This window comes from Alosa alosa, chromosome 4 (assembly GCF_017589495.1).
Source record: "Alosa alosa isolate M-15738 ecotype Scorff River chromosome 4, AALO_Geno_1.1, whole genome shotgun sequence".
Taxonomy (NCBI): Eukaryota; Metazoa; Chordata; class Actinopteri; order Clupeiformes; family Clupeidae; genus Alosa; species Alosa alosa.
In genome coordinates, this window is record NC_063192.1 from 21,127,239 (window position 1) to 21,267,238 (window position 140,000).

The window sequence follows — 140,000 nt, forward strand, 5'->3', positions numbered from 1 at the left end:
ACTCTTGGCTGCTGCGGCACTGGAGCTGTGCAATCCTATATGCCACGGAGCTTAGTGTTTACAAAGGAGAGGCAGAGGCGCAGGTATGGGGTGGGAGAGGTCGCTGCTGCAGGCTGATAGAACAGGAGGAGTGTGGAGAGGTCGCCAGGAAAAACAAGCAGATGTGATGACGAAAATGTCCTCTTTCACCTTAGTCAAGTCATATTTATTTATATAGCACACTTAAACGCAATGTTATTGGCCCAAGGTGCTCAGAAATAAAATAAACAGTAATAAAAACAAAAAATAAAGACATAAATGACAAAAAATAAAAATAAATAAATGAAAATACAAAATAATAATAATAATAATAATAATAATAATAATAATAATAAACAGATTATGATTGTAGATAAAAATAAACATATGGTTACTGAAACTACTACTACTATAGGCCTAGAGAAAGATGTACAGTAAAGTTAGATGCCAGTTAATATAATGCAGAAAAAAAATAGAAATAAGATTAAATAAATAAAAAATAAAATAAAAACAAACAACCAAACAAGGGGAGAAATGAATGGACATTATAGGCCAAAGAAAATAGATGGGTCTTTAAATTTGATTTAAAACTACTGATGGTGGGAGAGGACTTAATTTCTATAGGGAGATTGTTCCAGAGTCTAGGGGCAGCAACAGAAAAAGCTCTATCACCTTTAGTTTTAAGGGTTGCCTTTGGGACTGATAGGAGAAGTTGTGAGGAAGACCTCAGTGGCCTAGAAGGACAGTAGGGACTTAAAAGGTCACAGATATACTGTGGTGCCATTCCATTTAGGGCTTTGAAAACAAAAAGTAAAACTTTAAAATGAATTCTGTAATTGACAGGTAACCAATGGAGTTGGGCCAGCACAGGACTTATGTGCATATGTTTCTTTGTTCCAGTAAGAAGCCTAGCTGCTGAATTTTGGACTAATTGAAGTCTAGCAAGGGTAGATTGGTTCAGACCTAAATACAGAGAGTTACAATAGTCCAGCCTAGATGCAACAAAAGCATGGATTACCTTAGGCCATGGCTCATTCATTAATGGTCACAATGTGAGACATGCTTGAAGCTTGTCAATATACAGAGTGACTGGCTACCATTCAAGGATTTAAGGATCTTTTTTGTCATTCCAACATTTACACATAGAAGCAAAATGTAGTACTCAGTATTCAAAACCTATATGTAGAAGTTAGGAATCTATGTAGAAGTGTGCACAAGAAATTAATAAATGGCAAACCAGCCGTGTGTAACTGTTTAGTTACCTGAAACAAATCTGCCAAAGAAAAGGAACATTGTCTCAGGCATCAGATAAGAGAGTCTGCTGCATTATTGCATGTTTGCATGATGACAAAAAGGCATGTGAATGTGTGTAGGATGGGGGAGCACATGAACGGAAAGATTATAAGGAGGGCATAAAACTAAAAGAATGAAAGAGACCCACCTGTTTAAAAAAGAGAGAGAAACTATACATGAAAGGATATGGTAAGGGAAAATGAGAAGAGGGAGTGGAACACAAGCATACCTGTCCCAGGTCCAGGGTGACATTGACCTCGTTGTACTCCACACTGCGGGATAGTGGGGGGCTCTGCCACCAGCGCTCGGTGCCATCGATGGCGTTGGTGATGGGGTGAGCTTGGTTACTGTCATCCACGGTGCAGATGTCACAATACTGGCCCTGGGACACACACAGCATATGGTTGACAAAATGTATAAAGAATCTTTCTGCATGCTGGGTATACTTGCATATATGTACACCCAAACCTGCTATCCATGTTGAGTCAAAGTGGTACACTGTGCACTATAATTCTCATAAAAAAGGTTAAGTAAAAAGTGTGTTGTTGACACTGGGTGTTCTCATCTTTATTCTTAGTTAACAGCTCCAATTCATCAAAGCGCAGTGTTACCACTCTGAAAGAGCTGAATGAGAAACCTAATCCCTTCTCATGTCATAGAGTTCAAGGGTGACTGACTGTCTCTCTCTCTCTCTCTCTCTCTCTCTCTCTCTTTCAATCTGTGACTGGTTCAGTGTTAGTACTGCTGGCTTCAAATAGACAGCAAAACTCCTTCTAAAGACTGTGTTGGCGCAGTCAAGTTTTTTTTTATTATTATTATTTATTTAAAAAACACTTTAAAACACTAAAAAACACATTTTACTGCATGTCTGTGATAAATTGATTAAAAATATGAGTGTCATGAGTGCTGTAATTCAGAGTCTTATGTAAGTTTTTCATGGATTTGACTGTGGTTCAGTTAATTCGAAGTGAAGATAGATTAGGTCATACTTGTAACTATCTGCTGCCTATTAACTCTATATTTCAAAGTAATTTAAAATCACTTGTCAAAACTACTTTGGGTGACATTTGATTCCTTAATTGATGCATAATTCTCCTCTATTCAGTGATGAAGTTGAAGGATTGTAGTCTATGCTCACAATTTATTTGTTTTGAAAACCAAGGCACACTGAAATGAGCGGGTTAGTGAGGTATCGTGAGAACACAGCCGCAGGGGTGCATTGTAGAAGAGAGCAGGTCGCTACTTATTAGCATAATCTTTTGATGTTTCGGCCCATGACTCCAGCAGATGACCGCGGTCTCGGACACTCCCTCCACGCTCACTCAAGGCCCTACTTACTTAAACGAATACCAGGAATTCCACCGGGAAAATCCTTGCAGAAATTCTGCAGGGGGTTGCATTTTACAGTTTACAATGTTTGCACATTTCACCAACTTGCCAACATGCACTGACGGTGCCCCGTGGGAAACATCTGAACGGGTTTTCATCATGCGCCTTAGTAAAAACCCGTTGCCAGGGTAGTCTACACTTGCGCGGATTCGAGACGGAACAGGTGACCCGAATGTGCCCAATAACAATTATGCTGCGCACTGGGCTGCGGACATTGTATGCTATCACAAGAAATTTTCAAACGTTGAACAAACATAATATAGTACCTCAAAAAAGGTTATTTTGGGCCCACGACTGACACGTTCATAGAGTGAATATTCCGCTTGTCCCTTGTCCATTTTTAAAAGCTACACGTTCCTTCTTGTGTTTCCCAGATTTCCATAACTAGACATTGTAAAGCGACAAGGGTGCTTAGGCTAAAGCTAAACAGTTCAAAATGAACATAATCATAATCAGAAGTCCTAATAAGTTTGTCTTGCCATAATTTGCCTGTTCACTTATTACGAACCTAGCCTATAACAGTGGTATGACATGAAAGAGTGTGTCTTTACCTGTATAGTTTGACTAGGGTCGCCAGAAACTGGTCCACCGACTAGTTTGCAGTATAGGTCCTGAATCGGTCTTCCATTCTCGTCCACGCCGCAGGTCGCCGTAGCCGTGATTTTTGTCCCCTCTGCTAAATTAAAGTAAGGTGGATGTAAACTAAATCCATTTGCTCCGTTGATAGGAAAGTCTTGAGCCGACGAACCACATATATATGATACTATTAGCGTTAATACTACTACTGAATGTCCAGTTTTTCTAAAAGTCGGGAGTGCGGTCACCCCTGACAGTGTCCTCGCCATCTTCACCTGCGCGTTGGGTCTATTTTCTTATGTTAACTATTCACACCGAATAAGAATGTGCCGATTTGAAGCATCCGTGAGATACGCACTCCTGCTGTTACTAAGTGCCATGCGAAATAATCCCTACAGTAGAGCCAAAAGAGACCCGTTTGGTCTGAGTTTTTGTAATGTTTTCCCTGAATTTCTCCACCCTGTGCACACAGGAGTGGGCAGCGATGCAGGCAGCGCTGTAGGCACTTCGCGCTTCAGTGAGCAACTAATCTGCGCTCGAGCTCCCTCTCGCACTGTGCTGTGTAGTTCAGCACAAACGCGGCACAGCCTGTTGCGCGGAGAGGCCTACGTTACTGAGAGATATGGAGTTCCAAACCCTCCCCTTTCCTCACCTATCCTATTTTGCTGAAAGCCCAGAGGCAAAGCATAGCAAGCAATCAGACTCTCTTTGGATGTAATATCAAGATATTATTATGTGATACATGTGCCAAGATAATTAAATATATATATATATAACCTGAAATGACATTTTGTATTGAGAAAATTGCTTAAATTTACATTTTCACAATGTGTTTACTTGAGATACTGCCAACAAGTTCAGGCATTGCCTAAGCTTCACAAGCCAAAGCAATTGTCAATCATTGCAGGAAAATCTTGGTGGGTGTTAGAAACCAAGAAAAACTTGGTCGCCGCACACTCTCTCTTAATTATTTTATTTAATTCCAACGTTTCGGCCTGTCAGCCTTTGTCAAGTTGTCAAGGGTGTTAGAAACCACCTTCCTTCCCTTTTGTCCTAAAAATACTGGGGCAGAGTCTGTATCACTGTCTGAGGAAAAGGAATTGATATTACATTTGGTGAATATCCAAAAACAACCCAAAACTGTCCCTACACTGAGAGTCTTTTGTACTGCCTATATCTCTATCAGCTTGCGTCTGGTCTGGAAGACTGGGAATCTTTTAATGTGCCTACCCTGTCTAACATAAGTGGAGAGATCACATATTTTTGCTCCTGCCAGACACAACCTCACAATTACAATAATAGAGACTCTAATGTGGTTTCTTCAAACTGAAAAATGTAACTAATTAATTATGACCACAAGACAGGCAGAGAGTAGACAACAAATGCACAATAGTTACTGTGTGTGTGTGTGAGTGTTTTACTCACAGGAAAAGCACACAAGCTGGCGTTTAACCTGATCAAAACACCACCGCCTTGTCCCAAGGGACCCTCCCCTCCCATTTCCCATGGGCTGCAGATGAACCTATTTGAAACCTGAACTATGGGGCAGCCGTGGCCTACTGGTTAGCACTTCGGACTTGTAACTGGAGGGTTGCTGGTTCAAAGTGCTTCGAAGTGCCCTTGAGCAAGGCACCTAACCCCTCACTGCTCTCCGGTGTTGTTGCAGGCAGCTCACTGCGCCGGGATTAGTGTGTGCTTCACCTCACTGTGTGTTTCACTAATTCACGGATTGGGATAAATGCAGAGACCAAATTTCCCTCACGGGATCAAGAGTATATATACTTATACTTATCTAGAAGGACCGATCTAGTCCTGGTACTGAATTGTTCTGCCATCATATTTGTTGTTGTTATTTGTTACTGTCCATTATGACCATCACTACCAGTGATTTTAATAGTTTATTACAATGACTTAGTAAGGTTTGGTCGGGGCAAAGAAGGAAATACATGTCTATCAGCAGAAACATACAAGAGTGGAGAAACTGGAGTACAAATCTATAAAATATGGGCTGCTATTCCACCAAAGCAAAACCAAGAACAACTAACAAAACAAAAAAGTCCAATAGAGCACTGTATGTTGATGGCTCTGACCATGCAATTACTGTAACAGCTTTTGTAGTTTGGTAAAGGACCATAATCCCATGCTGGTCTCTATCCTGTTGGCAGGGGGACAGTCTTGTGTAGCGCGCCTCTCTGTGTAGACACAAGCTTTCATTTTCCAGTCTGCAGCACCTGAGGCTTAATTACATGGCACTGCTCCAGAGCACAAAGTGAGTGTGTGTGAGTGTGAGTAAGAAAGAGAACTGGAGAGAAAGAGAGGGAGGGAGGGAAGGAGAGAGAGAGAAAGAGCAAGGGAGGGTAAAATCGTACAGGTGTATTCTCGTCATTGCCACTGCACACCTGGGCAACTATACTGGTGTCCAGTATACTCAATTGCTTACTTGGTCATGTTCTTTCAAAAAATCACAAATCAATAGACCAACATAGTTTAGGAGCAATGAAATAACCTGAGAAATAAGATTCATTAAATGACTAATTTATAAACTAACACACATAATATATTACAAATCGATTTAATATGTCATAAGTTGATGTATGATTGACGGGTCTATTACTTCTTTACCACTCACTGGTAAAGTGGCATAGAATCACGAACCCCATTCAGAGAAAAGGAAACATCTGTCATGTTCCCCGCTGATGTTGTGTGATGTGAAACTTGTTCTACAGCCAAGGTGGTGCTACATGCAGAGGCACCACTAGGCACTTACCGTGGGTCTGACAACAGAACAACACTACAGACACACAAACACAACATGGAGACAACCATCTGTATGAGACCACTAAATACACACCTGCGCCCGCACATACACACTGAGACAACCATCTGCATGAGACCACTAAATACACACTTGCGCCCGTCCGCGCGCATGCACACACACACACACCACACACACACACAGAGGGTGAGCGTTTACTCTTCTGCCGTCTGCCATACATGTGTCAACCTCTGACCTTTGCTCTCAGCGGAGTATCACAGCAAACCGACATGGGGTGAGCGAGCTGTGTGATTTAGGAAGTCTTGAAGCCGCTAACGCAACAAAGGTCTCATTTACTGATAAACAAGAAAAAATTCCTCCACGGGCAACCCTTGGAGGAGAGGAGACGACCTTTTTAAAAAGAGGTGCCGTGGTAGGTCTCGCTCCAAGGAAGACGAGGGCGGTGCAGTGTGCGCCCGGCCTGCCACAATCTACTTCAAAGGTCAAAGGAGTAAACTCTGAGAAGGGCCATGTGAATGAGGGAGAGCTTCTTAATACTGCCATGTCACTCAATTAATCTACTTCACTGAGTTTCAGGCCAAAGTCACTTCCTGGTCGCTGAGGAGCTCCTTTGGAAATCAAGAATGAACCACCAGTTGTCGTGGTAACACCCCATCAATTGCTCTCTGCTCCAGTCTTTTGGTAGATGTATGACTAAACCCTATTGTTCAGTGCTATGTATGGGTGTAACACACACACACACACAACACTCTGGTTCACAGTCATTGCTGTGTATAAGGTGGAAATATTTCAGACACCAATAAAACTCCAGTCTACAACTGGCATATAAATGTACTGAATATAAATATAGTTGCCATGAGTGCTATGCAATACACACAGCCACACAGAGACAACTGGATTTTGTCATAAACACATTGCATGCCTAAAGGAAGCTCCGATGAAGGACAGCGCATTATGAAACCAGAAGATAAAACACAATCCAGTCCTGTTTTTACATATACAAACCAGCCTTTGTAGACAAACCAGGACTTGAGAGAGATGACTCGATAACAAACACTCTAAAGACGTCCCTGTTATGTCTCAGTCACATATTTCAGCACGTGACCTCACACACACACACACACATACCTTAGAGCATGAGCAGACAGGCAGCGTGTATTGTCATACGGACCCCAGAGTGGCAATTGAGACAGGAGGTTAAATTACCCATGCAGCTAGGTGTTCATATCCTACCAGAGTGAGAGAGAGAGAGAGCTCATTTATTTAATGAAAAACGTGTATATTTCTCTGTGTAACAGTCAAACCAGGTTAAAGCTAAAAAACAAGGTCGTCAAACAGCCACAGAGTGACAGGAGAAGAGAGATAAGCAGCTGAGTATTAAAGGGTGAAAATATGAAGCGTCTGGCAGAGGCTCTCTGTCTCACTGCAGGCAGGTAGGGATGACCCTCACCGCACAGCAACATCTGCTGCATCTGTCACTCAGCTGATTGTACTCACATTAGGAAGGTGATGTCACCTCCACGTGTACATCAACACTTCTCACTTAGGGAACATGCACAAGGCTGCCAGGATTAGATGGAAACTGGAAACTGAAGTACAGGAGATGTCACAAACAAAATGGCAGTACTCAGTTCAATTTAATGCCAGTAGGATGAGGGCCTAACTTGTGGATGACAACCAAAGATTTTACACAAAAGGTACACAAATATGTCTGTCTTTCCAGACTGCCAATGGAACCTCATAACCCACATTTATCTTAACAGATTACAATCACACACAAAAAGTTCACACAGAATGCACAACTAAGACAGACTGGCCTCAATCCCCTGAAATACGATCTCTGTTTGGTGCAGTTCTCTCACATGCTCCAAATCAGATACAACCTACATAATTCCCCTGCATTGTGGGACCTCTCCTTGAAGTGGCATTGTATGTGTGTCTGTGTGAGAGAGAGAATGGAGGAGGGCAGACTGTGCGGAGAGGAAACCACTTCACACCCTTTGATGTCTGTCTGACGAGGGCGGCAGGTACCTACACGCTGTGCGGTTCCGCCACCCATCACCTTACTCTACCTCTATTGCCCCCCCCCCCCACTACTCTTTGTTGGCGGCGACTCTCTCCTTTGTGGCGCTCACCTGCTTTGAAGCCCTGTGCTCCTGAAAGAGCTCAAAAGGCACAGGGGCTGATAGGAGGGGATGTCCGCAACCGCAACATGGCTCACAAAAGAGGGGAGGACACACTGAGTGAGCGTATGCGGTGGAGCAGCAAGCCAAAGATACTGAGGGAGGAAAACTACTTTTTGGGGGCTTACGAACAGAGCAGATATCTAACAAAGAGCATGTCACACTCACTGATCACTCTGAAAACGAAACTATGCTAAACAACAGATTATTTTAGTCACTTATTCCATGTAAGAGATGAAGGTAACTAACCCGCTGGGCTTGCAGTTGAATCAACAGTTATAAAAATCGCATTAAAAAACTGCTCTCCTATTTTCTCCATCTCCATTCCACCTTAAGCTGAAAAAATACCAAAAAGAGGTGGAAAAAAAGTTTGCTTTTGAATGAGTAGGACTTCTCCTGGTGGTGACCCTCTCGAGTCTGTGAGAGAGGGCGAAGAGGCTCTTTTGTTGGGGGCACAAAGTGTTCCACTGTGCACAAAAAAACACCCCTCTGGCTTCTTTCTGCTCGAGTTCAAGCACTAGTCTCCCCGTGGTGAATGAAAGTACTCTGGCGGGGGCCAGAGGCTGGGGATGGGGGCACGTTTCCCCTCTAGTCACCTCCATCACTGCTGGGCGTCTCTCTCTCTTACTGTGGTCAGCAGGTACCATGGAATGTGTGCGTAATACTAAAAGTATTTGTGATATGAGGTTTGTTGCGTGTTGTATGAGGCTTTGATAAATTAAACTTGCATGAATGGGAGATGATTCTGTGTTCAGGAAATCTAAAAGCCACAATGAAATAAATAGCATGATAAATTAAATTGCATGATTAAATAAACAACATGTTAAAAATAAATGACACAATCAAATGAGCCAAGCATGGTGTCTGCTGAATGAATAAAAAAATTAAATGGATCAGTAATTCACTTTGCTATTCACTTAGTAATTCACAACTCTATGGACAAAGCTCAAAAAGTTTAAATTGACCAGTGGCTCAGAATTTTCTTCTCGCTCAGTGAGCATCACCTGGGCCTGGCGCCTGTGAGGTCCGGCAGTCTAGCAGGGCAGCACAGCACAGCACACATGCACAGGCAGAGAGGGTTGTAAAGCAACCGGTGCTTGAGAGGCCGGGTGGGATCCCGGAGTCATTCCCAATGTCAACACAGGATTAGCAGCTGTCAAAAGGAGGGCAGGGAAGACCGAGGGGGCACAGCAGGGGGTCAAATCACATCTGATAGGACAGGGTGATCATCCACAGAACAGGCCGCCAGTACCACTGGTGTCAAGACAAGTGAGAGGAAACTTAGGAAACTCGGGCAGGGTTTTTATATATTACTACACACGGACATGAACACACCATGAGAGTGTCTGTGATGTCCTCGAGTTCACAGCCAGTTATCTGGGGGTAGTCGGGATATGGCCAAAAGACATGTCACGAGCATTCTATCTATCTAGGTTCCCACGTTTATAACAGGCTCAACGTGGTAGTTGGAGGAAAGAGTCCCTTACGATACAAGGTGGAGGGACACAATTTTTCAACCAAACCTGAAATAAGGCCTTGCTGAACTCCAGGAAGCCCTGGTGGTCACATCTGTTTGTGTGGCCTGTGAACCTGTTAAGAGAGCTCGCAGGAGGTTGTTTGGACAGGGCTCAGGGGGTGACACCAGAGCTCTAATCTTAGCCTCCGAAGGACTGCTTGCCTTTAATGAGAGAGTAGCCCACATGCTATTTATCCTTATAAGGAGAGAAGGGGAGAGAAATGCTCAAGACAATTGAGACTAACCATAATTACCGGTAAGAGGCAAGAGCCTTTAAAGGCAATTAGGCAATTTTCACATGCAACCCAGCAGTATCTTTCTTGCCAGATAGAGTGGGAGAGGCAAATTCTTCATGGTTACACACTGCAGACCCCACCAATTAACAGCAAGTTCCTTTCCAAAGTTAATCTCTTTGTGGTAATACACCACAAAATCTGCTTGGTTAGGCACTTTTCATTCACCCCATCATCAAATTAATGATTAACTAGTCTAGCCCATTCATTACATGGGAAACAGTGGAAGAACAGGGAGTCATAATACAAGTCTTTCATATTACTTTTTTTAAACTTCATCTTCATTGTGCTGACACTAGAAATAATGTTATTTAGGCTTGATTAAGCATGGTGAATTTTGGATCACTACTGACACTTGCTGGTTAAGGGAATGAAGACATCAAAACTGATGCAAATTTCCCAAAAGATTGATGGACACTCAAAACTGACAGGACTCTTGCCGGTTTCTCCAATAAAAATTCCATCCCTTTTCCAAATCTATTTCTTTAAGACCTTTGCACTTTTGTAAGACTAGGGAGTGTTTATGTTGAATTTCAACCTTTGATTATTTTATGTATTAGGCTACTACAACCCTACGACCAAAACCTGACTGAAAATTGCTCCCAAAATGTTCTAAGTGTGAAAAACAAAATAAAGTCTCTCCCCACGTAGGCCTACGGGTAAACAATGACATTATATGCATGGCCGATGAGTTCTCTTCTCTTTCATTCATTTTTTATCATGCCGGTTTGAAGATAGTTAGAAAACAGAGGAGGATCCTTAATCATCCTAGCCGTGGACAAAGGGAGGTTTATTAGTGTGGATACAATGTGTTGTTAATACTGTCACTTTTCCAGTTGAACTGTGCCGTCATCATTGCCACTAGGTTAACCTGGGACCCAGTAAGTGTACTTATCCCACTTTGACCCATTGGTCTATATAAAGCCACCCTTCTGGACATCGACAGTGAGCGACTAAATTTGTAGACTGAACTTAACCAGGGGTACCAATAAATGTAGAGGGCACTGTACTGAGCAAGTTATGCATATTTGCAAAATGCCCTGTATTGTTGTGGATATGACTTGATTAATGGACAAATATGCAAAATAAATAAAAGGCAAATCACAAATGACACAAACCACAAATGGACAGGATCAACAAATGTGCAAAACCTGTTTCACAAGTACAATTCGCTTTGTATTTTTGTGGATATGAATTTACACAGCACAGATAAATAAATACAGGCATGTGGATAGTGAACTATTTGTGGATCACCGAAAATATTTGTGAATTGTCCTCTGTGTATTGTTAAATAATAAATCCCCATAAAAATGTCCATAAATGAGTTGATATGCTGAGAGGGAGGACTATGAGGGTGGGAGGGAGTTAAGATGGCAATGAGAGAAAACAGAGTTGTGCACAGAGATCGAGACAGTGTAAAAGTTATACACTGCAGGCATTTGTGTAGGCCTGCAGCAGATAACGTAATAAAAACCCATTTAAACACAATCATTTTACTATAAACACATTATATTTCTCCTTAGTGTTCATTTCAAGAAACAACTACAGTGTCCATCAGTTGTTGATGCTGTGGAGTTTCTACTTGAGATCCCTCATTAGTGGGAAATCCGTTTGAGTGCTGCCTGAAGGGATTTCTTCAGAAATGTTCCATTAGCATCTAGGCAGCAGGATAGAGTGTGTCTGCAGCCACCTTTAACCTGATACGACAGAAGAAACACATAGCAGGGAGTTACTTGTACAGCCTGATTTGAGGTCACTGTCATTTTCCTGCTATGATGTGTGAAGAGCACCATCTTGTGGAGAAGTTGTGTAGTGCTGTAGTAGCTTACATGGCTCTGGTATTTGGTCAGCACTGTGAGCAGCATCTTGGCAAACTTCATGGACTTGACAAAACTTGGCGACTGACTGCTGAGCTGGTTCGTGAACCGTGTGAAACATTCCTCTGTCAATTCCAACTGTGGAGAATATGGAAAATTACAGCTTACACCTACAGTACACCACACATTTGATGACAATCTATTATGGTTACAGCAAATCAATTTAAATGGGCTCTAATTTAAATGGTAGGCAAAGTGCAAAGTCTGTCAATAAGGAAAGTTCTTGCACATGAACTATAGCAAACATGTGGTATTGTGCAGCTGTTAGACCTTGCACTTTGTCCATGCTTTAAATTAGGGCCCAAAAACGCCTTACACATAGGCCACGCACTCACACACACTTTGATGCGGGTTTACGCTAACTTCGTGAGGGCTTAGGGCTGTCCCACTGCAAAATTGTGAAGTGCTTGAGGGCTCGCTCACACCCTTTCTGTTGTGTCTCCGCCATTCGGCATCTATGAACGAATTACCAACAATTCATAGCGTTGTGACGTGAAACACAGGGTTATCCAAAGGGAGTAAACAACTGGCATAAATAAAACGGAAACGTTTTTGTGTTGTCAATTTAATGACAGGTCACAGGTGCTGCCCCATTCCTGTTATTAGCGTTCTGAACCCTTACACCCTCGCAAACCTGATCACTTACGATGGATGTCAGTTAAGTGTGTGAGGGTTCTGGGCTTAAAGGAGAATTCCGGTGTGATATTGACCTAAAGTGTATTGAAACATGATACCGAGTGTGAACGTATGTCTCATAGCCCATCTCAGCTTGTCCCCTGCACTCCAAAATCTGGCGCTAGTTAGCCGATGCTACCAACAGCTTTTTCAATAGTGGTGCTTCGGCATCGGGCTAGCCATGCAAATAAATCACTGTTTTACACCCATTTACGAGGCTCAATGTATCTCCACACTTCATTGGTAGACTTCCGAGGGCCCTGACATTTAAAACGAGACATTGAAAACTTTGAAAAAGCACTGGTAGTTTACTTACAAGACGATTTATACAGACAGTATCTTCATGAAGTTTAGCGTTTGCAGCCATTTTGAATTTAGTCCGCGATAAGTCGAAAGCAAACGGTAAGAATTAACAGGTATGATAAGGGATCAGATTCCAAAAATAATTCAGTGGAAATGTATGGATTCCAGTTTCTTCCAGTAGCAGCAACTGGAATCCATGCATTTTTCAAAGTTCTCAATGTCTCGTTTTAAATGTCAGGGCCCTCGGAAGTCTACCAATGAAGTGTGGAGATACATTGAGCCTCGTAAATGGGTGTAAAACAGTGATTTATTTGCATGGCTAGCCCGATGCGAAGCACCACTATTGAAAAAAAGCTGTTGGTAGCATCGGCTAACTAGCGCCAGATTTTGGAGTGCAGGGGACAAGCCGAGATGGGCTATGAGACATACGTTCACACTCGGTATCATGTTTCAATACACTTTAGGTCAATATCACACCGGAATTCTCCTTTAAAGCTTAGGGATGACATTTAGGATTCAGCCATAGGATATGACAACGGCACCGCTGCACTCTGAAATCCATTATTTTCAATGGGCAGCTTGACGCTCAGCTAGCCCTTGCACACACATTATTGAACTATAACAATGTGTACTTGTGGTGGCAACCTTTTGCTGAACCCAGCACATACCGCTTATTTGAATGAGTTTCATATGATCTGAGCAGGCTCCTTAAAAAAATCAATCATTCTGTATCATTTCACATGTCTTACCCTTGTCTCCAGAAGACAGTGGATGACAGAGAGTATACTCTCATTCCAGGATCCAGAGAGAGTCATTCTGCAAAGATTAGAAAATGACAATTTACAGGAAATAAAAAAAAAAAGTGTACTACTAAAACTGGATGACAAAACTTCAGTTGAGTCAAAAATATGTGAGCTTTTGTGTGTAGGGATGCATCGATTGTGAAATTCTGTTCAACATACTTTTTAAATAATCATTTTAATTTTTAATGAGGGTCAGCAACAAACTACAAGTCTATAGAGAATTCATAAGCACAGCAATTCCCAAAATGTACAAGTGGGGCAGAATAAAATATGAAATAACATTTACGGATGAATACCAAAATAAGACTTCTGAATAAATTGTTGTTGACGGTTCCCCCACATATCTCATACAGTTCACATTTCTGTCATTACACTAGTTACCACCTAACAGAGGCCAAAAAGCATCATGTTTCTTACGTGTTTGTACAGAAATGATACCGATGTTAGGCCGATATAACTGCATCCCTAATTGTGATAAATTGATCTTTTTCTCCAGGAGTAACACTTCCTTCTACAATAAATGTAGACTTTTTAGAGACAAATGATCTTACCCAAAGACCAGCAGTCTATACTGGGGCTCCAGGGAATCCTCTATAAGTCTGCAGATTAGTTCAACTTGAACAGTTCCTGAAAGCATACACAACCACCAAATAAACTCTAATCAAGTTAGCTAACATGCAGGCCATATGAAGAAAATAAGTATGGTAAATGACATAGTTCTACAAATGCAGTCTGCAGAGATTAAGCTAAGGAGTATTAAGAAATGTATAGATATTCATTTAACACAAACAGTGTTTTGTTAGTTGGTTTCCTCAAGGGAAATTCAGTTCCACAACACTGTACGGTATATTCATTCACAGATGAACATCCCATGGCAAAAATAACACTTAGCAAACAGTGCACACCAGCAAACAGAGACAACAGAAATGCCTAACAGACAAGGACATCACACAAACACAGATCGACAGCAACTAAGCACCAGAGCCAACTGCACCCTGGCCAACTGACCTGTCTGGTCTCCCTCCAGAACAGGTTTGATGACCTCCTGGCACATGGGCCTGGGGTAGCGGGTGCACACTGATGACACGGCCGACGACAACAACCGGGAGGCTGGCTCTGACAGACAGACAATCTGTGGGAAGGAGCACATACTTATGATTGAATATTGTAGTTTTTTTTATAGTCATTGATTACAGAGGAACGAATAGCTATGTCACAAAGTTCCTAATATTCATTGATATTATTTGATATTTATTGTGAGATAAGTTTAAGTGTTGTAAGAAGTTTAAGTTGTATGGATGCTATCTATTTAACTATGGATGATTCACTGTAGATGTTTCTGACGATTCTCTAAGAACAGATGATTCTCAGAAATAGCTCCCAACCATACATACATCCTACTATCATATAAGTCTCTCTCTCTCTCTCTCTCTCTCACTCTCACTCTCACTCTCACCCAACTCTCGCTCACTCTCGCTCTCTCTCTCTCTCTAGGGACCTTGTTGAGCAGCAGGTTCCTGATGAGGGCGGCGGCCACGCTGTGGCTGAGGTCTGGAGACAGGGCCAGCAGGCAGGAGCAGAACTGGGCTAAGGGCTGCTCTGGCACCTCGGCCAGCTGCAGCAGCCCCCATAGCATGTCCACCTGCACATAGAGGAGATGGAGTAGGATGCAGAGGTGCAGGGCTTAAAGTAAGAGACATTACCATGCCTGATTCAGAACTTCAGAAGTTACCAGACATTTTGAAACCTGTATATGCATTATTAATTTTCAAATCTTAAACAGCCTGGCCCTTGCCTGAAATCAGGCACAGTGCCAGAGAACTTTAAGGCCTGGAGGCTTTAACTTTAAGCCCTGGAAGCCATAACCTGCGTTGCTCGACAGCAGCACAGTCCTGCACCCAACTAAAAAACTTGGACATGGGAGGCTAGCAAAGAAAATCAATCAAAGACTGCTAACACACAAACACAACATAAGCATACTGACTTGACCAGGGTCACATTCATTCAGCACTCCAAGGGTGGCCACAGTGCTTTGATCCCACTAAACAGGACAACCAAAAAGAAAAGGTTTTGTTATCAGTATGAGGAATCAGTGAGATGACGAACTTTTGTGGTTCCAGGTGAAAGTATCTCACCTCCATTTCAGTCTCTAGAAGTTCCTTAATTACTGAAACTGCAGCCTGTAAAGCAAGATGTTGAGCATCAACAAGTCAATCAAAGTCAAAAACAAGTCACTGCTCAACATTATTTAAAGCAAAATGCTGTATTGTTGTGAGTTCTTATGACCACAATTACTCTTCTATCTTTAACTTGTTCTATGTGCCAATGGTCCTGTTTCACTTTAGCATTCACTGTTACTATAAGAAATCAACATGTTAGCTGAATGATGCCATGTTTTAACCCTTAAAGGAGTACGAATGTTGAGAAATGAACGTTCTAAAGAATATCTGGGTTCATTGAATTCAACATAGAATTTTAGAACCTTCAATTGTTGCGGAACTTCAAAAACCTACACCTTTAAGGGTTAAGCATACTTCTCCAAAAGCTTTCACCTTTATGTGTTCTGGTAAAATAACAGAGCTGGAGTCATGTGGAGGCAACAGCGATGCTACTGCATCATCAGCAGGAGTTTGGTCCTGAGGAGACTCATCTGCTGGTGACACCTCCGTCTCTCCAGCAGCCTCCTCCAGTAGGCCTACACCACCACCACCAGAGTTGGGCAGTTCCATCTTCATCCTCTTCCTCTGTTGTCCCTCGTGGCTAGAGTCCACATCCAATTCCCCACTTTTCCTTTTCTGTAGCTGACTTGGGGGGACCGTGTCCGTTTGGCAAATCTCCGTTTTGGCGAAGTAAGAGGACCATCCGCCACTTCGACCAGTGCCCTTGAATTGGTCACAAAGTTCTCTCACACTCTTTTTGCACTGTGGAGTCAGAATCTCCCTGCTACCTCCCTCTAGTATGTCTCGGTGCAGCTGGCCAACCAGGGCAGCAGTCCATGGATCTGCATTTCCCTCTTGGCTCAAACAGTCTATCAAACTTAGGATGCAGTGTTTTGGTAGGATGGTATGTACGAGGTGTAGAAAGCACAAGAGGCTCCATTTGAATGACACAGGAAACAAGCACACCAAAGGTTTTCTTGAAGAAGAAAAATAAAACGTGTTAGCTAAACTGACACCAGAAGGAACGTTAAAGTTAAAGAGAGGTGAAATTAAGTGAGTGATAAAATGTTGTCGTGTCTAGTGGTACAACTTAAACAATGTTGTACTTACGATGTCAGTGCTTGGCTCTCCCTATCTAAACAGGGTTCTCCTTGGCACAGCCTTTCCAGTAGATTACGCAGCGGAAAATCAGTATCCGAAATGCGTTGACGATTGAACACTTTCAACGCTTTAGAAACTCCAGCTGAACCCAAGAGGAGAGCTCCCAGCAACAAGCGCGAGCGAGTATCGAAACGTTGCAATAACTCTTTTGCTTCCATTAGCCTATCTTTGTTTTAACTTAGCCATTTCGAGTGAGAGTTGACACCCTTTCCATGCAGCTAAAGGAACAGTTGTCTGTTACAGCTCTTGACAGACTAATTTTTCCCGTAAACGAAAACGGTACACAGTAAGAAAGGAAGTAACGTTATCTAGTACAAAAAGTGACTTAATTTTTTTTGCCGCCACCCCTGACAAGAAAAAGAAACGCATCAACATCGCCATCTATCGTCATGGAGAGTATTTTCAGGTGCAAATCTCAAAAAATGAAAGCATCTTTACTCCAAGACATTTCACACCAACACAGTTGTTTTTATTTGCAACGAGATAACCGACCATACTGCACTTGGCTTCGAACTGTTAATGACATTGCTTACTGAATGAATACTAACAATTCCTAGTTAAACAAAGAAAGAAAGAAATAATAATTTTAGTTTCCCTTTGCACACCTGACAAGTGGGGGAGTCCCTCCCAACCACGCAAGGGTGTCCCTTTTTGGCAGTGTCTAACATGATCTGGCAGGAGTCCTTTTTGAAAGGTGAAAGACAATGTCTGAACATGCGCAATTTAACCAATACAAAAACAAGGCGGGTGCGCGTCGCGTCGCGAGCTCCGACCTGTCACTTGGTTTGCAGGTAAGCATAAACCTTAACTGGAAGTGTATGAAAAGATATTCATGGACATATCTTTTATTTTAGCCGTTTATCTTAATTCCTTCATTGTTTGGGGGTTTGTGGTCGTACACAACCTGTTAAGCTAATTGTAACTTAAACATTATTTTCGTTTTAGTTTGTTTGCTTAATTTTGTAGCTTGAGCTAACTTTAGCCTGCTAGCTAGCTGGCTAATGTTAGCTAGAACAAATTCCCGCTATATGTGTTGCGTTTAAAATCTCTGGTTGTAGGCTAACATGTTGTATGATTGGCCATTATATTATATCGAGCTGTACCAACCAACAGTTTCTGTAATGTCAGTGTATTGGATAAAAACAAAAGCAAATACAGTAGTATGTAGAATTTATGTAGAAACCACGACCATATAGAATAGCAACTTCTATACTGTATTAATTATCCCGAAGTTAACTCAGTCAACATTTGCTGACCAGCCAACTTCTTTCATGTGTTAGACAAGATGAAGTCACCACTCACTCACCCAAGGTTAGGAGAAGTTAAATTTAGCTGGCTGTCATCATAACTTATTACATTATATTAGAATGACATTATGGCTTTGCACAGGTAGGCTATTACTAACTAGTGGGGAATAGAGACATGACAGGTGGGGCACGATGAACAGTCATAAACAGACCGGCATATGGATTAAAATAACATCTGATCCAGCGGACTGAGACGGGAAATATAACATGGGAAAAAAAAACATGGGGGGGAATCACATTACCATTTTGCCAGGTTGATGGGGTTAGGTGGGGCTTTCTCCATCTCCAAAGTGGGGAATGACAGAAAATGTTTGAGAACCACTGTACTAACATGAGTAGTATTTCTCTTTGACAGGACAGTTAAGAGAAATTGAAACATGCAGTTCTACACACAACTGTTTACCTCCAACCGTGGGACTCTGGCCAGGATCTGGCTAGCTTGTCACTGGGAGAAGAAAATTACCAAAGCTCATGTGTTTGAATGTAACTTAGAGACGACCATCCAAGATATAATTTGCCCTCAGGTAAGGTATTTGGCTAAGAACTGCAGTGGCCATTGTTTACTTAACTAAATTGTTGTTTACATAGGTGATTGTTGACAGTGACAGGAGTCAGGACTCATTGTTGTGTAGTAGCAACATTATTTGTAGTTATATCAACAAAGAAATATTTTTGGGGGTGTGATGTTCCTACTGTAGATAAAGATTGGCTTGAGAACATCAGGACATCTGCTTCTTGGAGTGGTGCGAATTTATTCACGGAAAGCCAAGTATCTTCTAGCAGACTGCAGTGAAGCTGTGGTCAACATCAAAGTTGCCTTTCGGCCAGGTAATATCTAAAGCCTGTGTCATCCAATTCTTCTTATGCTCAGTTTGACATAAGATGTGTTGATGACTTATTTGCTCCATATTGGAGAAACTGAAATAAACCACCAGTATATTGTGCTATAGACTCTATTTTGACATTCTTTTGAAATGGACACCAGAAAATAAATGTGTAGGGAAGGTTAGTAGTTGTTTGCTATCTTCTTGTGCCTTCAGGTCAACTTGACTTGCCTGAAGATGGGAGGGAAGCCCGGTTAAGATCCATTACACTCCCAGAAGACTTCACTGACTTTGATTCTGAACTGCCTGACCCAAAGTATGTTTTTTTTTTTTTTTTGTTTGTTTTTTTTGCTAATGGATCACTGTGAAAGAATCATATGCCTTGTATTATGTTATGGATATAGACAGTGTATCTGTTATGTAATGACTACCATACAAGTTTTTGTTAAAAAATAATGTTTTATGTTACTTAATGAAAGTTTGATCATTAGGCCTGAGGTTTAGTTTTGAAATGTGGGAATGTGTCTATTTTCAGGATGTTTGAGGACATAGTTGATATCTCCTTGAACCAGAGTCGCATAGAGGAGATAACACTCAGGGAAGATTTCGGGGGATTCCCTCTCATGATGGACAACTTCAGCAGCAGATCTTTAGGTGAACAACACCTAAACAATAAACAATAAATAAACAATCGGTTCTACCTAGTTCAAGTTGTTGCAGCCAACAGCTAGAGCTGCCAGGCAGCTACAATGTTCATGAGCCCCTATGTTAGCACTATTGGCTGCAACACCTCGAAACTAGGTAGAAGCGATTGTTTTCAGGGTTTTTTGTACCGACAATACTCGAGAAACAGAGATTTATGTGAAAAATCGCTGTAATTCTCCATTAAGATACTTTCACTGTTCAACTGTTCCTCTATGTTGAAGATATCAAACCGTAATTTGCGCTACGAGTTGTCTTTTCATGATTCAAATGATAATAATTTAATAATAATTCTTAATAACAAATAATAATAATTCTTTTTATTACTTGTGTATCTTTTTTTTTCGTTAAACATTTATCCCCTGGTTCATTTTTCTTGTTAAAATGTAACATAAGGCAGGGATTGTTTTTTCTTCTTCTTCTTCTTCTGGCTATAATGAATTGTGACTGTTGATCTTAAAACCAGCCCGTCTTGTGTGCAGACTCACACAATCAGTGATCCATCTTAACACAATAAGTGTGGGTATTTTCTGTGAACAATGATGGAACTGTCCTCTCCCTGTCTCTTGTAGGGGAGAGGGAGTCAGAGTTTGAGGGGTTTGGTGACGAAGGGATGGAGAACACCTTGCTTGGTAGGTACTTATTACAGATGTGCATCGACTTTGGGCCGAATGGGGCCTGAAGAGCAGGCTTGTTTATCAGTTGAAAATATTTATTCTCTGACGTGTGTTGTGGTGTTTTTCACTATTATGTTTTTTGTCCAGATTTTATGATAGAGGCCAGTAAGGATGGATTCACAGATATTTTTGACTCATATCATGAGGTCCCAATGACTCCACCTCCAACGGCCATCGGTATGCATGAATTACAATTATACGTAAATCCCTCAACCAAGTACTGCATTAGCTGTGTGTGTTATGTCCTTGCTCCTAACATTGTTGCTCTTAACATTATGCCTTTTTGTATGAGAAGTTAAGAAGTTTATTGTTTATTAAGGGAAATTCAGTTTCACAGACATTTCACTTGCAACTTCACAGATTAGTTCACAGATTTAAATGTTCATCCTCTGTGTTCTAAAGAGGCCTAGTATCCCAAGGAATCATGTGCAATGTTGTAACATAACTTTGGGCAATATCCAAATGTTCTGACAGATGCGGGTTCAAATGATTTGGAGGTGCAAGTTGAACCCTGTAGTCCCCATGCACCCACTGTTGTATCTGTCGGTACAATGAACGAGACGGTTCTGGTGGAGAATGAGGCAGAGTTCTTCGCTCTTGAGCCAGTTCCAATGACACGTAAGCCACTTTACATTGTGTTTGTGTAGTAGCCAGACTGTGTGTGGGTAGTGGATGGGTAATTTCAGTTGTAAACATTCACACACAATTAGAGATGTAACGGTATGAAAATTTAACATGACAATAATAGTGACCAAAATTATCACGGTTGTCGATATTATCGCGGTATTTTTTAAATGTGCTGAAAATGTTTCTGATTGCGGTTTATTTCCGGTGGAGCGTTAACTCTGTTGTAAGGGCAACTTCTGTTATAATCTGCTCCTAACACTCCAACACTGAATATCTTGTTTGTCCAATAATAACAATTTTAACTTCCATAAATCCTTCTTTATCACAACGTGCTGATTTACTAGGTGCAACACCCAACCGGGTCCGTGTAGACACTAATTACATAAGGGCAGGTTCAAACACACCTGGCACCACCGGAACCAAACTAGACGTACGTGCAAAGAGCCCATAGCATAGTGTCATAAAAGTAGTGTGGCTCCTTTAAGAGCAAAAGGCTCCCTTTTTGTTACTAGGTAGCCTACGTGTTGAGAGAAAATGCATACGCAAAACCAATAGAAGTTAGATGGGCTGGCGACTGAGTTAAAGTTGTTGCCCACTAAATAAAGCTGTAACTCTTTGATCTATCAACTTTGATTGAAGCTGTATCTTGGCGTGCTTGTTGCTCACAACTAGCCTACCATAAAGGAAAGCCAGGATGATTTAAACACTTTTCAATTAAACCTAATTCAGCTGTGCTATATAAGACGAGTGGTAAAAAAGTTAAAACGCTCAAAAGTGTTATGTCACTTATCCTACCCCATACAATTGGTAGATTCAACGGAGAACCATTCCTGTGAGAGTAGGCCTGCGAAAATGCACCACAGATCCACAAATCTAGTCTATCTGTGTTTGCAGTCATCCTGAAATATGCGTAGTAGTGGCAAGCACATAACAAGCCCTAGTTGCATGCTACGCCTGTGGGTCTACTTTGGGGGACTCAGATGATGCTGGAAAGAATTCAAAAGACGTTTTTCGCGCCACGGTAATTAAGATAATTAAAATCAAAACGGTAATTGTTATCGTCAAGAATTTTGTTGTGGTTTACCGTTACACCAGTAACCGTGACATCCCTACAACACAATGTTAAATTCCAGAGGTGTAAAAGTCCAGCTTCAGAAAGTAAAAGTCCTGCCACATTTTTTTCCCAACCATTCACTTAATCAGCTGATTCTAATTAGCACAGCTCTTAAGCCAGGTAGATCAGGGGCCTATTGCACAAAACTGGGATAAGGGATTAAGCCGGGATATCTTGGTTATCCTGGCTAAATTTATCCGTGATCCAGTTGCACAAAAGTGGGATAGGGGGCAGCAGGATATGTTATGGTATAAGTCACCATGGCGATTTATTCTATGGAGCTAGCCTGCTCCAGACCAGGCTAAGTTCCAGGATCTATTTAATCTCATCCCTTATCTCAGTCAGCAGTCACCACAAACGGAAACCAATAGTTATTCCACTGCCCACTACACATTGTTATCACATATAACTAGATCCACTGTCATTATTTAAACATTTGTGATCATTAATTAACTTTACCTGTCATGCGACAATGTGACGTCACAGGAGCATCATTTTAACCATTTTGCGCGTGGTGGTCGGGTGGTCGCGACACTAGTTGCAATAGTCTCCTAAACAGAGGTGTTGCTGTTGTGAAAATGCTATCGCTACCTACTTTACACCGTAGAAGGAGCAATGAAGCCACTCTAGTCATAGACATAATCAGAGCCCGTCTTATTAGACATTCTCTGACATAATATTCACCTTATTCCGCACGCAAACATGGGGGCGCTAGCTTTGCCCACATTGTCTCCGAACTTCCGATTGAGCAGTACATCCATTGCGATACATTGAGATAGCAGAGCTCTATCGAGATGACTGGCATCATATATTATGGGTCATCCTAAAGTTAGGGAGCGTTTATTTAGGATTTTGGTGACTTAAGACATTTCTGTTATACAGCTTTCCTATCTGAAGTTAGGAAAAACTGACTTTGGAGCCGCTGTTCTGTAAGTTAGCCTCTCTATCCTCTTCTGCCGTGTTATCCCAATGAAGCTAACTAGACGTAGCTAGCCGACCGGAAGTTTAAAGACAACGTGGAATTTAAAAAAATGGGCGGGCTGAATAAGGTGAATACATAGACGCTGCATCGACCGCTACTCCCTACTAGTGCTGACGAAACGTGGAGCCGCCATCTTGGACCGGTCATCCACTCCACTCAGTGTAATCTGTTTGGCCGGTGCGATGAGCTGTCAGCGCACTTAATTAATCATATCTCACTGAATACTGAACAGATTCTCACACAGTTTTTTTTTTTTTGCTGCAAAGGTCATATATGTAGCTATGATACAGGACACATGATTTAGCGTATTTTAATATTCATAGTGGGTTTAACAGTAATAGAATATTCTGATATATGATATAAAGTGACCTGACGTCCGATATCAAAACTGGGAACATAATCCATGTTTGACAGCATAGACAAAACTAGTTTGATACAAGTTTAATGAGTTAAATATAGTTCACAGTTGACAGAAAAGTTCCATCAACAGCATTATTCACAGAAAGGTTCCATAAACATTTAAGTGAGATCAGTGCCATTCAGACATCTGAGGGGTATTCCAAGTAGGCCTATGTGGTTTAGTGACAAACTTGGGTAAATTGACAGAATAAGTTGTAAACCTCCCAGTAGAAAAGCTGTATGATGCAGGAAACATGGTTGTGTGGGCTTAATAGTAATAGAATATTCTGATAAATGATATATTATAAAGTGATGACATCCAATATAACACTGGGAACATAACTAATCCATGTTTGACAGCATAGACAGACACTAGTTTGATACAAGTTTTAATGAGTTAAATTGACAGAAAAAATCCATTAACATTTTCAGTTCACATCTTTTACATCTCTGGTCTCATGCAAGAATTCATACTGAAGCAACATAAACTACTGTATATGTTTGTCTTTTACACCACATATTCTTAAATTAAAGGTACACTATGCAAGATTTACACCTTTATGAAGTCAATTCAGTTGGTAAACGAACTTGTAATAGGCGAATCGTTCACCTAGCATAGCTATACAGCATAGACGTAGCGAGTCCCTACCGAGAAAACCAGCCATGCAATAGGGGTGGGCGATATGGACAAAAAATATCTCGATATTTTTTGTGATTTTGACGATAACGATAATTAGTCGATATCCTTTAAAACATTGTTTTTGTTAAAGTCTGAGTTACTTTACAGCTCATTAATTATGAATAGCATCATTACAATAATAACCAATAACCTAACCTGTGACTTTTTAACCAAATCAACCAATGCATTGTCACTCTATGACACATTTCCAATTCTGTGTGTGACAATGACATGGTCTAGCCAGCTACATTAGAGAAGATGAATAGGCCGTTTCCCAAGAGAAAGTCTGAAGCTGAAGTTCAAGAGCAGTTTAAGAGCAATCATGTAGGCTAGCATTCCAAGTTACAGAATAGAAACTAATGTGTTAGCTTATGGCTAATGTATATGAGAAATCCCATAGAGATGCTAACAGTTAGCATAATCGGTAAACGTAGATACTTACAGCGAACTTCAGTCCATTTACAAGAGTTACATGAGAATAGTTCTTTGTTTACAACTGACTATTAAAATACTCAAAGGCTAATGTTTTCTCTCCATATAATACCAAGTGGGAAAAAACGTGACTTGTCCCATCAATGCTACTTGAACAGAAGTAGCAGCATAAAATCCCAAGTAGGCTACTCTTGCTGCACAAAATAAACATTTGGCATGAGTGTGACAACGTTGTGACCCACTAGTGATCACGTGACACTTGCTCTGCTGCAGCCAGGGGCTTCTCCAGCATACACCTCCTGGGAATGTATGAGTCTTCAATGCATAATTTTGAGTGGTTTTTCCCCATAAGTAATTTAAATACTCGATAATGTCAATTTGCACATCGTTAAAACAACAATCACGATATTATCGCAGACGATATATATCGCCCACCCCTACCATGCAACTTCCAAGAGTGGCGCCCGCCAAAACTCGCGAGAATCGTGAAACATTACCTTGTCAGTAGATATAGCACTTAGTTTGGAGATAGTTTTTGCCTGTTGTTAGTCCTTCACCTCCACAACAAAAGCATTTGCATTGTGTACAGGGGGGATAAGTCGCGAGAAGTTTGCTGTTTACTATAGCAGAGTAACATATAAATACATCGCGACTCTAGAGGGAGCTCTAAACTCGCCAAAAATACCTAAACCTGCAAAATATACCTTTAACAAAATTATTTTTACTAAGAAAGTACCGGTAAACAATCTCTTATTTAATTTACAATAATAAGACACAATAGTTTTAAATTTGATTGAATTTAATTTCATTGTGCTTATTACTTCATTTTTGTCATTTTTACTGTTTTTTAAGCAAATGGTTTGTAAGTCACATAAAACAAAGGACCTGATAAATACATTAATAACTTCAGCTAGAGTCAAATCTGCAGTGAATCCCAGTAATCTGTTTGTGGGTTGGGCAGCGACTCTGGAGAAGAAGAAAGGGAAGAAGAAGAGGAGGCTGATGGTGGACGCGAGGAAGGAACTGACCAATGAAGAAATGAGGCACATGCTGCAGGAATCCGATGATCTCACAGCAGCCCTGGACCTGGCCCCGCCTACCCGACAGCTGATGGAATGGAAGAGCAGCGGAGCGGTAGAATGGCTTTTCAGACATTACTGCCTCCCGGCTGTGTACCATCCAGACCTGCTGCAGGTGAATGGGGAGTGTCCTATACACACACACACACACACACACACCTACTCATACACATACATACACACACACACACACACACACACACACACACACCTACTCATACACATACATACACACACACACACACACACACACACACACACACACACACACACACACACACACTAGTCAACTGATGGAGTGGAAGAACAGTGTGTGTTAGTGTGCTTGTGTGTGTGGGGGTGGGAGATGGCTGGTACTCACACATGCATAACATAATCAGGTCTTCTGTCAAATATGTGCTACTTGTTAACATTTTGTTCTCATTTGTAGTAAGTTTATCCAATGCCTCCACTGCTAATGTTAAATTAAACATTGTAGAGAAATCCTGTCCATGTTGTGAGAATATATAACTCTAGGCCTGCAATTGCCACCTGTAATTATGATGTCACACATGCCGTCGCCAATGACGCTAAATGCTTCCATTCTTACCCATGCAGATATTCCCTAGAGACGTGTTTCCCCGGAAACCACCGTCAGAGGAGGTGGGTGAGGAGAGTGACCCAGAGAGGATGAGGAACCAGCATCAAGAGGGTAGGAGCAATTGGGAGGAGTGTAATTGTGTGTGAGGACTCGATTGCACTCTTTCTGTGCCCTTCAGTCTGCATTTATGCAGACTTTACTCAAAGGAATGATCAACAATTCATAGCATTGTGATGTGAAACACAGAGGGAGGCTGGAATCTTGAAAAAAATATCAGTAAACGACTGCCATAAAAAAGGAAATGGAAACATGTTTACCACACGTTTTTGTTGTTTGTTTGTTGTTTTGTTGTTGTTGTTGATTTAAGGATAGGCAACAGGTACCATTCTTGTTTTTAGCATTTTGAACCCTTACAGCCTTTCAAACTCTATTTTTTTCGAACGTACGCGCCGCTGTCACGTCTGGTGTAGCGACTTCCATTGATTATAGTGGCAGCTAATTGATGCAGCAGACGCTACGCGAACGGAACGCTTCAGTAACGCGCCTGGTGTAGCTTAGACCTTAGGGGAGCCTTCGAGATTTAGCCCATGACTCTCTCTGCAGAAGTGAGTGAGGCGTCCATCTTCCCCACGGAGGAGCCCAGTCTGCTGCAGGAGTCTGCGGACCAGAGCAAAGTGTCGCCGCCACCAATTGAAGAGGAGCTGGAGGAACCCAGCATCGTCCACCTGCCCTCCAGTGAACATAGAGACAACGTAAGCCCACTGACTATGTCTATATGCACAGCAATAATGTGACTATGACCTTATTCGGGTTAAGGGATCGGGAATCAGAAAATACTGTTTACATGGCAGCGTCTTATTCAAAATATTGTCTTAATATCGGAATATTTATGTCCATGTAAACATACTCACTGTCACATCAGCCACCTCAGGCAAAGCAGCTGAAATGAAGAACGCTATCTCACTGGATAGCTCACTATTGAGTGTTCTCTGTCCAGGCTTTCTAAAGTAATTTTAGTCATTCAATCATGCTCTACTGTCTGCTGAGAGAATCAGATAGAGTGTTTGGGTAGTGAGGAGGCACACCAGGGCTTATGGGCTTATTATCCTGTGTGTCCAGTACAGGGGTTGTGCAAGAGGAAGAGCAGCATCGTTAAAAAAAAAAACACGATTAGAGGAGTCCTAGAACTACAGTAGGACTATGTGGCTCTCTCTCTCTCTCTCTTTCACTTTCCCCATCCCCAGTATTCTTCAGGGAGTTTTTTTTTTTTTGTCAGACCCCAGGCTCATGGAGGAGCTGGTGAAAAAGTTGATTTTCATGTTCTCCCCAGTACCTCTCTCTCTCTCTCCCTCATCTCTCTCTCTCTCTGTCTCGGTCTCTCTCTCTCCCTCATCTCTCTCTCTCTCTCTCTCTCTCTTTTCTCTCTCTCTCTCTGTCTGTCTCTCTCCCCCAGGTGTTCTCCCCACCTGATCCTGTGTCGGAGGACTCTTTGCTGGTCCATGCGTCTGGTGTGGACGGAGAAATGCCATCCTCAGTGACACCAACACCCAAAAGTCAGGTAACTTTGCTGCACATTCACACACATTATTACAGTGAGGTAAAAATAACAGTCTGATGCCTGCGTAATCAGAACAGCCAAGAATAACCATTTTATTTCTCACTGACTCTCAGTCTTTTTAGTTCTCTCTTAGAGGGCAGACACATTAGGGATTCTACTCCATTCTAACAGCCTGTCAGGACACACACACAGAGACACACACTCTCTCACTGACACACACTTAAGCTGATGCACATACACTCTGTCTGAGACACACACACAACACACAAATAAACACCTATTCTTATCTTGAACAATACATACAAGTGGTCATTGACCACACTCACAGTCTGTCAATAGACTCACTGACTTTCTGACACACGCACACAGACACACACACAGACACACATACTCACACTCATACACATATACACACACACATACTCACACTCACACACACACACACACACACACACACACAGCTTTTTCTCAGCTTTTAAACGATGTTAGCCGATAATTGCTGTGTTGAACGGTTCGCGAGAAAAAGTAAATAATATAATTCAATTTAATCATACATTCTACTGAAGGTGTTGCGTCCCATGATCATCCATACCCATTCATCTCGGTGTAATGCTTTACGAACCCTTCTTTTAACACATGACAACCCATATATCAGAATAAACAGGAGACCTTACCGAACACAAAGGTGTAAAGCAGTCCCCTGTACAGTTAGCCGTTCCAGAGTAATCCAGTTTTGAATTTGCAGTAAAGTTCGACATACATGGATGTCTCCAAATTTGGGCTTTAAGTTTTACAATGTGTTTAAATTGTTCCACATAATTTCATAACGGGCCAAATACAAAATAAATGTTACAAATATCGCCTATATATTGGTAAATCAGAGGACAGCTGACTAAGAGTTTGTGAAAGTAGCCTTAATGATCACAAAATGCTAAGCATGCATCTAGGCTATTTGAGTTTCTTAAAGCTGAGCTGTGCTTAAATTGTTCAATACATGATTTCATAACAGGCCAAATATAAAATAAATGTTATATATAGCCTAGATATCTGTAAATATTAGATAGTCAGATGATTTACAGTTCTATGTAATATGTCATGTTTTCATTTCATGTTTTTGTAATGTTTCATACAGTGATGCAGGTCTACTGCAGTGAATAGGCTAAATACAACTTTGATAATTTTTATAGCCTACTACTAATAGTTAACTTTGGCCTTGGTGCCCTGACATGTGGCCTTTGTGCCCCCCACCAAATATGCCCAACTGAAGGCCAAGTGGCCTTGCCCCCAGAATGGTGAAATTCCAAGCCTGATGAGGCACATAGAAAGGAAAAAATGTACAGGATACATACAAGGGGAAAAATACAATATGAAATAGTTTAGTGGATTCCTGCACAGCCCTTGGCTCCGTCTGAGAAAAGATAATGACCTAAGCTATAAATGGATAACATTTCTAACAGCCTTTTCCCTAAAGGAACAAAATGCGTGGGGCCGTTATTGTGCTGCATGTGTGATTCTTCAGCTGACTCAGAGTATTTATGCGGTGGTAGTGTAGTGGTTAAGGAGCTGGGCTAGCGTGCAGTAGCCTGAGAGTTGTCGGTTCAATTCCCGGCTTCCACCGTTGTGCCCTTGAGCAAGGCACTTAACCCCAAGTTGCTCCGGGGACAATGTGATCCCTTGTAATATAGCTAACTATGTAAGTCACTTTGGTCAAGAAGTGTCTGCTAAATGTAATGTAATAATAATAATAATGATAATTTATAGTCACATCAAAATCATATTAGCAAATGCATACATACATATATTATGCATACATAATACATAAATTATTATGTACATTATATACATACATAACATTTAACTATTGTATTGTTTTAATTGTAAGTCACTTTGGACAAAAGTGTCTGCTAAATCCTGTAACCATAACATAAATGGAAAATTATCCTGTAAAGGTGTAGTGGCAGCATATGCATTTGTAAATCACATTATCATACATCAGAACATGGATTTTATCATGAGAATTAATAGAGACAGCACATTATTATGGTTTTGCTTGAGCAAATAATTATAGCACATCATGTAAGCTACTGTAAGCCCTTTCCTCACAAATTCACCCCATGACATCATTCCCCATTAAATATAAATAAATGTTAATTGTCAGACCCACTCTAGGGTCCCACCCTCTCGGGCTTGAAGAGATGGTCTGATAAACAGGATGGGATGGGATAAGAGGAGGAGTTAAAGAATGGAGGCAATAGAGGAAGGTGATTAGATGTTGTGTTTCTGTTTCTCCAAACTTCAAGCATAGTACAGATTTTATTTTTTCCCAACAGTATATGTGTACATGAGGTACCAACATTGAGAAAGGGATGGAACCACAAAGCAAATAGTTCATGTTTAATTCTTGAAATGAATGATTTATGATTTCCTATTTTTGTGTGTAGATCTGATTGTTCAGTGTTGTTAGATGTTTTTGATCCAGTATCTGTGGTAGTGGAGAATGCTATGTGACTTTTAGCATATTAGTGTGCCTTTTCTGTCATAGTCTCTCTGGATGTCAAAACTGTGACCGTGGTGTTATTATTAGCACCTTGCTCTATAAGTTGGCATGCAGGCACACACACACACACTCTCTCTCTCTCTCTCTCTCTCTCACACACACACACACACACACACACACACAAGACGAGAGGAAGGGGAGGGGGGGTAGAGGGAGTGAGGGGGGGTAGAGAGAGTGAGGGGGGGTAGAGAGAGTGAGGAGGGGTAGAGGGAGTGAGGGGCCTGCAGAGGAAGAGAAAGGGATGAGAGGTAATTTAATTAAGTAGAGCTTACAGGACTTGATGGTACAATCCCTTTAATAATCAGCACTGCTTCTTGTCTGGTGTCCTGAGTGGGAGAGGGATAAACGCTTCATTGGGGTCATCAGGTGGGCACTCTCTGCCCTTGGTGTGTCGTTGATTAAGGCCCACGACACCTCCAGTCAACACCGATGTGGAATCAATGAATGAGAAGTTTCTTGTTGTTTTTACCCTAAATGCACTTTATCAGATGTAGCAACCCTAATTTCATTGCACAGGCAACTGTACAATGACAATAAAGGCTATCTATCTGTCTACCTATCTTTTTATCTATCTATCTATCTATCTATCTATCTATCTATCTATCTATCTATCTATCAGTTCACGTCTCACTTCTCATATATCATGTGCACTTATGTTAGATAATGTGCACTGTTATTTACAGGTAAATTCAATAAAATGCAATAACAGTGTGCAGTTAGTCAAGTTCGGTGACTTCTTTTACTGCAGTAAATGTCTTATTTTTTTGCTTTTAGAGGTATTAAAAAGTTGTAAAGGTCGTTGAATTTGTACAAAAATAATGTGACGTGATATGATGGTGGGGGAAATGAGGGAATGAGAAACCTGCCAAAGAAGATAAGGTGATGAGAGGTGGCCAAAGGAGGAATGGACAGAATCAGGGAAGAGTAGAAGAGGGGGAAGGATGATAGGAGGAGATACAGAAATGGAGGGAGAGAAACGGAGGGAGAGAAAGAGGGAAACGGAGGGAGAGAAAGAGGGAAACGGAGGGAGAGAAATGGAGGGAGAGAAAGAGGGAAACGGAGGGAGAGAGCAACTGAAGACAGGTTATCAGGGGTCATCATCACTGCCTGGTGGCTTCAGGCAGGGAGCTGTCACAGCATTAAGCATTACATACACACACTCACACACACTCACACACACACACACACACAGTCAGAGACACACTTTCTCTGACACAGGCACACACACTTGCTCATACCACATACGAGACACTTACTGACACACACATACACACACTGACAAACACTCACGCTCATGCACACACACCATACTTACAGGCAGACAGACACATGATGCTGTATGCTGACACATACACACACACACACACACACACATGCAAGAACGAAACACACACACACACATGCAAGAACGAAATTCTTAGATACACACATGATCGCGTGCACACACACATACACACACACACACACACACATACACACATATACACACATGCAAGAACGAAATTCTTAGATACACACACACGATCGCGTGCACACACACATATACACACACGCACGCACACACAGCGGTGAGAGTCAGCTGTCATGTTGAATTTTATGCTACTCATCCCCTCTGACTCCGCAGTCTGGACAGTCTGAGCTGAGCTAGAATGACCCCTCACACACACACACACACACGCACACACACACACATACACTCAATTATATCTCCCTCTCTCTCTCTAACCTCTGTTTGTCTTTCAGTCTGTTTTTCTTTTTCTTTTCATCTCACACACACACACACTTGCTCATTCTTAGCCATCTCAGTGCCTTGGTATCCCTTACCTCTAGTCTCTGTATTTTTATTCTGAAAACAACATTAATAACAGTCAGTACAGCCAGCAATATCACCGATATTGACAAAAGAACTATAAAAGAATAGTAGTAATAGTTGTATATTTCAAGAGGGACAGATTTAATATAGACCCTTTTAACTACATCAACAAACGTGAATTCCCACTGCATTTCTGGTGGTACAGAAAACAACACCGAGCTAATGGTAACTCGGAGATAAACAAACAAGCAACAGCTTTTAAATTGACATTTTATGGGGTACTCCACTAAAGTCCAATACCTTTTAATTACAACTTATTTGCATTGATTTTGAACGATAAAACCGGAAGACCTCTAGGAACAGATTGAAAGGGTCTATGAACAAGCCAAATAAATAGTTATCCTGTTATTCCGTCCAGTACCATGGGAACACCTTTTTTGCTGTAGTGTGTCTGAGCCTTTTTTTTTCTGCAAGGGCAGTTGGTTGTCCTGGCCCTAAGAGAACATAATTAGAAGCTATGATGGTAGAAGGACATAATGTTGTATATTTTTAAAATAGGAAGGAAGAAGTGTGTCTTAATGTTGACCTTGTAAGGAGGTGGTATGCGATGTCCAAACACTTAACTTTACCTCAGGTGTGTTTTTATTCTCTTTTGCACATGATGATTGCACTTAGAACCCTCTGCTTTGTGTTTTTGAAAATGTGTAAATGTGTTTTACTGTTTTCAGTTTTCCCAGTTTCCCTGTTTGTACCTTGAAATATGTGTTGTGTGTTTTTATCATTCCAAAGGTAATCTGGTTGGTAATAGTGTTGGAGATTGGATTGGACAAAATATTACCTACAAAATTCTCCTTGCAGAAATTGCTTTCCTTGCTTATACGTTTTTTACTGACTTAATGGGTTTTTTTTTGGTCATTTCATTAGAAAGTCTGGTGCTGCTGTGTGGAATATTTATGGTTTGTGAGTGATTTGTATCACCATTTCTCTCTCTCTCTTTCGCTCTCTTTCTCTCTCTCTCTCTCCACAGTTGGATCAGAACAGTGAAGACATGGAAGAGAAGAGGCTTACGAGCCGAGCTCAGAGACTCCTCCAGGCCCTCAAAGTAAGAACCAATCAAGTGCCTATCACATCTGCTCTAAACCCTACTCATTAATTGTCATCAGCCACTGTGTGGTAGCATTGAGCACTACAGGGTGGATTTAAGTGTGTGTGTATGTGTGTGGGTGTGAGCGTGCATCTGTGTGTGTGTGTGTGTGTGGGTGTGCGCACATGTGCGTGTGTGTGTCTATGTGTGGTGTGTGTCTGTGGAGATTAAGAGAGGCTGAGAAATGTGTGTGTGTGTGTGTGTGTGTGTGTGTGTGTGAGAGAGTGTGTGTGGGTGTGTGTGTGTGGGAGGCTGAAAACATATCTTAAAGGTTACTCTCTCACACTCTCACACAAAAATATCAGTTGCATTTGTTTCTCTCCCGTCATTTTCAGTGGTAGTTTGTGGCAGCTGCAGTAATTAGAATTCAAACGAAACATTTCACGAGAAAGGGCAGCACTGCTGTTGGTTTTTAAGCTGCTCCCGTTAGTCGCGGTGATGTGATAATGCAGCGCGAGTGTGTTGCATTTTGAACTTCTCCAGCACTAGCTATTAAAAATGAAAAGGCTGCAACTGTAGGTGTTACATGGTTAAGCACTACGGGGTTGATGTTTAAGTGTCGCACGCTGGCTGGTTGCTGACAAAACTGTGCTCATATGTCTGCCTGTGCCTTAGTCTTTGTGTAACTTGTCCTTATATCCTTATAGACCCTTTCAAGAGAGTTCCATTATCAGCATCATAGTTGGCCCCACAAGACTTCCTTTTTAACATTCCATATGTTATCTTAATGTAGAGGAAGTAGATTGGGGCCCAAATAGAACGTTCAAGCATTGTTTTTGTTTTTATTGTTGAAAGGGTCCATACACATGTGTGGAGAACATAGAGAGGAGAGTGTGTGTGTGACCAGTTTGTGTGTCTGTGTATTTCTCTGCTTATAAGCTGATGAATATGTGTGCATTTGCTTTGCTGATGTGAAAGTGATGTGAAGGTAGGTCTTTCTGCTTGAGACCTAGTGTGTATGTCAGTTTGTGTATTGAGGTGGTGATACCGTGCTTCCATGCTTTTGTGTGTGTTTCTTCTTGTGTGCTGGTCTGTGTGTGTGCATGTGTATGTCACTCCTTATAATATAAGGCTTATATGCTGACGTGTGTTTGAGTGTGTGTGTGTGTGTGTTTGACTGAGTGTATGTGTTTCTTTTTGACTGCTGATGTTGGACTCTGCTTGATGTATGTCATTCCTTGTATGCTGACACATGTCTGTGTGTGTGTGTGTGTTTTCTGCTAGTGTGGGCTGACGTGTATGTCACCTGATGTATGTCGAGTAGTGTATATGTGTGTGCTTCTTCTTGAGTGCTAATTTATGTTTGTCTCTGCTTATGCATCGATGTGTATGCCACTCCTTATATGCTGACGTGCGTGTGTGTGTGTGTGCGCGCGCGCGTGTGCGTGTGTGTCTACGTTAGGGTCGTGACCCGCGGCCCAACGCCATGTTCAGCCTGCAGGAGCTGTGTCAGGGAAGCTCCCGCTCAGAGGTGGCCGCCATGTTCTTCTCCCTGCTGGTGCTGAGGAAGCAGGGTGCCCTGGACCTGCACCAGAGCGCCCCCTACAGTGAGATCATCGCCACACCAGGGCCGCGCTTTACAGCCTTCTAGGAAGTGGATGGAGGGTACAGGACAAAAGAGAAATGTATTTATTGTTTGTTTACTATGTATATAATTTTCTTTTGATTAAACTAATTAAAAAATTGTTGAAAATTCTTGTCTCAGGCATGATAATTGTTTGTATCACAATACTCAAAAAGGGGGAGGAGGGACAGCCTGAAAGATGTTTCAAGTTATTAATGTTTTCTCCACCCAATACTTGCAATTACTTAATTACCTCACCATTATTGTCATCATTTTGGACATCACTGAACTGAATTTTCCTTAGGCTCAAAGCCCCTAAAGACTTACCTAATCAAATTCTCGTCACAGCTGTGGCCAGTGGCATCGTGACTAGCCATGTTTGACGAACAGATAAACGTGGCGGGGTTCGTCCCTAAACAATTCAGCGAATAACCGAATGGTCGTGCGAGAGGGAGACACGTCGTTATCCCTTCCGAGACCGCTGTCTCTTTAAGGAGCTTCGGTGCAGCATCACGCAGTTGCATCAATCTGCTCTCACAAGGATTATGCGCGCTCTCCTCTCCTCAGCACCCTTCCCGTTGAATAAGCACAAATGACTACTCCCGCATCACCAAGGCGTTCGTGGGTCAGCCCAGCGGCGACATGGGTGATCTCCGCCAGACCAGAAATGTGGAGGGTCGTCCGTCTGCAGGAGGCTGGTAAATGTAAGGGATTTGTGTCCCTAACCTTTTACTACGTTTGAGACAGCTGCATTGGGGTTGCGCGTTTCCTCGCGCGTTGAATGGCGAACGGCAAGCTTGTAGCCTACCGCATAGGGCAATGTTATGTCTGCGGTGCAGCGGGAACGATTTGGCAAGTGTCACTAGCTTACGGCAAAGTGAATAAAATTGTAAATGATTGTAACCGTGTAGATCAGAATTAGTATGTCTGTGTTTCTTTTCATCTTAACAAGGAAAGAATGAAGGCGGAAATCTTAAAAACGTTATCAAACCTATATAGTCTGATCTTCATGAAACGTCCGTGGCAGAGAGAACTACTGTAAGTGTTAAAGCTCATGGACCTGTAGGTTCAGTTTTCTTTTTGGCCCGTGTTTTGGTGGTCTATCCTTGTGCTGCTGTTTTGCGGACAAGCAGCCAAAGGCCGCCGAGGACACGTTATTGAATACTGAGTGACGTAGACGATCACATTCTGTTCATGGCTACATGATGAGTACTATCCTGCTTTTCCCTCTGCTGCATCGGTAGACAACTGTAGGCAAGTATCTGTTATATAAATAAACTTTGTATTCATTTTGGTGTTTCCATCGTCGCTCTGCAGTTAAAGTAAGAGACATTCGTTTGACCCTATTGTTTTAATCAAGGTTGCACTAAAGGACAAGTTAATACATTTTTTATAAAAAAATATTTTTTGAGCCAACAATCTAGGGAACCCTATTTATTCTCTTCTTCGTGTTTGTCTGGCAACATAAGTATACAGAGCAGTAGCCAGTATGGTAGTCTGAACACAGAAGGTAGGTTCTTTGTTAAATCAATCAGGACAAATTCTTGAGCACAATGTCATAATCCTGAGAGTGTATGAACACTATATGGTATTGGATTACACATTGATTGCTGCGAGGGATAGTTACACACAGCACCAAGACTTTCCTTTGGTGCAGTAACTACAGTATCCTGGACTGAACCGGCTTCCCCAGCCTGACACGACAAGGCAGCCTCAGGTACCACTGCCGGCGACGCAGAGCGTGGATGCTGCGCAGCGGGGGCTTCTGGGAAACATCACTGATGTGAACCAGCCATCAGCAGCCATCAAGGACACCCGTCAGTGCGGGCTACTACAAGCCGCCGGCATCCGGATCGCTGTCAGTCCCAACACATTAGCGGCAGCTCTGAAGCAGCACCGTGGGGAATTGGCACTGCTGGCCGCATCCACTGCTCTGTGTCGGTCACAGTGTCATTAGATGGAACAGACACGGCTCAGCTCATTTCTGGACCTGCGACTAATCTCTTTGCCGCAAACAAACCAAATCACCCAAACAAGGGTCCTCCTGGTCCTGCGCTGGTTTGCTACTTAACAACAGAGAGGGTTTCTACAGATGCCCCCACTGACTGTACTGCTCTCACAAACACCTCTTCATTTTTTTTTCTTCACTCTTCACTCAGAAAGTGGCAAATCTGCAGTGTGACCAGACTGCACTGTCAGGCTGTGTTTGATGAAACAGCTGTAAATTAAAAGTGAAGCCAATGATTATGCTTCACTGATCTGAAAGTTCAGCTGGACCCCAGGCTCTCAGAAGGGAAACAGATTTGTTGCGATGACTCGACATATTTGTTGAGCTTTTTGGGCAGGCTTATGCAGTGGGTGGTAAAATTTAGGGGGCACACCGCCAGAAACCTCACAAGCCCTACTTACGAAACCAGAACAAAGCCAAATAGCCCTTTTCTATTTTGTCCTAACCTCTTCCAGCACTCTCATAGAGGTAGTCTGGGACATGTGGAGCTGCTATCATCCCAAATTAGATCTCATTTTCATGCCAATCTAAATCCATTTTGGAATTTAGTTTTGGGTATTACTGTAATGAATACACACGGTACATGAAACTTTTATCCTCACCCTTTATCTTTCTTTCAGAATAAGGGTACCAGTCAGAGTGCAAACCTCCATACCATGCCCATATGCAGGCTTTTTACTTGATCACAAGTTGGAAAAAAAGTTTAAATCTTTTAACGTCTCACTAGAGAGAAACTTTTGGATTGAGAAACTCTCACGTTACGTTAAATCTAAAAGGCAGGCGTGCCAATGGCATCTCCTCGTCACCCTACAGCAGGGCTTGTTCACACGCACGCTCACGTTTGTGTGAACACTCTCCCATTATGGCACCATGGGATCTTCACTAAGTAGGTCAGATGTACTCGTGAAAGACTGTGTCTCCAGCATGTGCATGCGTGAGTGTGTGTTTATGTGTGTGTGTGTTTCTAGGCATCTGTGTGGGTATGTGCATGTCTCTGTGTCTGTATGGGAGACAGACAGAAAGAGAGAAAAAGGGAGGACGTCAGCTAGACTTTGGTGGGTGGTTTTGTGTGAGTGTGTGTTTGTGTGTATGTGAGAGAGAGAAAGAGATACGTCAGCTATAAATGTTGTCATCAGTTATAGATGTGTTGGTTGGTGTGGGTGTGTGTGTGAGAGAGAGAAAGAGTGGGAGAATACATCAGTTATAGACGTGTTGGTGTGTGTGTGTGTAGGAGAAAGAGATACAAAGAGCTGATCCCTAGACGCGGTGTGTGTGTGTGTGTGGGGGTACAGCAGTCGTCTGGTCTGTAAGTGCGTCTTTGTCTTGGTCTTTGTCTGCACTCTGCTCCTGGTCCCCCGCCTCCACCTCCTCGGCCCCATCGTCTGTGTGGGGCGATTACACTGGAGCTGCTGTTCTGCCTCCATCTTAGCCCTGCCCAGTGTTTTCCCAGGGCTCCTTCGCCTCTGTCATCGCCTGCATGGTTATTGTTGGCGACGCATTGTCATCTCCTCTCCATTCAGGAGCATGTGCAGAGGTAGCAGCCCTATGTGAATGTGGCAGAGCCAGCGAAGCCTGTTCTCTGCCTCCGACGCCGGCCTGCTCAGCTTAGCGTCCTGACAGATTTCATTTTTCTGGCTCAGGTTTGCTATTGGCAGTTGCTTTGTCTCAGCACGAATGTCACTCTGCTCAATGTGGTCTGAAAACCGTCTTTGCTGTACGTGGTGTCAGATGACGGCGTAGTCTAGAATTACATCTGAACTGTTTGGATCAACAGTTTTTTAAAAGGACATTTTCATCAAACCTCTCAGCTTGCAGTGTGTGTATGCTGTCTCTGTGTGTTTATTCATGACACAGAGTTCAGTTAAGAACTCCCTTACTGTATTCCTGAGAAGAGAAGCCACTTCTAGTTCACTGCCATGTTGTTGTAACTCCTACTGTAGTTCCAGTCTGCCTTCTTAGGGCAAAAAGCATCCTACTGTATTAAAGCAGGTTTTTTGGTTCTTTGTTCTGTTGCTTTTCCATTGCCTCAGGGCTCTGTGCTGTAAATGGGAGCTGTTGTTGCTGTAGCTGCAGCTAAAAGTGGCGTGCAGTGCAGAGCAGAGCAGAGCAGTGCAGGGCACAGTATTTGTGTCATCATCACTTCTCCGCTGCCTGCCCTGCCCCGGGAGCACTCTTTTAAACCAGAACACAAAGAACATTGAGCAGATGTCCCACTGGCCGTCGGCTAGATTTAGTTTCCTTTTTTTTTTAAATAAATTAAAAAAAATAGCTTTGGGCAAGTTGTTTAGGATGGACATACTGACTAACAGACTAACTAACCACCAACCACTAACACCAGTGATTACTGAATCTCATTATTGAAACTGATCACAGGTTTTGAACTCCCATAAGTTGAAAGAAATAAAAAAAAAAGTAGAAAAACAAATCAAGAAAATTAAGTTAATATGTGACAAGTGTGGGAGAAGCCTCTTCAGTCTCACATGAATGTTATCATACAGTAGGTCTATATGAGTCAGGCTTAGCTGGTGAAATCCTCCTGTGCTGTATGTGTCCTGACCACAGAGTGCAGGCCTGAGTCATCAGCGTAGCAGCCATCTTTGTGACAGACTGAGAGCAACAGTCTTTACCCATGTCTGTGCCTGCCAGTAGGAGGACCCCCACAGGATCGCGCAGGTACTGTAGCTCCTTTACACATGCTGCCAGTGCAACATGATGAACATTCATATAAATAGATGTGCTGCTCTACAGTGCATGGGTGTTTGATGTTCATGGTTTGCATCAGTATATGCATCTTTATGGAAAGCACCTTGTAGAACTTGCTGTTTAAGTAGATGGAGTGTTTAGGATACTTACTAGAAAACAGAGATTATTGGATCATTATTAGAAAACAGAGATTATTAGATCATTATTAGAAAACAGAGATCAGGGACAGTACAGTGTAAGCATCATTAGCTACTTAACATTAACTAATGTTAGTCACTATAACTTACTATTGTTAGTTATAGCGAATAACTAACTATATTCACTTAACATTAGCTACGGCTATCTCTCAGACGTTCATAAAAAGTCATGAAGAGGGTCATAATGGTATCTGATTGTCTAGCAACAATGTAGTGATTAAAAAATACTTAATATCTGTACTGCCATAGTGAAAATCACTGAACTTGCAAATCAGGTCTTGCATGTATTAACATCGAATCCCAGATGGTGTTACATTGGATTACATATGCTGTTATGTAATAATGCAGCCCTGTGATATCCTAACATTGCAGTGTCCTAACGTGACATTTGCCCATACTGGTGTGCAGCGAATATGCATGCAAGTGTGTGTGTGTGTGTGTAATAGAGATTGAGAGAGTATGTGTGTGTGTGTGTGTGTGTGTGTGTGTGTGTGTGAGAGAGTGTGTGTGTGTATCTGTGTGTGTGTGTCAGTATGTATTTGTGTGTGTGTGTGTGTGTGTGTGTGTGTGTGTATATATAGCCCTGATGTGTGTCTCATCCCAGCAGACGGTCGGGTGTTGCTGGCAGCTCCAGGCATTCTCATGGGGACACCTCCATCAGCAGCTACTCCACTGCTTCTGCTAAAGGCAACGAGTGTATACCCACATCACGCTCACAACCCGTTACACCCAGGTAACACACACACACACACACTCTATACACACACATTTATAGCCCCTTACACACATAAGTATTTACTCGCACAGATACACACACATGCATGCAAAACACACCATGACAGACACATGAACTCTAACTCAGTTATGTAAATCCTTACCTTTAAAATTTAACACTCAGACTTTGCTTTAGACTTTCATTAATTCTGAGAAGTTCAGAGTTGTTCACATTAAGAAATGTAATTTTACTATTGATCCTAAGGAACCTAAGGAACACAAACATTTTCCCACCTTTTTGATAATTTTTTGATCTATGTGTTTTGTGTGTCCACCACAGGCGTCAGGTCAAGCATTCCACATGCATCGACAACCATGGCATCCGCCCTCCGGCCCCAGAGCAGTACCTCACGCCGCTGCAGCAGAAGGAGGTGTGCATCCGACACCTGCGCGCCCGGCTTCGGGAGAATGTGGAGAGGCTGCAGGACAGGTGAGTCCCCAGGCTGCAGCGTAACCTACCTGCGCTACCTCTGCCGTCACTTCTGTACCAAGGTCTACGGAGGAGGGTTTTTAATAACACTGTGCTTAATTCACTGGAAATCTGCTGTCTCCCCCCATATTTGACTGTGTGTGTGTGTGTGTGTGTGTGTGTGTGTGTGTGTGAGAGAGAGAAAGAGAGAGAGAGAGAGAGAGAGAAAAAGAGAGAGAGAATTAGGGGCAGTGTCTCCATCTTGATCTCAATCCACTGGAAATGCTCAAATCTTCCCTGATTATTTAAGTCGGTGTAATTATAATGCTATTGCAGCAAGCTAAATTAGTTGTGTTTGGCTAACCAAGACTGTCACTGGTGAAGCAAACCAGGGAAAGATGGGCAACACACATAGGAGGGGTGCCAGTTCAAGCTTTGGTGCCCTCAGAGGCTCCAAATCCAGATGCTCATCGCTGATGACATCATACAGATGAATGGAATTTGGGTTGAATTGAATTAAAAGTGCACCGTCAGACACTTGAAGCAAGCATATGCAGGAAACTTGCAGGGCTTGTGATAAGATGTTGAAATGCTGAATAAGAATTTGTGGCCATGATCAGTCATCTTCACTCGCCGCTGAAGTCATTTAGCCTGACATTGACCTATGAATTCCTAACAACATCAATGGCCAATGGTAAGGGTGTTTTCAGCCTTACAGTTTGTTTGTTTGTTTACAGTTGGTTTGTTTTGGTCCTTTAAGCCTGCAAATGTGAAGATGCCCTAAGGCTTTCTATTCTGACTATGGTGTTAAACTCAGAGCAGCAACTTACTGAGGTTCATCTCTTATAACACACCCATTTTATTAAATCCCTTATTATGTAAAATACTCCTTTCAAAACTATAAAAGCTACCATTTACAGACACAATCTAATAGCACATTACAGACTAGAGTTTAGCAGAGAAACCGTGAACCATATTCATTCATTAGTCACTATTATCATCATGCTTTAGTGCTGCTTAACAGGAGGAGGCAGGAAGGAGAGAGTGTCAACGTCAGATTTTCACACTCCTTTTAATTGGGAAATGCCTTGTCTCTCCACATCAATCAAATCCCTACAAACGGAAATAGAACAAGAAACTAGCACAAAGCAATTGTAACATGGAAAAACTCTTTTTTAACAATGTCAGGTCCAACCTGAATAGAAACAAAGTTATGTGAAAAGTGCCCTTTAAACTACAGTCACTCCAGAAGCAGTGTTTTGAAGCAACACTGATACAGAAGAACTAAAACTGCATTAGTGACAAGATGGCCAGAACAGACTTGGTCAAATGATGTAGAATCATCACTGGCATGTTTACTAAGGGGAGGGAATGGGTTCAGACATTACCAACAAGTCTGAAAGCATGCATCACCGTTACGTTTCAAGTTTCTATAGATGTACTGTACTTCATGAAGACCTTCAGAGACATGAGCTGTCTTGACCCATATTATATTTCTCAGTCTCTCTTGACTCAAGCACATTGAATTGCCTCTTGTGTATGAAATGTGCCATAAATAAATACACTTGCCTTGCCCTTTCAGTGGTGTAGTGACAAATGAAAGGCTGCCCCTCCTCTGCTCCTCTTCTGCTCCAGGGACGTGGAGATTGACGAGCTGCGCGGCCAGCTGGTGCGTATGCAGGAGGACTGGATCGAGGAGGAGTGTCACCGCGTGGAGGCGCAGATGGCCCTGAAGGAGGCCCGCAAGGAGATCCGGCAGCTGCAGCACGTGGTGGAGACGGTGCGCACCAACCTGGGGACGCGGGAGCCGGGCGGGGCGGAGACGCCGCACGCGGCGGAGCCCAAGTCGGAGGGCTGGTACGGCGCCCGCGTGGGGGCTCGTCCGGGAACGTCGCGCTCCTGCGGCTGCTCTCCAGCGCACACCATGAGCCGCAGCGCCACCTACACGCGCCTGAGCACCGAGTCGCCGACGTCGTCGGGCGCCGATCGCAACGGGAACGTCGGCTCGTGGGATGCCAGAGCAGGGGTGGTGAAGAGCAAGACCCTTCCGCGCGGCGACGGCCGCACCCACCTGCTCTTGGAGGCGGCGCTGCTGACGGAGCAGCTCCCGCGCTGTCCCAGCAGCATGCCGCGCTCCTCCACCTACGAGCGCCTGTGCAGCGGCGAGACCCTGCTGCCTGTGCCCGTGCCACACCCGCCCTGCTGCCATCACGCTGTCAACAACAACTGCAGCTGCGGCGCCCCCCACACCTACCTGCCGCAGCACCACCACCTGTTTCTCCACCTGCCCCAGGAGGACGCCCCTCCGCCTCCCACCATACCCCCACCACCACCGCCACCACCTCCTCAGGCAACGGCAGCATCGCCAGCTCCATCTCAACACCAACACCCGTCCTCAGCTCCATCAGAGAGCTCGGAGGTGAGTGACCGGCCAGGCTACCGCTCCCAGGCTTGCAGTCCCACCATCACCTGGATCTCGGAGGAGGGCACAGGTGAGGAGGACCTGAGCCTGATCACTGCCGCGTCTGGGGGACCCATCCCCACCGCCACCAGCGCCGGCACCGCCGCCGACGCCTCCCTCCTCCTCTCCGAAGCTGCGCCCTTCCTGTCGCTGTCCTCCCCGACTCCCTCCTCCGCCACCCCGCAGCCCACCTGCGTCGACATGGCCGAGCAGTCCCCTCTCGATGGCGGCTCCTCCTGGAGCTGTTGCCCCCTGCCTCCCTGGTGCCCACACCGACTCCTCAGACCCAGCAGCCCCAGGCGCGGGCATCTCCATCTCCGCTCGCCGAGATGCCCCCTCCGCCGGCGCCCCCTACGCCCCAGGAGGTGCTGGTGCTGGAGGTGTCCGAGGAGGAGGACGACGTGCGGAGCCCGCTGAGCGGCCCCAATCGGGACGAAGGCGGCAACGATGATGAGGACGAGGACAGCGGTGGACAGGAACCTCCCCAGCGGTGCCACTGGAGCCGTTACTTCCTGGTGGACCTGCTGGCGGTGGCAGTGCCCGTGGTGCCGGCCGTGGCGTGGCTGTGCCGGGGCGCCCGGCGGCCCGACCTGCCAGTCTACCCCATCGGCTCGTTGCTGAGAGGCTGCTGCGCTGTCGCCCTGCACTCCCTACGACAAGTGGGCAGGGGGCGGGGGAGGGGGAGGGGCTCCGCAAACACAGGCGGAGTTACAAATATCTAAAGATCAGACAGTCAGACAGACAGATGAGTCAGGACCAAAACCAGGTCAGATCTCCCACACACACACACACGCACACACACATTCAAATCTGACTCTCATCTGGTGCAGATACACACACACACACACACACACACACACACACACACACACACACACACACACACACACACATAAACACAATCAAACACACAGCTCAGATCTAACCCGGATCTTTTCCCGACTCAGCTGCTGGATGTTCCTCCTGTGCACATACCTCTGTGCAGACCCTAGGATGACTTCTGTACAGAATCTCTCAATGCCTCAGTGTCTCCCTCTGCTTTGAAGATTTCCATGTCCACTGCTCCACAGACACTATCAAACTAGTCCGATGAGTGAACAGTTGTTGTCATCCTAAATGAAACAGTTGAATAGTCCCTGAACTCTGCCTCCTCTGCCCTGCCGGCCCTGACACCTCATCTGTCCCAGCACTGTGGATTGGGATTAGATTTGTGGTGTTAATCCTAGAAGATTAATCTGAGATTAGTGGCTTGCTCTGTGTTTAAGAGTCTTTGTGTATCCGATCTATAGATTTTTTGGAAACATAATGTATTCTTGGGGACTGGCAATTTTAAGCATAAATCCAGTGTACAGTTGATGATCACTATTATTTAATTGTTGTCTTTGAAAACCAATGCAGTAGAGTGGAAATGTTATTGAACGGTGGAATGTCTTCAGTGCATTCTCAGAATTTCCACAGTGTGTTCTCAGAATATTGTCTGTGTCTTCTCAGAACACAGTTACTAAGGAGATACTTGGGACAGTCTGTAGTCACAAGACTTGAGTTTTAAAAAAGGGAAAACCTGGGGTGTGTCAGGAAGGGGTGATAATCTGAATCCACTGTAGATGTTAAACCTTGTGGTTGATTTTTGAATTTGGGACCCTCAGGACAAGGTTTTTCTCAGGTGAGGATCAAATAGCACCAGACCACACCATCTTGGATTCAGCAAAGACCTTTTCCCCTCCTACCTGCCCCCAACTCTGAAACACAAGCACTTTCTGTTTCCCACTCTTGGCTTGTAAATATACAGTAGTGTAGTCTGGTCAAAACATGTACTCTAGGATTTAGACGTATCAAATTCAACAGCTTTGATCCAGAATTCAGTCCTTCCTTTTAGGTTTTGCCTACCACTTAAAGTACAAGTCTAGAATAGACAGAGGCTACACTAAACTGTCAGAACATGGCCAATTTGTTTGAAAATGATTTTATTATGTTTAAAGGCAGGTGATTGTGTTCAACATTTATTTTGCTCTTTCTTTTGCACTATGGTTCACTTTAATGGACAGGGGTTGGCTCTGACTGGAGCTAGGGTTGCGTTGCATGCATCCAGTCAACTTCCCCCACGGGTGAGTTTCAATAGATTTTTTTTTCTGTGCTATGTTACTTCAATTAAAGATTCATGCATTTTTAAATAATAAATGATTCAGAAAAGCAATGACTCTAATGTTCAGAACAACAAAAAAGCCTACATTTTTTCTTTTTTTCTTTGTTTGGCATTGCGATTGCACAGATGAATGAAAACCAGCATCGGATCAAGCACTCAGGGTTATCAAAGATAAACCCCAGAGCTTTGATTGCTAGCTCAGATTGCATAAGCGCACCGTGTCTGCAAGAACTTGTGATAAATGAAATATAAAATGTGTATTAAATTAAACAAACTAAACATCTCATTACATTTAAAAGAACTGTTGAAATGTTGTACGCAACTGTATTTCATCACATCAGTCTTACAATCATAAGCCATTTCAGTCATGAATGGGAATACACTCCAAAAGTATTTTTTGTTAACAAAAATATTCATTGTATAACTGTGTTGACATGTATGTGTTGGCTGGCTTTCGTGGCTGAACAAATGAGGCTCTGGTCTGGTATGTACCATAAACAGCTATTCTCTAGGTGGCCTAGAGGCTAGAAAATGTTCATGTCAAACTCACACAGAGTTACTTAAAGAAGCTTGTTCATGATCAAATCGTTCTACTTCTTGAGTTTGGTTTGTGAACAAGCAAAAGGCTAAGATCATTAAAGGTAAAAATAACAACATTTAATCATTGTCCTTTTAAAAATGAAGGCCTTTATAACCCAAGCATTATGGATCATGTGGACTGTTGAAGGTAAAGAAAATAAGTTTATTCACTGTCCTCTTAAAAATAAAGGCCTTTCTAAACCAATCCAAGTGTATGGATAATGTGGACTGTGTTATGTCATCTGTACAGTGAACATGTCATGGGAAGATACTGCGAGAGTGTGTGGTGACTTGATTGGTAGAGGCATACGCTTTGATTTTCTGTTTTCTCTCAGCTCTTTGACTCTCACTCCTTGTTAAAATGAAATGATAATCCGCCTCATCGTTTCAGGGAGATCAAGCCGCAAATGGGGTGTAGGTTTTCAACATCTGGTATTCCCAGGTGATCCCCCATCAGAAATATGACTATGCCTGCTTGTGTTCAGCTAAGATCCATTTGGAGCTGTCTGTGAGGCTGTGAAAGATGTGAGGATTCATAATATCTGAGTTTCCCCGAGCATCCAGATCCTGTTGGATTGAAATTAAATTGTAGCCCCTCCGTTTCTGAATACCCAAACACCCAGGAATATGTATTTTCTTTGGTATTGAGTAAACAACTGCACCTAAAACCTTAATTTACAAAAAATGGTGTGTTTGCTGCACTATTAAAATGATTTGGTAAGAGTTTAATGAATTTAATTGACCAATTGAAGTTTAATTTCACTGCTGGTTACGCCCCTGGAAGTTCGGAAATGGGAGTCAATGGCATCCTTTCCAGGCAGAGCTGCAGAGCAGATTCAAATTGTCTAACATGTTTGTCTAGATTCACCCAGGCTACGATTTCATTTGAATGCAACAGGATCTGGATGCTAGGGGGAACAGAGACATTATGGATACTGACATCTTCACCCAGTCTAATGAAATTGTGTTGTCATACCTAATACCCAGCACTACACCTGATGCTTTTCTGGAGGTGCATATTGTACTTAACATCTAAAAAAGGTTTAGGTTAAACATTTGGGGGTTGTATTAGCTGGTTTTGATTACTCTGGGATTAATTACGTGTTTGATTGAACCTTTACACATAGTTAACGAATTGTGATTCATCAACTTTATTGCAGATAATAGCTGATTATAGCATCCTCTGAGATATTGTGGCTGAGCTCAAAGTTGAAAAGAACCTCAAAAGTAAAGATCATCACAGCACACTGGTGTAATAATATGTATTGTTTATTTAGAGCGAAAAGAACCTCTTCTGTGGTGCTGATAAAAACATCTAAACCCAGGTCACCTTTGCCCAAACTGGCTGTAGGTCACCACACTGAGATTCATGGGAAATTAAGTTTGAATTCAGTCTGATTGGATGCTGAAGTGACTCGCGTTTAGAAGCGCTGGTGTGGCGCTGTGAAATCCTTGTCCTGGTCTTTCTCTGGTTTGGGCTGGGAGATACCATTTGGGGTTGTTTCGACACACGGTGAGAAGAGGAACTTCGTCTTGAGTTCTGAGAGGGTGTTTTTGTCATGTGACCAGGCATGTGGCTACAGTCTGACCTTGAACTTGACCTCTGACCTCTAGAGGTGAAAGGCGGCACTCCTGGTGAAACACTCTGTGTCAAGCTCTGAATGTCCACTTCAGTGGAACAGGTGACTTCTTCAAGTCTGCCAAAAAACAGAAACCATTATCATACTCTATCAATTTTGTCTCTCTCTCTGTTTCGATCTTTCTCTCCCACAGGCTCTGGTCAATTCAGTCTCATACCCAAAACGCTTTCTGCTGGCACATGCTGTGTCCTGAGGGAAATGGTAATACCGATGATGACCTCAGAGGGATTATTTTTCTACCTCAAACACACTCACACCAACACAGTAAAAAAGGCCTATCGCCAATAGACCCTTTCAACAAGGTAAACAAAAACAATGCTTGAACATTCTATTTGGGCCCCAATCTACTTCCTCTGCATTAAGATAACATATGGAATGTTAAAAAGGAAGTCTTGTGGGGCCAACTATGATGCTGATAATGGAACTTTCTTGAAAGGGTCTATACTCATGCACCTGTGCAGATGTTACACAGAGAATGTTCAGAATGTAGTAAGGAAATCTAGAATGCCAAGAGCTGAATGGAGAACGAGAATTTGGAATGCTGCCTGAAGCACTCACGTTGCCCGTTCCTGATCGTTGGGTGTCCTGCTCAGTCGCTGGTGCGTCTCATTGATGGGGTAGAGGTAGAAGAAGACCAGACCCAGCACTAACAGGCCAATAGGCACGGCGGCAAACAACACCCGCAGGGCTGTTATCACCCCATCGCCATGGCTACACGCGCCCGCCTGGTAGCCTGCAAAGCTGCAGGGCAGAAGCACAGAAGTGCGAGCAGCAATGTGAGAGAATGAGAGGGAGAATGTGAGACTGTGTGCGTGTGTGACTCACAGACAGAGAGAGAGGGAGGGAGGGAGGTAGGGAGAGAGAGAGAGAGAGAGAGAGATGACACAAGCAATGTTTGGAAACAGTTCAAAGAGATTGTATAATAGCAATGCGGAGAGTGAGAAGAGAAGGATTCTGGTCAAGGTTAGCAGCTACTGAGTGCTGTGCTGAAGAGAAACAAAACTATTTATGGCCCAACAGCCCAACAGCAGACTCAGTCAGAACCAGAAAAGAAGTCATGTGTTTTTAGGGCAGGTGAGAGGCCTCCAGGAATAGGGCTGAGGCCCCCTGGAGGAGAGGAAGGGAAGTGCATCAGGAACAGACCTCTGAAGTTCACTTACAAAAAGGACCTAAAGCTCCCATCTTTGCCCGTATAAGATGATCAAAGGGCAGAGATGGCAGCTTTTGAGTTCTTTTTGTAGGCGAACTTCAGAGGTCTATTGTGTGTGGAGACTCACTGCAGGACCATAGTGGAGAAGCCTATGGACAGACCTCCGCCCAGCTTATTGCAGAACACGTAGCAGGAGAAGAACAGAGGCTCCATCTCCCTACAGGTGGGGTTCTTCAGGGCGAAGTCATCTATCACATCTGAAAGCATGGACCTAACACACACACACACACACACACACACACACACACACACACACACACACACACACAGGGTACTAAGTTATGCTTAGTGAATGAAGTTAATGTCTCACTGTACAAACTGTGGGAAATGGCACTGAGATAATGGTCATTGAGACAATAAATAGGTATTAGGAATTAGGTAAAGTCCGAGGTGACTGACCAGGGCAGCAGGAACAGCGTGGCCAGGCTGCTCCCACTGAGCACGCTAATGGCCATGTACACAGCCAGATTACTAGGCACTGACACCAGCACTATCAGAGCAGGGATGAACAGCTGCAGAGAAACACACACACACACACACACACACACATATTTAACATGAGAGGCTAGGAGACGCTCACAACACACAAAAGTATTAGAATTGATAACATCTCTCTCTCTCTCTCTCTCAAACACAGACATACTCACAATTAAATAAATAGATTCACAAACGCACGCACGCACACACACAAAGACACACACACACGCGCGCACGCACGCACACACACACACACACACACACACACACACAGAGATGACAGATGGTATCCACAGTAAGAGCAAAGCGGGAGCTCACCGGCAGTCCAATAAAGAGCGTCGTCTTCTTGCCCACCCTGACCAGGAGCACCTGCCACAGAGGTACGGAGATGGCAGCGGTGGTCTGGGGGAGGGGCACGTAAACAACACAAGCACGGGACATCAGAGCAGGTTCTACACACCGCGGTTGCCCTTTTGTTTATCAAAATAGTACAGACCTTTGGTAGAATACAGACTTGAGTGCATGTCTGTGTGTGTGTGTGTGTATGGGGTGGTTGGTGTGGAATATCACCCCCTACCATTCCATATCTTGCTCATAAAAGGCATGTTGCAATGACACTAATTATTAGACAACAATTATTTCTAAATGCTATAACACCTTTGTATAGAACTTGTGAAAGAGCACACAGATACATACAGTGTGCATTTAAACCAGAACAGTTCCTCAGTAAAGACAAATCTCTGCTGGTATGACCTTAGGACACAGTTACATACAGCCCATTCATTGCAGGTACTCCCAGCTCAGTGGGAATTACTGATGTGATATCTACGAGAGAGACAACAAGGCACAATTGCTCAGCGACATTGCCCAAAAAGGAGCCCCATGTATCATCACAGAGTCCGGGCTCCCAGCACCGGAGCTGAGAAAGAAAGAAAGAAAGAAAGAAAGAAAGAAAGAAAGAAAGAAAGAAAGGGATCTAAAATAGCTCCATGGCTGACATAATGAAGGCTTACAGGAATCACTGTCTGACTCACACTGGTGGTGTGTGTGTGTGTGTGTGTGTGTGTGTGTGTGTGTGTGTGTGTGTGTGTGGGCTCTGATGCACTCTACCGGGGTTGCCAACTGTTTTTGGAGAATCTATCAATTATATGTCTGTAATCATAATCAATTGTATGTCAAGTCAACGTTGAAAGTTGGCAACTGTGGTCTACAGGGCCTTACCAGCAGCACAAGGATGATGTACTGGAACTGGGGTCCAAGACCTGAGGCATGTGTGCAGTACAAGGCGAAATTCCCCAGGGACATCTAGAACATACAGAACAAACATAAACAAAGGGCAGGACCTGAGTCTGGAACAAGGATGTGCATTAGATATGGAGAGAGTATTTAAAAAAACATATGAAAACATGTAACCTGTTTTCAATTACACTTTAAGTTCACATGCATATTTGAAGACAAACTTATTGGCTAGTTCTAATAGATTTAATATTGATGCAGGCCTACTAAAACTTATATAATGTTTATGTGTCTTTCAGGAGAAAGGCTTATGTTTATTATAAACTGCATAATTTATTCACATCCATGGTAAACTAAATGACCATGAAGTCACGAACACACACATACATGCACCCACATCACACACAACACACACACACACACACACACACACACACACACACACACACACATTCCCACAGGTATGCACTTACACATCCTTGAACTATGCATGAACACACTTGGGTCATTCCACGTCAGTTCAACCAGGGCCCACGCACTTAGGTCTCAAAAAATTCTGAAAAAATTACCAGGTGTACCTATGTTACCCAGGAGACACACTGTAAAATTACTCTTATGTAAGATCAATACTTTCCAAGATACAGCCAGTTTTATAGGGGGAGGGGGTGTCGATTTTGCTCGGCCTCTTTTTTTTGTCAAAGTTCACAAGCCCACAGCAAAGAACAAAACCATGTAGGAGGCTCAAATTGTGCATGCTGGTACATAAATAGGAATAGTATGTAGCAAAATTGTCACGTTTGGTCTGTATAATCCTGCATGGTCATAGCTGTCCCTCAAAGTTGATACAAATTTTATTGGAGTTTTTGGCTGGGCTCTGTTTAAGCCTTCAGAAGACATATTTTTACTCAACATAGGCTCTTGATTTATTTTTCTTACTGAGATAAGTAAAAACACTCTCACCTAGGTAACATAGGTACACCTGGTAATTTTTTCAGAATTTTTTGAGACCTTTGGGCCCTGGTTGAATTGACGTGGAATGACCCACTTGCATAATAACCTACAATTGACCTGAGCTTTCAGTCAAAGTCAGAAATGGTTGACCTGGAAGGCAAGGGAGGAGAAGAGGAAACCAAGCACCAGGCGTGTGTATGGGGCGTGTTGCACAAGCATCTTCAGACTGGAAAAATACGGCTGATGCGTCTTCTCCTCAGCGTGGAGGCGAGCTGGAGTGAGACCTTAGCAAGTAATTAACAGAGCGAGATGACACCTCAAATACTTTCATTTATATGGTATATTGTCTTTGCTGGGTCCTGAGTAGATTGGAATGTTCTTTAGAATAATTATATAATTAAATTAATTAAATCCCGCCTAGGAAAGCAGAGCCTCACCATGCTGCTCTTTCACTCCCAGGAAGAGAGTCAGGCTACACAGGAAGTAGATGCCTCCCAGGACCATAGCAGACATCATGAAGGCCTTCTTCTGATGAACCAACACACACACACACACACACACACACACACACACACACACACACACACACACACACACAAACACTTTCCAAACACACCCAGCTCCTTTCAAATGCCCATGAACAAAGCCCAGCTAATCACAGGGCAATAAGATACCCCTGAGACTGCCTCTTGGCATCAAGCACTAAGCTATGTAGCCAGGCAACTATAGGCCTTCTATGTGTATGTAAAAATGTGTACAGTATGTATGCATTTACACAAGGTGTGTGTGTTTGAGAGGAACAGCATGAAAGAAATACACCATATTAGTCAAACTGTACACCAATATTGTTGTAGTGTCCAAACTTCCATCAGGGCCAATCATATTTAATCTTTATCAACCAGATAAGTGAAAAGACAAATGTCAACCTAATGAAGGGAATGTAAAAAAAACAAAAGGATTGTTCACCGTGTTTGGGAGAGCAGGGTGAACAGGAGCCAGAGTGCTGTGCGCGTGCTGAAGGGTCTGGACTTCCTTGTCCAGGCAGACGTGGTCTCTCTCGGTGTAAAACACCCTCATGACCTGCCCCTGCACCACTGAGCTGAACAACATGGCAAGCATCTCCAAACACATCCCTATCAGAGACACGGAGGATGAGGAGAGAGGGAGGGGAGGCGAGAGAGAGAATGAGCAAGAGAGAGACAGATGGAGGGAAGAAAGGAGATGAAAGGGGGATAAAGAGAAGGGGATGTGGGAAGGTAAAGAAGATACAATGAGAGATAGATAAAAAAAAATGGGGGAGAGAGAAGAAGGAGAAAGACAATCAACAATGATGACCCAAGCAAGAATGATATAGCATCACAAACTAGCAGATTAGGCACAAAACTGCAGTGCAGACATAAAGTCAGCAGCTCTTCTCAAAAGAAACCACCCAGAGAACACTAAAAACAGTGGCAAGAGTTCAACAGCCCAACACTAAGGTTTCAACTCTAGAGAAGAGCTCGTTTAAATATTCATGGCTGAGAGAAGCGTTTAGTGATGAAGTGGGGATACTACTTCTGATAGGGAGATCACTGGGCAGGAAGGACCTCTTACTGTAGGCAGTGGCCGAGTCTCTGTCAGTCTGGTGTCCACCCAGGAACATGTTGAGGGAGGTGTACGGGACGTGGTAACACTGCGAGAGGTTGTAGACACGATGAAGGCTAACATGGCTGGAGAGATGCATGTTTGAGTAGATGTCCTGAAATTCATGCCTTATTCACGCGGCGGCCATTGTGTAAACCAAAACGAGGCTACAAGGTACACTGACTATATCATTAATGCATTTTCGCCACCTACTGGCGAATGCATAGAACACAATAATCCTATGGTTTGTGTACCCTGTAGCCTCCTTGTGTACACTGTAGCCTCCTTGGTTTACAATGGCCTACGCCTGAATAAGGCGAATGAGGCACTAATGTCATGCTTTAGCAAAGAGCTTAAAGGAAGCTACAGTTAAGCCCGAAATTATTTATGACCATGCAAAATGTTGACTATTAGAGTATTTGTATTTGACCAATAGGTTCCATCTGTCAAACACAAGACAAAAGTCCATATATTACGCTATATATCACTATGTCTGTTTTCTTGGTCAAATAAGAAATCAAACAAACCTGTCACAAACACACCAACGAGATGCAAGTGTGCAAGTAAACAAAATGAAGAGAGCACGAAGAGATTTGCTTTAGTCACATTTGTTCTACAGTATATTCACCTCGAGCAGGACATGAATTTGATTAATAGGATGCATTTAGCCAATTAAAACTTTGTCTGGTCCACATGCAGTGGTACTGATCTACCTGTTTCACATGCTGCTTCACACACGCACGCACGCACGCACGCACGCACGCACGCACGCACTCGCATGCACACACACACACGCATGCACACAAACAGACACACACACACACATGCACACATGCATGCACACACATACACACACACACAAACACGCACGCACACACACACACACACAAATGCACGCGCGCACACACACACACACACACACACATACACACACACACACACACACACACACAGGAACTCACACTCATGAAAGTCTCAAACAGACAGCTGGTGAAGAGGTACCAGGGGAGAGTGACGGCCAGAGATGCTGTATCCCCGGGGACTAGCCACAGCAGGACATAGGAGAGGATCCCAAGAGGAGTGGAGATTGCCATCCTGGAATGACAAAACCCCAAACAATACGAAACAAAACAAAAAAGGATGACAAAACTGAGTCATGGAGAATAACCAGAAGTTAGCAGTTGGCAAAGTGAGCTCTGATTTTTTTTTCTTACCACAGAAAAACAAACTAAAATTCAGAAAATTAGATTCCATTAATATGGAACTAAACTAAATGGTTAGACATGGAAACATTGGAAACACCTCAATGATAACATTGCTGATGAAAGTTGATTTAGAAATCTAAGTGGTTTTTAACCTCATGTATCCCATTCATAACCTGTTCTTCCTTACCCACCATGGCAGCAGCTTGCCGATGGGTGTGTGGGGAGTCCTGCTGACCAGGTACCCCACCAGGGGGTCAGTGATGGCATCCCAGGCCCGGCTCAGGAACAGAATCAGGGACACAAGAGAAGCCTCCATCTGGGTTAGAACACACACATACAGTAGCCTACTTCCACGGTCTATCAGGTTACACATTCGGACATTTATTTTTGTCATTTACATCGATGTCTATATTCAGGGGAAACCAAACCTATGACCCGTACATTCACACATACAGAAACAGTCTGTGACTGTCACAGCTGGAGGAGACTCATTGACTTTTTCAGTCACCTTTATCAAAGGTAGTGTGTGATGTAAAGAAGTTGAGTATAACACTGGCTAAAACCTATGAAGAGAAGCTTCAGATCAGGTATCTGTGCCATCGCAACATCTGATGCACTCTGTTGTAAAATTCCATGACTTTTCCCTGACAAAAAAAACTGAATTACCATGACTTTCTATAATGAACAGAACAATATACCTACCAATGATTTCAGATCACCTGTGTAGCATTCAAGAATCTTTTTTCTTTTTTAGAGCGGGAGATTAATAAAAGGGCATTGAATTAACAAAATTGGGTTACTCAAGGAAGCAGTGAAGCTAATAAGCATTATATACACAATGTATTTTAGAAAGTAAATTTTACAACTGTTACAACAAAATTCCCTGATATTGCATGACTTTGCCCCAAAAATAATAAAATTCCCTGACTTTCCATGTCTGGAATAGACTTTCTAAAATGTCATGATATTCCAGAAATTCCATGAACCCTGTGATGTGTGTGCATCCACACTCACCCTGACCACGTCCAGAAGGAAAACCTGCAGGCAGAAGCCGATGGCAATGTTGGTGATCTGGTAGGGGATGCCCCCCACTGCATAGCACAGCTTCCTCAGAAGGGGAATGCCGCCTGGCTTCAATTGGAGAAAAAATGGAAAATGCACCAATGGGAAGAATAGAACACCGTACACATGAAAAGTACTGAAAAGCACATTGTTTATTTCTGTTACAATATTGTTTTACATTTTTCAGTTTTTTTGTCATACGAGAATCCTAAAAGCTTTATACATTTATATCAGTCATTTGTAAGACTATTAGGTAGGTGACTTGCCGACTCTGTAACCCAGAAGGAATAACATCATATACATTTGTGTAGCACAGATCATTTCAATATTTTGTATTCTAAAGATAGGAAGAAAGCCAGCATATTTATCTGTAATTTAATATCACAAGTAGTCTATCAAAAAACAGTTGCTAGAACCTCTCAGACCTCTCTAAACATTTGATTAGCCAAATCAGAGTAGACTGTAGCTTTTATCCAAATAACCTTTTAAATTTTTCAGTAGACTCTCCTCTTCATAATTCAATGTAAGCATAGTGACAAATAAAAAGACAGTAGAACTGCAGAGATTGTCAAGGACTTAAAACAGGAGCTGAAGCAACATTATCAGCTAAACATGTAATGACTACTCTAGACGTGGGAATAGCTACTTACCGTGGAGTTCTCTGTACTCTCGTTTCCACTTGTTAGCCCCTTTTTGCAGATATGGTTGACAAGCAAGATTCTCCAAGCCGCAAGCCTCTTCAAACACAGACTCTGAGTCATACTTTGGTTTTGCTGACGACCAGTGTTTAGTTTACCTGTATAGGTGTTGCTCAGTTTCACCTGTCTTGTTGCAGGTATTATTCTGTCCTGTACAGCGTTTAGGGATTACTGAAAGAAAATGGCTAAACAGAAATCAGTGCACGCTTACATGGACACACGCCCACACCCACACCCACACACACACACACACATTTACACACACACACACACACACACTCTCTTACTCACACAATAACACACATTCACAGACACACACAACACACATACTAGTCTTGTTGGTTAGTATGTAATTCCAACATCCGGGTCAATACAACCGGAAAGTTTTCAGACCCATCAAGTTTTCCACATTTTGTTATGTTTCAAATTCATCTTAAAATTTCTCATCAATCTACACGCAATACTCCAACACTCTACAAAAAGCAGGTGTTTGGAGTGTTTAGTAAATTTATAAAAAATAAAAGACTGAAGACTTTGTTAACGACGCTTGCAATTGAGCTCTGGTGCATCCTACTTCTACTTCTACTTCTATTAATTCACTGGACATTAGTAGGAGAGGCGAACATCTCTTTATATAAGTTCTCACGGTTGATGGTGTATGTCAGAGTGAAAACCTAGCCACAAGGGTTGAGAGAATTGCCCGTAGACCTGTAAGACAGGGTTGTGTGAAGACACAGATCTGGGGAAGGATCCAAGAACATTTCTGCAGCATTGAAAGTGGCCAAGACTCAAGAGCACAGTAGCCTCCATCATTCTCAAATGGAAAAGTTTGGAACAACCAACAGTCTTCCTAGATCTGACTGCTCAGCCAAACTGAGTAGTCTGGGATAAAGGGCCTTGGTCAGTCAGGTAACTAAGGACCCAATGGTCACTATGAATAAGATCCAGAGTTCCTTTGAGAAGATGAGAGAAGCGTAAAGAAGAACAACCATCAGTGCAGCTCAGTGCTTGGTTTTTTCCACACTCACTATTGGGAATTGTGGCCAAACAGTCTTTATTTCATCAGACCAGATGATTTTACTTCTCATGGTCTGAGAGTCATTCAGGTGCTTTTTGGGAAACTCCCGGAAAAAATTGGCTTCCATTTGGCCCCTCTATCAAAAAGGCCTGATTGATGGAGTGCTGCACTGATGTTTGTCCTTCTTCAAGCTTCTGTTACACTCACCCCCCCTAAACCTCACTCCCGATCCTGCACTTGCCCCGGCCCAGACTGTGTGAGTGTGAGTGTGTGAGTGAGAGTGACAGTCCATCCTTTTCACATCTACAGGTCAATGGGTATGCAGTCACTAAATGTAAATTAAGTATATATACTCTTTTGATCCCGTGAGGGAAATTTGGTCTCTGCATTTAATCCAATCAGTGAATTAGTAAAACACACTCAGCGCACAGTGAACACACAGTGAGGTGAAGCACACACTAATCCCCGATGCAGTGAGCTGCCTGCTACAACGGCGCTCAGGGAGCAGTGAGGGGTTAGGTGCCTTGCTCAAGGGCACTTCATCCGTTCCTACTGGTCAGGGTTCGAACCGGCAACCCTCCGATTACAAATCCAAAGCCCTAACCTGTAGGCCACGGCTGCCCACTATTTTATTTTATTAATTTATTGCCTGACCCTCTTTGGGAATGGATGGCACAGTCTTGTATATATTATAGACTAATTTGTTATAAATGAGTTGAATGTAATAAGCCTGTGTTTTCTTTAAGCCTAATAGGCTGTATTGCATTGCTATAATAGTACAGTACGCTGTGTTTGGAAGGGTCTGGTTTTAACCGGGCTAGTAAAAATGGATTTGGAATGGATTTTTTGCATATTTTGCTAATATAGAGTCTAAGGAACAAGATTTGTTTTGTCTTCAAATTTTCACGATCCATTTTAGTGTTTTTTTCTGTATGTTTTAAAATAAGCTTTGTTATGATGTAGGTGTGTCACACAGGTGCTTCAACAGCTCCCCCTCAAAGCTGTGCCCCTGATCAGAGTGGATTCTCCTTGGCACGCCATACACATAGAACCATCTCTCAGTTAGAATCTTAGCTATGGTGGAAGCTCTCTGATCAGGGGTGGGAAAGGCCTGGGTAAACTTTGAGAAAACATTTGTGACTACCAGAACATTGAGCACTGTGTGCTTGCTAAAGCAAGACAACCCAAGACAGAACTTTCTTGGGAAATATGTTAGCCACTAAGCCTTTGTAGATAATCTCCATTGACTTTACTCTCTTGGATTGGGCTAGCACAGGACAAGAGAAACTCAGAACACCACTTTTGCACCTCCTGCCACATCTGGGGCCAGTAGCACCTCTGTCATATTAAAATCTGTAGTTCAGTTCCCCCCTCAGATGGCCGTGGTTGTTGTGTAGGCTAGTGAGCACTTTGACTTGCAACACATTTGGCAGTAAAAGCTGCAGCACTGGATCCCTGGAAGGAGGAGCCTGGATCGCTCGGTACGAGGTCCCATCCACTTCCTGTATCTGGGACCACTGCTTTATCAATTGTGGACTTCCCTTGGTTTACTCCACTTGTCTTAACAGGTATGTGGTAATCCCTGTCACCAAAACCACAAGTATCTGGAAATACAGGGATCAGTCCCTTGCAGGACTTTCAGGTCTCTTTTGGTTCGACCAGGGATGGTGTCCACCATACAAGATTCTGTCATCCAAGAGTCTTGGATAGGTGCACTCAAGGCTTACATGTTGGCTATGGCAAGCGGCAGGGGGACTTGTGGAAAGCAGGGGGGCTTGTGGGAAGCCTAGAAAGGGACAATATTTGATGTTGTAATAAACAGGGCAAGCTGAGAAATCCAGCAATGTTCCAGATCGCCCAGTTTCGCTGACTGCAGGTATTGGAGGGGATTGTTGTCAGTGTACACGGTGAATGTGTTGCCCAGGAGATACTTGCCATTTTTTTCTGTGATTTCCCACTTGACTGCAAGGAGTTTGAGTTTCATGGCACTATAATTTGACATGTTCCTCTCACTTGGCTGCAAGCCCCGGCTAGAATAGGCTATTGGTCGCCGAAACCCATCCTTCTCCTCCTGCGACAGAACTGCCCCCAATCCTGCATGGCATGTATCCGTCTCTAAGATAAAGGGACGACTGAAATCGACATAACCTAGGACTGGCGCTTGAACAAGCTATTCTTTTAAGGCTCTGAATCCAGAAAAAGTTCTGAAGGCAAACCTAAACGTGACTACATTCAATGTTAACTATCCAATATTCAGATGTATGTAATTGAAATGTATGCAAATTAGTGCATAATTAATGAGATATTGTTAAATTACATGCATAAACATATATTTTCAGAAAACCTGTAATGCAAAAAAATACTGTCTCTACATAAACAATCAACTAGTAAAGTTTCATAAGAATATCAAGGAGTTAAATGTTTTACCCTATTCACCCATTCTATGTTGCCTATGGAGGCCAGTTTTAGGCCGCAAATGCTAATTAGCAGGTTTAAAACTAAAGAATCAGTTAAGTAAATATGATATTCAGAATCAGCACCCAAAAATGGATTTTTTGTGTGTGAAAATGGATTGTGAAAATTTGAAGACAAAAAAAATCTTGTTCCTTAGACTCTATACTAGCAAAATATGCAAAAAAATCAATTTTTACAAGAAAATCCAGCGGAATTACACAAGACACCGTACCATAATGTATGAAAATGTTTCTCAATTTATCAATTAGTTTCCAGAGAATTGAGTATTACATGTGTACTGTTAAGACTCGCCATAGAGAAAGAATGGGGGAAATTGCAGAGGTTTTAGTTTTGCGATGTTGTACTCCGGTGCGGGCCGGATGCTATATACTACGGATATGTTTTGGGGGGCCACCCAAAATGAGGTGGCGGGCCGTAGTTTGGGGACCACTGCCCTATGGTCTCAACATTTGCTTGTGATGACATACAAATGTGTATTCCCTTTTAAATCTCCCCACTTGACCCATAACACCGGTATTTTGTCTTGTGATTGTGGCCATCTGAGAATTGTTTTGAGGAAACAGTGACTGCATTGATATGGATGTTGAGTATTAATGCTGCATTCATGGGGTCTGGGAATAATGGGAGCGTTCCCAGTAATGACTTAGCTCTTCCAAATGGAAATAATGGGAATTTTTTTTCCAACAGATGTTTCTTTCCCTGTTCCCCATCACTTTGTAGCTCAGTTGTAGTTCATGTGGACTTTGATGTCCAACAATTTTAACGTGAAATTGGTAATTTGTTGTTTTTGTCTCTTGAAAGTTGCATATCAAGTCAAGTCAAGTCAAATCAAGTTAAGTTTATTTACAGTATTTAGCACATTTCATACACAGAGGTCATTCAATGTGCTTTAAACAAAAGCAAACAATAATAGCAAATAAAAGCACAGAAGAGCAATTAGTCAAAGTTTAAAAAGTAAAGATTAAAGTAAAAATAGAAAACATAAAACACACAAGGTAAAATAATTTTAAAATAAAGAATAATTAAAAACACAAAATAAAAGACACAAGGTAAAATAATTTAAAGACAGATTCAGAATTTGTAACTCAGGGCAGTTAGCAGAAGGCATCTGAGAACGGTTTGGTCTTAAGCCTAGATTTAAAACGTGTCAGCAATGATTCCTTGCGATACTGGGTTGGAGGAGCTAGTAGGGGGACAGTTGGTAAGTGTTCTTAACAGTCTTGTGTAATAAACTCCGGGTTCGCTAACTACGTTGTTGGTGTTTCGTTTTATGTGTAGGGACCCTGAACAAGCTACTGGCGAGGTTTGGTGCTGTTTTGAACAATATTACTGGTTAAACAAATGATATTTGGGAAGCGTTTTGCTCATGGCCCTTAGCTAATCCACTGTTAGCTCTGTAGTAGTTGATCAAATTGGGGTCAATTTTCGCTAGAGTTACACTTGAAAGCACTAAAAGATTCTAGAGTGCTATGTGCAAGATAGATTGCAGATTAGAACCAAAGAACAGAACACCACAATAGAGCATAATCAGTTACTGAGATACTAGTATTTATCATCGTATTTACACCCTGTACTCATTAAATCTAAATAGGCATACTTATTTCTCTGTTCAGACCTTCTGTCCACACCAAAACAGCACTGAAAATTATTCTTTTTGATAACAATCACTAGGTGGATAAATTTGGAAACAGGTCAGCAGTTTCTAGTAAAAACAAACAAAAAAAGATGGTCAGTATTCGTGTGGACATAAAATGTTTTAAAAAAATATACGGAAACAATTATGTGGACAGAGACCATTTTCACCCCCAAAATTTGCGTATTTAATCCACCTCCCTCTAGCGAATCGTATTTGTATATGCATTAGAATATTAAATGTGAATTTCAAGCATTTCCAGTCAGGGTTTCTTACTGGAATGGTCAAAATTAGGGCTGTCAATCGATTAAAAAAATAATCTAATTAATTACATACTCTAAAATAATCTAAATTAATCACATATATAATTTTTGCTGTGAAAGTATTTTACATTTTTAAATTCAAATAAATCATTGAATAATCAGCATCAGTGACATTAAAGTTCAAAAACTCTTATTATTATTTTAATAATGGCCATAATAATCTATGATATGACCTAATATGCTGAGGAAATAAATTCAAAAGTGCTTCGGGAAGAAGTTGTTTTTCACATACAAGGTATTTCAGGCCACAGATATAACCTAGGGGACACAATGAAAATAAATTAACACTTCCCTCAATGTCAACACTATTTCTTTGCATTGATGTGAGACTTTAGAGTTAATGAACTCCGGTGATATGCAAATTTCTTGCTGCAAACATTGCAGAGGACTTTATTTTAATCAACACTTTATTTTTATCAACACCATCAGGCCGTTGTTTAAAAGTAAATGTTCCAATCAATGATCTAGGCAGCACATTTTCTTCTCTCTCCTTCATTTTATAGTCTAATGGTTACTGACTACAACGGCTTGGGGTCAAAGGTCATACGGAATCGATTAATCTCCGTTATTTTTTTTAATCAGTTATTTTTTTCTCAAATTAATTAATCGAAATGAATCAGTTATTTTGACAGCCCTAGTCAAAATGCACATTAATTAGGATTAGGAGGCTGTGTCATCTCACACAGGTATACTGAGGAGTCAGCCTTAACCCTAAACCCAGGATAAAGGGGCTCATTGAAAGTGAGGTGAAATGTGTGCAGGTGGGAGAGGAAAGTGGGAGAGGAGGTGTCAGAGGAAACACTGTAGAAGGACAGAGTACCAGCTGGCCAGTCAAGGTACAATCCTACTCTATTGGAGCCGGAGTCGGGAGCACCTAGAGCAGTTTCCTCATTATTATGCCAAGCAGAGTAGCTCTTACCCGAGCAACTAAGACACCAGGACTTGTCATTACGTCTAAACCCACAGACATCCCTTGTTCCTTTCCTTTCTATGGATTCATATGCCACTCCTATATCAGCCCCAGTCCCACTCCACTCAGTCTCCCAGTAGTAGCATTCAGACAGGCCGTCCTGACACAGCACCTGATGCCATTCGTCAAATCTCTTGGGGTGGTCAGGATACGGGCACTTCTCAGTCACATGTGTCACCTTTTTGTTGCTCTCAGAGAGAAGGAGAGACTGGTTTGCTGTGTTCGGGTCCAGTGCGAGCTCACAGGCAACTGCAGAGAAGAGAAGAGAAATGAGAGAACACTTTTATCAGAATATGAGGAATATTGTCTCTTATCACTTAAATTAATGAATAATTGTGGTAAATAATCTCAATCTCAATATTGATAAAAAATAATCGTGATTATAATTTTGGCCATAATGGTGCAGTCCTTATACAGGTCCATCTGGCCATGGGGACCCCAGTTCAATTACCTACATGCCAGACTCTTCTTGTTAGGCTCTTCAGCCAGCTCATATATATCTAGAGAGGAACGTCAGCTATGTTGTAGTGGTTATTGTTTTAGTGTACCTGTTAACACTGACCCAGTTAGGTGTTGCATCTAGTGAATGAGCACATTAAGATGCTGAAAGATTAAGGAGTGTGGCAAAGTTGAATAAAGAGTTGCCCTGTTGAGCATAAACAAGATATTCAGTGTCCGATTTAACATAAAAGGAGTAGAATATACCAGAAGAACGCTCCACCGGAAATATATGAGCGGGTGAAGAGCCCTCCATGGCATATAGTCCATTCCAACTGGTGGTCATTTCCAGATCCCACCCCCATCTCTCTCCCCCACTTGTTTCCATTCATTCTCAATTATCCCATTTGCATAGCGGCAAAATGGCCCCAAAATGTATCTTAAAAATTAGATTGACACTTACATTTTCTCAGTTCTTCAGCTCCATACCTTCAGAGAGGAGAGAGAAAGAGGACACTATGGATTACATTTGAATTCTACTGTGTAAATGTTGACATTTGACAGTGATTTCACAGTGGGTTAAAACTAAAATTATAAAATGAATCATTACTGTACTTCAGTGTTACATTCATGCTATAAACGTCATACCTTTTTAGTGCATCACAGTTAAATGTGCAATTCAGTATTAAAATAATAAGGCTATGTGGGCCTGTTCTGTTTAACGCACAATATTGTTCACTGCAACACCCTAAACTAGTTAAAAAAGCTTTCTGCTAAAATGTATTTTATAGGGTTTTACTTTTTTGACATTTGATCCTTTCTCAATTTAAATTCTTGATCCTGGTAAAATCAAATGAACTCAAGTGCTCAAAAGACACTACAACTCCAAATACTTAAGCATGTACATAATTGTTTGTCATGCGTAGGTGCGTTTCCATTAACCCTGAAAATGAGCAAATCTAAAATGTGAAATTAAAAACGAGTAGTTTTCCTCTCACATGAGGTGCCTTTTCAAACCTATTGAAATAGAACTATTTTTGCACAAGGGAAATGGAAACCCATTTTTCACATTTCGGTGAGTCACATGACACTAAACGCATTCAAAAAGGTGGTATGTTTTGTGTGGTCCAAAGACAGGATTATTTTTAGAGTTGGTTCGACATTAGTTAGCCTGGGAACACCCAGATCTTCACAATTCTACAATTGGGAGTGGGTTTGCAAAAGGTTCACTGACTTACGAGTAGGGGCGTAACTATAGTTAGAATTAAACTTAAATTGGTACAGAGTTAAACTCTTAAAACATTGTTTCAAAAGTGTAGCAATCTTGTAAACTAAGGTCTTAAATGCAGTTGTTTACTTGATTCCAAAGAAATAGATATCCATGCCTGATTAGCAATAGTACTGTATATGCGTGCCTATGTTTTAGGGACATTGGAAATGGGCTTCAATGGCCTCTTGGCCAGAGGGACCTGTAGAGCAAATCCAAAATTTGCCAAAAGTTCGTATGGGTGTTTCCAGGCTAGAGATTGGTGCAATTCTACTCTAAGCAATAACAAAATGCAAACATTTTGATGTTAAATGTGGACTATACTATTAGTGTCACAAATCTGTCTTTTACATTCTGAGCCCCTCAATTTAACTACCACGGTTTATGGTGGATGCCATTGAAGATAGAGGCCCCTATTTTGTACCCTGGCGCATGGCGTAAAACTCATTTTCCACCCGGCGCAAGCACATTGTCAGGACTTTTACGGGCTTTTCCCAAATCACTGAAGTAACGTCGACGCAGCGGTAGATAGTAGCAGAGAGTAGAATCCATCAGGCAAGTGTTATTTAAATAAACTCCTGGTGTACTTTCAAACTTTTCAATGCCTCGTTTTATGAGTAAAGAACATAGTTGTACTGCTGTAGAAGTTTCGTACCATTCAGGGCATTATTAGTGGGGTAATTTACGAGATACTCTATAGCAGGGATGCCAAACTCAGGCCCGCGTGCTGCTTATTTGTGGCCCGCGAGGTCATTATTCAATCTGTATTAGAAGTGGCCCGCCACGTAGTTTATACAGCGCATCCATATCTGAGCTGGCCCGACAGTATTCTCTTCAGCGCATCCACGTTAGAGCTGGCCCAGCACGCTATTCTATTCAGCGCATGAGCGCAGCCCAGGGCAACGCAGCCCATCAAGTTGCTACATACTGTACATATAGTGTATCATACACCGATAACACTTCAAATCCCAAAATGCGTTGCATCGTTAATGCCGCCTTTTCTGTTCATAAACAAAACACGTATCCATGCAACCAGACAAACTATCAACGAAAATGGCGAAGCGAAAGATTGATAATCGGAGCTTTCAAGATAGGTGGGAAAACAATTATATGTTCATATTATTCAAGGACAAATCCGTTTGCTTGGTATGTGGATTCACCGTAGCTGTCACTAAAGAGTACAACATAAAACGCACTACTCTGAAAAACTAAACATGAAGACAAATACAAAGATCTGGATCGTAGCTTAAGCTACAGAAAGTGGGAGAATTGAAAGCAAGTCTGCTTTCAAGGCAGACAAGCCAAGTCACAAAGTAATGCTGCTGTAAAGCGAGTTTTACTGTTGCACAGGATATTGCGCGACGGCCATTCTCAGAGGGAGAGTTTGTTAACTGTTAATAGTTACAATTACAATTTTGATAATTGTTAAATGTTATTTACAATTTTTATAGTTCACCTGCAAAAAATAGGCCAATATATTTTTCTATTCAGATATTCAATATATTTTTTCTATTAGGCTATATTCAGAAATGCCTGCATTCTATTTTTTCTTGTGTGTATACAGTTTAAATTCAATAAAAACATCGGTTGAGCTTGGCCCGCGACATACTCCCAGTTCTTAATTTTGGCCCTCTGTGAATTTGAGTTTGACACCCCTGCTCTATAGGTTCCATAAGTGCCTGCAGAAAGTCATTAATTTCTGACAGCGCTACTCGACCAGGGTTCGACAGGAAAACAGGTTCTGGGAGGGTGATTGGCTCGGTGTCATGGTGCAAAGGACCCTAGGGTGAAATTACTCCGAACCATCGCTTTAAATGGAATGACAGATGTAATTTTCATTGGTTTTAAATTATGTTATGCCCCAAACACACCCACGACTGATTAAAAAACAAAGGTTACCATCCGTTTTTGATGACCGAAGACACACCCAATGTGGACTGGACATCCTACTAAATTTGAATAAGCTTTTGGCTAGTGATCATGTGTTTTAGACCAGGGGTCCCAATTCCGGCCCGCGACGCATGTCAAAATAATAATGTAATCCGGCCCTTGAGACTATTTTTAATTGCGACAAACAATGATACTGATTAAAATAGACGATAGTTCCAAGTACGGTGACAAATCTCATTTGTACTCTGCTCCACTATGTGCTAGACATCCAGAGCTTCATTCAAACCCAAAATCGCTGCGCAAAGTTTTCAGGAAATACTTGTATTACACGCGAGAAACACAAAGACGTGCATTTGTAATGACGCGGAAACGATGCAGGCCATAGTGTTGAAGCAGAAATTAAGCAGAAATAGGCCTACACCAAATGTTGAAAAACGTTTACGTGTGATGAAGTCTTATGTTATTCACATATTCTAAATCTGAAGGAGAATATCCTTTTGGAGATTATGATCGATCATCTATTGAATGGAGGTGCGTCTGCGTGTATACGACGGTGTCCACTAAGCATACCATGCTTATTTCAACCCTCTGCCCAACATAGCTTGGAGGTTGCAGTGGTAATCGTGATGATGGTGTCCGTAATGGACGTGGTACAGACAGCAGGGCTAGTAGAAATAGGGCTCTAAACTACAAAGTCACCCGCAATATGATGCAAACTTCTGGGTACTCAGATTACCCGCAATAGGAACTGATTTGACCAGAATACTTTATTGTAGGCCTTGTGGTTTAGAAACCATATACATCTTAGGTGTTGGTATACATCTTAGGTGTTTTCCTGTTAATTTGTTATGTGGGTAATATGAAAAAAGGAAAGTAAACCTGCTCAAATATGTTCATCCAGTATTTACTGAAAGGTGCATAATTTGAGGTGCTTGCCATCCAGTGGCAAATTAGATGGGTAAATTTACCCCCTTCATAAACTTTTGTTTTACGCAAAGATTTTTAAATTTACAGTAGGACTTTATCTCTGACCACTTTCAAGCCATGACCTTTTGAAATTTTGATATAAAAATCCAATGGTGTTGCTTTCTTAACCCTGACGCCTATAGTTTGCCAGGTTTAAAAAAGTTTTTTAAAAAAATATTTTTATTTGATGTGAAACACACACATACCTGTTTTTATGCTTTTCATTTGTTTTATAATTTGTATTAATATTTATTTTATCATTATTTTATTTATAAGCTAAGGTTGCTAGAACAGGTGTCTAAAACTAGATAAAAACACTTGCACTTTCTGTTTGCAGTTTTGTGTGGTATTTGAAAAAAAGAACATTGCATTTTCAGAAATAGTCGGCCCTCCAATCAGATGACGTTGAGTTTGAGACCCCTGCTTTAGACTGTCATAATAGGGCCCAAACTGTTAAATCTACATTTTGGTAGATCTGTGCTAATATTTATCTAAAATGGCTATTATGAGAAGATAAAACTCATATTTAATCGCATTACATTACTTAATTGAAAAAACAACCATTCGTCATTCTGAATTTGGACAAATATCACTTTTATTTTGCACAAATCTGTAATGGATCGCAGCTATTGATTCAGCTACATTAACATTAGATTTCACTTTGACATGACTCAAATACCATACAGATGTGAAATTCTAAGTTACAGCAAACTTCAAGGACGAAGGAGCAAGTAATTATCTACATTTCAATTCTTTCTCACCTCACTGTCATGTTTAATAATACTGTGAGAAAACAATTTTTTGTATGATAAACTGGGCTACATTATTAAAAGCACTGTTTAGGAGCCATGAAAATAGAGAAATAGAGCAAGCCCAACACCAACCTTAACTTCTGCAGCTTACAGGTGGAGTCACTTGACGCATAATGCAAAAGCAGAATTCCGTCTGCATCAGGTCCAGCTCTTCCAGGGAGGCCCAGGACTGTGCAGCAGAGGCTAACACCTTACAGGATTCTTCTGTCAATTTACAACCAGCAAGTCTACACAAAGTGAGGAGAGCCGAGTAAGAAAGAGAGACAGGCAATGTACTCACTGGGCACCTATCATGTACCCACTGATGCCGAGTTAACTAGAATATGAAGCTATAGTCTGAGCATGGGCAAAAATGTGAGTAGTATGTGTGGCAAATAAACAGTTCAGAAGCACAATGAATATTAAAATGTCAAACAGCAACCTTAATATCTGAAGTTTACAGCGGAGATTGCTTAACGCTACTTTCAGAAGGTAAATTCCAATGATATTCAAGTCATTGTGACTCAGGTCCAGCTCTGTCAGGAACACCATATACCGCAGAGCAGTTGCTACAACCTCACTGGATTTCTCCGTCAGTTTACAACCAGCAAGTCTATAAGATGTTGGAGTGGAAAAGGGTACAAAGAAACATAAGAAACATGCCTAAACTTGTCTTAAAACTGATAGCATATAATAGGTTCTAATTCAAAATTATGAGGCCTTTACAGGATTTTATAGGTTGACTTAAAATGACAGTTAGTCCTCAAAGTTTTTGTAAAAGTTTCATAGAAGTGGAACTTTAAAGGAAGTAAATTATTAAGAACTTCCCTGACCCACCTATTTTTTGTGTAATGTAATGTTAACGGTGTTACATTAGAAATATGATTTTGCCTAGTGATTAAATTAGTGTTACTTTGTGCGTGACTGTACTAACATAATGCCTGCCTCCTTGCCTGTTATATAAACAGAGCTGCCAACCCTCACGCATTCGATTGGTCTAAGAGCGTGTGGAGCCAATCAAATGAATGAATCTCACTCTCAATGTGTGAGAGTTGGCAGCTCTGATATAAATTAGAGCTCAAGCGCTGATGTTGATTATGATGTTAAGCACACATGAAACAGCTTCCTGAGTAATAACACTGACTTGAGTTTTTTCAGCGTACAGCGTGGATTCAGCGCTTCAGAGAGCAGCTTTCCTTCACAATTGCCAAGAGTATTATTACTCAGGTCCAGTTCTTTGAGGGGGGACTTTTTTGACTGCAGAGCAAAGGCCAAAATATCCCCACCATTCTCAGTGAGGCCACAGTCAGCAAGCCTGCAAAGTACAATTGACATGGCAGTCAGTGTCAATAACCACTTTAATCATGATCAGCCAAGTAAAACATGTAAGGTATCAGAGATTATTTCAGTTAATGACAAAATAACTTTACATTCTAATCACACTGACAAACAGATTGACCTATTTACTTCTGAGACAAATAATTACATTCTTTTGCAGGTTATCCATTAATGTGACGCTGTTGTCTGGGGAGCATTTCCCGTAGAACTGCGGAAGTAAGCTTATGTATGGATGTAGCAGGATAAGTCTCCGTCCCGTTACACTCTTAGTTGTTGACTAGCTGAAGACCATCTTGCTAATTACCAGGTGGCACCTGCCACCTTATATCTAGGCAACTGACTGCATGTCTCCCAATTCTCCACCTGTTGTGGAGAACCTACTTTGTGGTAGTGGCGTGGGAGCAGCAGGCTGATTGGGCTGGTGTCGTCCTGTTGGGTGGTTGAGGAACAATTCGGAGGTAGGAGATTGTGTGTTGTGTTCACCTGTGGTGTGCTGTGCCCAGATCCTACCCCATCTTGCTAGCATCTTGCTAGCCATGGTGAGCCCACTGCCATGTTCCTTGCCCTGTGTGCAGTAATAGTAGGCCTACAGTGGGCATCGCTTTCAAATGACCACTTCATTCGCGCATTACGAGGCGTGAAGCTGCGTGAAGCTTTAGTACCACTTTCAGCCACTGTGCGTCGCTCTGCCACTGTACATCACTCTGCCTGCCGCCCCTTCTGAAAAAGCAGGATCTTCCATTAAACATAATTGTTGCCGAGAGTAATCCCAGCCTACGAATTCAATAACAAAATAAATCATGCATAATTAAACATTACCTCGATTTAGGCTACTTGGGTATGGCTTAAGGCTTGACTACATGGTGGTAACGAAAATCGAAATTGAAATTTGCTGTCTACATTATGGTCAGTGTTGGGGTAATGCAACTACGCAAAACAGTGTCTTGTGTGATAATTGAGCCAGTAGAGAAATAACTGTTCAGAATTAATCTGTAGCCTTGGGTAGGCTTCTGCAGAAAACAATGTCGTTGCCGATTTAATACTATCTGGCGACGTTTTTAACAGGCTACGCAATAGAGGCTTAGACAACTATGACCCACGTTTTGGTTTCGTAAATTAATTTGCCCTACTTCTTGACTGCAATGTAGTCAATTGAGTGCTTGACATGTCATTTTTATTTTTCTGTACAATAAACAAATACATCTGCTTTATGCCGCAGAATTACATTCAGCTAACTTCTGCAGACGTGCAAAAAAACACTGCCAGGCCATCCTTAAAAATATTTTCATTTGCCGTAACCCGACCGACCCTGTCAATTTAGAACCGACCCAAATTTTTATTTGTTTCCCCAATCCGACGGACTTGCCGGTTGTAAACTTGCGTTAAGACCGACCGATTTTTTTTTTTTACTCTAAACAACCAATACAAATAAAATACTATTCATTTTAGTAGGCCTAAGTATTGTGAATATAAATTGCCTACATACAAACGTAGGCTCTCTTAAATAAAACCCTGTGGCGTCATCTCTACACCATTGGTTTACGCATATTTATATGGCCTATAAGCTTCGTTTCATTCACACAAACATCTCGACAACGCTTATTACTTGGCACGAAGCTCTGGAAGAACTGTGCCCAGATCTTTTCCCATTCTTTCTCCCCTCTAGTCTAACGGTGACCGTGTTGAAGAATTGGAATTGATTGTGGTCTGCATTTCTCAAAATATGGGCTTAACCCAGATTCGAACTCTTGGACAGGGGACTGATAACTGCTGCGTAACGGCCTTAACGCACTGCGCCACAGAATTGACGGCGTGGGTGAATAGGGGATAAATAACAATAGAGTACACAACTGTTTCACCAGCACATTTAAATGACTTGACTAAAACCGTGCATAACTGGAGGTACACCTGTTATCTGAGCAGTCTGTATGTCCTCATTTTGCGAATGCGAGGACGATATGAGTCTGTTGCATTTCGTTAGATGTCCGAGTCACGCATTATGTTTGAAAACCACTGGCTCGTAATCACAATAATTTAACACACGACAGTTGGATCTTTCATCATGTTCCAATGCCTACATTTTGGTGAGTAGCATAGAGATTGTTAAAACAATAAAGTATGGCTCTCCGTTTGGGACATTGAAAAACTTATATTTTTAATAGGGTAGACTACCGTCGGAGATGCTGACTTGCAAAGGCCTCGGGATAGCACGTTATCTCCACTATCATCAGTCAATGCCCCCTTGATCAAAGTAGGGAATGAAAGAAAAAATTTGAGAACCACTGGCTTAACAAGTTACCTGCAGTCCAGAACACACAGAATATTGCAACAGAAAGTTGCCTTTATAATCAACTACTATTTGTTCCAACAGCATTTAAACAAAGCCTTTATAAAAGTGAAAAAAAAATATTCCATAAGAAGTAAAATAAAATACTGTTACTGTTGTAACTGTATCAGCTCCCCACGTCAGTGACAGGCAGACATGACACAGCTAAATTCTCAGCTTGTTTATACCCCACACTGAACGCGTAAGACCGCTAGCTAGGCCCATCACTGTGGGGTGCGGTAGCCTACTCTATGGGATTTAAGTCAAGCAATATAACCATACTACGGAGCCCTAGAGGTGTCATCACAAAATGTTTTGCATGTTGAGAGAATGTGTGCTCGTTTTACTACATTGTGCGCTCGTTTTACTAAATTGTGCTCTCGTTTTACTATATTGTGCACTCATTTTACTAAATCGTACACTCGTTTTACTAAATTGTGTGCTCGGTTTACTAAATCGTGTGCACAATTGACTATATTGTGCTCTTGTTTTACTATAGTGTGCGCTCATTTGACTAAATTGAGCTCTCATTTTAAGCATAGTAAAATGAGGGCACAATTTATTAAACGAGTGCACTATTTACTAAAACGAGCGCACAATTTACTAAAACGAGGGCACGATTTATTAAAACCAGAGCACAATTTGTGAACATGGTTATAGAACATTGTGTGCACGATCTACTTAAACGTGGCCACAATTTGTAAAACATGCACTCAATATTGTCTTGACACATGTAAACATGAGCACGTTATAGTATATTCGAGATTTCAACCTACTAAAACGCACCCACGAATAATTAAAACGTGGGCTCGAAGAAATTAAATTGTGTGCACAAATGTGGTGTCAAGGGGTATCCCCGGGAATGACGTCGGGAGGTGTGTCGCTTGTAGTGATGTAGGGGGAATCTCATTGATTGCAGTGCACCTGGTTATAGCCCCGTTAGGTAGGCTATAGGTGGGAGAGCAGATAATTGTGTGTGTTTGCACAGGCCCCTTGCCATCTTCGTCCAGCTGAATGTTTGCCAAAGTTTTGAGTGTTTGTTGAGGTCCAAGTTTATGCAGAGAGCTGTGGTGTTTATCGCGAACGGTGTGAGCTACATAGCGTGAGAAGCTGAGCATCTTGTACGCCACTGTTTATGTCTCCTGTTTCATAGTCTGTATCAAAGCTTACTGCGTTGTGTGCATCATATTGGTGTGCGGGTGGGTTATATGGTGAGGCCCATCGGGCGCTAGAGGGAACCTTATTGTATTGGGTGGGTATTACTACTAATACGCAGTAGCCTATTTGTGGCCTACCAACAGCTTGTCGCTGTGTGTGCTTCGATTGCCTTATAGACCTCACAGTTAATGTAGGTTTTAGTCAACAATCCAGAAGGTAGTGGAAACCGGTCATTACAACAGAGCCCGAGTAGCCTAGTAGAAGTTCCCCATTATAGGTATTCATAGCTGGCGGTTGACACCACATGTGACCCTGCTACAAAGAGTAGAAGTCCGCTATAAACCATCCTGACCACCTAAAGGCTTTAATTAGCTGCCTACGGTTATCATCACATTACCAATATGAACTGTAATGTTACAGACAGCTGTAGGCCTAGTCCATGCCAAGGTAACACGAAGTTGCCACCACAGCACAGCGAGCGGTGAGAAAATGTCGGGAATTACTAAATGTGAGCACGAAATACATATTTCGAGAGCTCAATTTAGGCCTACAACGGGGTCACATTTTATTAATTCGAGGGCTCAATTAAAGGAAAACGTGCTCACGTTTTATTAATTCGAGGGCTCAATTAAAGGAAAACGTGGTCACAAATTATCACGACCAGAAAAAATATCACTTAAAGTGAGCTCTCCCGGGCTCCGTACTATACAAATGTTTCAAAATGAGTAATTTCGGCTTTGTCTGAACTGGCCATTGTAGGCTACGTAAAAAATAAACAAGTAGGCCTATCCCCTATCCAATGATATCGGCAAATGTTTGTTTTCCAAAGTAAGAATTTCACTTCACCATGCACCTTCGACAATGAATAGCTCATTACACCTATGTTACTGTTGAACATAGGCCTAACTGGTATCATTACAAACATTATTCTGTGTCCTAAAAACTGGCATTTTATGGCATTGTGTCATGTAAGGTCGTTGGAAAATCTAGAGAAATGTGTGAGGTGGTCAGCGGGGGACAATTGAGACACACATTGGATTGTGTTATTACTTGAACATTCCACACTATCCACAGCTGTGGTATCGGGGGCAGGAGGATTACTGTTAGCGCAGGCTTTATATAAAATTCTTCAACTTTAGGCCTGCTTCGAATGCAGGCTTGCCCAAAATAAAGGCCTGTGGTTTGCGCAGCCTACGTAGGTTAAATAACAGACCCGCCACAATGTGCGGTATGATGTTTTATGAGCAAGATGTTTTTGGTGCCCTACTCGCACTGCATGTTCTTAAATAACAATGATCATCAGTAGCCTAATATTCGACCATTATTTTGTGTAAATAGGCTATGCATTGGGTTAGACACCAGGGGCCATATTCACAAAGCCTTTTATCTTACCACTAGGAGTAGGCTACTCCTAAATAGCAATAAAATATTTTAGCTAGGAGTTTCTCTTATTAAGTTATTCACAAAGCCTTTCAGACCTACTCTTAGTAAGGGAAAATGACAACTCCTGAACAGATTCTGGAGCTGAGCGCTCTAGAATCTTTGACTAAGAGTGAGTGAGTCTTCGTTGCTATGGATGACGTTATTACTCATGCACGAGCTTGACTGAAGTGACCACCTTGATTGGCTGATGATTGTAACGCGGGAATGATTCCAAACACCTCCCTTACGATGAGTGACAGGTGACAGGTCTGATAATGCGTGCGCTACACAAGGACAGAAGATGATGAATAACTGAATAAAAAGGCCTAGCCTAAATGAATCAAGAGTAAGGCAAAACAAATAGCCTAGTAGCCTAATGAAACATATGTATTGATGTAGTATCTTTGTAACATTATTAAATTAATCTGTTACTATGCCTATGCCTACGTTTGCAAAAGAGAACATTTTAATTTGATTCACAATAATGTTACATTTAATTTACATGTTGACAATGAGTAGCCTAGTTTTGGTTGTTGTTGGTGGCGTTATTGCATGTTAGTTATGCCTACAATGCAAAATTGCTTCCTCACGATTGGAAGCTCCTGTAGCCGCATAGGATTTCAAAACAGGCTAAAATGCCACAAAACCGGTTTGTGAATAGGTCTGTGAGTTAGAGTTCTCGACTTCTTTTAAGCTGTCACAGCTGGTGGGAAGGTGTGATTTGTTGGGGGCAGGGCGGATTCTTTTAAATGTTCTCAAAGTAGCCTTATGGCTGAAAGCTGGTGGGAAGGTGACCAGGGGTGAATAACAAAAATTGTTGGGGGTGATAGCAGGGCAATGTTCCCACGACAGCACTCCGAGTCCATTAACCCTAACCCCCACAGGCTTGACAAATTTCAGTCTAAATGTTTTGCAAAATCTGTAAATCTCGCAAATACAATAGCCTAAAGTTTCTTTCCTAATTTCTATCTTAGCTTATCCATGTTTTTGTTTAAAGTTTCTTTCAGCTTATCCATGTTTTTTTTTAAACGTGTAAATCGCATAGAATATGTAGGCCTATATCAACCGTAGGCCTACACACTTGATCGCCATCACATAGATGAAACCACGCTACGGTTCTTACAGTAACTGACTCACGTTCACGTTGATCTCTATAACTGTTAATTTTTAGTAGCCTATATTCGAACCTATCCATAACCCTTTTTTGCTATTTGACTCATCATTTCACATACAAAAATATAAATAATGTCAGACAGCGAATTAGTAATTATTTAAAAATATATATATGCAGCACCCTCAGCACCCCCCCCCCGTCAAGCAATATAACCATAAACACGCGGCACTCATTGTTTCAAAAGGAGTAATTTCGGCTTTGTCGGAACTGAAGAGTTGTGGACGGTACGGCAGGGCATGCCCAATGAAAATAAATTAATGTAACGCAACGCAACACAACACAGACCCCGCTTCTCTCGCGTCAGTCACTGAAATGAACGAAACACAGAACCCGCTTCTCTCGCGGCAGTCACTGACAGAAGCCTAGAATAAATGCAATAAATGCATCGTAAAACACTGAAAGTTAATATTTTGTCACTAGCAACATACATCTGTCCTTTGTCAAATGTGTTACGTTCCAAGTAGCCTAGTGCATATCTGCTTCATAAAGTTGAACAAATACATTTGCTTATTTCACAGAAAAATATAAATAGCCAGTTTAGGGTCTACAGTGCAGAGTTGGTAAGTTATGGTAGGCCAACTTGGAGTGAACATACAAACAGGGGAAATTCTTTCTCTAGTAGCTAGTAGCCTGATGGTAGGCAGGTGCATTCGTAGACATACGGCCGAACATGCAAGCGCCAATGAATCGTGCTCTCACGACAATCACGCCGTTAAACTTAAATAGGTTAACATCACTCTAAGTTCGCCTTCAAGCAAGGAAAAAAGATGATTTTAAGACATCTGTTTCATTGGAAGGGCAAGGGGTAGCAACAGGGCAACACAAAGACAGGCCCGATGGCAGGGCTAATGTTATGAGAGTTTTAAAATATGGGATATTCTACGGGAAAACATTAAAATGGCAAGACAGCGGGCGAAAGGGGGTGACAAACACGGAAAAGTTGGCATGGATAGTTTCGGTCCCTGTGCACAGGGATTATTTGTCATATTATTAACCACATATGATTATTTGTGAAATTGTGCAAACAGGTGCAACACATTTGAAAAGGAAGGACTGGCAGCATGCAAGCTCCCAGGAAAGATTGATTTAAGAACGTTATCACAGTGTGTCTTCGTGGCGCAAAGCAGTGTAGGGCGGAAGACAGCGACAATTGGCAGGGGAGGGTCATGTCTTTTTTGACAATTCTGTCGGAGGGTCATTGAACAATTTCTAGCAGGCAAGGGAGGGTCATGCAACTTTTGACTGAAGCACTCAATATTCCTCCGGTGGCCCCTTCAATAAATAACGAACAGTCCCTAGATTGCTGCTGGGCTATAGGCTATGTCTTGGTTCATGTCTGTTAACAACTCATTGCCGTCAAACGCGTATCTCGCAGTTGCATCCATTACAAACAAACATGCAATGTGAACGCCTGGGATTGGGGAGAGCACTAAATGATCTACTGAATAAGCACAAAGTCAAACCTTTAAATGAAAAACACTCTTTAATAATCAAAAAAATAACCCGCTAATGAAGTAAACTTATGACCATCAAAAATCGTTTATCGCCTGTAACTTCGTGATAACAGGACGTAACAGAAAGGCATTTGGCTGAGCAACGGAGGTTAATATGCTCTATATTTTGTCCAAATGATGTCTGTCTATCATCGTTGCACTCGGAGAAAACCAGAATGTTTAATTTGTCCTGTTTCTTCTATGGCTGCAAACGGGATTCACTCGCAGTTAACCAAATATTTCTTTATTAGGGCAGGGCAGGCATATTTCTGGCTATTAAATTATTTCTAAACCAGTCTGCTAAAGTCTGTAGTTAAGTCTGTGTAGGGGTTTCCAGGCTCCATTTCTTTTTATGAGACACCCTGCTCACTTGAGACATCTGCCGGTTGTTTGGGTTGTTGCAGCGTCGTTGCAGCGTCACTGGAAAAATACAAATTAAAGTCGCGTGATACCGCGTGATCCCGCGCGCGTACCGCGGGGGAAGCTGGCCAAGTGGAAGCACTGCCCACTGTATAGGGCCTTGTGCAATATTTGTGTGCAACCTGCTTGTATGTGTGTGTATTTTGTATATGATTAGTCTATTGTGGTTGCATTATTGGGTAACACTTTCTATGAAGGTTGTATTTATAACGCCCTATGAATGCATTCATAATGTTTTATAAGGTGTCTATAAAGCACTGTAATGCTCATTATTACCATCTATATGTATTCACAAGTCATCACAACCAATTTCATGATGCATTATGACAGCTAATTATGAATGATTATAATTTTAATCTGAATAATGCATTATAAATATGTCAAGATCTGCCTACTCACTTGTAAGTTTTATGATGCATTGCTTTACATACATACATGCATTGCTTTACATACATGACACCTTATAATGACACCTTATAAAACATTATGAATGCATTCATAGGGCGTTATAAATACAACCTTCATAGAAAGTGTTACCATAACCCTCCTACAGTAGGTGGCATAGTCGACTATTGACATACTAACATCTACCTCCGCCCTACTACACTAACATGGTACGATGCATCGTTCAACTAACCAACATCTAAGTTACAACTGTTTCCCAAAACCGTCTTACTTACATAGTACTTTGTAAGTTGTAAGTAACTGGACTAAGGTGGTTAATGACCTTTAGTAGCATGTGAACGAGCATACCTGCAAATAACAGAGACTTAATGATGGACTGCCTTTAATATGTGAATCAGCTCTGTTTTGTCTTTATTCAAGGTCATCAAGTTAATTCATTGGTTCATATAGACTGACCTTAATGTAAATTAATGACTGCTTTGAATTAATGTTTAATATGTATCGTTTAAATGTGCTGGTGAAACAGTTGTGTAGGCCTATTCTATTGTTATTTACCCCCTATTCACCCATTTACACGGTCAGCTCTGTGGCACAGTGCTTTATGGCCGGCTGATGATAGCCGCTGGTGTGGAGCAAATGTCCATAACGGTCACCTATCTGGTGGTCTGGGTTGAGATTTTGACAACAATATTCACAGCGTTGTTTACCTAAGTCTTATCTATTGTGCTTTATTGGCCAGGTTTGCGTAAACTAACAAGGAATCCCCCAACTCCATCAAAGGCTACATAATCTTAACTGACTGATCAAAAAGTGCGCACCTTATTATTATCAGCAGATTTGTGACTTTGACTTGCGTGCACGTGGCTGCAAATTGATGTAAGGAGTCCTAATGTTTCTAGACTGATCAAACTCCTGATCATGTGAACTGTTGATTACCATGATGGTATGACCTCATAGTGGGCCCATTGTCACATATTGCTGCTACAACAACTTTTGATTATATCTCTAACCTTTGCCTGTTTCACAGGAGAAGCTAACTAGGAAGCAGGAAATGTAATTAATGTGCATTGTCATGTCTTGATTAATTCACACTCACTACAACAATGGTCTCAAGTCTCATCAAAGTACTCAGCTGACCTCCAACCATGTGATCCCAAATCAGCTGACCTTCAATCATGTGATCCATATCAATGTAACCAACCACAAACTAGGTAGCCTATTTAAGTGAAGTTTACAGAGATTCTAGGAGCCATTCTGTAGTCAGAATCTCCCACACCACTCTGGTGTGTAGCCATCATCCTCTGAGCTGGTATGTTCATTCTTCTCTCTCTCTGATTGTTTCATATGGTTTCCTACATGTTCCTTTAACCTGTTTTCGTAAACTTGGACATTATTCATTTAGATGTACTTCTAAAATGTATTGGATGAGTAACTTATACCTGACAAATAAATTGTTAAGCTTTGACCCGCATAGTTTTCTAGCATTTCTTTAGATATCCCTCAAAGTTTAAGATGTGCCAGGAGGAACGGCTAGGATTAGTCTCTGGGGCCGTGGGGGCTAATCAGTGAAAGTGTCTGTAGCTTCGTCTGTAGCTTCCTCTGTAGCTTCCTCTGTAGCTTCGGTAAGATGTTCTGTCCAGATGAGTATAGTGGTCCAGGTCAGCACTATAGCCTCTGACCAACTTTCACACTAGGATCATTACTCAGTAAATGGTACCTCCCGAATTAATCGGCCGAGGAGGGCCTTGCACACTATTCTTGGGGATGTTGAGTCTAATTAAATAGCTAGAAGGTATTCTTGTAACAGTATTGTGGGTAGGCCTACATCGGCCTACTATGGATAGTAATATTACTTTGACTGAAACTTCTCCATATCTAGCGGGGTCAGAATCATTAGGTTAACAGGGGTTCTATAATCAATTGTTATTTCCAACAGTGCGCGGAAGCTTCACGATTTCCTTCGACCACTCCCAGTTCCCTCATTGGTCCTGACGAGTGACGTCTACAGGTTTTACTTATAACTTGCATTTCTGCCTTAGGCATTTTAAAATTACATTACATTACATTAGCAGACACTTCTTGACCGAAGTGACTTACATATGTCAGCTATATTACAAGGGATTACATTGTCCCCGGAGCAACTTGGGGTTAAGTGCCTTGCTCAAGGGCACAACGGTGGAAGCCGGGAATTGAACCCACAACTTTCAGGCTACTGCACGCTAGCCCAGCTCCTTAACCACTACACTACCACCGCCCTATGGATATGTATATGTATATGGATGTATGGTGGTAAGAAGTGTAAATATCAATTAGAAACTTAAATCTATTTATAATTAATAATTTGCACACCAATAACTGGCGTCAGTGACATCTTTGACATGAAGATCCCCGGAACTATGCTTCTACTATCATTCTACCACAGGTCGAGAGGTGTAGTTGTAACTACACAACTTTACGATAGTGGTCGCGAACGTTCATTGCTACTATGGTTTCGGGAAACACTAACGTAGCTTAACGATGCATTGGACTATGTAAGTTCCACCACCATAGTTCAAACTATCGTTTTGGGAAACAGCTGTGTCGTACTTACATAGTTTCAACCATGTTAGTTGCTTTTTGTTAGCAACGATGCTTTTGGGAAACACACCGCTGAGTACTGTTTTAAATATGTTGAGGATAGCTACTTAGCCAGCAAGCCCTAGAATATTGTTGAGACACTGTGCAACAGTAGCTATACATCCAATAATGCCAACCTGAGTGTCTTCAGTTTAGAGGGCATGTTCAGCGGTTCAGAGAATTGCTTCCCTCCACAACTCCCCAATGTATTTTTACTCAGGTCCAGCTCTTTCAAGTGGGAGTTTGCTGACAGCAAAGCAAAGGCCAAAATATCTCCAAACTTCTCACTGAGGCCACAGCCAACAAGCCTGCAGTATGATAGGAAAGTGTAACAGCAATGATGGTGAGGGAAAACAATTGGTACGCACATCAAAGTCCAATACACCAATGTATAGGTATAGGTGTCATCACCATTGTCTTACAAAGGGTTATATATCTTTTCCCCATTTACCAAATCAGCATTTTCACGGTGTACATTTATAAGGTTATGTATTTTCTTATGTATTTATTAGGTTATGTATTAGCTATGCGTATACATTTATTAACTAAAATGGACTGCTTGAATCAGTATTTCACATTTACATTAATATTTGTAAGACCTTGTGTTATTGCAGATTAATAAACAGAACATATTTTAAACAGTCAATATATTCTACCTCAGTGTCTCTAATTTGCAGTTTGGACTCTGTAGAGCAAACACAAGTTTTTCTTCTGACTTCTGTAAGTCATTCTGGCTCAGGTAGAGCTCTGTTAAGGGGGAGTTTGTAGACTGCAGAGCTGAGGCCACAATTTCACAGGACTTCTCTGTTAGTTGACAGTCAGAAAGTCTACAAGAGGGGTTAACAAGATGCAATACATTGAATGTCATGTTACAACTGCATAACATTAAATAATGAAGGTATTTTCTATCATTATAGTTAAGCATTTTAGCAGCTTTAGTTCAAGGACAACATACAATCCATAGAATAACAAGAATTATTGTAAAGTTAAAATATATAAACCAACATCAACCAAAGTGAACCTAAATTCTAGCATTTGCATTCTGAGCCAAGATCAGAATAATTATGTAGGACTGAGATATGGAGATCCTCTGCCTGTGTGTAGGTGAAAAATAGTAGCGCATAAGGATATGTGGATGCAATTCATTATGATTTCTATGTAATTAGATAAAATAAAATAATTCAAAAACCTAACAAGTCGAAGAAAATCTTTCTGGGATCATAGTAGAGATAAGTGTCTTGCAATGTTCACTAATGATTTTAGTGAGCACCACATGAATGACAGACATGGCCTGAGCTAGCGGGATAGTTAGCATGGAGCTCTCTCCAGTTTTCTGCTGAACCATTTTAGCCCCTGCATTAGGACAGCTTCTGTCACTTAGGGGAGCATCATCTTCCTATCTGGGTCTGATCACCCATGAAGGCCTGGGTTCAATTCCCACCTCACGTTATATCCCTAGCACCAGGGGCGGAGTGGGACACTAAATATTGCCAGGAGATAGTTGATGGGAGTGTGACCCAACTTGGCCAGGGCAAAATCCAGGGGCTACTTAAAGGTTGTATCAGCGATTTCAGGCCCAAAAAAGGCCCAAACATAAATGATCACATTCATCTAATCTTTTCTATCATCTAATCTGCTAGCTGCCTGCCCCATAAGCAGGTCGTCAAAATACTGTGTCTCTGTAGGCAGCCTAGGCTCCGAGATCTGTACACAAAAACAATTGCTCCCAACAAGTGTTGCCAACCACTCAAAGGCAAAATAAAGTGTTCCAAACAATAACCGATGAGATGCGCGTTTAGGAGAGTTTCAATTGCACGGGAGGGAGTAGCGAGCTAGCTCTCTGTTTTGTTTCAATATCAACAGAAGTGACGTTACCCCGCCATCGATGATACAACCTTTAACCCTAAGAGCCCTACTCTATTTTCAGGGCATTCTCACTACCTTTAGTTATATGTATTTATCCTGGTCATTGTGAGTGCCATTCACACATGCTATATATTGTCTATGCTACACAGATCTGCCACCATTTCATGTATTACTACTTGCATTGAATTGATTTTAAAATAACTAGATGTAATTTAAAGCGGTACAAAATATGACCACCACTCAGTCCTGTACATCCGTTCAAAAATAAATCACACTTCAATTTGTCTCCATATTTTACTCCATCCCCCACTCTTGAAACTTTTTGTGTATGCTTGTTTGGCATGCCTGAGTGTGTGTGTGTGCGGCTGCACAGAAAGTACCCTACTGGTGCTGAAAAGGTGAATAGATTGTAGAATAGCCAAAGAAGATGTAGAATTGTTATAAAACCTTTAAAATCTCTAAACAATCACAAGTAGGGCAGATCATCACAGTTCATCCATTGCAACTGGATTGATGAAAGGTCACTTACACCTGTAGGCTACATTGTATTTGGGAAAACAAAAGGTATCAGCATAATGTTATTTATTTATTTATTTTTTATGTATTTATAAACAAAAACATCTCTGTCAGTTCCATGCCGTTTTCAACAGCTATCAAAACAAAGGTCATTTTTGGATGGATGGATTTTTTTGTGAATGTTTCTTCTTCTACATAAGATTTTAGTCATCTTTAGTTCATGTAATACTTTATTGTCAATGCACAAATTAAGTAACAGTAGTCTGAAACGTTATTGTTAATGCACAAATTAAGTAACAGTAGCCTAGTCTGAAACGAAGTGCTGTTTTACATCTAACCAGTGGTGCAAATAACTGACATGTCCAAATGGGCCTTGATGAAATGCGCCGCTAGACTGTTCATACACATTTTAACGGGCCAAAGTTGAAAACTTTTGTCGTTATTGTTAGTGCAAATATAGGCTGATTCATGTTCCCTTGCATTGTTTAACTGAGGTCCATGGCTAGTCTGGCTTTCATCAGACCAAGCTCAATCTTTTAAGAAATCAAAAAAATAAATAGCGGGCAGATCAGGCTGGGTTCACCCAGCCTAGTCCATAGGCACCCGATATTGTTTAATTTTCCGATTGAGATATATACAGCTCTGGCTATTCTAAATGCAAAAAAATGCATCAGGGAGTTATGACAAACGGTAACTAACAAACTAGATCCTAATAGAAAGTTGTTAGCTTCCCTAAGCTGGTAGGATTATAAGGTAGGCCTATTGACAACATAAATTGTCAATAGGCTATGCTAGCGGACACAAATAAAATCTCCTTTGGAAACCAATGGCTTACATGCTTACAGTATCAAGCGGACTTAAACTGTCATATCGTGGGCGAAAAGTTGTAATAACATTCACGCAGCTCCATGAGTCAAGGAAAGCGCAAATGAAGTAGCCACTTCTAAATGGGACCTACTACACAGTAGCTTAAGGTGTTTTGCTAAAACAGCCATAATGAAATGAAGGTGTCATTGTTTGATACTTCACACACACGTGCTTTTTAATTTCACAGACTACAACTACCAAGCTGTAATCAAAGCACATCGGGTTCCCTCTCTCACCCTGCACGCACTTAAAACAAAATAAACAGGCGCCTCAGTCTCACGCATGTATAGGCAAAACTGCATCAGACCGGTGTAACGTTGGTAAATCTTCCATTGCACAGAATGATTTTGTAGCACGTGCAATAAATGACAGTCGAAAAGATACAAACAGTGCTGCTATACATTTGTTTGGTATAACCGCATTTATAGTTTTCTACAAATGCAATAAAATCAAATGCCTCCATCACTCAACCAACGCTAACGGTAACATTACCTAGGTCCTTATTGATATTACAAGATTAACGCATACCTGCAGTAAAAACCAAGCATGTCCGATAAACATCCTCAGATTTATTTCGCTTCAAGAAGAAATGGGAATTACACTTCATGTGAACATCGTCCTATCCTTATTAGATGTTCGCTGCGGTAAATTACAGTCCTTGTATGAAGCGTCCATTGTTTTTTCCAACCCCTTTTAACTTCCAACAAAATTACGCCTCACTGCAACGATCGCCATCTAGTGGACAAACGACTACTTCTGTAATACTGAAAATGCAGCCATGATGATGATGATGAATATTTATTTTGGCTTTCTTTTTAATCCTACTGATTTTCATTTTTTACCGGGGCAAAATCACAAATGAGTGATTATGAGCCAGGTTTATGTGGGCCCTTGAGACCAACATACCATAAAAGATTCACAGAGAACTGTCTGCCCCTACCCTCCTTTCGGGGTCCAGTCCAGCTGGGGCTGCAGATGAAAACGAAAAATGACGGTTCCATGCTATGGGGTACATGCTCACCAAGTTTTGTGTACCCCGGTCTTTCAGTGTCCCGGAATCCTTGTTGGTGTATCGCCACTAAATGTACACATAAATTATTTTTATTGTAAGGCCCCCCATGAACGAAAGTACACAAAACTTGGCATGCATTCAGAGGGTGTCATAATGATCCTACACTTTTAATTTTGTGCAGTTTTGACCTTGTCAGCCAGAGATATTGAGATGAAAACACCTAATTTTATGCTTTTTTAATTTTTAACTAGGGTGGCGCTATACATGAAATAAGTGGTAATGGGATGGGTTGACATGCCCCCCTTAAGACCAACATACAAAAAAAAGGTGGACCTCCTAGGCCCTACACGGTTCTCGAGATATTCACAGAAAACTGTCTCCGGCCACCTACAGGCCAGTTGGTGTATAGTAACATAAATTAATTTATTGTGTGGCCCCCCCATGAACGGAATTCCACAAAACTTGGCGTGCATACAGAGGGGTGTCATAATGATCCTACACTTCAATTTCGTTGCAGTTTTGACTATGTTAGGGTCACAGATACCTTCAATTACACCACCTCATTTTTTACTTTTTTTTTGTGTTTAACTAGGTGGCTATACATGAAATGAGTGGTTATGGAATGCGTTGACATGGCCCCTTGAGATCAACATACAAAAAATAATGGTCCTCCTAAACCTTACGGTTCTCGAGATATTCACAGAAAACTGTGTCTGCCCTACCCTCCTTTAGGGGTGCAGTCCAGCGTGGGGGGCTACAGATCAAAACGAAAAACGATGGTTCCATGCTATCCATATGGGGTTACATGCCCACCAAGTTTTGTCTACCCCCGGTCTTTCAGTGTCCCGGGAATCATTGACGGAAATTTGGACATGAAAAAAAAAAAAAAAAAAAATCTGACTAAACCTATATGACCGCCCATGGCCATTTTCTTGGGCGGTCATAATAAGACAAAATGCGTATTATAAAATTCTTACATTTTGTTATGTATCTCACCATAGCAAGCTGCCAGCTGGACATGACTTACATGTGTGTGTAGGCTAGACTGTCCTGAATCTGGCAATATAAGAACCATAGTGGAGGGAGACACAGGCTGAGAAATATGTGGTGTGTGCCTTACAGAAATAAATGCCATTTTTTATTTAGTGATTAAAAATGAACTTTCTGCGTACATCTGTGACACAAACTGATCTGACCTGAGAGGTAGAGTAGCCTGCTGGTGTAGCCTGACTTCATCACTGCTTGGTTTAAAGGGTTTTCAGTATGAACGTATGCCCAAAAGGCATTCTCCTTCAGAGAAACTAGATTACATACATAACCAGAACAATCTTATGTGAGGAGGGCAAAGCATGGATTTTTAACAGCATGTGATTTTACCATTGAAATTCATGTCAAACTCACCGAGCCTTTTTGCATGATTTCACAGCTGGTATCAGTCTTCTACGACCTTCTGTAGAGGTTGGGTATGACTTCAAATCAAACTTATCCAACACTGTCTTAGACATAAGAAGCACATTAGCCAAGGCCGAGCAGTGGGCTAGTGTGAGCTGTTTTACTGAACCGCTGTCTTTCTTTAGAAAAGCCTGGATTTCATTTTGAACAGAAGAATCTTTCATTTCCAACAGGCAGTGGAACAGATTGATGCACCTCTCGGGGGAGATATTTGGCCTTTGCATCACCTTCAGGTTTTTAATTGTTTTGTCCACACTCTCTGGGTTGCTGTGTGTGGGTTTAAGGAGACCAAGCAAAAGTCTCTGATTTGACTCCAGAGAAATGCCATGAAGGAAGCGAACAAACAAGTCAAGGTGTCCATTCTTGCTTTCCAAAGCTTTGTTCACTGCACTCTTCAGCAGTTCATCTACTGAACATGACATGGCCTTTTTTCCGAGAAATTCCTTTATGACCTCCTCATTCTTATTCAGAAAGGAGGCAAACACATGAAGTGCAGCAAAAAACTCCTGAATGGTCAGATGTACAAAGCAGTAGATCTTCTCTTCAAACAATCTTGAAGAGTCTTCCTTAAAAATGCCAGTGATCATGCCAGAGTAAGAAGCATCATTCACATCAATGTTACACTCAGCCATGTCTTCTGGAATGAACAAGATACTGTTGTTCTTCAGATGTCTGTAAGCTAGTTCAGCTAGTTTCAAAATTGCATCCCTTTCAGAATCAAGAAGCCTTTTCTTATTTTCCTCATCTTTTCCATTATACTTTTTATTCTTGCTTTGCATCTGAATGATTAAAAAAAATATGTACATTTCTGTTACAGTTTGGGGCATTTCTTTCTTTGAGGCATTTTCATTCAGCATCTTCTGAAGTACAGTGGCCAAAATGTAACAGAAGACTGGAATGTGGCACATGATGTGAAGAGTCCTTGATGCTTCGATGTGTGAAAAAATGTCATTTGCATGCATTTCATTATTGATATGATTTAGGAAGTACTGCTTCTTCTGCGCATCAGTGAATCCACGAACTTCAGTGAATTGGTCAATTAAAGATGAGGGAATCTGACTGGCCGCTGCAGGTCGAGAAGTTATCCATACAAGAGCAGTGGAGAGGAGCGTGCCTCTAATAATGTTTGTTATCAAAACATCTACTGATGATGCCTTGGTAACAGAGGCCATGATCTTGTTGTTGAAATCTAAATTAAGTCTGCTCTCATCCAGACCATCAAAGATAATCACTACTTTCTTCTCATCATACACACTTGTATGACCATCTAACTGTTTAAGCTCAGAGTTGAACACACACAGGAGCTCGTGTAAACTACATTCAGTCTTTAGCAAATTCAGCTCCTGGAAAGATAACATAAACATAAGGTCTACGTCTTCATTGGCCTCTCCTTCAGCCCAGTCTAGGATGAACTTTTTGACTGAGACTGTTTTTCCAATTCCAGCAATACCCATCATTAAAACGGTTCTGATAGTAGTTTGCCGTTCAGGTAAGGGCTTGAATATGTCATTGCAACTGATGCTTCTTTCTTCTGTGGTTTGTGCTCTGGATGCTGTCTCTACCTGCAAAATCTCATGGTCATTATTCACTTCTTCAGTCTTTCCGTCTGTAATGTAGAGCTCCGTATGGATCTTTTTGACTAGGATTTCATTCCCGCTCTTCCCCATGCTTTTAGATATGCACTGAACCTTCTCCTTCATCTTGAGCTTGTGACTTGTGAGGATTGGCTGTAGATCAGGCTGGACTGCATGGAGAAAAAGAATCCGGACATTATATCAACCAGTTGCTGTTACAAAGGCTGGTAAAAAGGCAAAAAAAATGCAACAACTGACATTGATAGTGAACAAAAAATTACAGCTAAATTATTATCGGAAAGTTATCGTATTTTCCGGACTATAAGTCGCTCCTGAGTATAAGTCGCATCAGTCAAAAAATGCGTCATGAACAAGAAAAAAACATATATAAGTCGCACCGGACTATAAGTCACAGACTTATATATTTATTTAGAAATGTATTTAACAAAATCCAAAACCAAAAACAGAGACTATGTAACTGGATTATTGAGGCCAAAAAGATTCATGTTAATGAAGAAGAAGGAGTGAAGGCAGCCAAGAGGAGGGCAGGAAGGTAATTGCAAAGTAAAAGATTCACTGAAAGAAAATGCCATGTGGTACACCAAAATGTATCTAAAATGTGGAGAATACAATGCAATCAAGCATTTTGGGCAATGTGGAGTCACAAGCTGGCAGCAGATTAAATGCTCACTAGAGAGAAAAAGATGCAGTTTTAGACGTGACTGAAGCAAGCCAGTCGATAGGCCTAGGCCCGACAGTAATTGTAAAGCAATTCACAAAAGATTCACTGAACAAAAATGCTGATATGATACATGAAAATGTAGCTAAAAATGTGGAGAATGCAATGCAATCAAGCATTTTGGGCGATGTGGAGTAACAAGCTGGCAGCAGATTAAACTCTCAATGATAGAAAAAAAAGGTTTTAAAAGGACGGACCCGAAGCTGAGGCAAGCCAGGCAATAGGCCTATAGGCCCGGCGGTAATTGTAAAGCAATTTACAAAAGATTCACTGAACAAAAATGCTGATGTGGTACATGAAAATTTAGCTAAAAATATGGAGAATGCGATGCAATCAAGCATTTTGGACGATGTGGAGAGACAAGCCGGCAGCAGATTAAATGCTTGAGAAAGAAAAAGATGCGGTTTTAAAAGGACGTGCAGACCGAAGCTGCAGCAAGCAGGTGATATTTCTAAATTTATTTCACAAAATCTAAGACTAAGAACAGACAGACTATGTAACTGGACACCTTGAGGCCAAAAATATAGATAATTCTACAGGGAATGTTGAAGACGAAGGAGAGAATAGTGGCAAGAGGCAAGCCAAGGCTGCTGACAAGGGGCCCGGCGCTATTGTAAAGCAATTTACAAAAGATTCACTGAACAAAAATGCTGATGTGGTAAATTAAAATTTAGATGCGCATTTAACACGAAAAAAAGATGCACATTTATCCAGGGCCTAAATTTCAGACGGGATTGCGGGTATTGCGCATAAATTATTACTAAGTATTGAGCATACTAATAAAAGTCCCGCAACTCTAGCCATCATAATGCGAGAAATTCCCACAGATTTTACAGCTGTCTCTGACATTAATCTAATAATGGAGCGGCCTGAATCTTGGGACTATTGACTGGACGGACCAACTCTAACTTCAATTGAACCCCATGCAGAGACACACACGCGCGCGCAGGACCACTTTGGGGCTGCCTCTCTCTATCGTTGCTTTCTCTCTCTCTCTCAGCAGGATTTGTCACCGCTGAAGTCAAATTATAGGTGCTTCTGCATCAAATGCTATCGAAAAACGTTTAGCGATCAGGAACCGTCATGAATTTTGCAAACACAGAAGCATGACAGCATATAACGCGAGAGAACATGGATGTGTTCTCCATTTGAGGAACGTCATAATCGATTGTGGACGTGAACAGACAGCTACAGACACGGAGCGCATATAGGCCTACTTTCACTTTCTGTGCATATTCATTAGGCTACGTGAAAGATAATTAGTAACAAAACAGCGATCAGCTATAGGCCTTTATTTCTTGCGTTTTATTGTGAGACATAGGCCTACTTTTCGTTTGGAGCGGCATACCGGTAGGCTATCAAAAGCAGAAGATGTTCAATTTGAGATTTGATTTACGTTTGGACTGTTTGATTATATTGCTAAATATCGGGACTGATGACCACTGAAATCTGTGGGGTATTTAATGGTTCACTATTAAGTTTAATGTATGAAAGAGTGTCGGGATTTCCATCCGCTTATTGCAAGATAAGGCATCCGCTTTCATTCATTCATGGAACGTGTGCTGTGCTGCAAGGGAAACCGTATTCCGTATAGCCAAAGAGGTCTAAGATTTAGTAATTTTTTAAATTATGCATGATTTACTTTTTTATAAAATTCGTAGGCTGATGCCTGATAGCAACAATTGTGTTTAAATATAGGTTATTGCTTCAGCCTCTAGCTCAGAAAGGGGCTGCGTGCGACTGGTAGCTTGAGAGCAACGTTGGAGACTCATGGTGTGGGATGATGACTTTTCATTGGCAACAATATTAAACCAACCAACAATATAAATTATTAAGAAGAGCTTTTTTATCAGTTAAATTGAAACAAAATTATACTGGCTTTTATTTGTCCGAATCTGAGACCCGGCTATAAATAGAATCCCGGCCATTTGAGGATTTAAGTATGCACGTGTGTTTCAGGCATAGCACAAGCACTAATCTGACTGAAAGTGCACAGGACTTGTGCATTTGAGAGCGCTCTCTCGAGGCTGTAGACGGTAATGTTTCATGTAGGGTTCATGTCAGTTAATATAAAGTAACATTTAAAAACATGTTCAATGAGCCGTGGCCTACTGGTTAGCGCTTCGAACTTGTAGCCGGAGGGTTGGCGGTTTGAACCCCAACCAGTAGGCACGGCTGAAGTGCCCTTGAGCAAGGCACCTAACTCCTCGCTGCTCCCCGAGCGCCACTGTTGTTGCAGGCAGCTCACTGCGCCGGGATTAGTGTGTGCTTGTTCACCTCACTGTGTTCACCGTGTGTGCTGAGTGTGTTTCACTAATTCACGGATTGGAATAAATGCAGAGACCAAATTTCCCTCACGGGATCAAAAGAGTATATATACTTATACTTATATAATTTTTTTCATATATAAGTCGCAGGACCAGCCAAACTATGAAAAAAAGTGCGACTTATAGTCCGGAAAAGGTACATATTTCCGCCTGTGCCCTATTTTTTGCCCTTTTACGTGTACCGTATTTTCCGGACTATAAGTCACACTTTTTTCATAGTTTCCTGCAACTTATAGTCAGGTGCGACTTATATATCAAAATATATATAATTGAATATGTTTTTAAACGATAGTCAGTATAAATTGACATGAACCCTCTCTAGGCTTGTGGAATGAGATCGGGAGCTCGGTGAACTTGCGACAGGTCAGACATTTTTTCGTACTTAAAACCAAAAGTTAGAGGGGGTTTGGGGATGTCACCCCCGGGAAAATGTATTTCAGACAACGCCCCCTCCCAGCCTTCCCCAAATTCCCTCGGTGAGGTGCAGCGTTCATGGGGAAAACCCTACTCTGTCCTACACGGGGCAGAGGAGCAAGGGCTGTCTCACCTGCCTGAAGTGGAGGAAGCACTGGTTGCCTACCTCGCCCCTCATGGAGCATTATCGGCTCGTGGCCCACCCACTCTGCTGTCTAAGCCGTGCAGAGTCACTGCCGCCAGGTGTCCAAGGCTTATGCCTGTGTGGGGCAGGCATGTCATGCCCTCAACACTGCAACCTTCCTCCAGGTCTATGCTGGTGAGAGCATGAGGTTGGCTGCGGAGGAGGAAGAAGCCCCGACCCCACTCCCTGAAAGGAGGAAAGCGCTGGACCTGGCCTTGCGAGCCTCAAAGTGTGCAGCCCTGGCACAGGGCAGGGCGATGGGCCACTTGGTAGTGCTGGCGTGCCATCTGTGGCTGACGCTGTCCCAGCTGCCTGACAGGGAAAAGATCGCACCCCTCCGGATTGTTCCGACCAACGATGGAGAATATGAAGGAGCGCTTTCAGGCGACACAGAAGAGCACCGCAGCGCTCAAAACTTTCCTGCCCCGCCCCGACCCCCGCTCACTCCGATGGCTGTACATCGACAAAAAACAGAGGCACAGGTAGGGATGTAACGATTACCAATATAATGGTAAACCAGGATAAAAATGTTGACTATAACAATTACCATTTTAATTTCAAATATCATAATTATCGTGGTTGATTAAACACACGGTTTCCACACCGTGGTAATCTGTCCCAGCTTCATCCGAGCCTGCTTTTGACATACAGTAGGCCTGGTACAATGAAACAAAACTGGTACCCTACTGATTCTGTTGTCTAAATGATGGTTTTAACTGGGATTCAGATTAGGCTACACCTGATTTTAAAAGGCGGAACATTTTCACCACAAAACGTGCACTGTATCATGTAGCCACTCTTTCCAATGCGTCTTTCTATGTTCGCGTCCACATTAAATCCATTCCTCTCATGTTATCAGGAGAATATAGTAGCCTAAAGTTTTAAATACGAACATTTACTTTGGTCTCACTCATATGGTTGCTACATGCAGTGGATTTCCCGGGATTGTTCTCTTTTTTAAGTGACTGTCTCGGATAATTAATAATATTTCCGTTTTTTGGTGAAAATGAACTTCTGATTATAATTTCTGTTAGTTTCAAACGGTTTTGTTCTTGGTTGTGTTTATCGTACATCAAATCCCGAGTACTCTACGTACACAGACCAGTCCCGGATCACAAATCAAATGTGGCAACCCTACTCACTCACTGGATCCAAATAACAGAAATAGCAAACTCCAAGTCATGGTAGGGTAAGTTAAGCTATAAGCATATAACCAATTAAACATGACCAAGGAAAAAATGAACGGGACACTTTTTGAAACTATTTCAGCTTGTGTAGGCCTATCAGTGCTTTCTGAACATATTTTTAAAAATATCGCGATAATACCGAAAACCATGATAATTTTGGTCACTATAACAATGAGGTTCAATTTTCATACCGTTACATCCCTAGGCGCAGGCAGCGCCCTTAACAGCAGCAGCAGCCTAGATCGGCTGGTCAGCCCCAGAGGAGCGGTTTCCAGTAGCAGCAGCAGAGCAGGCAGCCAAGGCGTGGCTGGAAAAGGAGCCGAGAGCGTTCTGCTTCTCGCTCTGGTCCCACTGGCCAGCCCCAGGCCAGTTGAATGTTCTGGCCGTCTTGGGAGGATGGCGAGCCCCTGCGCTAAATGCGCTAGAGGCCCTTCCTCGTTTTTAGTCGGCGTGCCAGTGTGTTCCCCTCGCATGTCTACACAAGCACTTGTTGACATTAACATTTAAAAAAAAAAAAAAAAAAATTATCAACCATAATGACTCGTGGCTTGCCCGTCGCCCCTGTGGTGACGGCGGATACCCCAGTCACTGCCCTGTGTCTGGCGAACCACATTGCAGAGTGGCGGAAGTGCACAAGCTCTCAATGGGTTCCCCACACACTGGAGCACGGGTTTAAGATACAGTTCGCCCACGCCCCACCCGTTTTCACGGATGTCAGGCAGACAGTAGTCTCTCCCTCGCGTGCACTGGCGCTCCGCTGGGAAATCCAAGAGCTGGCGGCGAAACAGGCAATACTTCCCGTGCCACCGAGCCAGTGGATGGAGGGTGCGTACAGTCAGTATTTTTTGGTCCTCAAGAAAGATGGCAGTCTTCGGCCCATCCTGGACCTCCGGCCACTGAATGCATATTTATTAAAAATTCCATTCAAGATGCTGACGCTGCACCATATTATTTAGAGCGTGCAGCAGGGAGATTGGATGGCCACAATAGACCTGAAAGACGCATATTTCCATTTCGAGGGCAGAGTTTGGGAGTTCTGTCTTACGCTTCGGGCTAGCGTTATCACCCCGCAGCTTCACCAAAGTCAGTCAGGAAGTGTTAGCCCCCTTCAGGAGACGGGGAGTTTGCATATTAAATTACCTCGATGACTGGGTTCTGCTGGCAGACTCCAGGGAACGACGTACTGTGTAAAGTGGTTATCCCTGACCGAGAGCGATGCTCCGCTGGGAGTGGACGCTCTGGCACACTATTCTATCAACACAAATATTTACATCGATTGTCTGGTGTTATAATTTATTTGCCTCGGGTGTACTGTGGAGTGGGTAAGACTGTTTTTAGTGGCAGGCTAAGACATACTGATGACTTGCGCTAGCCTAGCACCTGCAAACTCTGCAACTAGAAGGACTGGATGAAATGTGTTGAAAATGGTCTCCACTGATAAATAGCACACTTGCTAACTTGGAAATGAGGTCTTATGTCCAAAATCCTGAACCACCCCTACTTAGCGGCCATATCAGCCTGTCACGTCGGCTGGTCTGGTCAGTCACGGTCCCACCATAGGACCTAGCCCTGGTGCTGAAAGCTCTTTCGGGGCAGCTGTGTGAGCCAATAGAGCAGGCCCAGCTGAAGTGGCTGTCCTAAGATGGCTACTCGCGCTGACCTCTGTTAAGCGAGTAAGTGACCTCACCGTGCTTAGTTAGCCCTGACTGCCTACAGTTTCACTGCATGAAAAGTGGAATTTTCGTCAGTAAGCGGCACTGTAGATTGACGAGGAAGTTCAGGTTTACGACTGTATAAGGCAACACCGAAAACTGCCGTGAATTGTCCGAAATTGACACGGACCTTGCTTGACAGTCCCCCATGACCCCTCCTCCTAATTCTAGGGGAGCTATACAAATGCAAATCAGGGTAGCAGGGGAAGTGCACTGTGCATGGTGGCCTGACTGTGGCCTTTTATGCAGTGTTTGCGGTGGATGATTCAAAGGTTTTTCTCCACCCCAACCCCTTTCATCAGCCGAAGATCCTGTCCTCTTCAGCGAGATCAAGGATCATTGACCTGTCTGCTTTTTGCCCCGATGCCCAGCGGGAAGAGCCATGGCTTATGAGCTTGTGTCCGGTCAGGGCCCTGAGGGCCTACCTAGAGAAAATGAGCTCGCTCCGCAGGACTGAGCAGCTGTTTATCTGTTTTGGTGCACAGGCGCTGGGGAAGCCACTCTCTAAACAGTGGCTGTCCCACTGGATCATGGAGACCGTCGCAGCGGCGTATGGTGCAGCGGGAGCCGCGCCACCAACCAGACTCAGAGCGCACTCCACCAGGGGAGGCGGGTGATACATTTGCACGTTACTACAGCTTGAATACTGTGAGCACGTCTGTTGCCTTTTCTGTGCTTTCGGTGGCATGCGATCGTAGTTTACATAGCCTCAATGGCGCAGCAGGAGGGGAGTATAACCACGGTTCTCTGAAGGAGAACACGAGGCGTTAACCCTTCATGGCCGTCTAGTTTTGGGGTGCATTACTCGTTTTCATGAAGTCATATTTGTTCTAATGCAAGCCAGCATTGTGCATAATACTTGTCACTTGAGGGAAACCTTAAACTTTTAAATAGCTAGCATAATTAGCTAATCGATGCTAATTGGTGGCCAGGTTTTGGGAGATAAAAGGACACAATTTCACCCAGATACCATTCATCGTGGTGTGGATGATGTCGTAGTTGTCATTATTGGAGGTGAGAGAGAATTCTCAAAAATAAAGGGGAGAAGTTAGCCTGGGTGCCAGCCGAACTTAGCCCCGCTTACAACATTTGAGGTTGGAAAGTTCGGTCTGGCATTGCTCCGTTGTGGATCAACTATGCTCGAATCAGACCTGTTTGGACCAATCAAATCGGGCTTTACGATGATGGACAGGTGAGCAACAGCGCTGAGCATGTTTAGGTTGATTTTGTTTGCAACAAAAATGCTGTGGCTAGGAGACAGATGGCTTCTAAGACCCCATATGGAAAAATGCATATTATTTCAATGAGGTTTTATCACTGAAAACGAGTATTTCTGAAAACTTTGGGTTGAGAGCAAAGTTGAGATGTGGGAAAACTCATGGTTTCACTTTCATCAAGGGAAAATAGCATGTTGGATTGTGACATGTTGTTCCCTTGTTCTTTTGAAATCTCTGATTGACCTTTTCCTAATAGCCTTCTACGTATCTCTTAGATTTCGCTAACGAGTATTGTAGGAGATATTGACCGCACAATAACTTTTACAAAAGACCAGACAACAATGTTAAGGCATTTGTGGAGAAGAAAGATCCTTCATTTCAACCCTCCTTCTGTGTGACCTGTGTAACGTTACGTGAGGCAGCCAATCACCAGCCACTTTAGATCTCTTCACAAGTATTGAATTGGCTAACAGACGCTAAGATTTATTTCTTTGGGTATCGGAATTTGGCACCGAAATAAAATAAAATTTTCGATATGTGACAGGATCGGCGTGTTTCGGTCGGTGCCATAAAAGCATCGATGTTCAGTGCCCAGCCCTACATAACTCAATCAAAACAACACAATTACTTAAAGCTGCAGTTTGCATGTCTGACAGATTGAGGGGCCAAAATGTTTAATGTTTACAACTCTCATGCCCCTCCCCCACTACCACCGAGCACCTTCTCATCGAGTTTGTGCTCGTCAGTGCACACCAGACTGCAACAGACTGTGATTGACAGTAAGATCTCATACAGCCCTGCTCTGATTGGACCAGAAGAACCGAGAGCTGCAGATTTTTGCAAAACAAATAACAGGCTCTAGGTGGAGGTAGAAGTGATTTTTTTTTTCTAAAACCGGCTGATTTATGTTGTTCTGTCGGAGTAATAGTGAATATGATCAAAAACATCTTGCCAACTGCAGCTTTGACTGGCACATTATTTTGTTGAAAATTATTATTTCTTAATGACATAGGATATTTTTTTCTCTGAAGAGAGCAGAATTAAAGGTTAAAATTTTATATTTTGAAAGGATTGCGCAAATTGGGGACCGCCATCAATTACGACATACCCCCACTCCTCTAGTTTCATGCGCTTTAGTGTTCAGCACCGACATTCGTCATTGGGGATAGTTGCCGACCCTCATTCGCTGTCAATCTTTGGCCCAAGACCTCTAGTCTCTCCCCAAATCCCCACTGACCCAATTCACGCTTGGACTTTTCAATACTGTTTCTAAATGTTGGGACTAATGGACACTGAACTCTGAGGGGTTATTTTAATAATTCATTGTGAAGTGGTTTGCTGTAAAAGGAGCGTCGGAAATCCCGCCTGTCTATGCGCACTGAGGCCATTAATTAAGGGAATGCTGGACTAAATGCAAACATGTTATGTGCAATCTAACAACTGCACGCAGGCCTATGGCATATAAAAATAATTTTTGTTATTTTGTGGCTCAATCAATTTCATCTGACCGGCTGTTCTGATCATCTCTAAGGTTGGGATATTGTTTAACAGTCAATGTTTTTAACAGTCTAACTGATTTGCCTTCTATGGGCAAAAACTGTTGGTTTATTTTTATTGCTCCCCTTCTGAATAGTTAAGAAGGGGAGCAATAAAATAATAAAAAAAAGGCAATTAAGAATACACAATTCCGACAGTACTGAAATGCAGCATGTTGGAATAGCGGCATGTCTGACAAAAAGCAAGTTAGAGTAGCAGCATGTAAGTGTGCAAATTCATCAAAAGGTGTAAATGTTTTTACAGAGGGGTTTGTTCACATGATGTCCATGTAATAGCTGTGTGTTTCTGGATTCAAATGTGAAATAGCTGACAGTAGGCTATTACCTTCTCCTTGCTGTGGCATGGGTGTTCCTCCACTTGAAGCTGTCAAAGCTGTGGAGAGAGCAAGACCAGGTTGGGGTTAGAGAATGAAAGAAAAAAGAGCATCTGTGTGCGTGTGTGTGTGTGGGGGTGGGGGGGGGTGGTGGTGGAGGAAGTCACAGAGAGGGAAAACTTGAGAGAATGGATGACAATGATAGTGACTACACAAATCTTCCCACATACACAAACAAGTTCTTTATCAGACATGCTTACATATTAGATTACCCTCCAATAGGGTGTTCCTTATTTTGATAGAAAAATTAATTAATACCTGATTTTTTAAGTTATATTTGTTGAAAAAACATTATTTGCAAAGTTTTATGAGTTTTGGAGAATATTTATAGGTAGCTCAATTGACTTAAAGTTAATTAATAAAAGTTCATGGAATTTTAATGGGCAACATCAAAAATTTTAGTCTAAGGTAAACTTGTTTTCTTTCTTCTGCTGTGTTTCTGACCTTCTTTTGGTGTTCTCAAAGCTGTCCATTCTGTGAACAGTTTTTCAACCTTCTTTTATTATATCTTGCTTGTGGCACAGATGAATTCTAGCCCTATCCCAGAATTCCTCCACTTTCTCCACTGTTCTAGTAGCAGCTAACCTAACTGTCTCCTTCTGCTGCAAATTACAATGGAGGAAGTAGCTAAGGATGTTTAAATGCTGTTTAAAAGGCAGCTTTCCACTTCCCCCACCCATATTTTTCCTACTGGTCGGGGACTGAACCTTCAACCCTTCGGTTCCAAGCCCAAAGCCCTAACCAGTAGGCAACGGCTGCCCCTAGTTGCTGTATGATATGAGACAAACGTTAAGAAATTGTCAGTGAAAGTTTAAACATAAGTACTAACCAGGCAACATTCAGAAATTACCTGGCTTCATTTTTAGTTTTTATTGATAGCATTTATCAAGAATGGAAAAAACTAGTCATTGAGACTTTCTATCAAATCAACAGCTGTCCATAATTTAATGGTAAAAATGCAATGATTTTATAAGAAATTTCAACCTCTTTGAGCAACCTCTAAATTTTAATTGATTTACATGAAATTTTTTCTGGTTACTTTTCTATGAAAAATAAATAAACTTAGGGGTTCAGACTTCAGAAAGTACAACCTTTTAGAATAAGGACCACCCTACTCTCCAAGGCCATGGCCAACAGGTTGCTGTTCATCTTCTTCAAGATGGTCGACACGATCTCCCCAGCTTTCATCGTGTACTTCTGCACAATCAAGTCCACAGTGTCATCTGTATCTGCCTCCTCCAGCATTCCCCATGGGATACTGTTCTGGTCCCGCAGCAGGCACTTGAACCTCTTAAAGTCTGCTTTAGTGAGCTCATCAAGAGTATTCCTCAGCACTTCTTTCAGGTCTGCAGTCATGGTTCGAGTCTTGGTTAATCTGCTACAAACTGGATGCTTGGGGACAGGCCGGGCCAGACTTCAAAACTGCCAAATGTTGGGGTCTTCATATATAGTTCATGCTGAAAACAAAATTTTGTCACATAAAAATATGTTGATTAAAGTATATAATTGAATAATTAGGAACACCACACATAACTTTGCCTAAACAATGGGGAAACTTTTAGCCTAGTTTATTTTTCTTTCAGTCCGCGGTCCATACCATTCCATACAATTCACTCTTGCTGCAAATGATCGAAAGTGTGAAGCACCGGGCAGAACTTAATTTCGTAGCTACCTTAATTTCGCAGCTACGTGGACCAGTAGGCTAATTGTTGAGGAGGCCCTATAGTTTGAAAAAGCTGCAGATCATAGACAAAGAAAGCATAATGCTCTGAGAACAGTAGCCAGGCCCAAGGGCCTTTCTGAAGTGCCTTGGTGCGTGCACCCCGCTTTCACTTTGACTCCCAGCATTTCTACATTGTGACAAAAACTGTCAGTCAGACAGTGGATTTTGGTTTATTAAATTAGCATAATGCGGTAACAATTTTTACACTTTTAATTTGATCAGAGCAGCTTTGGTTCTTCACTGACGCTAACTTGATGTGATTGGCCGTTCAATCAAATCAACAGACCCATCTGTGTCTCTCTGTGCGTTATGGCAGATACGTATGGCAAGCCATTTTAACATTTAACCACTAGACTATATGTATTACAGATATCTGTAATTCAGTTTTGCCTAGTCGAAACGAACATTTTAGATATCCGCAACTGAATTCTTCCTATCTGTAACCTGCGTTGTGTTGAACCTGCGCGATTCAGCCCTGCACACGCCCGGACTCGAACCCGCGAACAGCAGCACCTCGGATCAGGAGGCGAGCGTGCTAACAATTGAGCCAATAGCCCAGGCTACTGGCTCGCATGCCAGCAGCACTCTTGAGGTGTCGGGGAGTGAGGTTTACCAACGTTCCACAAGCACAGCTAAGCTAGCTGGCATCCGTTACACTCACCCCCCTAAACCTCACTCCCGATCCGGGTCACAGCACCAATGTAACCTCCGTTGTGTTGAACCTGCGCGATTCAGCCCTGCACGCGCCCGGACTCGAACCCGCGAAACAGCAGCACCTCGGATCAGGAGGCGAGCGCGCTAACAATTGAGCCAATAGCCCAGGCTACTGGCTCGCATGCCAGCAGCACTCTTGAGGTGTCGGGGAGTGAGGTTTACCAACGTTCCACAAGCACAGCTAAGCTAGCTGGCATCCGTTACATATCCATAATTGTCATTTCAGATATCCACAAAGACATTCTTCCTAGGACAAATGACGCCACATTTGCCATTCATTTCTATGGGGTTACTTAGCGGGTAAATATTAAAATCGCTTGCCATACTGCTACGGATCTAAAGAGCAACGTCTTGCACAATAATTTGCACTAGTCATAATGACGTTTGAGATATCTTCACCTTTCATTCTGCCTAGTCATATGGCAAGCGATTTTAACATTTACCCGCTAAGTTTGACTATCTGGAATTAACATTGTAGATATCAACAACGTCTTTCCGACTAGTCACAATTACATTTTGGATAGTTGGAATTGTCATTCAAGATATCTGTAACGTAATTGTGACTAGTCGAAATGTCAGATAGAGATATCTGTAATTTAGTTTTGACTAGGCAAAACTGAATTACAGATATCTGTCATCACGTCGTTGAAAAAAAACATTGAACTCGTCACACATCTTAAATGACAATTGCAGATATCTTTAATTCGGTTTTGACTAGGCAGAATGAAAGGTGAAGATATCTCAAACGTCATTATGACTAGTGCAAATTATTGTGCAAGACGTTGCTCTTTAGATCTGTAGCAGAGCCTGTCTACTCTCTGTCCGTAGGCTAATTTCCCCTCCCCAACATAATCGAAGAAGAAGTGGGCTTATTTCTTTATTTCTATGAATGGAAGAGGAAGAAGCAGTCATGGCTGTAATGTCTTGTTGACATCTAAAATAACTAAAACTCAGGGACACTGTGTGGTTTATTAGACTCTCCGTTATCAACTGGCTTGATCTCTGTTTCGTAGCCTACATAAATTAGTAGGCCTAGGCTACTAAATGCAACAGCACCATCTACAGGAAACTCCATTCATAATGGTGTTGGCTGTAGGCTAATCGAAAAAATCAAAGCAACATTGAATCATCAATTCTTGCTGCCAGCTCCTGTCTTGCATAGGCTGCAGCATTAAAAAGACTATTAAAAACTCCTTCGCCCTCTGGCTGCTCTGACATGATGCTAATTAGTGCTAATTACAAAGTTAACAGTTAACAGGTGCTATGTGATTTGATGATCTGAACAACACGCTCTGCTCCCGCCTAAAGTGGGATGCGGGCCTAATTTGCATAGCAATACAGATATCTCCAACGTCATTTCGCCTAGTCAAAACTCTAATTCAAGATATCTATAATTACATTTTGACTAGGCAGAATGAAAGTTATAGATATCTCCAATTTCAGATATCTCTAATCAAAACTCATTCAAGATATCTATAACTTGATAATAGATATCTACAATCAAATTATGACTATCCCTAACTCCAGTTTGAGATATCTACGTCATTTTGACTAGTCATAATTCCATTTACAGATATCTACAATGTAATTTCGCCTAGTCAAAACTTAATTCAAGATATCTGAAAAGGAACATGTAAGATATCTTGAATTGAGTTAAATTAAAGATATCTTCAACTGGAGTTATGACTAGTCAGAATCAAATTTTAGATCTCTCTAACTGGAATTACAGATATCTACAATTCAATTGCAGATATCCGTAATTCACATAGTGGATATCTGCAACTGAATTGTAGATATCCGTAATTATAACCCCCATAGAAATGAATGGCAAATGTGGCGTCATTTGTCCTAGTAAGAATGTCTTTGTGGATATCTGAAATGACAATTATGGATAGGAAGAATTCAATTGCGGATATCTAAAATGTTCGTTTTGACTAGGCAAAACTGAATACAGATATCTGCAATACATATCCAGTCTAGTAGGTAAATGTTAAAATCGCTTGCCATATAGTCAAAACTGAATTAAAGATATCTGCAATTGTCATTTAAGATGTGTGACGAGTTCAATGTTTTTTTCAATGACGTGATGACAGATATTTGTAATTCAGTTTTACCTAGTCAAAACTAAATTACAGATATCTCTATCTGACGTTTCGACTAGTCACAATTACGTTACAGATATCTTGAATGACAATTCCAACTATCCAAAATGTAATTGCGACTAGTCAGAAAGACGTTGTTGATATCTACAATGTTAATTCCAGATAGTCAAACCTAGCGGGTAAATGTTAAAATCGCTAACCATACTTTGTCTACCTGTAAGCCTAGAAAGTTTCGTTTTCGTTTTCTGCGCATAGCCTATTTGCATGTGAAAACGTGTCCTCCTTAACCGTCTCAAAGCAATAAGAGAGTTCAAAGGATACAAGTTGTATCGTCTAGCATATGTTGAAAAATGTTTTCGATTTAAAGCTGTAGAGACTTGTGTTCATGTTGCACCGTGATGTTAAGTATTGATTCAGAGGCTCAAAATGAACGTATTTTGAAGACAATGGATGAATAGACTATTAGCTAGCCTACATGAATGAATTCTTATTTGTACACTAGCCTACGATGCGTGAACAAAACTGGCATCAACTTTAATTTTAAAGTTTGCATGGTAGTAGTTCATGATAATTCCAGCATTAGATATATATATATATATAGATAAATAGATACGTTATTGATCCCCAGGGGAAATTCAAGAAAGAAAGAAAATTGCGTTGCGCTCAAAACATATCGCGGTGCATCGTTGGTAGGCTGTCTAGATTACTAAAATCTATAGTTTCACAAAATTATCAAATTATCGTAGACTACATTATGGGATCATTGCATTTTTTATTAGATAGCAAAATTACCGTAGCCTTCAACTTTGACAGTCCGACCTTCCTTATTATTCATTCAGCAATGTTACAACATTGTAGAATTCTTCAAATGAGTAGAAATATGATATGAGGGTCTCAATTCCCTGTCAAGATAATAATAAGGGCTAGCATACCTTAGCCTACCACAACACTAGTTTGTGTCTTTTTCTGCACATAGCCTGATCTGAAGACATGACTAGATTTGGGCCACAGCATTTTGATTGCTCAGACGAGTAGCCTACAATCGATAGCCAACCCTGACGCAAACTTTATCAAACAAGTGTAAAAAAACGCATCCATTTTAGGCCTACCTTTGTATTTCTCTGTAACACTGCTCATATTTCCAGTCTCGCTACATTCGGCTTTCTTGAGAATAATCAAGGACAGAACACATGCAAACGTTATTGGGAACAACATCCTCTCCTTTTGGATTCCGGTTATTCAGTCCGACGTCACAGGTCCACCAGCTTTAAACCGATTTATTAGGCCTATCCCATCAGTGCCGCGCTACCACCACGCGCATCACGCACTGTGGGTAGGGCATCATCAAGGGTCGTCAGGGGCACCAAAATTCAGCCAATAAATATAAGTAGCTTTACTTCAAACTTCATTTCATTCTTCTCAACGTTTACAGTGTCAAAATGCAGCAACAGCATGTTACATGCAATGATGATATGGGTCATCTCAATCTCCACTATGCAGCGATTTTCAACGTTATGCTACTCCATTTAATTGGGAACGCATCTTGACTGAGCGCACACGAGAGAATGGGGGGAGTGGCAGGTTCCAGCTGCCTTGTCATTTGTTGATAATTGCTATATCCTTTTTGAAATAAGAAACTTTTGTAAAGGTAATCATAAAGGCAACAAAGACAAGGCTAGGCGACCTCGGAGTTATCCGGATCCCACTATTGATTTATAAACTGCGAGCATGGCCGTATCTACCACCCAGGGGGTCGTTTCTAGAAAGCATCGTTTGCTAACTTGCGTCGCAACCTTGGTAGTTCGCTCCATCGTTCTTGGATTTGGTGTTTCTAGAAAGGGTAGTTCGAACTCTCAATCGCAAACAAGGACGCAAAGTTTGGTCGTTTGAACTACTGCCCCTAGGCCAGGGGTCTCAAACTCAAATGAGCTGGGGGCCAATTCTGCCAACGTCATCTGATTGGAGGGCCGGCTATTTCTGAAAATGCAATGTTCTTTTTTTAAATACCACACAAAACTGCAAACAGAAAGTGATTTTATCTAGTTTTAGACACCTGTGCTAGCAACCTTAGCTTATAAATAAAATAATGATAAAATAAATATTAATACAAATTATAAAATAAATGAAAAACATAAAAAAAACAGGTATGTGTGTGTGTTTCACACCAAATAAAAATATTTCCTCTCATAACTTTTTTAAACCTGGCAAACTAGGCATCAGGGTTAAGAAAGCCACACCATTGGATTTTTATATCAAAATTTAAAAGGCCATGGCTTGAAAGTGGTCAGAGATAAAGTTATACTGTAAATGTAAAAATCTTTGAGTAAAAGAAAAGTTTATGAAGGGGGTAAATTTACCCATCTAATTTGTCACTGGATGGCAAGAACCTCAAATTATGCACCTTTCAGTAAATACTGGATGAACATATTTAAGCAAGTTTACTTTCCTTTTTTCATATTACCCACATAACAAATTAACAGAAAAACACCTAAGATGTATACCAACACCTAAGATGTTGTGGTTTAGTAATAGATTACTACAATATATGCCTACAATAAAGTATTCTGGTCAAAAAGTTCCTATCGCGGGTAATCTGCAGTACCCAGAAGTTCGCATCATATTGCGGGTGTCTTTGTAGTTCTTTAGAGCCCTATTTCTACTAGCCCTGCTGTCTGTACCACATCCATTACGGACACTATCATCACGATTACCACTGCAACCTCCAAGCTATGTTGGGCAGAGGGTCGAAACAAGCATGGTATGCTTAGTGGACACCGTTGTATACACGCACCTCCATTCACAGACGCACCGTGACTATCACGGTCATAGACGATCGATCATAATCTCCAAAAGGATATTCTCCTTCCGAATTAGAATAGGTGAATAACATAGCTTACCTAAGACTTCATCACACGTGAACGTTTTTCAACATTTGGTGTAGGCCTGGCTATTTCTGCTTAATTTCTGCTTCAATTTCTGCAACACTATGGCCTGCATCGCTTCCGAGTCATTACAAATGCACGTCTTTGTGTTTCAGGAAGTATTTCCTGAAAACTTTGCGCAGCGATTTTGGGTTTGAATCAAGCTCTGGATGTCTTGCACATAGTGGAGCAGAGTAGGCCTACAAATGAGATTTGTCACCGTATCAGTAATCAGTATCGTGTTTGTCGCAATTAATAGCCTCAAGGGCCGGATTACATTATTATTTTGTCATTCGTCGCGGGCCGGAATTGGGCAGGACGCGGGCCGGATTTGGACCGCGGGCCGGGTGTTTGAGACCCCTGCCCTAGACAGTCGCACTTGTGTCGTTCCTTGGTAGTTCCTGTTGGTGTCCGGAGCGCCTAACCAAAAATCACAACCGCCTAACCAAAATTTGCGAAGTGGATGTTTATCTCGTGACTCAATGATTTATATCCTGTAGCTTAATTTTGATTAAGACACTGCTCCCCTACTTGGCTCATTCTTGCTATTTATGTTAATTAAAGTATTGCCTTGCTTTTAGTATTATAATCTTCACAGTCCCTGACAACATCAGTGTTAAATGGTGTAGTTGCTAAAGCAGATGACTTATTATCCCAACGTTGTGGGTTCGATTTTCTTATGATGTGAGGTTGTCCTCTTGCTTCTCGCTACCTGCAGGTGAACTAGAATTGACACGTAGAATCAATTGTTTTTGACTGATGTATTGTACCTATGGTCTCTCGATGTAGAGTAAATATATACATAAATATGTATGGTGAAAACCTATTGTTGCGTCTCGTAGGCATACTCTTACTCAGAGATGAAAAGAAGAGATAGGATGCGAACTGCGGCCGAGCGCGCAGTGCACCACCGTGCTGCCGTCAAGCCACGAGATAACCTATGGGATACCCAGATATTTGTCCAGGCTATATATTTTTTCCAACACACAGATATTTAACACAAATAATGACTCATATTGGTCTGCTTAAGTTAACTGTTTTATATGCTTGCAATAGGTTTAGGGTTTTGCTGATGGCAATGACAATACCAGCATTAATCACTCGGTTTAGATTAGAAACATGTCGACATAGGCCGTGACAGAACATTTCTAGGGGGTGGGGTATTACACGTTTCCACTGTTTCCACCAATGATATGTATCGCTGCATCATCAACAACGTTGTTGGAACTACGGTGTTCGAACGTCGGAGGTAGCGAATTGCGACACAGGTACTATGCTTTCTGGAAACAGGTGTAACAGTGTCGTTGTTTGGTCGCAAATTGCGTCGTACCATAGTGGTTGAGCAACGTCGTTGCTAACTTTTCTAGAAACGACCCCCAGGTCATGTACTCGGTATTTCTTTCTTTAAGTTCCGTTTAATTATATTCAGTGTTCGAATTATACCGTGAGCTTCGGGGAGTAGGCCTACAGCTATTTCGATTTGGGACGTCACTCTCAATTTTACATAGGCTTACACACATGATTTCACACTTGTGGTTCACAGTCAATTTTCCTTCGAAATATACCGGTAGATTTATATGACCGTGGCTGGCTGGCCAGAAAGTAATCATAGGCTACTAGCAAGCACACATACCGTACACGTTATGGGAAGGGTTGAATTTGGGTAAACACTGTTTGAAGGTGCGCCCCGTGCGTAAAATTGCGCGCCACAGTCAAGAAATAGTGCAATGAATGCGGACATGGAAATGCATACAGACCAATAGCACGGAAAATGGCAAACATACAACTTAAGTTTAAGACCCAGAGTTGTTTACAGATGGACCGCAGAAAGTCTCCCGTTTAATAGCCAAGTTCACCTAGCCTAATACAAATGCCAGCCTTTAGTTCATTTGATTCGTTTTTCTTGGATAGCCTAAGCCTACCAAACATCAAACAAATAAAAAAAATGACTTGTTCACGGTTGGAAAACAAATATCTTCACGTTGTTTAGCGTAGGGCAATTCATATTATGTAGCCTAGTGCATTGTGCACCTTATATCACAAAACGTTTGTGCAGCAATACTCTTAAGAAAGGCTGATCTCTAAAATGGCAAGGAGGAAAGACATTTCAGGTCCAATTGATTATTATATGTTCACGTAGCGTTTCAAACAAACTGCAGGTAACGGGTGTATAGGCATTTGCTTCAAAAATATTGAGAACCACTAATCTACATGCGCAATACCCTGAATATTAGTGCAAATCCCTTCATTTATTTAGACAGAATGAAAGAATGAAATCGCACAAAATGATAAATCGCCTCATTAAACCTCTCCCGTGTCAGTATATCTATGGAACTCCTATGGCGTGCGATTGAAGGCCTGATTTTTAAGCTAAGCAGCAGCAATGGTCGTGGCCACTGAGTAGACGGGAGACCTCCGGTTAAACCATAGGGATCTTGCTACTCAATGTTTTTCTAAGGTTGGCTATCACTATGTTACAAAGGCAGTGAAACATTAGACAAATGTATGGCCAGTTGGCCACCGCTTGTTAACCCATACGCATATCAGGCTTTTGAGCCTACATTGTGCATTTGTTTTAATTTGTCAGTATTATATTATAGCAAAGAACACAGTCTGAACGTACCAGAGAAATGGTACAGCCCAATGGGGGTGAGGGTTTGAAAATCGTATTTCATTAGATTATATCCTGAATTGTTGGTATGTGATGGCAATGCTGCATTACATGCAATATTGGATAACATCCAATTTTATTATTTTTTTTTCAGTACCCAGTTTTTAAATGTGATTAATTTTCCTCAGTACCCAGTTTCAGTATTATTTTCATCCCTTTTGGGACGGTCCAAGTCTCATCTAGGGGGGTCGGTCCCCCCCATACCCCCGTAATTCGAACCATGCTTTGCCATGACTATTACATTATTACTAGCCTACTAACTAGTTACTAATCCCTAACCCTATAGTGAGAGAGCAGTTATGTTAGGATGGAATTAATGATTACAGTGATATGTCAATTAAATATAATTTGTGTTACAACCTTGTACATTAAAGTGTAATTCGTGCATTAAAACACATCAAATAAGCTGTGGAGACAGTATTTTTCGTTGATCAACCACTACAGAACTTGGCCTGGTTTTCCCAAATTGCAAACAGTAGATTAAAACAAACGCTTCCCAAATAGCATTTTTTAACCAATAATATTGTTCAAAACAGCACCAAACCTCATGGAGACTCTACACATAAATCGTAGTTTTTATTACAGAAGACTTTTAAGATCAACCACTACAGAACTTGGCCTGGTAGGCACACATGCTATAGCCCCAAATTGCAAACAGTAGGGTTAGGTGCTCAAGGGCACTTCAGGGTACTGGTAAGGGCCAGTTACAAGTCCAGCTGCCCCCCCCAGACTTACCAACTGTTCCCCTACCAGCATCTTGGAATAGACATTACTTTAATTGTTGTTGAGGTCACAACATCACATTCATCTAATCTTTCCTAACCATCTGCTAGCTGCCCGCCCTATAAGCAGGCCGTCAAAAAACGCCTCTCTGTAGGCAGCCTAGGCTCTGAGATCTGCACACAAAAACAATTGCTACACGTGTTGCCAACCACTCAAAGGCAAAATAAAGTGTTCCTAATAACCGACGAGATGCTCGTTCAGCAGCAGGGATGGATTACTGCACGGGCCTACCGGGTCCAGGCCCAGGGGCCCAAGGGGTCAGGGGGCCCTGAAGCCCAAGCCCTTGCATGAAATCATTGCCTCAATATCAACAAATCAGGATGTGGGCTATGAATCTGTTTGAATTTAGTATTGGCCATCCCCAAAATGCATCAGAATACAGGAAATCACATCAAACAAATAAAAAAAATTCTGGGGGAAGACCCCCAAACCCCCCCTCCCACATAAGCAACAATTAGTTGGGGGCCCGAAAGTTCATAATCCGCCCATGTTCAGCAGAGTTTCAATTGCATGGGAGGAAGGGGGAGGGAGTAGCGAGCTAGCTCACTGTTTTGTTTGAACGTCAACAGAAGTGACGTTACCCCGCCATCGCTGATACAACCTTTAACGATTTACGGCTCCCATTGACTTCCATTCAACACATGTAAACAATGGGGGAGCCGTAAATCGTTAATAGATTTTGTTCAGACTGTTGACACCTGCTGTGATCATCTTCTCTGGATCTGCTGCCTCATGCCAAATCACAGCTGTGCTGACACAACAGTGCCCCTTGTGGTGTGATACTCTTGTGGTTAGGGTGACCACCCGTCCCGCGTAGCGCGTGCGCGCACAGCGTTTGAAGCCATATTCATGCGTCCCGCAAATTGAGACTGTGTCACGCATAATCAATGCTTGCTCAAAAAAATTTTGGTCGCTCTATATCCTGCAGCCGGTTGCACGTAAGTTTCATCTTAGCTCAGTTCTAACGTAAACTGGCACGTTGAAGTTTACGAGCTACTAAAATGTATCGGGTTGCACCAAATTGAATAGTTTCAATAGCCTGGCGAGCCAGACCCTCATTAAAATGTAGGGTCTGGGCACTCACCGTTCGCAGTGCTCAGTCCGAGGGGCGGGATAATCAGTTGTCTTTCAAATTCCCTCTGCACGCAATAGGACGCAATAGGATATTTGTTTTCAAGTAGCAGGGAATTCAAGCCAAACCGTTGCAACTCTGCCATCAATCATTATGTTAAGCCCACCAAACGACTCTATACACGATTTCAAAGGCCTGATTAAGTTTCGATTTCTGGAGCTCACAAGCCAAAGGAGAGTTGCTAGACTAGCCCTGGCAGCAAATGTAATTTGCCGCTAGGGGCGCGTCTAGATTTCTAGGCTATAGTTTCAACGTAAAACCAGAGAATCCGTAGACGGGCTCTGGTAACACAAGTTATGACTTAAATTACACTCCCCTCTCCCTAGGTGTAAGGTCCGTCGTAGGTAATTTGTTAACATGGTTTTCTCATTTAAATTGTGGGGATGTTAAATTTAACAAAGTATAGGCCTAAGTCGAGAAGAGTTACATACGCGACCAATTACACACATTTCATTTAGGCTAGCTACTTCAGCAGTGTTTGAATGATGTTTATATTCACTGGAAATCATAAGGACCTACAAATAGGCTACCAAACATCTACCTATCATTACCACTCAAAGCTTACATTTCATTGGTGTCAATGCTGTGGATTGATGTTATCAGAGAATTCATTAGCCATAGGCCTACTTGAAAGAGGTTTAACGTTACCGTTACCTTCACTAACGTTAACGTTATCCACTGCGGTAGCGTACGTTAGGCCAAGTGGTGGCTGAAATGTTAGGCTACCCAGAACACTGAACAGTTTTTTCCCCCTGCGCCTGCCTTTACTAACCTGCAAGGTCACCATCCTTCCTCCCCTTATCGTTTTTACAGCTCCTTCTTTACATTATAATTTATTTAAAGTGAATAAATTGTAATGAGAAATAAATAAAATGAAATAGGCCTAGCTAAAGGAAATCGGAAGTGGAAGTGCATGTCAATTCACTGAATGTTCAAAGTATTATGAATCTTTATTTTAAAAAAATACACATTGGTTGGCCTATTCATGATACATCAGCAATTACACATGTTTAGGGGAATAGGGCATTATTAATATACCAGGTGTGAGGTGGAATGTGCTAGAAATGGGTAAACCACTATCAGTGAGTCTGCCTGTGAGGTGGGGGCACCTCCGCGCCAGGCAGTATCCCACATTGTCCCTCAGAAACATACCCCTTGTCCCCCCTTGGGCTTATTAGCAGGTGGTCACCCTACTTGTGGTATTTATTGATTATTATTTTTTAATGATAGGCCTAATGCTTGCACATAATTTGGATTATATTGCACATTTGCCCAAAATTACAGTAGGTGCCATACACAGGCTCAAAGGGTTTGACCATGTTGAAAACAAGGCTGTTGTTGAGTCATGATCCTTTCCAGTAATATGTCACTTCATGTGTGGGTGTGTCAATATGTCCTTATTGCACAGAAGTGGGTTATAGCAGCAGACACTCCCTGAGTTGAGATTAATATTTCTTGGCTTCACTCAGCTGACAGCCTACTGCCTTCAGGGAGCGTTCACTCGCTGCAGCTCAAGGTCTGAGACTAATTTGCCCAGGCTACGTTTGGCTTACAGCTTCGCTATATAAGTTAATCAAACATAAAATATTAATTGGGTTATGTTCCATATGTGTAGAAACATCAATTTATTTAGCAAATATGTCGTATTCAACATTTATCTTAAACTTGATTTTATGTTGGCCGTCCGTGACTCTAATTTTGCTATCTTATCTATCTCTAACTCGTTCGTTTAATAATGCAATTATTTTCAGTCGTGTTAAATCATAGTGCCAGGTTTATGTCCTATTTGTCTCCAAATAAGCCTTCACCATTTGGTTCCGTAGCCACATAGCCTATGCTCCTTCTCATAAGTTTCGTTTCTCTCCATGCGCAGGCAGTGGTCAGGCGCACACAACCGGACAACGCACACACAATGGCTGATGATATGCTATCACTACTCAGTCTAGAGGCTGAGCTCACATGCAGCATCTGCTTGAATACTTTTGAGAACCCCGTTACACTACCCTGTGGTCATAACTTCTGCCAAGGCTGCTTGGATGAGAGCTGGAAAGAGAGTTTTATCCTGTTCTGCCCCCAGTGCAGACACCTTTACCCAAGTAAACCCGAGCTGAAGAAAAACACGGTACTCAGCGCCGTTGTTGAGACTTTCAAAAAGAAGGCATCACCATTGGGATCAGACTATGCATTAGCCAAGACGGAGGAAATAGAGGTTATCAAATGTGATACATGTATGACGGCTAAAGCATTTAAAACTTGCCTTACGTGCATGGCCTCTTTCTGTGAAGAACACATCAGACCGCACATGGAAAACCCTATTTTCCGCCCGCACCAACTGACCAATCCGCTAGGAGACCTCAGGGGGAAGATTTGCCAGGATCACAACAAGATCATGGAGTTTTTCTGCCAGAAACATGACTGCTGTATTTGCGCCATTTGTCTGCAGCAGTTTCATCGAGACTGCGAGTACACCACACCACAAGAGAGACGGGCAAAGAAAGAGGTCTGTGAACTTTATTTCAACTCTCGGAAAAGATTATACCTTACATTTAGCCTGGGTTGAACCCAGACTAACCTGCAGAGCAAATTTTCTAAGAGGTTCGTCTGGGTTCACCCAGACTATTACATTTGTAGTAGTTGAAAGCTGTAAGGCAACAAAGCATTAAAGGGAAATAGGACTCCATGATGCAGACTTAATGACTTCAGTGTCATGCTTCATATAGTTTACAAGAGTGAAGAGTCATATGTTGTTTAGTACATAGTTGCATTCAACTTAGACATACTAATGTAATGGCCACTAACCTAAGTAGGGTACTACACCACTGAAAATAGCAATACATCAGCAAGATGTTCAACATGCTCACTTCATTTTGTTGCAAGCCCACACCACACCAAAACCCATGTGAGCCACATAATGATCAACATTAAAGTTGTGTTTCTCTTTGCATTCATAGTCTAAAATGACGGATATGTTACGTGTGCTGGATAGAAAGATTGATAAGAACAGCCTTGTGATGGCTCAAATTACGGAGCAGCAGTTGCAATTACAGGTAAGTGTTTTTTCAAAAGTTCGGACTCAGAATCCATCCCCTAGAAAAAAAAGCGTAATTGTTTTTGCATGTGTGTGTGTCTAGGATGATGCTTCTGCCCGAAAGAAGATGATGAGCACAGAGTATCAGTTCATAAGGCATCTGATTGACAAGGAGGAGCAGGATGCCTTGAAAGCTGTGGACAAGGACTTGGAGAGTGGTCAGACCAGGATTCAGTCTCTCATCAAGAAGTTTGGTCAGAATGTGGAGAAGATGTCTGCAGTCAAAATGGAGCTCAACAGCCTTCTGTCAAGAGCAGATTCATTGTCTTTCTTGCAGGTATATGGTGTAGCTTCAAAAGGGAAAAAATATACAGTTATGATATGTAGTCAAGAAATTCTATAATCCTATATTATTGTGTTCATACTTATAGACTGGTATTTAGAGCTGATTATAAGAAGTGACATGTTGGCCTTCCACGGTCTGAGAGCAGTGATGTTAAAATGTAAGAAATGTAACTAGAAATGCAACTGTAAACAGAATTTTCCCTGATTTTTTGTCTCTCTCTCTTCAATGCACTCCTGTCCCTGTTTGACAGGCTTCAACACAACTGGCCTCCAGTGCTATATTTGACCCCTACTGCCCCCATGTGAACATGGAGTCCAAGGCTTTGATGGCTTACCACTCCTCCGCTGTCGCTATGAAGGAGCTACTGAGCAAAATCCTGACTCTATCAGCAGAAAACCGATTTTCACTTCTTAAACCAGGTGTGTGTGTGTGTGTGTGTGTGTGTGTGTGCATAAATGTTTACTGTTGATGTCCACAGCAGTTGACACCATATTCTGCATGCCCGTAATCACTCCTGTGCCTGTTTTTAAAAAAAAAAAAAAAAAACATAGTCCAGTCCATACAACTTCATTTCAATTTCAAAAGAAATACTGGACTATGTTTTTAAACGGAGTACTCCCAATCATCCGTAAATCGATCTAAAGTGCATTTTACTCCGGATAATTCCTTTAACATGTTATAAATTGATCAAACTGAAATACTTCTAAGATCAAAATAGAAGTGAAAAGATTTTATGCAAACTCTGAACCAAACATCGATTTTGTCCCCTGGTGAACAATACAGCCACACTCTTAAAGCGAATGTGTTAGAAACAACACAAACTGTGTTGTCCCTATCTGGACATAGAGATGTGTTAAAAAAACAACACAAGTTGTGTTATTTTCAACACATTTGTTTTAAGAGTGCATTGGGATATTTTATAACCTTGTCGACAGGACAAGGTTTTAGTGTAAATCTAGAGCTGCCATTGAAATATTTTTATGCCATTGAAGTTTTACCTAGATAGCTGTTTTTCACAGAACTTTTATTTGTACACACTGCAGGCCAACGTGAGGATCCAACTTTAAGCGTCCACCCGGTAATGAAGCGCCCGTAGGAAGGGGAATGAAGACGCGACAACTGGAGAGGGGGGAACACCGAACCAACAACACCCAATTTTTAACCTCTCCAATGCAGAACTCTCCTCTGAACAGTGTAGTCTAAACAAAGGTTTGTATCATGTGTCCACAACTGACTCAAGTGGAGATATTTAAGAGTGACTTTTTTAAAAAAAAAAAAGAAATAGCAAAAAGTTAGAAACAAATGGTCACTAAAACGAACCATAATGCATAATGCAAGTAAGAACTAATCTGAGTGTGTCTGGATTAACCCCACACCTGCGAAACAGGAAAAGCCCAAACTTTTAGACACTCGTTGGAGAGTGCAGTTTTCCAACCCTTTTACCCTAAATCCGCAGCTAAATTTCTGTGGGTGTCGTGTGATGTGACAACATGGGACCATTTGTGCAATGAAATCTTTTTAGTCAATTCACCCTACAAGGCAATTTCATCTGTAAAACCAATTGTCTGTTGCCTTGTTTCAGGGAATGTAACAGCTCTTCCACTCCTGCTTTCACTTTCACACATTTCAGATGGATTAAGTCTCTGTTGTCTTTTCCTGGGCATAGGGTTGAACCAGTTTAGCTGGAATAACCTATATTGCTAAAGAAACACACAACAGACTTTACAGAGTGTGAAATGTTAGAGAGTTGTAAAGTTGTCCATTCCTTCCATTAATTAAACAGCTTTTTTATCATATAGCTCAGTTCAACTCTCAGTTGAATTCTGAGCAAAAAGTAATTTTCACACAAGCTTATCACTAAAAACCAACTGGAAAAAATGTTGTATAAAATCACTTGATGTGTTCTTTTACCCTGACTGTGTGTAGTTCACTTTACAGACAATTATAAAGCTTCATAAATTGGAGATTGTGACTGCTTTGTTACCCTTTCCAGCAGGAGCTCACAATGTCAGTATTCCTCGTGACATCTCCACTGCCGTGAAAAGGAGTGACCTACTAAAATGTAAGTTTTAGATTTTTTTCCATAACATACAATTGGCTTAACTATTTGGATCGTAGAAAGTGGCAGGGGGGAGCAGGCGTTAGCTTCAGAAGGCACTGTATGTGACTGTACTCCCACTAACGTCCATGAGTCTGTGAGGGTCTATGAGGGTGTATGTGTGGACGTCCATGCTGACAAGTAGAAAGTATATAGTGAGAACAACTGTGCAGCTTTCCAGTGTGCACATCTGCAATCCTCCTGTCTTGTGTCTGTCACTTGCTCTGCAGTCAGCACAGTCCTCAAGCTGGACCCCTGGACGGCCCACAAGCGCATCGTCCTCACCGACGACTTCACCAAGGCATCGATGGCCGAGGAGCCGCGCCACTACCCCGACGGGCCCAAGCGCTTCGTCGTCTGCTCACAGGTGCTGTGCTCGCAGGGTTTCCTGCAGGGCCACCACTACTGGGAGGTGAAGATCAGCAGGACCAAGTCCTGCGGCCTGGGCCTGGGGCTCGGCCTGGCCTATGGCTCCATCGACCGCAGGGGCCCCGGCAGCCGCCTGGGTCTCAACAGCGCCTCCTGGTGTATAGAGTGGTTCAATGACAAGCTGTCGGCGTGGCATGATGCCGTGGAAACGGTGCTGGGCGTCCCTGGCCCCTCCCATGTGGGTGTGCTGCTCGACTGCGATGGTGGCTCCGCCACGTTCTACGCGGTGGCCGACCGTGCCTTCCCCTTGTACACCTTCGTGTTCCCATTCAAGGAGACGGTCTACCCGGCCTTTTGGATCTTCTCTGCCGGCTGTTCCATCTCGCTGTGTAAGCTGACCTCCTAAGATTGATCTCCAATTTAAATTATGGACAAAGTGCAAATTCCTATGTCAAGCTCAAACTAATTTAATAACTAGATGTACCGCATAGCGGTACCAAATATGACAACTGCTCAGTCCTGTACATCCTCTCTGCGAAAATAAATCACGCTTGTCAATTTATCTTTATTTTAAGATGACTTTAGTTAGTCATCTTCTTGTGTGAGATTAAAATAGAAGCATATTAAACTATCGTTAGGCTGCAGATGTTCGAAATGTGTAAGTTCGAAAAGGCTCATGGGATGAGTAGTTCCTTCTCTCGGAAATTAAAATGTGTACACAGTCTTGTACCTTTTCCTTTTTTCTTTTTTCTGTCAGTTTTTTTGCTCGACGTGAAATGTATGATTCACGAGTCACGTCATAGCTGGTCAACCTACAGTACAGGCCAAAAGTTTGGAGACACCTTCTCATTCAATGCGTTTCCTTTATTTTTTGATGACTATTTACATTGTAGATTCATCAAAACTATTAATGAACACATGTGGAATTATGTACTTAACAAAAAACTTAACTGAAAATCTTATATTCTAGTTTCTTTAAAGTTGCTATTTTTTTTTATTTAATACCATATTCAGCAAGCCATAACTTGACAAATTCTCATCATGGGCCAATTAACTTTGCATTCATTCATGGTTTTGATGCCTTCAGTGAGAATCTACAATGTAAATAGTCATGAAAATAAAGAAAACGCATTGAAATGAGAAGGTGTGTCCAAACTTTTGGCCTGTACTGTAAGTCAGGGTCTAAAACTCTTTATATATGGATTTTTCCAGATGTCAATTTAAGTAATGAATGGGAAACTTACTTCTGGAAACTAAACTCTCTCAGAGGAGGGGCGGGACTGTTGAGCTCTATAGCATGTTGAGCTCTATTTTGTTTAGGGACCAAACAAAAAGTTTCTGTAAAAGTCTAGTGGGGCTACATGCCCACCAAGTTTCATGTGCCCCGGTGTTGACCAAAGATTCAGGAAGTTGATGACGAAAAAAAAACAAAAAACGTTGACAATCCCTATATGACTCCTACGCTAGCTAGCAACGGTCATAATTGGTATACAGAAACCATTTGTTAATTTAACACCATGGGCAAGACCTTAAGCATTGATGAGTCAGCTTGTGATGGCCACAGCCACACATGGTAACACAAGCCCTCACTCTACAAATGCACATTATTAGTTTCTTTTGGTACAGTTTGTAAGTCCATGAATTTGCTGCACATTTTATTGTTTACAGTCACATGTGCTATTCTATTCAAATAACTCTCGGGGACATTTTTGTTTCATTTATTTACTTTATTAGTTTTTGTACTTTAGCCTTACATTGTTTTATTTATGGGTTTTGTACTTTTACACATTTTGGCACACATTTTGTAAGGTTATATAAGTTGTTTGTTACTAATCACGTGTTTCTTTTGTCTTGAGTTACCTGGGCTGAGCGTTGGGGGCGTTCCCTTCCTGGTTGGGCAAAGGCGTGGCTGAACTATGCTAATTTTTACCAAATGCAGATTTAGCAGTCTTTTAACACACTAACAATCTGTTCTGTAGACCAAATGAATTATGCTTTAATGGGAGGGCTGGGCATTTTCCCAGAAGATCTTTTAAAAGGCATTAAATTAAAAATAATTCTATTCAGTGCAAACCTTTTAATGATGGGAATTAAAGAACATGCATGATTATTGAATCAAATATCAAGTTTCTAGTGGATCAGTAGACTAGATACAGACCAATACAGTGCACATCATGTCATGTTTTCGATGTGATAGTCTTGTCATAGTTTCAAGCTATAGACACAGGCGATATGTATAACTTTAATATGTGTAACTTTACCTTAGGATGTATGTAATTGTTCGGATTGTAATGTAGGCCCTATGAATAGCACTTTATAATTGTATAAAATATTATACATATATATGATCAATAAAACATATTTAATCAGAAATAACTGAATGTATTGAGTTTTTTTTGTGATATTTTGATATGATTGTTTGGCTTGGAAAAACAGTCTTGTGGCATTATGTCTGAGAAGTGCCCTCTCTTTCATAAAAATGTCTTACCAACTGTTTACCATCTGTTATCCCATATACAAATGTAACACTTGATGCAAAGTAATGTTTTGTCATCACCCATTATGTCTAAGAACATTTTAATTGTCCATTCAATTGTGTGTGGTTGAGGCAGATGTGTGAAGGCTGTTGAATCATAACTACTACTACTTTTACTTAAGAATTCAATCTTATTTTGTCAAATTGATCCATTGGTTTGGACTCTTCTTTAACATGTTCATTTGGCTGTTTGTGTGTAAAAGCAGGGTTTTTTACTTTCTTTCATAAATTCAGGTTGCACTTCCCACAACCATTGTTACTATGAAGGACTCCATTGGACCTCCCAATCATTTTGAGTCTGGTGGTCAAAGCACAACAAAACGTTTGGTAAATGTAGCCCTGATGTCAAGTCTGGTTTATATTATTGACAAACCTGGGCAAGTCAACTCTGAGGAAATGGTAAACCTCCTAATAGAAGGCAAAACAAGTAGCTACAAAACAAGGCCATAAAGCTCCTCATTTCAGAGCTTTACCTTTCCTGGGTCTGTTAATAAACCACATACTTAACATAGCCTGCTGGCAGTTAAGGTGTGGTGGTGTAGTATGCACAGCTGTACAGTTTTGTTTGTTGATGTTAACCTGATAGGTGACATCACCCTTTGAGCTTCCTCCTCATTGCAAACTCAGTTTAGTGCAGCAGATTAATGGCATATTTCAAGAGAATCGTTCAAATTGGTATAGAAGCATGACATTTGGCACAGATACTCTCTAAGGGTCACTTTTTGGGAAAAAGGCGCTGGCCACCCAAAAATTCAACATGGCGGCCATTTTTTCAAGATGGCCGCTATTTCTGTCAAATGTCATTATGTCAATTGTTCAAACAGTGATGTAGGCATAACATTTTGTGAAAATACTCTCTTAAGAATGTTTTTTTTTGGAAAATGTGCTTGTCCCTCAAAAATTCAAGATGGCAACCATTTTTCAAGATGGCCGCCATTTCTCTTGAATCCTTACATGTACATCAATTTTTCAAATGGTGATGCTAGATGTAGTTAGCTACCTAGCCGCACCTGAATTGACAGGTTGTGCCAGCACGGGAGAACCGAGCCAAGGGTAAGTGGGGCAATACATGAATTGTTCATGTATTCTTACCTGGAAGGCGTACAGATCACACGGGACTTAAATGGTACTGGATGAATGATCTGGCTAGATGTAGGTGACCCAAACCTAGTTGTATCCCGTACTTGAGTGTGTACTGTGTCTATGATTGAGGTGGTAAAATCAGACAACAATCCTCCAAAATGGCCCCATGTCAGCCAAGAGATCCTTAATCAGACAACAAAAGGAACCCCTCCTCCAAAATGGCAAAAAAACGAAAACATTCCACTCTTTCACTGTGACCTGGAGATCCTTGAAGAGATGATCGATGAGGCTGTAGATGAGGCTAGACTTGACATGTTTGCCCGAAAGCAGAGGCCATATGAAGCCATTCCTCCAACAAGGGCAGCTCTGCTTCAACACACTAAATGTGCTGCATATCAGGCAGGCTGCATATGGGGTCAAGCAACCCAGTGTCAGTCAGAAGCAGAGTCCTGCTGACTGGAGATGGAAAAAGCTTGGTGAACAATGGGGGGTCTTCTGGACAGCAAATGCACCAAAGTTGTGAACAGCTAGCCAAGTGTGGCTGCAAATCAGAGTGCCGTGGAGGATGCAAATGTTTTATTGCTTATTGCTTATATCATAGATTATGATTGGGTTTCACTTGCACAGAACTGTGCAATTGCAAATGTGAATAAAAAAGTAAGTTTGCAGTGGGCGAGAGCCGATTTCCTGATTCTGGACCGTGATGTATATGAACACCTTCCTGGATATGTTGCCCCCAATACAACACTTGCTGACTGCCAAGCAGGGCGGCATTGGCTACCATTTTTAACAGTCTTTATTATGACTCGACAGGGCACAACCTCTCAAGCTCAGGCTGGACACTCTAACCACAAGGCCTTTGAGATGATAAAAATGTGAATTTATGTTATTTTTTCAATCCTTCCATTTAACTCAGTCCCAACAGAGTACACTATTAAAGCAACACTCACTTTGAAAAATGCCTTGAATTTTTGCGATTGCCTTTTTCTAAAAGTGTGGCCTTTAGAATATTTTTGCTAACATGCATGTGTGTGCATCAGTGTACATACTACCGAAATGACGGCCATCTTGGAAAAGGTCTCCATCTTGAATTTTTTTATTACTATCCAGTTTTTCCAAAAGTGGCCTTAACAGAATATTTGTGGCATATTTTCTGTATCACTTTTTGGAAACAGTGGCAATGAACATAGGACAGGAACGGTGGCCATCTTGAAAAATGGTGGCCATCTTGAATTTTTGAGGGACAAGCATTTTTTTCCTATTAACATTTCCTTTAGAGAGTATTTGTATCAAATTGTATGCTTAGATCACTGTTTGAATAATTGATATAATAAGCATTGAATAGCAATGGTGGCCATCTTGAAAAATGAATTGAATATTGAATTTTTGAGTGGCCAAAATAGTGGCCCTTAGATAGTATCTGTGCCAAATTTCATGCTTCTATACCAAAGTGAACGATTTTTTTTACTAATCTGCTGCACTAGTTGCAGTGCGGAGGCCATGTAAGATAATCACAACAAATAGTTCAGAGTTAGCCTGGGTGCCAGCCGAACTTAGTGCCGCCCACAATATTTCAGGTCGGGAAGTTCATATTCTGACTAGAATTTGAGCATGACAACGTCAGGCTAGTTCAGAGTTATTATACAGTGCAAACAGAAAGTTTTCAGACCCTTTCAAGTTTTCCACATTTTGTTGTTTTAGTTTTGGGGATCAATAAAATATCTATCTATCTATCTATCTATCTATCTATCTATCTATGAATTGTATCTATGGATTCAATTCATTTTTTACACAGGTAGAATGACAACCAATTTGAAAGGGTCTGAAAACTTTCTGGTTGCACTGTACCTCTGCCTCTACCTCTGATTGTTTGTAGGGATTTGAAGGATCTTAGTCAAACTTTGCACAGTTGATCACTACAAGGGCTACATGTACTGGTTTGGGACTCAAGGTCATGGCTCAAATCTTGGGCCATAATAGCTCGTCAATCATTAGTTTAGACCATTTTTATTGCCAAAAATGGGTCATTAGATGTCATGTCTGCCATTTACCTGATAACGTGTGTGTGTGACAGGGACTGGGAGAGAGACAGAGAGACATAAAGGTAGGTACACTAATAAAGAGAAGAAGAGCCCGTAGATAAATTATCTATACATTGGCAGGGTCACCTGCAGAGCATTTATACGGACCTGCAATCTGGCTGATGAATTTCTATAGGGATCTTCATAGATCTGTCCACCAGCGGTCACACAGCTGTGATCACAGGCTAATGGAGATTGATCGTTTAAATCTGGATGACATTGTGATACTGGTAGTTTCACAATCAGGGTAAGTGCTTGACATTTTCAGCATACATGTCTGTGTGCCTCAAAATATGTGATTATGTTGGATAACTGTATGTTGTTTTAATGGACACGACTTGGAGAAAGAAGCGTAAAAAATACCATTTGTTGATCAAACTAGATGTACCGCATAGCGGTACAAAATATGACCGCCGCTCAGTCCTGTACATCCGTTCAAAAAAAATCAATTTTTGTTCCATTTTTTACTCCATCCCCCACTCTGAAACTTTTGTGTATGCTTGTTTGGCATGCCTGAGTGTGTGTGTGAGGCTGCACAGAAAGTAGCCTACTGGTGCTGAAAAGGTGAATAGATTGTAGAATAGCCAAAGAAGATGTAGCATTGTTATAAAACCTTTAAAATCTCTAAACAATCACAAGTAGGGCAGTTCATCACAGTTCATCCATTGCAACTGGATTGATGAAAGGTCACTTACACCTGTAGGCTACATTGTATTTGGGAAAAGCAAAGGTATCAGCATAATGTTATTTATTTTTTATTTTTATGTATTTTAAACAAAAACATCTCTGTCAGTTCCATGCCGTTTTCAACAGCTATCAAAAACAAAGGTCATTTTTTGATGGATGGATTTTTTGTGAATGTTTCTTCTTCTACATAAGATTTTAGTCATCTTTAGTTCATGTAATACTTTATTGTCAATGCACAAATTAAGTAACAGTAGTCTGAAACGTTATTGTTAATGCACAAATTAAGTAACAGTAGCCTAGTCTGAAACGAAATGCTGTTTTACATCTAACCAGTGGTGCAAACTAGATAAAATGTGATAGAAGTACAAAATATGGTTCCGCGCTTCAGTCCTGTACATCCGCTCCGCGAAAATAAATCACACTTCAATTTGTTCCATATTTTTTACTCCATCCCCCACACTCTTGAAACTTTTTTAGGTATGCTTGTTTGGCATGCCTGAGTGTGCGCTGCACAGAAAGCACCCTTACTGGTGCTGAAAAGGTGAATAGATTGTAGAATAGCCAAAAGAAGATGTAGAATTGTTATAAAACCTTTAAAAATCTCTAAACAATCACAAGTAGGGCAGTTCATCACAGCTCATCCATTGCAACTGGATTGATGAAAGGTCACTTACACCTGTAGGGCTACATTGTATTTGGGGAAAAGCAAAAGGTATCAGCATAATGTTATTTATTTATTTATTTTTTATGTATTTATAAAAAAAAAACATTTCTGTTGCCCATGCCGCTTTCAACAGCTATCAAAACAAAGGTCATTTTGGATGGATGATTTTTTGTGAATGTTTCTTTACATAAGATTTTAGTCATCTTTTAGTTCATGTAATAATTTTTATTGTCAATGCACAAATTAAGTAACAGTAGTCTGAAACGCTATTGTTAATGCACAAATTAAGTAACAGTAGCCTAGTCTGAAACGAATGCTGTTTTTACATCTAACCAGTGGTGCAAATTGATGTACCGACAGCGTAAAATAGAACATGACCGCCGCTTCAGTCCCGGCCATCCGCTCCGCCGGAAATAAATCACACTTCACTAGCCCCACATTTTTACCCCATCCCCCACTCTTGAAACTTTGTGTATGCTTGTTTGGTACGCCTGGAGTGTGTGTGTGCGGGCTGCACAGAAAGTAGCCTACTGGTGCTGAAAAGGTGAATAGATTGTAGAATAGCCAAAGAAGATGTAGCATTGTTATAAACCTTTAAAATCTCTAAACAATCACAAGTAGGGGCAGTTCATCACAGTTCATCCATTGCAACTGGATTGATGAAAGTGGTCACTTACACCTGTAGGCTACACATTGTATTTGGGAAAGCAAAAAGGTATCAGCATAATGTTATTTATTTTTATGTATTTTAAACAAAAACATCTCTGTCAGTTCCATGCCGTTTTCAGCAGCTATCAAAACAAAAGGTCATTTTTTGGATGGATGGATTTTTTGTGAATGTTTCTTCTTCTACATAAGATTTTTAGTCATCTTTAGTTCATGTAATAATTTATTGTCAATGCACAAATTAAGTAACAGTAGTCTGAAACGCTATTGTTATGAAACTAGATGTACCGCATAGCTGTATACAAAATATGACCGGCCACCAGTCCTGTACATCCGCCTCATGGCTAAAAATAAATCACACTTCAATTTGTCTCCATATTTTACCCATCCCCCACTCTTGAAACTTTTGTGTATGCTTGTTTGGCATGCCTGAGTGTGTGTGGGCTGCTGCACAGAAAGTAGCCTACTGGTGCTGAAAAGGTGAATAGATTGTAGAATAGCCAAAGAAGATGTAGCATTGTTATAAACCTTTAAAAATCTCTAAACAATCACAAGTAGGGCAGTTCATCACAGTTCATCCATTGCAACTGGATTGATGAAAGGTCACTTACACCTGTAGGCTACATTGTATTTGGGAAAAAGCAAAAGGTATCAGCATAATGTTATTTATTTATTTATTTTTTATGTATTTATAAACAAAAACATCTCTGTCAGTTCCATGCCGTTTTCAACAGCTATCAAAACAAAGGTCATTTTTGGATGGATGGATTTTTGTGAATGTTTCTTCTTCTACATAAGATTTTAGTCATCTTTAGTTCATGTAATACTTTTTATTGTCAATGCACAAATTAAGTAACAGTAGTCTGAAACGCTATTGTTAATGCACAAATTAAGTAACAGTAGCCTAGTCTGAAACGAAATGCTGTTTTACATCTAACCAGTGGTGCAAAATAACTGACATGTCCAAATGGGCCTTGATGAAATGCGCCCGCTAGACTGTTCATACACATTTTAACGGGCCAAAGTTGAAGAGCTTTTGTCCGCTATTGTTAGTGCAAATATAGGCTGATTCATGTTCCCTTGCATTGTTTAACTGAGGTCCATGGCTAGTCTGGCTTTCATCAGACCAAGCTCAATCTTTTAAGAAATCAAAAAATAAATAGCGGGCAGATCAGGCTGGGTTCACCCAGCCTAGTCCATAGGCACCCGATATTGTTTAATTTTCCGATTGAGATATACACGCTTGGCTATTCTAAATGCAAAATGCATCAGGGAGTTATGACAAAACGGTAACTAACAAACTAGATCCTAATAGAAAGCTGTTAGCTTCCCTAAGCTACAGGTAGGATTATAAGGTAGGCCTATTTACAACATAAATTGTCAATAGGCTATGCTGGCTTACACAAATAAAATCTCCTTTGAAACCAATGGCTTTACGCCTTTACAGTATCAAGCGGACTTAAACTGTCATATCGCATGCGAAAAGTTGTAATAACATTCACGCAGCTCCATGAGTCAAGGAAAGCGCGAATGAAGTAGCCACTTCTAAATGGGACCCACTACACAGTAGCTTAAGGTGTTTTGCTAAAGCAGCCATAATGAAATGAAGGTGTCATTGTTTGGATACTTAACACACATGTGCTTTTTAATTTCACAGACTACAACTACCAAGCTGTAATCAAAGCACATCGATTCCCTCTCACACCCCGCACGACTTAAAACAAAATAAACAGGCGCCTCAGTCTCACGATGTATAGGCAAAACTGTATCAGACCGGGTGTAACGTTGGTAAATCTTCCATTGCACAGAATGATTTTGTAGCACGTGCAATAAATGACAGTCGAAAGATACAAACAGTGCTGCTATACATTTGCTTGGTATAACCGCATTTATAGTTTTCTACAAATGCAATAAATCAAATGCCTCCATCACTCAACCAACGCTTAACGGTAACATTACCTAGGTCCTTATTGATATTACAAGATTAACGCATCCTGCAGTAAAAACCAAGCATGTCCGATAAACATCCTCAGATTTATTTCGCTTCAAGAAGAAATGGGAATTACACTTCATGTGAACATCGCCCCTATCCTTATTAGATGTTCGCTGTAAATTACAGTCCTTGTATTGTTCCCATTGTTTTTCCAACCCACTTTTAACTTCCAACAAAATTACGTCTCACTGCAACGATGCGCCATCTAGTGGACAAACGACTACTTCTCGCCAATACTGAAAATGCAGCCATGATGATGATGATGAATATTTATTTTGGCTTTCTTTAATCCTACTGAATTTGTAATTATGTATCGGCCGCTCTAATAATCCCGATAGTATGTGGGTGCCTGTGTGTGTGCATGTGTATATGTGTGCACCGCCATTTACAGGCCAATGAGTGTACAGTCACTAAATGTACACATAACCTAATTTTTTAGACCCCCCCATGGATGAAATTCTACGAAACTTGGCATACCCCCAGAGAATGCCAGGTCAATCATACACATAAAATTTGGTGCAGTTCTGAACATCTTAACTGAAGATAGGGGCGATTAAAGCAGAATAATATTGCATTTTCATTTTTTACCGGGGGGGGGTGCAAATCACAAATGAGTGATTATGAGCCAGGTTGATGTGGGCCCTTGAGACCAACATACCATAAAAGATTCTTCATCCCTCAGTGCCACGGTTCAGGTAGTTATTTAGGAAAAACTGTTTTTTTTTTTTGTTCAGGGGCCCAGCACGGGGGTTGGTGGTGGTCCCCGGGGACGAAATGAAATTTTTCCGTAAAAGTCTAGTGGGGCTACATACCCACCAAATTTCATGTACCCCGGTGGTTCGCTGTCCCGGGTATCAATGACCAAAAATTCAGGGAGTAGATGACGGGAAAAATTCTTGAATTGTGTGCATGTGTGCGCAGGCCAAATTTATGTTTATGTGTGTGGGTGTGTGTGTGTGTGTGTATGTGCGTGCTTGTGTGTTTGCCTGCGTATGTGTGTTTGTGCATGTGCATGCATGCGTACATATGTCTACTGTGTGAGTATGTGTCATACGTATGATTACTGTAAATGTATGTGTGTGCGTGTGTATCTGTTTATGCACATGTGTGCACATGGAATGGGTTAACATGACCCCTGGAGGCAAACATACGGAAAAAATTGGTCATCCTAGGCCCTACAGTTCTCAAGATATTCACAGAGAACTGTGTCTGCCCTACCCTCCTTTCGGGGGGTCCAGTCCAGCGGGGGCTACAGATCAAAACGAAGAATGACGGTTCCATGCTATCCATGTGGGGGTACATGCCCACCAAGTTTTGTGTACCCCGGTCTTTCAGTGTCCCGAATCCTTGTTGGTGTATCGCCACTAAATGTACACATAAATTATTTTATTGTAAGGCCCCCCATGAACGAAAAGTACACAAAACTTGGCATGCATTCGAGGGTGTCATAATGATCCTACACTTTTAATTTCGTGCAGTTTTGACCTTGTCAGCCAGAGATATTGTGATGAAAACACCTAATTTTTGCTTTTTAATTTTTAACTAGGTGGCGCTTATACATGAAATAAGTGGTAATGGGATGGGCTGACATGCCCCCTTAAGACCAACATACATAAAAAGGTGGACCTCCTAGGCCCTACGGTTCTCGAGATATTCACAGAAAACTGTCTCCGCCACCTACAGGCCAGTTGGTGTATAGTAACATAAATTAATTTATTGTGTGGCCCCCCATGAACGGAATTCCACAAAACTTGGCGTGCATACAGAGGGTGTCATAATGATCCTACACTTCCAATTTCGTGCAGTTTTGACTATGTTAGGTCACAGGTCACCTTCAATTACAACACCTCATTTTTACTTTTTGTGTTTAACTAGGTGGCGCTATACATGAAATGAGTGGTTATGGAATAGGGCTGACATGGCCCCTTGAGATCAACATACAAAAAAAAAAATGGTCCTCCTAAACCCTACGGTTTTCGAGATATTCACAGAAAACTGTGTCTGCCCTACCCTCCTTTCGGGGTCCAGTCCAGCAGGGGGCTACAGATCAAAACGAAAAACGATGGTTCCATGCTATCCATGTGGGTTACATGCCCACCAAGTTTTCGTGGTACCCCGGTCTTTCAGTGTCCCGGAATCATTGACGGAAATTTGGGCATCGCGAAAAAGAAAAAAAAACCTATATGACCGCCCGGCAGCGCCGGGCGGTCATAATTATAGCATTACATGAAGGAAGCAAAGATGCTAGCTAGAGAAAAGTCATGTGTCCTGTCAGTGCTTATGCTTATGAAACACTGGTACTAGTGCTGGTAGGCTACTTTATGTGCTGCTGCTGGTAATATCAGTTATGGCAGTTTTCCAAAAGGTCCAGGGCACTATGTGGTAGCCTGGAAAAATCCAAACTCATTCACAAAGTGAATAGTTTGGTGACTCTCAATTGGGAAACGTTTCCAACACTTGCATTGCACTTTGAAATCATTGGTCCAGCCTTACCAATCACATTGATCAGAGTAATCAGAGATTACTTCCTACTTCGCCTAAACTTTACAAGCTGACAATAAACAGCATCAACATTCAGGAAACAATGTATTGGTCTTCCTTTGCAAATACACTTCTGCATTTTTCCAACTGCATATTTTGACGGGTTGGTGCTTCCTAGTTTGAGTTACTGCAGCTAACAGCTAGAGCAACCAGGCAGCTACAGTGCTATACTAAGGGGACATTGTTAAAATCATGCCCCCAGAGTGTAGCACTGCAGCTGTCGGACTGGAATTCTTCTCCTTTAAGGGGGTTCTATCTCACAGTTTCATATTGTTTGTTTGTCTTTTATTACTTGAAATGTTTTCCATATGCATATGAAGTTTACCTAAATTTAATTTACTAAATGTCACTACACATATCTAACTATTGACTGCATACCTATCTGAATGAGTGGTGCAGTTTTAGTTTTGCCCACCAGGAGACAGACATGACTGCTGGAGAGCAGAGCCGTTCATAGAGAGAGTTTGGCCAACTAGGGAATCGAATGGGCGCCTGTTATAAAGGTGCAAATAAGCGATTTATTTCAACATAGCATATTCGCCCCATAGGGTTATGCTGTAGAGTTATCTGACGTTGGTATCCAACATGGCGGAGTTGGCCAAACACTCTCTATACGGCTCTGCTAGAGAGTTGCGATGGGGAGGGATATTTTCAGCATAGCAGGAATGCGCTCAAAGTCAGCCCTCCTCTCCTGGTGGCATCCCAGAATGCCTTAGGCTAACTGTGGCCAGTTAGTTAATCAGTCGTTCCAACACAAGCCAGTGAGCTTGCTCCCTGCAGATAACAATGGCTAGGCAAATTAAAAGTGAAACTATCCTGATCAGAGGCTTTGTCTCAAACCACCTACTTGCACACTTCAAATACTTAGTTTAAGTATATAGTGCAGATAACACAAAAATTCAGTGCACTAAAAGTACCCGGATGGCGCCCTAATAATGGTCAAAAAGTTCAGTGTGGAACAATGGACAGTACTGAGTACTCGTACTAAACAGGCATCATTTCCTGTAAGTGTTTTAACCTAAGTGTTTTTTTTTTTTTTTTGGGGCAATACTAACCATCGAAAAGTGGGCACTAGGGATGTACGTGCTCAGTGCACACTAGCAGTGTACTGAAGCAAATATGTGGTTTGAGATACAGCCAGAGTATACTGGCTCACTAAGTATGTATAAGTATACTCTTTTGACCCGTGAAGGAAATTTGGTCTCTTACAAGTCCGAAGCGCTAACCAGTAGGCCACGACTGCCCACTAAGCCTTCTGACCATTACGTGTCACAGGTTGGCTTGATCCAGGGGCCAGGCCTGGGCCAGGCCTGGGCCAGGTTTGGGCCAAATCCAAAACCCCACACCTGTTTCAGAACCCACACCTGTTTCAGAACTGGCTGCTGGGCAGAGCTGCTGTTGTGGTGTCCTCTTGAGTAAACCAGGTCAGCGCTTTGCATGAGAGACTGAGGACATGAGACAGCGACCATATAAATGAGCTGGTTTCTAGCAGTTATATTGAGATCATTTGCATCTCCTTCTTTGCATTCTACAAAAATTAGATGTAATCTTTTCATAATTATCTTTTTATTCAAATCTATTTTGGATTTTTTGCATAGCTTACAAAAGTCTTCCGAGCATGTGTATTTCTTACTGACCTATCCGGTCAGTGTAGTAATCAATCTTTGGACTAAAATACCAGCATCACATTGATTGGGGAAATGGCATAAAATGGTGTTTTGTTGTACCCCTTCCTGGATTGTTCTTCATAAAAGTATACTGTTTACAATAAAGCTGAACAAAAAGCTTCAAAGCTGAACAGCCAGGCTTCCACTATGGTCTTAAAATCCTTTGATCTCTTATCTTAACTTGAACTGTGAACCTACATTCCATAGCACTTGTATGCTGCTATGACACACACACACACACACACACCTGACACAACTGGCTCTAACACTTGGTCTAGTCGCTCGCTCATAAGATGACTTCCGTTTAACTCTAAGCTTCAAAATGGATTTGTGCACTTTGTTCATCGGCATCTCATTAACGGTGATAAATAATATAATCGGTCATAAAAATATAGCGTGACAATAGGAGCAAATATCTTCAACAGACAAAAGGATGCCCCGCACTCAACTGCGGTAAGCAGAACCACTACGAATAAAAAAAGAAAAGCAAAGTCTTATATCAGTTTCTTTTATTTCAAGTCTTTATTTCAAGGGGCAAGTCTTTATCTCAGTTTGGCCCTGATAGCCATTTCATAAGCATGCAACACTTATTTACAGACTGCATGAAATCTCATAGCCAGTCTGAAGGAATCATCGTAGACTGCACAAATGTATAGACCACACTCAATACATCACACGTGTCCAACTAGACCTTGCGATTGAGAAAACAATGACATCCCAAAATCACACATTAAAACAATGAGCAGGAGAGTAGCCTAGTTGAGTCAACAAACTCTCATGTGGATTTATAAATCACAGGCCTATAGACAATTACAAACATACATACACCAATGTTCACTGCATCTAAACGTATTACTTAAAGAAGTGGTAATGGTCCAACTTGTAGTGTTTATTTTTTTAACTAACATCCCCAAACTTTCCATTCTAGCTGTAGCATCACAAGACACAAGGCAATTCACAGTCTCTGTTCACTTCCCCACTCCAACAACACATCAGTTATCCACTAATCTACAATTTTACAATAAATAACTGGTGGATCTCCTGTTTTTACACATCTACTGCTCAATAGATACAGCAATGCTTGAGAAGAGCTGAGGTTTGGTCTCAGGTGAAGGTATAAAGAGAAATAGTGAAAAATAAAAACCTTTGATGTAATTTTACACCTTAACAGACGAGGTCTTGAGCAGACAAAATGACACGACTTTTGTAGGCACGTGGCCAAAAAGGTCGAAGTCCGAAACAGAAGCTGAAGTTTATGGTGGCTGACTATGAACATGGCGCATGGTGAGACGGTCTTCTGGGCTAGATGTTGGCGACTCTGGCAGTATCCCTCACTTGACGCATTCCGTACAGCCACTTGATCACCCTGGCGTTCCTCTCGATGACCGAGATGTCATAGGGGTTGCGCTGGACACGTGGCGTGTCGCCTTCGTTGTCGTCACCGTCCTCGTTCTCTTGGGCCTGGGAGCACTCGGAGGCGGGTGCGCTGGCGCTGCGGAGGCGGGAGACGGAGGCGATGTCCGAGCCAGCCTGGGTCAGCTCCTCCAGATCCAGATCGGCCGGGTCCAGGCCACAGTAGTTGAAGAAGCGCTCCAGGTCGATGTCGGCGCGCGAGAAGCAGTCGCTCACGTCGGACTTGGAGCGCCTGAGGGAGGGGCGCTTGCGGGAGCTGGTGGAGGAGAGACGCGTGATGGACGGGCAGGGGGACGGGAGAGGAGAGTTGGCACCGACCTGCAGGAAAGGACTCAGGGGGGAGGGCAGCGGTGGCACTGGGGCAATGCGTGTGGGCTGTCCAGCAGGTTTGTCGCCAGCAAGGGACGTGGTGCACTGGGGAGGAGCAGGAGGGGTGGTGGAGGAGTTTTGAGAGGTAGCTGAACCTGGCTGTGGAGGGATGGGGGCAGTCGGAGACATGGGTGAGGGGCACCCGTTGGAGTTTAGCTGGAGAGTTGAGCAGGGTTGGCCGGGGTTGGTGGCCCCAGCCATGACCCCTACCACTGCTTGAGTGTTACTCAGGGATAGTCTAGCTGTGGGCACCAAGGGGGCATTTTTGGAGGCCATCTGTGCCTTACGGAAGTACATGAGTTGTGCCTGCGACTGTGGCTGTGCATGGTGGGCCATTGGCCTCTGCATTCGCATCTGCATCTGCATCTGCATCTGCCTCTGTCCAGGCATGCGGCTCTGCAGGGGGACCCGCATGCCTTTCCTCACCTGTGCCATCTGTGGCTTGACATCCACCCTCCGCACAGTCACGGCGGGAGCCCCCTGTGACCCGGTGGTGTCTGGTGCCACCCTCAGCAGGCTGCAGAGAGAGGAGGAGGCAGGGGATAGCGGCTCTGAGGGGGTAGAAGCGGTAGACATGTCAGGGGGCAGTTTATCTGCCCCTGTACATAGGGTAGAAGCGGCGGGCGTAGCGGTCTCACCGCAGTTCTCATCTCCACCACCACTGCCACCTTCGCTGCTCTGTGAGGAGGATGAGGCAGCAGCCATCTGAGAGGCTGGGGGTGATGGAGGCTCATCCACCCCATTGATCAGGTTTGTTAGGTGCTGCAGGTCTAGCTGGGGTCCCCCAGAGTGAGTCCCAGGGGTGGGTACCACCTTCCGTATGGGCTGAGCAGCCGTCTGAGAGGCTGGGGGTGATGGTGGCTCATCCACCCCATTGATCAGGTTTGTTAGGTGCTGCATGTCCAGCAGGGGTCCCCCAGAGTGAGTCCCAGGGGTGGGTGCCACCTTCCGTATGGGCTGAGCAGCCGTCTGAGAAGCTGGGGGTGATGGAGGCTCATCCACCCCATTGATCAGGTTTGTTAGGTGCTGCAGGTCTAGCTGGGGTCCCCCAGAGTGAGACCCAGGGGTGGGTACCACCTTCCGTATGGGCTGAGCAGCCGTCTGAGAGGCTGGGGGGGATGGAGGCTCATCCACCCCATTGATCAGGTTTGTTAGGTGTTGCATGTCCAGCAGGGGTCCCCCAGAGTGAGTCCCAGGGGTGGGTGCCACCTTCCGGATGGGCTTCTGAGGACTGGGTTGAGATTGGCCAGAGCTGTGGGAAGTGCACATAACAGGCAAAGCTTTGATTGGTTGAGCCTTTGAGACGGCCCCTGGTTGGTTCTTGACATATTTAGCCTTGTCGGCGGCTAGGCGTTCCACGGCACTCTGCTTTCGGGCATCTGGTGAAGAGGAGAGGGGCAGGGGGAGATCCTGGAGGTCCTTGACCTGGTAGCGCTTCGGTGGCACAGGTGGTGGAGGAGGCTTTGCCACCCTCCTCGGAGAGTGCCCTAAGGCGTCCAAGGACATGCCCGAATATAATGGTAATGGTGGTAGGACTGAAAAGCTAGGACCCACTCAGTATAAGGTCATCTCAACATCGGTGGATAGACAACCAGGCCCTGTTACACAAAACAGACACAGACAGTAAGCAATGAGAACAACTCCCAAGCCAGAAGTACTTCTGCTGAAACTAGGGCTGCTCGATTATGGCAAAAATTATTATCACAAATATTGAGATCATGGTTATTAAACACGATTACTCAGTGATTTTGGAACCATCATCCATTTTCAAAACTTTATTTTTTGACAATGTGACAATTTTTAATATATAATCCAGAAAAAATACATACAAAAATATATATACATGCACACAACAACTCATGACAAAATGAGAGCATTGTTCTGAAACTGAATGTAGCAAAATAATCATTATATTTTGATTATGTTGTTTTCATAATCGTTGGAAGTCATTATCACGATTAATTGCACAGCCTTAGCTGAAACCATCAAGACACTCCGAATGGTATATTTTGTACATGGCAGCACTGTTGCGCTGTGTACAATTGTATAGAAAACTTGCGCATATATATATATATATATATATATATATATATATATATATATATATATATATATATATATATATATATAAAAAGGCTCCAAATGTTTTAAGCAGAAAAAAAGAAATCCTTGATATGCAAACCTTTTTTGTGGTAAAATACACTCAGTTCCTTGGTGCCTTCTCACATATTTACCCCAGTCTCTATACTGAGAAGCATGTGGGCCAGCTGACGGAGGGAAAATCCCATTCATAGCACAGAGACAGATAGAGATGTTCAAGAGCTGCCCATTAACTAAAAATACCACTCATATGGGCACACGACTGACTGACAACAAACAGCAGAAATACAACCCACGCCCACACACTAACATCCATCCACACACACACACACACACACACACACACACCCACACACTAACATCCATCCACACACACACACACACACACACACACACACACACACACCCCTCACATCCACACACCTGTCTGGGACTAATAGTGGCCCTGAGGGTCTAAATAGGGCTTTCAGTTGCCTTTGTGTGTCTCTGGAGATGCTATCTCATTGTGATGGCTATATGCTTGTTTACCACCATCCTCCCCTTTTCTCCCTGTGTGTGTGTGTGTGACCACAGACCGTTTCTCCAAACAACATCCTAGCATGACCGCACACGCTGAGCTGCTGGCTGGTAAAGAGCTCATTCCCACACTAGTACTTCAGTATGCATCTCAAAAACATTTCAAAACGCATAACACAGGGACACAATAATAGCCCAGATAAGCTGTCTGAGATGTGTCTGCATTGGGAAACCAATGTGCTTAACAGCAATGACTCCCAGTAACCACATCCATTTGGAAGAAATGAAATAATAAAGATAAATAATTCTTTGACTAAACTACACACACACACACACATAAAACTATAAAATGACTGACTAAAAAAGCAATAATCAGAAGGGTGATGAGTCTTAACTCAAGAGTTTCTGTTTCTGTTTCACTCTCTGTGTAAAACTGAGTAACACGACTTTGGATCAAAGATTTCAACTGACAGCCTGACTTTCATTTAATCAGGTGCCACTCCAGTGATTAATTACATTTTTTGTCTTTCCTTCTTTTTTGTGCGCTTGTGTGTCTCTGAGTGTCAGTGTGTGTGTGTGTGTGTGTGTGTGTGTGTGTATGTCTGTGTCAGAAACACAACTATCCAGCTCACAGGCGGTTATAGACAGTCATTCTCTGTGCGAGAAGTGGTGACCTGGGAAAAGAGTTCTTCCTTGCCTTCAAGATATTTACATTCATTCGTTCTGTTATTCATTTTCATAACTTTAATCACTTACTAAGACTTTGTGTCTCTCTGTCTCTGCTCTCTCTCTCTCTCTCTCTCTCTCTCTCTCTCTCTCTCTCTCTCTCTCTCTCTCTCTCTCTCTCTCTCTCTCTCTCTCTCTCTCTCTCTCTCTCTCTCTCTCTCTCTCTCTCTCTCTCTCTCTCTCTCTCTCTCTCTCTCTCTCTCTCTCTCTCTCTCTCTCTCTCTCTCTCTCTCTCTCTCTCTCTCTCTCTCTCAATAAGACAGAAACACTCACATATGTGACTAGGGCACATGAAGTTCCCAATCCAGAGCCTAAAGGTGGGCAGCTGTGAGCCTAAAAAGACATGTCTGTCTTGCACCAGATGCTAGAGCCTCCCAATCGAATCTGTCAAGTCATGGCAGGAGCCTGGAGGTATTGTACTGTTATCACAACATAATTACAGGCTGGGACATGAAGACTCACGCCACCAAAGCCATCAGGCAAACAGAAATGAAAAGCCAGCCAGGCTATGCACTCTCTTTCACTTTTAGAGGCATTAAAGCTGCACTGTCTTTTTGTTTCTGTTTGTTTAGAGACATTAAGGCCACATTCTTTTTTCCTTTTTTTTGTTGTTGTTTGTTGAGAGGCGTTGGTTAGTTGTCCTCGCACACAGACGCAATCATACACAAGATTACTCACTCACTCACACCAGTTTCAAACAGCGACAAAGAAAGTAACAAACTTACCTGAGAGAGACTCTTTGTGCTGATTTTTTCTTCAGAGAGAGGACTGAGGCTCAGTAGTCCCCTATCCTGGGAAACACCGAAGAGACACAAGCACAGGGAACCACCATGACACGCAGCATGTGAGGAGTGTGTGTGTGAGAGTGTGTCTTGGAGTTGAGGAGCTGGTGGACTGCCCAAACCTGTTCTGTCTGCTCTGTTGAAGTGCTGCTCCCGCCTTTTTCAACCATCTGACCAATGAGGTGCTCCCAGGAAGTGAAGAGCTGCATCAGGAAGTAAGGAGCTGCACCAGGAAGTAAGGAGCTTCCAATGTCATGTGACCTGTTTTCTCACCTTGCTGTGTGAAAATCCAGCCCTGTGCCCATAAGGCATAGGGTGGCTTTTGTTCTGGCTACATGCAATGACATTCAATGTCAAGGAAGGGAATCTCTCAAGAAAAGCTATCCTCATTAGAACCAGTTGCCCTGAAAATAAGGATTGAATATTGAATATTGACAGTCAGGTGTAACATACTGTATTTTGAAAAAATTAATCTGATTGAAAGCTCTATGCAGGATTTAGACTATACAGAAACACAGAAGAAAAACAGATGACGTATTACAAGGCACACTGATAGCAGCAGTACTATAAATGTGGTAAATAACAAAGATGTGTGTGTTTTCTATATGCATGCCACGGTACTGACACAATAAGTTATTTGATCTCTAACCTTAGGAGCATGCAGCCATGCATGAATGGGCTTGTAAAACCTTTATTAAAATACTTAGCTGATCACACAATTCCCATTAATTCCTCTTTGAAATTACCACCTTACACAAGAGTTAGACAGTTAATATGATGCTTACTGCCATGTGCCATTGCACTTTACAGTGTGGATGGATACATATATACTTTTATAAAAGATGTCTCATCAATGCTGCCCCCTAGTGATGACATTAAGGAATGTATCTTTAACTTCAGTTGCCATACCACACACCACCATGGTGTAAGTAATTTACACCCTTCTAAGGTGGAAATTATATTATATTATATATTCACTTGTTTCAAATATCACATGTTTTTGTGGATTTGTAAACATCCAAAGTCCCATTCAGCAGATCAGTAGGTCATATGATTACAAGTGTCTGACAATTGGACCTATTTAAAGATCACCTTCTGTTTTTACTGCCTTTTTACAGAATCAATCTGTTTGAGCAAGGAGGTCCAAATTACACTTCTTAAAGCCTATTGAGATCCAAAGGCCTTTTTACAGCATCATTCTGTTTAAGTTAGGAGGTCTGGGGGTCTATGAAGATCTAAAGGCCTTTTTACCTTCTTCTTTCCAAGAAGAATGTCAGCAATAAGAAACACTAAGTTTCCTTAACACTTCTTAGCCTGAATAAACATGCACAAATAAAAATTATCTAGCTCCACAAAGTTCTTAAAAACTGAAGGGAGTGTAATTTATAGTGCTGTGTGTGTGTGTGTTTATCTACTATAGCTGATGGCTTTGCCTGTGTGTTGACATCTCAATGGAGCAAAATAATTCAGTTCCGTTCTGTGGTGAAGGACTTCCTCTTTTGCGGTCCTCTAACAAGACCCAAATGAGTTAAGCAATGACTCACAATGGTTTGTGTTCAAGTCGTTTATTTCCTCTGGCTTCAGACGTCACACATGAAATAAACTTTTTCATTTTTTGCTCACAATGTCTGGAAAACAAAGTTTGATTTCCTAAAAAAATCCTCTTGTGAAGTCTAAACACAAATATGACCACATATAAAGCGTATAAAAGCAGAGCCCAAAGAGCACCCAAGAGAGTATATAAAAATATGCTTTAGAGCCAGGAGTCGTCCCCTGGAGACTCGCAGCTCATCTATGCACACACACGGAAAACGATGAAGTTCATATTTTCACCATAACATTTTTGATCACACACAGACACACACACACTCTCTCTCTCACTCAGGAAGACTATAAAATGGAGACAGACACGCTAAAAAACAACTGCTCATAAAAGCATCATGGGTGATTTTCACGCCCTCTCCTGGGGCCGATGCAACAGCTGGACACTGCCTCTGGTGCTGCTGCTATGGACCCTTTCAAGAGAGTTCCATTATCAGCATCATAGTTGGCCCCACAAGACTTCCTTTTTAACATTCCATATGTTATCTTAACGCAGAGGAAGTAGATTGGGGCCCAAATAGAATGTTCAAGCATTGTTTTTGTTTACCTTGTTGAAAGGGTCAATATGAGCACCAGTCGGGAGTTCGAGAAGGCTGTGGGCTGCATTCCTGGACTAAGCCCCCCCCAACCCCACCCCATCACACATACACACACCACGCCATCTCCTGAGCCTCGCCTCAGTAGTATAATGCACTTGGGCTGGGCTGGGCTGCTGCACTCTGTCCACGCGCCTCACACACACAAAACGCTGAGTGGTGCCATGGTCAAGGCAGTCAATCCTTCTCTGTGCTTGAAGGTTACTGGCTGAAAGAGTGAATGTGAGGACAGGAACAGATGGAGCTATTGATCATAGAAAGATGGAGATATTGATCATAGAAAGATGGAGATATTGATCATAGAACTTGTCGGTGTCAGGAAATGCTCTCAGATCTGACAACATGGATTTTCCAAACAGAATGTGTGGCCTGTTTCTATTATTTGGTCCTCTTTATTATAAGCTAGCACTGAAAGACATGAAGCACCTTAAAACAGGATAAAGAGGTGGCATCATCACCTAAGTACTGCTGCTTACTTCATCTGCCCCAAGACTCTATGAGGACTTGTCTGGAGTTATGCATTGCTCGAGTTATACTTTGTCACATGTGTTGAACATGGTTTGGATAATCAAAAAGTGCTTCAGTTTAGTCCCCTTGGTGAGTGGGTGTGAATCAGGCTGCCCTGTGGAACTACTGAAGCTCTTCTGTCTTCTGTCAGGTGTAGATCTCCTGTCAATACCTAAATACCTACTTGTAATACAAAGAACAGAACCTTGAGATACTGTAATTCTTTGATTCAATGGCTTTTCCCAAATGTGCTGTTTTAGAATGAGTGTTTTGTTAGGGAAGCTCTTCAGACGAGGAAAAAATAATAATAAAAAAGTAGTTTGTTCCTTATTCTCAGACAGCGTTACTACAAAGTTATTCTCACTTGACAAAATGTATCTCCCATCGCCATGGTAACACAAGCCCTCTATCCTGTGTGCAAAAAAAGTGCCTTGACAAGCATAGACTTATGTGGAAGCACTGAAGGTGTGTGTTTAATATACTGTACAGCATATAATCTGAGTTGATGCTCAGAGAGTAACTAACTGCTTCATATGTGTCCCTTTATTTTGAAGTGCATGGACAGCCTTGTGTACGTATATCATATATGTGTGTCCATTCTTCAAGTTCAGTCAATGCCCAACAGTGACTGCAGTAGCATCTCTCCTCTGTTAAATCTGAGAGTTCTCTTTAGATTTGTAAAACAAATTTCACTGTCTCTGCCAACCAGGAACCCAGGAAGACAAATTACCATTTTATTCTGATTTGCATGATGGGCTGGAGAGTTTATTTGTATTGTGTGTGTGTATCTGGAGGTAGAAGCTTCTAGAAACCACTAGCGCCAGTTGCTCAGCTCAGGAGAGGATGCAGTTCTTGTCTTTGTCTTTGGCGCTAAGGCTTTGAGTCCTCCTCCTCCTCCTCAGGCTTCCCCTCAGCCCTCCCCACTCCTTCACTGCTCCCTCTTCCTCCTCCGCTCCCTCCTCCTCTTCCTCTCCTCCTCCCTGGCCGCCCTCCCCCTGACCCGTACGGCGCAGCTGAGGGGGTAGTGGGATGGGTTGGCCGAGGAAGTAGCCCTCCTCCTCGGAGTCGGAGGACGAGGAGCAGGTGGAGCAGGAGTCTTCGTGCCGATAGTGGGCGGCTTGGAGGGTGAGGGGGTTGCCCGGCCGGTCGGGGCTCTCCATGGAGGTGCCAGCCATCGCCCCACTGACCTCTGACCCTGATGCAGAGAGAGCCGTTAAGCCCCAGCGCCCTCCAGCCGAATCCAGTGGGTGGCGGTCAGGCGGGGCGTCCCGGGCGCCGCTCCGTGCCCAGGTGGAGGGGGGATTCAGATGGTACGCGCCCGCGGCTATGAGTGCCCCTACGCATGCTGCGGTGGTACGAGCCGTCTGGGGAGGAAGAAAAGCACAAGGTCAACAACAGAGTGAGGAAGATGGAGAGAGATGGAGAAAGACAGAGAAGATGGAGAAGTTTTCCCTTCATGTAACTAATTATTTTATAACTTGATTTTTTTAATTACCATTACAAGTTATATTTTATGCTTTGGTGATAATATACTTTCAGTCATGATAATAAAGTTGATGTTTTTTTAATCAAATTGAATTTAACTGAACTGAATTCAATTGAGAGAGAGAGAGGCAGGGGAAGAGAGGGATGGAGAGATACAGAAAGTGAGATAAAGGAGGCAAACAGTGAGCCAGTGCTAATGAGTGAGAATTATAGAAATGAACAGAATGTATTTTCTGGTATGTCTCAGAGAGAGAGAGAGAGAGAGAGAGAGAGAGAGAGAGAGAGATAGATAGATAAAGAGTGAGAAAGGGAGACAGATAAAGAGAGAGACAGACAGACAAGTTGAATCAGATGGTATAAAGGGGACCACTTACCCAGCAGGTCCATGTGAGGTGGGATTCCCTTATGGAAATGGAGCCTCCTGCCAAACCCTCCCATGGCCTCCTCTTCCTCCCTCTCATCCTCTTCCTCCTCTCCCTCTCCTCTCACCTCCTCCTCTTCCTCATCCTCTTCCATCTCCACAGAATAACTGCAGCTGATTGG

At 42.0% G+C, this 140,000-nt stretch overlaps 9 protein-coding genes across 18 annotated transcripts in view; 3 read left to right on the plus strand and 6 right to left on the minus strand.

Moving 5' to 3' along the window:
* lama5 (laminin, alpha 5) overlaps window positions 1-3,831 on the minus strand; it is a 79,710-nt gene extending 75,879 nt beyond the window's left edge. For all 5 annotated transcript variants that reach the window (XM_048242263.1, XM_048242262.1, XM_048242259.1 and 2 more), the window contains exons 1-2: window positions 3,252-3,831; window positions 1,541-1,693 (exon numbers count right to left, since the gene is read on the minus strand). In XM_048242263.1, coding sequence (XP_048098220.1) covers window positions 1,541-1,693; window positions 3,252-3,545 — 447 coding nt within the window. In that variant the 5' untranslated portion in view covers window positions 3,546-3,831. The remainder of the gene's footprint in view (window positions 1-1,540; window positions 1,694-3,251) is intronic.
* Window positions 3,832-10,792: 6,961 nt separating this feature from the next.
* fance (FA complementation group E) lies at window positions 10,793-17,382 on the minus strand. Of its 2 annotated transcripts, none has more exons than XM_048242276.1 (10): window positions 16,972-17,382; window positions 16,255-16,837; window positions 15,838-15,882; window positions 15,687-15,743; window positions 15,159-15,344; window positions 14,711-14,834; window positions 14,254-14,329; window positions 13,649-13,715; window positions 11,874-11,999; window positions 10,793-11,741 (listed from the first exon to the last, which is right to left on the minus strand). In XM_048242276.1, exons 1-10 carry the CDS (start codon window positions 17,178-17,180, stop codon window positions 11,640-11,642), a joined length of 1,575 nt encoding a protein of 524 aa, XP_048098233.1. In that variant the 5' UTR covers window positions 17,181-17,382; the 3' UTR covers window positions 10,793-11,639. The 2 variants fall into 2 exon arrangements, with proteins under 2 accessions (XP_048098233.1, XP_048098234.1); XM_048242277.1 differs by having other exon boundaries at window positions 15,201-15,344; window positions 16,972-17,381.
* A 336-nt stretch (window positions 17,383-17,718) lies between these two features.
* On the plus strand, window positions 17,719-35,159 carry rad21l1 (RAD21 cohesin complex component like 1). The gene is made up of 14 exons (XM_048242274.1): window positions 17,719-17,813; window positions 18,685-18,853; window positions 19,028-19,157; window positions 19,370-19,469; window positions 19,689-19,807; window positions 20,428-20,487; window positions 20,620-20,709; window positions 21,007-21,150; window positions 25,727-25,959; window positions 26,442-26,535; window positions 27,028-27,176; window positions 27,878-27,982; window positions 33,380-33,454; window positions 34,899-35,159. The coding sequence occupies exons 2-14, from the start codon at window positions 18,707-18,709 to the stop codon at window positions 35,085-35,087; spliced, it is 1,635 nt and encodes a 544-aa protein (XP_048098231.1). The 5' UTR covers window positions 17,719-17,813; window positions 18,685-18,706; the 3' UTR covers window positions 35,088-35,159.
* A 347-nt stretch (window positions 35,160-35,506) lies between these two features.
* LOC125293993 (syntaphilin) lies at window positions 35,507-46,539 on the plus strand. 4 transcript variants are annotated; one of them, XM_048242278.1, is made up of 5 exons: window positions 35,507-35,764; window positions 39,631-39,741; window positions 40,573-40,701; window positions 41,023-41,172; window positions 42,787-46,539. In XM_048242278.1, exons 2-5 carry the CDS (start codon window positions 39,698-39,700, stop codon window positions 44,027-44,029), a joined length of 1,566 nt encoding a protein of 521 aa, XP_048098235.1. In that variant the 5' UTR covers window positions 35,507-35,764; window positions 39,631-39,697; the 3' UTR covers window positions 44,030-46,539. The 4 variants fall into 4 exon arrangements, with proteins under 4 accessions (XP_048098235.1, XP_048098237.1, XP_048098236.1 ...); XM_048242280.1 differs by having other exon boundaries at window positions 40,576-40,701; XM_048242279.1 differs by having other exon boundaries at window positions 35,507-35,758.
* A 1,110-nt stretch (window positions 46,540-47,649) lies between these two features.
* mfsd2al2 (major facilitator superfamily domain containing 2a-like 2) lies at window positions 47,650-65,030 on the minus strand. Its single transcript, XM_048240618.1, has 15 exons — window positions 64,985-65,030; window positions 62,968-63,104; window positions 55,691-55,807; window positions 54,868-54,992; window positions 54,434-54,566; window positions 53,442-53,520; window positions 52,815-52,981; window positions 52,286-52,376; window positions 51,999-52,120; window positions 50,883-50,966; window positions 49,980-50,063; window positions 49,584-49,696; window positions 49,252-49,395; window positions 48,533-48,715; window positions 47,650-48,031 (listed from the first exon to the last, which is right to left on the minus strand). The coding sequence occupies exons 1-15, from the start codon at window positions 65,028-65,030 to the stop codon at window positions 47,650-47,652; spliced, it is 2,007 nt and encodes a 668-aa protein (XP_048096575.1).
* LOC125293987 (NLR family CARD domain-containing protein 3-like) lies at window positions 62,454-103,293 on the minus strand. The gene is made up of 11 exons (XM_048242269.1): window positions 103,205-103,293; window positions 98,648-99,013; window positions 97,508-97,555; window positions 86,222-88,016; window positions 81,216-81,386; window positions 80,697-80,867; window positions 69,352-69,522; window positions 68,650-68,820; window positions 68,301-68,455; window positions 63,757-63,782; window positions 62,454-63,104 (listed from the first exon to the last, which is right to left on the minus strand). The coding sequence occupies exons 2-9, from the start codon at window positions 98,910-98,912 to the stop codon at window positions 68,302-68,304; spliced, it is 2,946 nt and encodes a 981-aa protein (XP_048098226.1). The 5' UTR covers window positions 98,913-99,013; window positions 103,205-103,293; the 3' UTR covers window positions 62,454-63,104; window positions 63,757-63,782; window position 68,301.
* A 7,779-nt stretch (window positions 103,294-111,072) lies between these two features.
* Window positions 111,073-116,321, plus strand: LOC125293015 (E3 ubiquitin/ISG15 ligase TRIM25-like). The gene is made up of 8 exons (XM_048240620.1): window positions 111,073-112,102; window positions 112,554-112,649; window positions 112,734-112,967; window positions 113,227-113,395; window positions 113,878-113,917; window positions 114,064-114,185; window positions 114,970-115,038; window positions 115,305-116,321. Exons 1-8 carry the CDS (start codon window positions 111,437-111,439, stop codon window positions 115,847-115,849), a joined length of 1,941 nt encoding a protein of 646 aa, XP_048096577.1. The 5' UTR covers window positions 111,073-111,436; the 3' UTR covers window positions 115,850-116,321.
* Window positions 116,322-129,853: 13,532 nt separating this feature from the next.
* fam110a (family with sequence similarity 110 member A) lies at window positions 129,854-135,363 on the minus strand. 2 transcript variants are annotated; one of them, XM_048242273.1, is made up of 3 exons: window positions 135,211-135,363; window positions 132,353-132,741; window positions 129,854-132,088 (listed from the first exon to the last, which is right to left on the minus strand). In XM_048242273.1, the coding sequence occupies exons 2-3, from the start codon at window positions 132,647-132,649 to the stop codon at window positions 130,664-130,666; spliced, it is 1,722 nt and encodes a 573-aa protein (XP_048098230.1). In that variant the 5' UTR covers window positions 132,650-132,741; window positions 135,211-135,363; the 3' UTR covers window positions 129,854-130,663. The 2 variants fall into 2 exon arrangements, with proteins under 2 accessions (XP_048098230.1, XP_048098229.1); XM_048242272.1 differs by having other exon boundaries at window positions 129,854-132,741.
* A 1,470-nt stretch (window positions 135,364-136,833) lies between these two features.
* The window catches only part of prickle3 (prickle homolog 3), a 55,916-nt gene continuing 52,749 nt past the window's right edge, over window positions 136,834-140,000 (minus strand). Inside the window, 3 exon segments of the mRNA XM_048242271.1 lie at window positions 136,834-139,244; window positions 139,246-139,336; window positions 139,832-140,000. The exon segment at window positions 139,832-140,000 is cut by the window's right edge and continues 209 nt beyond it. Coding sequence (XP_048098228.1) covers window positions 138,806-139,244; window positions 139,246-139,336; window positions 139,832-140,000 — 699 coding nt within the window. The 3' untranslated portion in view covers window positions 136,834-138,805.

Excerpts from the sequence above, each read along its gene's own strand:
- fance (XM_048242276.1), bottom strand. The coding sequence starts at position 17,180 with ATGGAAGCAAAAGAGTTATTGCAACGTTTCGATACTCGCTCGCGCTTG. Across the intron at positions 15,883-16,254 it reads TTTTACCAGAACACATAAAG|GCTGCAGTTTCAGTAATTAA; the intron begins GTGAAAGCTTTT and ends CTTGCTTTACAG. Across the intron at positions 13,716-14,253 it reads TATAGACTGCTGGTCTTTGG|AATGACTCTCTCTGGATCCT; the intron begins GTAAGATCATTT and ends TAATCTTTGCAG.
- rad21l1 (XM_048242274.1), top strand. The coding sequence starts at position 18,707 with ATGCAGTTCTACACACAACTGTTTACCTCCAACCGTGGGACTCTGGCC. Across the intron at positions 18,854-19,027 it reads AAGATATAATTTGCCCTCAG|ATAAAGATTGGCTTGAGAAC; the intron begins GTAAGGTATTTG and ends TTCCTACTGTAG. Across the intron at positions 27,177-27,877 it reads CCAGTGAACATAGAGACAAC|GTGTTCTCCCCACCTGATCC; the intron begins GTAAGCCCACTG and ends TCTCTCCCCCAG.
- LOC125293993 (XM_048242278.1), top strand. The coding sequence starts at position 39,698 with ATGTCTGTGCCTGCCAGTAGGAGGACCCCCACAGGATCGCGCAG. Across the intron at positions 39,742-40,572 it reads ACCCCCACAGGATCGCGCAG|CAGACGGTCGGGTGTTGCTG; the intron begins GTACTGTAGCTC and ends GTCTCATCCCAG. Across the intron at positions 41,173-42,786 it reads GTGGAGAGGCTGCAGGACAG|GGACGTGGAGATTGACGAGC; the intron begins GTGAGTCCCCAG and ends CTTCTGCTCCAG.
- mfsd2al2 (XM_048240618.1), bottom strand. The coding sequence starts at position 65,030 with ATGTGCTTGCGCCGGGTGGAAAATGAGTTTTACGCCATGCGCCAGG. Across the intron at positions 50,967-51,998 it reads TCTCCTCCCTTGCCTTCCAG|ATGTCCCTGGGGAATTTCGC; the intron begins GTCAACCATTTC and ends TGTATGTTCTAG. Across the intron at positions 49,697-49,979 it reads CGCTCTTTATTGGACTGCCG|CTGTTCATCCCTGCTCTGAT; the intron begins GTGAGCTCCCGC and ends GTTTCTCTGCAG.
- LOC125293987 (XM_048242269.1), bottom strand. The coding sequence starts at position 98,912 with ATGACTGCAGACCTGAAAGAAGTGCTGAGGAATACTCTTGATGAGCTC. Across the intron at positions 97,556-98,647 it reads GGTGGTCCTTATTCTAAAAG|CTTTGACAGCTTCAAGTGGA; the intron begins GTTGTACTTTCT and ends CTCTCTCCACAG. Across the intron at positions 80,868-81,215 it reads TGCAAATTAGAGACACTGAG|GCTTGTTGGCTGTGGCCTCA; the intron begins GTAGAATATATT and ends ATCATACTGCAG.
- LOC125293015 (XM_048240620.1), top strand. The coding sequence starts at position 111,437 with ATGCTCCTTCTCATAAGTTTCGTTTCTCTCCATGCGCAGGCAGTGGTC. Across the intron at positions 112,650-112,733 it reads AGCAGCAGTTGCAATTACAG|GATGATGCTTCTGCCCGAAA; the intron begins GTAAGTGTTTTT and ends GTGTGTGTCTAG. Across the intron at positions 115,039-115,304 it reads AAGGAGTGACCTACTAAAAT|TCAGCACAGTCCTCAAGCTG; the intron begins GTAAGTTTTAGA and ends CTTGCTCTGCAG.
- fam110a (XM_048242272.1), bottom strand. The coding sequence starts at position 132,649 with ATGTCCTTGGACGCCTTAGGGCACTCTCCGAGGAGGGTGGCAAAGCCT.